General features: G+C 54.9%; 2 protein-coding genes across 8 annotated transcripts; both read left to right on the top strand.

Annotated features, from left to right (window-relative positions):
• Positions 1-31,526: 31,526 nt before the first annotated feature.
• On the top strand, positions 31,527-95,790 carry SFSWAP (splicing factor SWAP). 7 transcript variants are annotated; one of them, XM_075996412.1, is made up of 19 exons: positions 31,527-31,889; positions 34,502-34,671; positions 35,257-35,388; positions 40,928-41,013; positions 47,819-48,044; positions 48,932-49,044; positions 49,981-50,116; positions 66,691-66,928; positions 67,918-68,049; positions 68,602-68,695; positions 69,417-69,582; positions 75,648-75,878; positions 76,987-77,177; positions 82,959-83,224; positions 87,990-88,145; positions 89,420-89,548; positions 94,224-94,412; positions 94,980-95,052; positions 95,480-95,790. In XM_075996412.1, exons 1-19 carry the CDS (start codon positions 31,672-31,674, stop codon positions 95,543-95,545), a joined length of 3,012 nt encoding a protein of 1,003 aa, XP_075852527.1. In that variant the 5' UTR covers positions 31,527-31,671; the 3' UTR covers positions 95,546-95,790. The 7 variants fall into 7 exon arrangements, with proteins under 7 accessions (XP_075852527.1, XP_012635195.1, XP_012635194.1 ...); XM_012779741.3 differs by having other exon boundaries at positions 66,688-66,928; positions 94,239-94,412; XM_012779740.3 differs by having other exon boundaries at positions 66,688-66,928.
• A 15,195-nt stretch (positions 95,791-110,985) lies between these two features.
• MMP17 (matrix metallopeptidase 17) lies at positions 110,986-133,695 on the top strand. The gene is made up of 10 exons (XM_075996411.1): positions 110,986-111,149; positions 119,508-119,640; positions 119,867-119,993; positions 121,699-121,982; positions 122,246-122,422; positions 123,355-123,454; positions 125,572-125,654; positions 125,751-125,903; positions 131,592-131,849; positions 132,471-133,695. The coding sequence occupies exons 1-10, from the start codon at positions 110,997-110,999 to the stop codon at positions 132,806-132,808; spliced, it is 1,806 nt and encodes a 601-aa protein (XP_075852526.1). The 5' UTR covers positions 110,986-110,996; the 3' UTR covers positions 132,809-133,695.
• Positions 133,696-140,249: the final 6,554 nt, after the last annotated feature.

Raw genomic sequence — 140,249 nt, 5'->3', positions numbered from 1 at the left:
GGAGTGGACTGCACCCTCTTTAGCAGAAAGAACAAGGCTGGAGACATCACACTACCTGATTTCAGAATGTATTGCAAAGCTATAGTAACCAAAACAGCATGGTACAGACACACAGGCCAACGGAACAGAATAGGGAGCTCAGATATAAATCCACATGTTATAACCAACTCAACTCACAATGGGAAAAGAGCAGTCTCTTCAGTAAATGGTGCTTGGTAAACTGGATATCTGTCTGCAAAAGAATGGAACTAGACCCCTGTCTCACCATACGAAAAACTCAAGTCAGAATGAATTAAAGACTTGCATCTTAAGAATTGAAATAATGGGCTGGGTGCAGTGGCTCACGCCTGTAATCCTAGCACTCTGGGAGGCCAAGGCGGGCGGATTGCTCAAGGTCAGGAGTTCAAAACCAGCCTGAGCGAGACCCCGTCTCTACCATAAAAATAGAAAGAAATTAATTGGCCAACTAATATATATATATATATATAAATTAGCCGGGCATGGTGGCACATGCCTGTAGTCCCAGCTACTCGGGAGGCTGAGGCAGGAGGATCGCTTGAGCCCAGGAGTTTGAGGTTGCTGTGAGCTAGGCTGACGCCACGGCACTCACTCTAGCCTGGGCAACAAAGCGAGACTCTGTCTCAAAAAAAAAAAAAAAGAATTGAAATGATGAAACCACTAGAAGAAAACACTGGGGAAGCACTCCAGGACATGGGTCTGGGTGAAGATTTCTTATGTAAGACCCTAGAAGTACGGGCAACAAAAGCAAAAATAGACGTTTGGGATCACATCAGGCTAAAAAGCTTCTGCACAGCAAAGGGAACAACCAACAAAGTGAATATACAACCCACATAATCAGATAAAATATTTGCAAACGACCCATCTGACAAAGGATTAATAACCATAATATATAAGGAGCTCAAACAACTCAGTAACAAAAATAAATAAACAATCCAATTTTAAGACGGGCAGAGGATCTGAGCGGCCACTTCTCAAAAGATGTATAAACGACCAAAGGGATATGCAAAAATGCTCGACATCACTAATCATCAGAGAAATGCAAATCAAAACCACGGTGAGCTGTCTCACCCCAGGTAAAACGACTTACGTCAAACAGGCCATGACAGATGCTGGCGAGGATGTGGAGAACGGGGGACCCTGGGACACCACTGGCGGGAGTGTGAATTCCTACTGCCACTGTGGAGAACAATGATGGATGTTCCTCAACAAACTGAAAATAGGACTTCCGTACGATCCAGCGATTCCACTGCCGGGGATATGTCCAAAGGAAAGGAAATCAATGCGGCAGAGAGAGATCTGCGCGCCCATGTTCACTGCAGCGCTATTCACAGCAGCCATCAGCAAAGGAGCGGAAAAAGAAACGTGATGTGTATACACAACGGGATCATCAGCCTTAAAAAAAAGAATGAAATCCTGTCATTTGCAGCAGCAGTGGGTGGGGCTGGAGACCATCGCGTTAAGTGAAATACGCCCGGCACAGAAAGACAAGTACTGCGTGTTCTCATTCGTGTGTGGGAGCTGGAAGCAAGCGGGTCTCATGAAAACGGAGAGTCGACTGGTGCTTACCAGAGGTGGGGATGGGAGGGGAAAGGAGAGAGAAAGCAGGAAAGAAAAGAACATGAAGATGTTTATTACCACTGACCTGTACACTTAAAAATGGTAAAGATGATAGATTATAGATTTTTTACCTCAATGAAAATTAAGTAAGGAGCTCACCTGATTAGACCCAGGCCACCCCAGTGTAGCCTCTATTTTGATTAACTCAAAGTTAACTGATTATCGGCCTTAATTAAATCTGAAAAATCTCTGCTTCTATGCCAAAAAAGCCATAACCTAATAACAGGAGTGAAAATCTGTCCCACCGATGGTCCCCTCCCACACTCGGGGGTGGGGGGTGTCCCAGACACCAGGAGGCAGAGATCTGAGAGCCATCCTGGAATTCTTTCCAGCGTGGATTCCTTCCGCAGCTTTCCAGAGAAATCCTGGCATCTCGAGCTCATTAGGCGTCGGCCACTGCGGAGTCCAGCTGTCAGCCAGCCAAACAGGCACACAGTTGGAGCCCCTGGGGCTGCGGGAGAGACCCTGTGGTCCCCCTGGGCCCTCCAGCCCCGGGTCCTCGGCCCACACTCCGGTCAGCCTGGCGCTGCTGCGCCACCAGGCCCGTGACGCGGCCCAGGGCCTTCCCGCCAGGCCCCCTCGCCCAGAAACTGCCGGCTCTGCGGGGACCCCGCACAGCTCTTCGCGCAGCTTTTCAGAGGGAAAAGATTCCCGGCGATGTTCAGAGAAACCGGGCGGAGTTTAAGGATTCCCTTCACGCCACTAGAAATGACATTCTGTCTTGGCCCGGGGAAGGAAAATGAAACTTTAAACAGCTGCAGAGGTGGTGGCGCCGGGCGTCCAGCGATGGAGTCCCAGCTCTGCACGTGGGCCGCCCGGCCGACCGCAGAGAGAGCAACGGGCTCTGCCGGAGGGGCGGTCGGGCTCGGACACCGGCCGGGTTCTGACGGAGCCTGGAAGGAACCGGGGTCGCCTGTGTGAGCAGAATCCCGGGGAACTTTGCTCCCCGCGCTCGGGAGCTCCTCAGCACAAAGAACGGAAGAAACCTGGGAGGAGAAAGAAGCACCATCTTCAGAATTTTCTTTGATCCTTAAAAATTGTGTTTCATCCCAGGCCATCTAAGATAAAAGCAAGTGAGGGTTTTTCTCTGCGTATCAAAAAATCCAGAAGCCTCAGGAGAAAACATTGCTGTGGCTGAGTTTCTGACAGCTGCTGGGGTTGGGTGTGGGGGGCCCTCCCGTCACCCTAACCCTCGGGGAGGGTCCCGTCCTGGCTCCTAGGAGCCCACACTGTGCTCCATCTCCTCTTTCCTTCCCCGCCCTACTGTGTCCTTTGTGGAAGTGCGAAACCCCAGAAACAAGAAAGCAAATTGGCAGCACCACCACCAATACTATTTTAAAAAACGAACAAACGGCAACAACAAAAACCCTTTCTCAACCAGGCGAGGTGGCTCACGCCTGTCATCCCAGCACTCTGGGAGGCCGAGGTGGGCGGAGTGCTCAAGGTCGGGAGTTCAAAACCAGCCTGAGCAAGAGCGAGACCTCTGCCTCTACTAAAAGAATAGAAAGAAATTACTTGGACAGCTAAAAATATATTAGCCGGGCATGGTGGCGCATGCCTGTAGTCCCAGCTACTCAGGAGGCTGAGGCAGAAGAATCGCTTGAGCCCAGGAGTCTGAGGTTGCTGTGAGCTAGGCTGACACCACGGCACTCTAGCCTGGGCAACAGAGTAAGATTCTGTCTCAAAAACAAACAAACAAAAAAAAACAACTCTTCCTCCAAACAACTTCCCTTCGTCTGCTTCCCTGCAGGATTTAAAACAGTCACAAAATAACCACAGCCACACCAGCAGAACCATCATCATGTCCCAGGTTCTGTTCTGTCTCTGTCATTTCCCTGGAGCCCTCACATCTCTGGCATGTTTCAACCACTTCCTTACGGATTTTTCCACCCAGGTTTCAGTTCAGGCCAGAAGCATCTAAAACAGTTGTGGTAGGCATTTTCTTCTACAAGTGTTTTTGAAACTATCCTCACGTTCCTTTCCCCTGGGGGCCACGGGCTGGTTCCGCCGCGTAACTGGAAATCTCCGGGCCTGGGAAGAGAGCCGGTGGAGACCCTGACGCCGCGCAGCCCAGGAGGACTGCCGTGAGCCTGCGCTCCTGCCCTGTTCACAGATCCCCAGGCTCAGCAACTTCTGCAAACTGCCGTCGTCCCTTTGCGTCCTCCGGGGTTTGGTTCCAGGACTGGCCCCCTCCCCCCCACCTCGGATGCTCGAGTCCCTGATACAAAACGGCAGAGGATCTGTGCATGGCCTACCCACGTCCTGCTGCATGCTTTAGATCAGGGGTCCTCACACTACGGCCCACGGGCCACATGCCGCCCACCGGGTGTTTTTGCCACCGCTGCCTGTCCTGCTTAGCAGCCGACTCGTCCCTGGCCCACAGTGCGCTTGTGTGGAATGTGCGCCGCACTCTCCAACGGCCTCCAACGGTCTGAGGGATGGTGAACCAGCCCCGTTTAAAAAGTTTGAGGACCCTGCTTTAGATCATCTCCAGACCACCCAATGCAGCGTATGTGCTATGTAAATAGTTACTATGCTGCAGGCATTTATTTTTATCATTTTTATTGTCGTATTGTTGTTTTTCATTGTTTTGGGGTTTTTTCCAAATATTTTTGATCCTTCCTTGATGGAATCCGCAGATGGGGAACCGCGGCAGCAGAGGCCGCTCAGCAGACAGACGGACGGCGCCCAGCCACCATGTCCAGCTTGCCCACGACGCTCTGCTCCCTGTCAGCCCTGGCATCGGGTCTCAGTGGGACCACTGGGCACGTTCTGGGTGGGGCGTGAGCCGGGTCTCAGTGGGACCACTGGGCACGTTCTGGGTGGGGCGTGAGCCGGGTCTCAGTGGGACCACTGGGCACGTGCAGAGTGGGGCGTGAGCCGGGTCTCAGTGGGACCACTGGGCACGTGCAGAGTGGGGCGTGAGCTGGGTCTCGGTGGGACCACTGGGCACGTGCTGAGTGGGGCGTGAGCCGGGTCTCAGTGGGACCACTGGGCACGTGCAGAGTGGGGCGTGAGCCAGGTCTCGGTGGGACCACTGGGCACGTGCAGAGTGGGGCGTGAGCTGGGTCTCGGTGGGACCACTGGGCATGTGCAGAGTAGGGCGTGAGCTGGGTCTCGGTGGGACCATTGGGCACGTGCAGAGTGGGGCGTGAGCTGGGTCTCGGTGGGACCATTGGGCACGTGCAGAGTGGGGCGTGAGCTGGGTCTCGGTGGGACCACTGGGCACGTTCTGAGTGGGGCATGAGCTGGGTCTCGATGGGACCACTGGGCACGTGCAGAGTGGGGCGTGAGCCGGGTCTCGGTGGGACCACTGGGCATGTGCAGAGTGGGGCGTGAGCTGGGTCTCGGTGGGACCACTGGGCATGTTCTGAGTGGGGTGTGAGCCGGGTCTCAGTGGGACCACTGGGCACGTGCAGAGTGGGGCGTGAGCTGGGTCTCCGTGGGACCATTGGGCACGTTCTGAGTGGGGCGTGAGCTGGGTCTCGGTGGGACCACTGGGCACGTTCTGAGTGGGGTGTGAGCCGGGTCTCAGTGGGACCACTGGGCACGTGCAGAGTGGGGCGTGAGCTGGGTCTCGGTGGGACCATTGGGCACGTTCTGAGTGGGGTGTGAGCCGGGTCTCGGTGGGACCCCTGGGCACGTGCAGAGTGGGGCGTGAGCCGGGTCTCGGTGGGACCACTGGGCACGTTCTGTGTGGGGTGTGAGCCGGGTCTCGGTGGGACCACTGGGCACGTGCAGAGTGGGGCGTGAGCTGGGTCTCGGTGGGACCATTGGGCACGTTCTGAGTGGGGCGTGAGCCGGGTCTCAGTGGGTCCACTGGGCACGTTCTGAGTGGGGTGTGAGCCGGGTCTCGGTGGGACCACTGGGCACGTGCAGAGTGGGGCGTGAGCTGGGTCTCGGTGGGACCATTGGGCACGTTCTGAGTGGGGTGTGAGCCGGGTCTCGGTGGGACCACTGGGCACGTTCTGAGTGGGGTGTGAGCCGGGTCTTGGTGGGACCACTGGGCACGTGCAGAGTGGGGCGTGTGCCGGGTCTCGGTGGGACCACTGGGCACGTGCAGAGTGGGGTGTGAGCTGGGTCTCGGTGGGACCACTGGGCACGTGCAGAGTGGGGCGTGAGCTGGGTCTCGGTGGGACCACTGGGCACGTGCAAATTGGAGCGTGAGCCGGGTCTCAGTGGGACCACTGGGCACATGCAGAGTGGGGCGTGAGCCGGGTCTCGGTGGGACCACTGGGCACGTGCTGAGTGGGGCGTGAGCCGGGTCTCGGTGGGACCACTGGGCACGTGCAGAGTGGGGCGTGAGCCGGGTCTCGGTGGGACCACTGGGCACGTGCTGAGTGGGGCGTGAGCCGGGTCTCGGTGGGACCACTGGGCACGTGCAGAGTGGGGCGTGAGTCGGGTCTCGGTGGGACCACTGGGCACGTGCAGAGTGGGGCGTGAGCTGGGTCTCGGTGGGACCACTGGGCACGTGCAGAGTGGGGCGTGAGCCGGGTCTCGGTGGGACCACTGGGCACGTGCAGAGTGGGGCGTGAGTCGGGTCTCAGTGGGACCACTGGGCACATGCAGAGTGGGGCGTGAGCCGGGTCTCGGTGGGACCACTGGGCACGTGCAGAGTGGGGCGTGAGCCGGGTCTCGGTGGGACCACTGGGCACGTGCAGAGTGGGGCGTGAGTCGGGTCTCAGTGGGACCACTGGGCACGTGCAGAGTGGGGCGTGAGCTGGGTCTCGGTGGGACCACTGGGCACGTGCAGAGTGGGGCGTGAGCCGGGTCTCGGTGGGACCACTGGGCACGTGCAGAGTGGGGTGTGAGCCGGGCGCTCTGTGGGGTCCGGAGGGAAAGGAGACTGTTCGTGCCGCCCACTGATGGTCGCTCACGCACTGCCTGCACCTCCGCTGCTCCAAATTTCTGTTTCATCTTCTATTTTTAGGCGTGTCGTGAGTCAGTGGAAACAAGATTAGCGGTCCTCTGAGGTGCTCCTTCCAGTTCTGGGGATCCGCTGTGGTTATTTAATATTGAACAGGCTCGTGGGCAGAAGTGACGGGCGGGAGTGTTTGTGAGCTGCAGAGACACCGGCTGTGTGTGCGAGGTCACGGTTCACCCACCGCTGCATCTCGTCCCTCTGCACGGAGCGAGCGCCTGGCCGAGCCGGGTCGCCTGCTTCAAGGCATGTCCAGTGTGACAGTCGCCGAGCTCGTCTCACACTCAGGCTGGTTAGGTGCCGGCATCCGAGGCCACTCGGGCCTGGAGGCGGCCTTCGGGTGGCTGTCCGGACCCTGGCCGAGTGGCTTCCCCTCCACACAGCTTCTCGTCTTCCTCCCCCGCGCGGCTCTGCGCCATTTGCCCACCTGTGCTGGTGTGCGCAGGCGCCAGCCGTGGGGGGACGGAGCACTGTCACCACGGCGCTTTGTGACAGGTGCCACTCCGGGGAGGCCGGGGTGCTGGCTGTCATTCAAGCTTTCTTGGACTACCCTTTTTTTTTTTTTTTTTTTTTGGTTTTTCTTTTTTCATTTTTTTCAATTCAGGATATTACGGGGGTACAGACATTTTGGTGACAGGTAACGCGTTTGCCTCGCCCAAGACAAGGCTGCCAGCGTGTCCCTCCCCCACGCAGTGCACCCCGTTTCCGTTAGTTGTGGGTTTACCCCACGCCCACCCCCACCGGCACCCAGCGAGCACTACTACCGTGTGAACGCCTCAGCGCGGACCAGTTGGTACCAGTTTGATGGTCCTTGTGATGCCTCACTTGGAGGGACGGGCTCAGTCTGCATCCAGGGTAACACAAGGGGCGCCCGGTCGCCACTGTATCTGCAGGTGAGTAGGGCCCCGTGGTACACGTGCACCACGTTTTATTAATCCACTCCCGTGTGATGGGCGCTCCGGTTGTTTCCGCATCTTGCACTGCCCGGTTTTTATGAGTTCTCCCAACGTCAGTAGTTTCGTGGGGTTTCTGGCTGATGCTCGTTTGTTTTTCCACCTTTGGAGGAAAGCCACCGTGGGATACTTCATCTTGGCCTTTTCCTGTGCCTGGAAGGCCTGACGTCTTTGTTTGATTATGAAAATGGAGAACTTAGATCTTAGGAAGGCTCAGCAAAGATCATTAAAGTGGATGAATCAGGAAATTGAAGCCTCTCGATCAGCCGCGTTGCAATCTCAGCGCAAGTTTTCCTTACTTCATGTCTGAGATGGGTTAGTTCTAATCAAGAACGCCGTCGAGGCCCCAGGGTTTTGTTTCTCTCCAGCTGTCTGGGACACAGGGTCTGTCCCAGTGGCCGTGTCTGCGTTTCCGAGGGCGTCGTCCGGCCGGCGGATGGGGCGGAAACACCGCGTCAGAGGAGTTCGATTGTTTGCCAGTGTGGCCATTTTAAGAAATCCCGGGAAGAAGCAGTTCAAAATCTATTTATTATTGTTTAGAATTGAATCATTTATATTCAATATTTACTGCCTCTGTCTAATTTCTGCGTCGTTTCTATGGAAACACACATATTTACCGTGAAATGCAGCGCCGTGTGCGCCTGTGATTTATTTATTTTCTCAGCCCAGCTTTGGATGCCTGCCGCCTCCCGTTTCCAAGCCCTTCCGCGCCGCCGTTTGGTCTCTGGCGCGGAGCAGGTGTTGGCTGAGGCAGAAACATCACGGAGGCAAGTTCCTCCGTAAATAATGCAGATATTCTGCTTGGGGAGCGTCTGCAATTTAAAGTCTTTATCAGAACCGAGCAGGACGTCCCAGGCCGAGTCCCGCACGTGGTTTTTGCGTCTTTGCTGTGACCAGAAACGCACGGTTCAGTGACCGGCCTCCTGGGGGAGGTCAGGGCCCTCCTTGCTGCCATGCAGCCTGCAGAAAACGTCCCCTGCGCCAACGGCGAGATTGAGATCCCACGGTTTGTGATCAGAGACGCACTGGGAACATGGACACGACCAGCGTCCCTTCTGAGCAGGGTCAGTACATCCAGTGAATGCAGCTGAACCCTGATTTTGCGCGCCGTTGCCTCAAAGGCAGAAACTGGAGTCAGCACGGGGCAGCCTGCGCAGACCCCGCGGGAATCTGAGGACGGAGACAAGGGGTCCTGGGAGAAGGGCAGGCCTGAGCCCCCCGCCCCCGCTCAGGTCACCCGGGGGGGAGCACTGGAGACACCGGTGCCCTTGCTCCCGAGAGCCGGGGGGCCGCTGCTTTAGAGAGCGGGGCGTGTGCAGTGGGCAGGGACCTCAGCGCACAAAGTGAGGGGCTAGCGGGAGCTCACGACAACGACGTCTGCAGCCCAGACAGCTTCTGGGATGCGGGCGACGGTCTATGGTCGTCGCTCACTGAAGCCAGCCCCGGCTGTCGGGATGGGAGGGGTCTTCCCGCTCCGGAACCCCAGCGAGGCCGCATCTCGCACGCCGCAGGGGGTGTGCACAGAGCTCCCAGCCAGCTGCCCAGGCAGCGAGGCCCTCCAGACGCAGAGGAAAGCGTGCAGCATGGAAAGAGATGGAAAATAAACAAATGAGGGCAGAAACATGGTGTTTGTGGTGGGAGAAGAAAATCTCAAAAGCACAAATGCTGTTGTCCTGAGGCTGAGGAGGTTTAAGCAGAGAGTCCTGCCCGGCTCCTGGCGTCGCCCGTCCTGCCCGGCCTGGGCGGGGCCCCCTGTCCCCGTGCACCCCCTGCGCCCCGGGGACCCCCTTCCATGTTGGAATCACTGCGTCTGTCTCAGTGCATCCGGGCTGTTATCACACAACCATGCGCTCGGTGGCTTATAGACAACAGAAAGTTATTTCTTGAACCCAGGGGGGCTGGGAAGTCCTGGACCACGGCTCTGGCAAAGCTGGCTTCCGTTCCTGGTTCACAGACAGCACCTTCGCTCTGTCCTCACTCGGGGAAGGCATGACGGTGGTCCCTGGGGTCCCTCCTAAGGGCTCTAGTCCCAGCAATAAGGGCTTTTCCTGGTGACCCAAACACCTCCCAAAGGCCCCACCTCCAAATGCCATCACCTTGGGGGGCAGGAGTTCTGCCGGTGAGTTTTGTGGGGACTTGACCATTCAGACCACAGCAGCGTCCCAGACGGCAGCCGGGGCTGCGGAGTTTGGATGTGAAGGGACAACCTGCGCCCGGGCCCTCCACGCCTCGCAGCCACCCAGGCCCGAGGGAGGACGTCGCCCCCAGCCGGGCCGGGCTGACCTGGCTGGGCCTCCTGGGAGGAGCCGCCCCCTCGGTGCCAGGGCCCGTGCTGCTGTCCGGCCGAGGGCCGAGCGGCTGGCCACACTGGGCTCCACCAGCCTCACCCAGCGCGCTGCTCCGAGGGAGGCCTCGGCTTTCAGACCCAGCTGCTGTGGGGGGAGGGGGGAGACAGGCGTCCCCCGCCGCTCTCCCAGCGCAGCCTCCAGGCGCCCAGCCCAGCCTCACTCCGGCCCCTCAGCGTCTCCCTGCTGCCCATGAGCGATGAGCGAAGTCACGGATAAAAGTGCTTCCTTAACAGTTGTCCTCTTCCTGGTAGCGACTCTTTAGGTCCCCCTCCCTGAAAGCTCGAGATGAACGCGCACTGAGCGCGGCTCTCGCCAGCCTTGCGGGCGGAGCGGGTGCGGCCAGGGCCGTGCGTCTGCCGTGGGACGTGAGGCTCCAGGAGAGTCTCGCCTTGAATTCCTGCTTTGGGAAAGCGTGCTGTCCCCCGGAGTCCTCTCGTGCTGCGGGAACGCCCTGGGGTGTGTGTGCATGTGCAGGCGAGGTGGAGGCCTGTGTGTGCATGCGTGTGCGTGTGCAGGCGAGGTGGAGGCCTGTGTGTGCATGCGTGTGTGTGTGCAGACGAGGTGGAGGCCTGTGTGTGCATGTGTGTGCAGGAGAGGTGGAGGCCTGTGTGTGCATGCATGTGCGTGTGCAGGCGAGGTGGAGGCCTGTGTGTGCATGTGTGTGCGTGTGCAGGTGAGGTGGAGGCCTGTGTGTACATGTGTGTGCGTGTGCAGGAGAGGTGGAGGCCTGTGTGTGCATGCGTGTGCGTGTGCAGGCGAGGTGGAGGCCTGTGTGTTCGAGTGTGCAGATGTGTGTGCGAGTGTGTGCGTGTGCACGTGTGGGCAGGGTGGGCTTTGTGCCAGCTGGTCTCCCCAGAGCCCTGCTCCATCCCTGCCCTGCCTCACCTCTCGGGGACCTGGAAACCACACTTCCCAGGATCCTTTGCGGCCTGCCCAGGCCAGTGCGCCAGGGAGCTGGTCAGCCGGCGCAGGGGCGGGAAGAGGCAGGAGCCAGGCCCCTCCTTCCCTGCTGGAGCAGCCGCTCTGGGGGTACAGCGTCTCTGTGGCCCCCAGCCAGCCCTGGCCCCAGCCCGGGTCCCTCCAGCCCCCGCGGTCCCGCCCCTCCCACTGGTGCACCTGCTTCCTCTGGAAACCCCCCGACACGGGGCCTGGCTGGACTTTCTCCCTCGGCCCTGCTGTGTCACGGCAGGGCACAGTGACGAGGACAGTCGGTGGGCGGCAGGAGGACGCCCCGTCTCTGGCTGTGACCGGCGTCGTGGCAAACTCAGGGCCAGGGTGGTCCTGGGAATGGAGCCTCCGGGGCCGGTTTCCTGGGGGCCTGCAGCCCAGAAGACACCCTGACACCCCGAGGTGTCGGCCACGTGGAGGAGCAGTGGCCAAGGCAAGAGACCTTGGGGATGAGGAGGGTGAGCAGCCCCTGGGGCTGCGGGCCCCCTCCGTTCCCAGCCAGCACAATGTCCCGCGTCAGCCCCCACTTCCCCTGTGGGAGCCGCCCTGGCGCTCCTGCTCTCTGGATTCAGGTAGGGCTCACGCCTCCCCGTGCACCCCAAACCCAGGCCCCGGGGCACGTGTCCGGCTCTCTGGGCTGTCCTGGGGGCTTGGGGCCAGCAGTTACTTGATGCACATTCAGGCAGGTCCACGCGGGCTCTGCTCAGTGGTGCCTGTATCACACCCAGCACAGGCCCTTTGGGGAACACAGGCGTGTGGGGCATGCCCTGTGTTTGGTGAACACGAGTGTGGGGCATGCCCTGTGTTTGGTGAACACACGCGTGCGGGGCATGCCCTGTGTTTGGTGAACACACGCGTGTGGGGCATGCCCTGTGTTTGGTGAACACATGCGTGTGGGGCATGCCCAGGAGTGGAACAGCTGGGTTAGGGGAGCATGCCTTCAGCTCAGGCGACACTGCCAGACCATTTCCCCAGGGCCCTGCAGACCTGCCCTCCCTGTCAGCGTAAGGAAGTTCCAGGCTCTCCACACCCAAGGGTGCTGCCCTGCCTCAGGGGCTGAGAATCACCACTCTGTGCTGTACACAGGCACACACACACGTGTGCACACATACACACATTTCCTAAACTCACAGACATGGTGTGTGAGCTAGGGCTGTGCACACACATGCACACACATGATATGTGCCAGGGCTATGCACACACATGCATATACATGATATGTGCCAGGGCTATGCACACACATGCACACACATGATATGTGCCAGGGCTGTGTACACATGCATACACATGATATGTGCACACACATGATATGTGCCAGGGCTATGCACACACGTGATATGTGCCCAGGGCTGTGCACACACATGGACACACATGATATGTCCCCAGGGCTGTGCACACACATGCACACACATGATATGTGCCAGGGCTATGCACACACATGCATATACATGATATGTGCCAGGGCTGTGCACACACATGGACACACATGATATGTCCCCAGGGCTGTGCACACACATGCACACACATGATATGTGCCAGGGCTATGCACACACGTGATATGTGCCCAGGGCTGTGCACACACATGGACACACATGATATGTCCCCAGGGCTGTGCACACACATGCACACACATGATATGTGCCAGGGCTATGCACACACATGCATATACATGATATGTGCCAGGGCTATGCACACACATGCACACACATGATATGTGCCAGGGCTGTGTACACATGCATACACATGATATGTGCACACACATGATATGTGCCAGGGCTATGCACACATGTGATATGTGCCCAGGCCTGTGCACACACATGGACACACATGATATGTCCCCAGGGCTGTGCACACACATGCACACACATGATATGTGCCAGGGCTATGCACACACGTGATATGTGCCAGGGCTATGCACACACATGCACACACATGATATGTGCCAGGGCTATGCACACACGTGATATGTGCCAGGGCTATGCACACACATGCACACACATGATATGTGCCAGGGCTATGCACACACGTGATATGTGCCAGGGCTATGCACACACATGCACACACATGATATGTGCCAGGGCTATGCACACACGTGATATGTGCCAGGGCTATGCACACACATGATATGTGCCAGGGCTGTGTACACACATGCACACACATGATATGTGCCAGGGCTATGCACACACGTGATATGTGCCCAGGGCTGTGCACACACATGCACACACATGATATGTGCCAGGGCCGTGGACACAGCAGGCATCTCCACCTGCCAGGCAGCGGCCTCACTCTGGCCCCTGGCTCTCCTGCCCCAGCAGCTCCGGGCTCAGCCACGCCCTGGCCGGGCTCCCACAGGGCACTCGGGGACATTGTGTTCCAGAAGGGGAGGCTGCCGGTGGAGGGGCCGGTGGGCGGCTGGGGGACCCCGTGGCCTGGCGAGTCCCAGCCCTTCCTCCCCCACCGCTGCCTGCGCCCCACCCCCGCCCGAGGTGAAGGGCGCAGGGGTCAGTGGCCAGGAGGGGCTGCAGCTGGGCGCTGGGGAGGGAGGCAGAGATGAAAGGCCCTCAGAGAGCCACACAAGGCGGCCTTGTCTGGGGAGCCCCCCAGCTCGGGGTTTCCTCCCACGTGAGCAGGAAGGGGGCCAGGGCCGGGCGGCAGCCAGCACTGTGTGGCTGGGCCGGGTCACTGCGGGTCATTTCCAGCTCCCGCCTTGCCCGCACATGTGTGAAGCTGTTTGCAGCATGAGGCCTCCAGCCCCCTGCAGCTGTGAGCTCACCCAAGGCAAAGGTCACAGTTCTCAGGGTGGGAGGGCACAGAGGGCCCAGCTGTGAGGGGGACTCAGCAGGACCCAGAGGTTCCCCTGGGGGCAGAATGACTTTTCCCTACAACCTTCCATGGCTCCCCAGTGCTGTGCTGGACAATCCCTGGCCCTCCTTACCCGGGGCTCAACCCTGTCACAGCCACCCTCAGTCCTGCCCCTGCGACCTCCCTTTCCCTGCCCCCTCCCTCCCTGGGCTGCAGCCTCCCCTCCCCCCACCTCCTCCATCCTGGTGGAGACCAGTAGCTCCCAGGCCAGGCCAGGAGGGTCACCCGCTGCACCTCGCTGCCCAGAACAGAGCTCGGTGGCTTGCCCAGGAGTGGAGCTGGACAGGGGAGCAGGGAGAGAGGGACAGGGAGGGAGAGAAAGGGGGACAGGGAGGGAGAGAGAGGGACAGGGAGAGAGGGAGAGGGACAGGGAGGGAGGGAGAGAGGGACAGGGAGGGAGGGAGAGAGGGACAGGGAGGGAGAGAGAGGGACAGGGAGAGAGGGAGAGGGACAGGGAGGGAGGGAGAGAGGGACAGGGAGGGAGAGAGAGGGACAGGGAGAGAGGGAGAGGGACAGGGAGGGAGGGAGAGAGAGAGGGACAGGGAGGGAGAGAGAGGGACAGGGAGGGAGAGAGAGGGACAGGGAGGGAGGGAGAGAGGGACAGGGAGGGAGGGAGAGAGGGACAGGGAGGGAGGGTGAGGGGCAGGGAGGGAGGGAGAGAGGGACAGGGAGGGAGGGAGAGGGACAGGGAGGGAGGGAGAGGGACAGGGAGGGAGGGAGAGGGACAGGGAGGGAGGGAGAGGGACAGGGAGGGAGGGAGAGGGACAGGGAGGGAGGGAGAGGGACAGAGAGGCAGAGGGAGGGACAGGGAGGGAGGGAGAGAGGGACAGGGAGGGAGGGGGAGAGAGGGACAGAGAGGGAGGGTGAGGGGCAAGGAGGGAGGGAGAGGGACAGGGAGGCAGAGGGACAGGGAGGCAGAAGCAAAACGAGCCTCAGGACAGACCAAAGGCCCCAGAGGCAGGCCGGGGCCATGTCCACCGCACGGAAAGCTCCTCGTTAGTGGTGCAAACCCGGAAGTCGGGCTGAAGGGGATCAACAGCTCTGCGTGAGATGCACAGCTCCGCTCGTCCCCTCTGGTTCTGCACGTCACGCTCTGAGTCACTCTGATGGCTGACTGCCTCCCTCGGTGAGCAGAGGTGGTGTCCAGGCGGGAACGATGGTTCCGGTGTGACAAGGTAACAGTTAAACACAGTGGCATCTGATTAAACGAACACACCGGTTCATTCAACCCAGAAGGACACAGGTTCTGGAGCAGGAGGTGTAAATCTCACATCCTCCTCTGGGCTCCGCCAGGAGAAAGGTCATGGCAGAAACGGGCCAGAGACGGACACGGATTCTCCCTGCCCCCGCCGTACTCACCCAGCCACTCATTGCTGGCCTGTCGTCGTCCTCGGCGTCTGGCGAGGTCTCCAGGCACAGCCGGCGGGGGAGCTGGTGCTGCAGGTGGCAGGTGGATGGAGTGAGGGGCTCACGAGAGGGCCGTTAGCGAGCAGAGGGACAAGTGGGCGCATAGCAGGATGATGGGTTACAATGGGGGTGGCTGTTACGTGGATGAGTGGGTCACTGGAAGATAATGGGTATAATTGGTTAAGATGGGGATGGCTGGCTGCCATGGGGGATGGGTGCAAAAACGGATGGTGATGGGATGGGGGGATGGGTGGGTGGGTGAAAGGAAGAAGAGTGGAGGGAAGGCTGAGTATGTGTTCAGATGAATGGGTGAGACTGATGGACAGATGGACGGTGGGTGGATGGATTAGTGAGTAGGTGGGTGGGTGATGGCAGGAAGGATTGATGGGAGGGTGGTGATTGGACACATGAATGATGGGCAGACGGATGGATGACTGGATACATGGATGGATGGATCAATGGATGGCCAGACAGATGGTTGGATATTCAGTGAATGGTGGATGGGTAGGTCTATGGATGATGGATGGAAGAGTGGTCATGTTAAAGGAAGGACAGTGGAATGGATGGATGAATGGGCCCTCCACCCAACCACCCACTCACCCATCCATTCACCATCCATCTATCTATTCATCCATTCACCCACCCACTCACCTGTATACCCATCCACCTTTGCACACATCCATCCACCCATACATACATACATATATTCATCTGCTCACCTACTCACCCATCTACACATCCATCCATGCACCTACCTACTGATCCACCCATCCACACATCCATCCACACATCCACCCATCTATCCATCCACCCATCCACACATCCACCCATCTATCCATCCACCCATCTATCCATCCACCTATCTATCCATCCACCCATCTATCCATCCACCTATCTATCCATCCACCCATCTATCCATCCACCCATCTACCCATCCACCCATCTATCCATCCACCCATCCACACATCCACCCATCTATCCATCCACCCATCCACTCACCCATCCACACATCCACCCATCTATCCATCCACCCATCTATCCACCCACCCATCCACTCATCCAACCATCTATCCAGCCAGCCAGCCATTCAACTGTCCCTCCTTCTACTTACCCTATAAAGAAGAGACCAATCACCAAATGTCCAATAACCCCTCAAAGTGGCATTTGCTTCCCATGTTTTCAGTATTTGTTGAAATATGGGTCAAACTAGGAACTCAAAATTTCTGATTTTATGTCAGCTTCCAGCAAATCGATTGTGCAAGTCATTTCACATTTCTTCATCTTTAAAACCCTTTACTGCACAAATCCACGTCTAGTAACTTATCCTACAGGCAGACACCCAAATGTACTCAAAGAATTAATGCAAAAGATTGTTTGTACTTTGCTGGTTCCTTTTCAAAAGCGCGATTGCTGCTGAGGATGTGCGGCCACTGGAACGCTCACGCAGCGGGGCGTGCCCACTGTGGACACGGCTCAGCAGCTTCTTGCCCAGCCGCGCACACGGCTCTGCGGGACCCGGCAGCCCCACGCCCAGGCACGGCTCCAGTGGGGTGAAAACCCTTCACACAAAACACTGTGCGTAAACGTTCATGGCAGCTTCGTCTGTCATTGCAGACGCTGGAAACGATGCCAGCGTCCCTCAACCAGGGACGGGACGGCAAACCGCGGTGGCACGGCACTGCGCCGTCAGAGGAGCGGGCCGTGGGCGCACGCGGCGCGTGGGAGGAATCGCAGAGGAACCCCGCTAAGCTCGGGGAGCTCCGCGCTGCACCAGCCCGTTGTCCGCACATCCTCTGGAGCGGCAGAGAAGGCAGCAGCGGTTTCCAGGGGCAACGGCGCACACCCAACAGGTGCACACTGAGGCCCCTCCCACCCCGGTCCCGGCCGCCCTCCTCCCCACCCTGCTGCTCCTCCCTCACCCAGAGAACGTCCCCCCAGCCCCCACAGGCTCCGAGCCAGTGACTTCAATTGTCCCCACTTCCGAGATGTCAGTCTCCCCCACACGGCCAGTTAACCAGGAAACCCGGGGACACGCTCAGCGATCCTCTAAGTTGGACGCCACAAACCTGAACACAGAGGCCGTCGTGGGGCCAGGCGGGGTAGGTTGTGAGCACGCTCAGGACCCGGGGCCCGGGCCCCACTTGCTGCCCCCGTCCCGCTGAGTGTGTTGTGGGAGAGAGTGCTCTGCCCGGACCCTCCCCACAGGGACCCCGGCACTGTAACCCGGGCTGGGTGAAGCCACTGAGTGTGCGGAACCTGCCCTGCAGGGACAGAACTGGCCCCTGGGAGGGAGGGCGGGGAGCCCTGGTCCTCTCTGTCCCTGCAGCTCACAGCCCACGGCCGGCACTGGTGACACGGGATAAACCCCTACGGGGGCCGGGAGCCCACGGGCCCTGGTGAAGACCGAGGCCCTGCCCCGGCGGATTGGGCGGCAGGGTCTGAGCAGCAGGTGGGTGCCCCCGCAGGGCTGGAGCTGGGGGGACCCCGGGCTGCCGTGGGGGGAGCTGCCTGCAGGGCCTGGTGCGGCAGTGGCCGGGGGACACCCTGCAGGACGACCCAGAGGAGAGGTGACGGGTCCCCAGGACAGTGCAGGCACAAACCCCAGGAGTGCAGGGCAGGGGAGGCCGTCGCCACATGCGGCTGCAGGCAGGGCCTGGAGGACTCCCTGAGAGGCCGCGGGGAGCTCGGTGCGGGAAGCAGGGAGCTGCCCCATTCATGATGGCGTACCGCGTAGGCAAGGCGGGTTCTAGATGGAATCGTCTGCAGCCCCCGGCCCCGGGCGGTGCGGCTGGGGCGGCTCAGGGCCGGGCGGGAGCGGAGCCTCCCAGAGGAGCTTGGGGGGTCTGGGGCGGCCGCGGCTCCCCCAGCTTCAGGGGCCTCCAGGAAGGACACAAACACGGCTCTGAGCCTCGGGGTATCCGTCCTCAAAACGGATCAAGGAAAGGTCCAGATCCTTCTTTTCAGAAGGAATTTTTTGGGGGTAGAGGAAAGACTTGGAAAGACTTGGAGGCTTCGCCAAGCTGCGCCCTGAGCCAACCGCAAGACAAGGTCGCTGCCGTTGTAACTGGCACTGCGCTCAGATGCGTGTTTCATCGCGATGACTTGAATCTGGGGATGGAGACATCGGGTGACTCTGTGAGCCATCGATCCCACACAGACAGACCTCCCTGAGGGAGACGTCCCCACGCCCCGTGCCCACAGCAGGGAGGGCGGGAGGGCAGCCTTCCTTCCCCCCGCCCGCCCACCTCTGCGGTCTGTATTTCAGGGACTGCCGCCGCCCCGGGGCTGGCAGAGCCGCCTGAGCCTTCCTGGTGCCCAGCGGGGCCGCTGGCTCTGGGGGAGACAGGAGGCAGGGACGAGGACAGGCGGAGTCCGCGCCAGGAGCTCCCTGGCGGAGCCGCGCCCTCCGCCCACCCCAGGAGGACGTGTCTCTTCGGTTAGTCAAACCTCAGAGAGCCGGGGAATCGCCCGCCTGCTCCCCTCTGCTGCGCAGGACCCACGTCCGTCTCTGCAGTCGTCCTGCACATCCCGGCAGGTTGACAGCGACGGGGGATCTTCGGTGCTTTGTTTTGTGCAAACAAAAGAAGCGTGTGCTGTGCCTGGACCCAGCCTGGCGACTAATTAAGGAGACTGCAGCGGGATCGTCACAGAAATGTGAGCGCAGCACAGCGAGTGCGCGGGAACTCGGGGGGAAAGACGCGCAGCCCAGCCGTGCCGTGGACACGTGCGCAGGTGGTGAGGGCGCGGAGCGCAGGGCTGTTGTCACCGGGTCGAAGGGGGACTGAGGGACGCTGGTCTGGAGCACCTGGGAGGCCGGTTTTCGTTTGTTTCTTCAGGATCCTTCTCTGTGACTTGGGAGCCGAGGTTGTCTCCTCCTCCTCCTCTTCCTCCAAGGCAGCGTCTGACGGTGGTCAGAGCAGACGGGCCACGTGGAGCTCCAGCGTCCTGGGCGCTGTAGGGCGCGTCTGCCAGGCGGCCACCGGGGTGAGCGGATGGGGCCACGGAGAAACTCTGCCCAGGTGGGTGGACCCGTGACCTCAGCGGGGGACCAGGAGGAACGTCCCATGTCCTGGGACAGCAGGGGCTTCCCCAGGTGGGGGCCTCTCAGCCTCTCCCCCGGCACCTCCCTGCCTCCCCCCATCTCCCGCAGGTTCCTCCCGCCCCCTGCTGCCCCCTCTCCTGCCCCAGCTCCCGCTGACCCTTCCCCAGCAGCCCCAGCACTCAGCAGCCTGACCGCGGGGCACTGGCCCTGTCCAGGGTGCTGAAGCCCGCCACCCCTCCCCACCCCCCTCCTGGAGGGAACCGTGTCCCTTCCCTAGCAGGGACAGGTGTGGGATGCGGTGGCAGAACTGAGAGTCGCTTTGGCGTTTGCACCAGCCTTGAGTCCACCCAGGAGTGGCCCGGACACACCTGGTGCAGGAGGTCCTGCCGTGACTTGCTTCTCAGCTCACGCAGGGGAGTCTCGACTTTGTCCCGAGTGTGCTCAGGGGATCTGCAGAGCCCACCCAGGAGTCTGCAGGCTGCAGGGTTTGTGGCCATGGAAACAACGCTACTGTGGTCACCAATCCGCTCAGCACGTGGCTTCTCAAGGCGTCTCCGAGCATGGCACAGCGCTGGGCGTCTGGGGGCCTGAAGGGGGGTCGCGGTGTGGCCAGAGTGTCAGCGTCACCGTGCAGTCACTGCAGCCCTCGAGGAGAAAGAGCGAGTCAGTGTGCACAGAAGGACCCAGAGGATGAGCTGAAGCGTGTTAGCACCCTGCCGCCCCAGTGCCATCTCCTGCAGCAGCCAACGCCCGTGGATGGCAGGGAACCCCTCCCCAGCTGTGTCCCCCGTCTGAGCAGAGGCAGAGGCTGAGACGGGTCAGAGGAGACCTTCCCACTGGGCACGGTTTCCTACAATGACCACAAACTTGGTGGCTCTAGTCTAAGGTTCACTTTTGTCAAGAGCTTCCTGTGTTGGCCAGGTGCTATGGCTCACGCCTGTCATCCTAGCACTCTGGGAGGCCGAGGCAGGCAGATTGCTCGAGGTCAGGAGTTCAAAACCAGCCTGAGCAAGAGTGAGACCCCGTCTCTACTATAAATAGAAAGAAATTAATTGGCCAACTAACATATATATAGAAAAACTGAGATGGGCATGGTGGCGTGTGCCTGTAGTCCCAGCTACTCAGGAGGCTGAGGCAGAAGGATCGCTTGAGCCCAGGAGTCTGAGGTTGCTGTGAGCGAGGCTGACGCCACGGCACTCACTCTAGCCTGGGCAACAGAGTGAGACTCTGTCTAAAAAAAAAAAAAAGAACTCGTGTCCCTGGGGATCTCTCTTCTGTCGGTTTAGCCCAGTCACCGAGGATAAGAAGGCGAGGAAAAGGTCTCCTTCTTACAGCTCTGTGAAACTGGTTTTCTCACCTAAATCTCCTCTCTGCTCTCCCCAAACCGGGGAAGGTTTCTTGATTAAATGTAGTTCGGGTCAAGATCTCGGGAAAAGCGGAAACCCAGATGGAGAAAGAGTCCGAACAAAACAATCTTCCTAGGAGATCTGCTGTAAACCTCCCCCAGGAGCCGGGTCTCGGCTGGAGGGTTTGCAGCCGAGTCGTCCCTGCCCGGAGGTGGAGGGTCCGCCCTGCCGGGCCCTGGAAGCTCTTCCCAGGGTGACGCGGGGGAGGGGGCTCCCAGAATCCTCTGCGGGACCCACAGGGCACGTGGGCTCCTCCGAGGGGTGGTCCACAGACAGGGGGTCTCGGCCACACCCCACAGGTGAGCGGGGCAGGCGCCGGGCAGCCGACCGACCTGCTCAGGGCCTCGTGGCTGGTGGGAAGTGGAGCCAGTATCTGTCCTTCTGTCTGTCTGTCTGTCTGTTCACCACCTGTCTGTCCGTGTGTCTGTCTGTTCATCCACCTGTCTGTCCGTGTGTCTGTCTGTCCGTGTGTCTGTCTGTCTGTGTCTGTCTGTTCATCCACCTGTCTGTCCGTGTGTCTGTCTATCTGTCTGTTCATCCACCTGTCTGTCCATGTGTCTGTCTGTCTGTCTGTTCATCCACCTGTCTGTCCATGTGTCTGTCTGCCTGTTCATCCACCTGTCTGTGTGTCTGTCTGCCTGTTCATCCACCTGTCTGTCCGTGTGTCTGTCTGTCTGTCCGTGTGTCTGTCTGTGTGTCTGTCTGTTCATCCACCCGTCTGTCCATATGTCTGTCTGTATATGTGTCTGTCTGTCTGTCCATGTGTCTGTCTGTGTGTCTGTTCATCCACCTTCTGTCTGTGTGTCTGTCTCTCTATTCATCCACCTGTCTGTCTGTCCGTGAGTCTGTCCATGTGTCTATTCATCCTCCTGTCTGTCTGTCCGTGTGTCTGTCCGAGGCCCGCAGAGCCCTGTCCTCACTCCCAGGCTGCCTGTGCGGCAGCCACTCCCGTCGGAGCGCCTGCGTCCACTTGCGGAGCTGGAGGTCAGAGTGGCGCTGCCATCCGCCCTGTGAGTGAAGGTGAATGAAATCACAGGGACAGAGCAGGGGCCGCCAGGCTGCCTCCCGGAGACAGCGAAGCCACCTCTGGCCACGAGCGGCGCGGACACGCGGGCGCCTGGGTCAGCTCACGGACCTGCGGGCCCAGGTCCCTGTCCCGGCTGGGCCCCGCCCCTCTCTCTCCCGGGGTGCAGGGCTTGAGGAGGACTTGGGGGGCAGGAAGGGGCCGGGCAGGCAGGAAGCCAGAGCCACCCGGGGTCCCGGGGGACTTAGGGGCTCGTTACACAGGGGCCGAGTGACGTCGATGATGGAGAAGCTGGACCAGCTGCTGGGGCGTGTGAGAGCTCCAACGGCCGTCGCGACTTGCCTGAAACTGTTCCAAACTGTGAAGAGTTCCTTTTAAAACACAGAGCCTGCTGCCTGCGGGGGCTGCAGCGTGGAGGTGGAGCGTGGTAGCCCCAAACCTGCGTCCCCGGCAAGGCCGGGCGGGCGGAGCTGGGCGCCTTCCCGCCTGTGTGCGCCGCCCTCAGACCTTTCTCCTTTCTTGCTGTCGTGCCCCCGAATAAGACACACCCACGGTGTGAGAGTGTAAAATAGGGCCCAGTGGGGAGAAACAGGTTTCTTCCATGTTGCTTTGACCACAGAATCTCCCTCAGCCTCTCTCAACGCAGCCGCGGCCACTTTTAAGTCTTTCCAGAGATAATCTGCACATGAACAAGTACAACATGTGAAAACACACAAACATAGATGCACACATACATAAATACAAGCACACACGTGCGAAAACACGTACACATAAACACACACACAAACATGCGTGCACACACAAATACATGCATACAAGCACATAGACACCTACATGCATGGACATGTGCAAACATACACAAATACACACCTGCATACAAACATGCATGCACACAAATACACACATGCATACAAGCACACATACACAGATACACTCACACAAAAATGGTGGCGTGCTTGTATGCATTTTTCACACCGCACGTTTCTTCCAGCGTGGTACCTTTATGACTTCCCCGTTATTTTTAACGGCCTCAGAGCGAGCCGCCGTATGGATGCCCCATCGTTTGTTTAAGCGATTCCCCATCAGCAGGCATTTATCTTCGGCTTTCGTTACAAACGGCGCCGTAATGAATATCTCTGTTCAGACGTCCTTGCGCCCATTGCGGCGTCGTTTTTAATGCCGGCTGGGCCTGCGGTGAGCGTGGCGTGCAATGCTTCATGTCACGCATCCCCCGTTTTAAACATTTAGATTGTCTCCAGTGTTTTCCGGCACTATAAACTATGCCGGTGCGATATAAATCTTCGCGCACACCTCTGATTACTTTTCTAGGATGAGTAACGAGAAGGGAAGTGCCGGGGGGAGGTGCTTCAAGCCCATTTCACGAGGCTGGGTCTGGCTGCCCCGCACGGGAGTGCAGGTTGCACACTGCTCAGGGTGCCGGGAAGGGCAGGAGAGGGTCGAGGAGGAGTCACGGTTCACTCACAGGTGCCGGTGTCAGGCTGGGCAGTGCCTTTTTCCAGCTTGCACGCGGCTGTGACCAGGCATTGCAGCCCGGACCTCAGGTGCGTGAGAAACAGCGCTGCCTTCGTGTGGCCCACAGATTCGATCTCTGTCTGCACCCCTCCGCCCCGCCGCACACACGGACCCGCAGCTCCTTGGGGCACTGCACTTCCTGGAGCCACAGCGGAGCTCCGGCCTGCGTGAGGTGCAGGGAGCTGGGAAGGGGACGAGGAGGCCACCCCATCCTGGACGTCACCTGCCTGCGCAGGACAGGGAAGGGACGCCCACCGCCCATGGGGCCTCGCACCAGAGTCAGCTTGTACAGGCTCACGGAGCCACCCGTTAGATTCTCAGGAAATTCCTGAGTCGCTTGCTAAACACCACCGTTATTAAAATTACATCATATAAACTTACAATGAGGTAAATTGCATTAACGCAAGGGGAACAGTTACAAGTCGTCACGCCCCAGTTGTACTGGGTGCTGCAGGTGCCCACACTCCCTCCCGTCGAGTCCGTGTGGCTGCAGGACGGCACGGCGGCCCACGGAGGCCCTGCACGGCCCCACTGCCCAACCCACGCTCTGTGACATCAGGGTGCAGTTCAAAGTCAGCTGCCCATACAGACTACACACGGAAATTACACATAGAGACCGCACACGGAGACTGCACACGGAGGCTGCACATACAGACTGCAAACAGAGACTGCACATGGAGGCTGCACATACAGACTGCCCACGGAGACTACACACAGCGACCGCACACGGAGGATGCAACAGAGGCTACACATACAGACTGCAAACGGAGACTGCACATGGAGGCTGCACATACAGACTGCACACGAGGATGCACACGGAGACTGCAGGTGGAGGCTGCACACGGAGGCTGCAGGTGGAGGCTGCACACAGAGACTGCAGGTGGAGGATGCATACGGAGACTGCACATGGAGGCTGCACATACAGACTGCACACAAGGATGCACACAGAGACTGCAGGTGGAGGCTGCACACGGAGGCTGCAGGTGGAGGATGCACATGGAGGCTGCAGGTGGAGGCTGCACACGGAGGCTGCACACAGAGGCTGCAGGTGGAGACTGCACATGGAGGATGCACATGGAGACTGCAGGTGGAGGATTCACACGGAGATTGCAGGTGGAGGATGCACACAGAGATTGCACATGGAGGCTCGTCGGGGAAGAGCAGGACAGGCGCGCAGAGCAAGAGCAAGACGCGCCCGCCACGGACTACAAACAGGCCCCCCATGGGGACAAGGGGCCCTGCTTAGGTCTGGGGTCCGGTTTTACGCTGTCGGGGCTGGGCCCTCCTCGGGGTTCAGACGTCACCGTGGAACCACTTTCGTGGACAGTCGATGACACGGTAGAGCCGTCGGCCCCAGGTTGCTCCAGGTCCTTTTCCAGACCCCACTCTGCGCCGGGGCTGTCTGGGCTCGGGCGGGGGACTCCCTGCGTCCTGTGCAGGTGGGCAGGGTGGGTCCTCCCTCCCCAGGTGTGGCAGTAGCTGGGGGGGCACCGACACGGGCACCCCCCCGCCCCCGTCCCTCTTCCCCAGGTGTGGCCGTTGCCCGAGGCGGGGCGCCGGCTTTTGGCCCTGGGAGAGCCGAGGTCCCTCACTGCCTGCCTGACAGGTAAGGTTTCTAATGACAGCTACTGCTTCCCCTACAGATATGATAAGAGTCGCGTTTCTTATTTCTTCGTGTGTCAGTGTGAGTGGGTTTTGCTTTTCCCGGGCTCACTGCGCGCCGTTTCCCTCTCGCAGCTCCCGGCTCCTCTAGTCTTTGTGCCTGGGCGGTGCCGTCGGCAGTTTTTTTTGGTTTTTGGTTTTTTGCTTGTAGTTCAAGTAGATTTTCCGGTTGTGTTTTGGCTGCGTCGGTTGAAATTAAAGCCATTGAGATAGAAATAATTTGATAAAGCCTTTATTGAAAGCCAAATGGCTTTCAATGGACCTGGGAAATCACAGTGCAGAGGGGGAATGTTGGGGGGGGCTCCCACAGGTAAGGTTGGCAGGGGGGAGTGTGGCTCTGCGCGCACAGAGCGGTCCTTGGTCACTGGAGGACCAGGAGGTCACAGTCGTCGCATACAGCCCGCGGCATGCAGGCCTACGCATCCCACCTGCGCGGCCGGCAGTGAAAGTCCACAATTCTGCACCGGAGCAGGGTTCTTTCGCTGCCCGCAGGTTAGGCGTTGACGAGCAGGTCCACAGCTTGAGGAAGTCGCCCAAGTCTCTTTACTCAGGGACAGGGTGTCACCACCAATCTCGAATCCCGAGATCTTGCCCCGGGGTGGGGGTGGGGGTGGGGGTTTCTTTGGAAGCCATCTACTTTCAAAGTAAACTGTCAAATGTGACCTTCAGGTTATGGGGGGGCGGTTTGCATTCTGCACCCTAGCAGGACTTCTTTAAATTGGCCTTCGGTTACACAAGCGACACTTGAATACGCTTTCCTCATTTTTTTTTTTTTTTTGAGTCAGAGTCTCACTCTGTTGCCCGGGCTAGAGTGTCGTGACGTCAGCCTAGCTCACAGCAACCTACAATCCCTGGGCTCAAGCCATCCTCCTGCCTCAGCCTCCCGAGTAGCTGGGACTACCAGCATGCGCCACCATGCCCAGCTGATTTTTTCTATATATTTTTAGTGGTGCAGCTAATTTCCTTCTGTTTTTAGTAGAGACGGGGTCTCGCTCTTGCTCAGGCTGGTCTTAAACTCCTGAGCTCAAGCAATCCGCCCACCTGGGCCTCCCTGAGTGCTAGGATTACTGGCTTGAGCACCGTGCCCAGCCTATATGTTTATTTTTAAACATAATTTTTTCTCTAGTTTTTCTTTTTTGCTAAGAATAAATTAAGTAGGACTAATTTACTTATAAAATAAGTTTTAGTCTTACTATACTCGGCCCGACTATTTGTATAAAGTACAGCAAAAAAAAGTAATTGGCCACATAGGCTTTGTTAAAGTTGGCCTTGCTGGACTTTCTTATAGGAAATTTAAAAAATTTCTTAAAAGCCTCTAGGCTAGGAAGAGAAGCCAGAGATTCAGCCACAGACTCTGTCCATAATACCTGTATGAGTCCAGTGAACTTCAGTTTCCTGGGCCCGTCAGAAAGTGACATTTTTTACTTACCGTAAGGTCAGGAACCTTGTAAGGGACTAGTACCTGTCCAGTCTTCCTACGGGTTGACTCTACAAAGTCTATTCTAATTTCTCAAGGAAGTATGGACATATCTGAAAATATGTCATTCTAGCCAGAGCCTTGGTGATATAACCAGTGTCCCTAATTGTGCCTTGTTACAGAAGAGAATAGATGTCTAAGGGTCTAGTTTCATTTTTGTGCATATAGATATTCCTAGCACCATTTATTGAAGAGACTGTCCCCTCCCCACTGTTATTTGTGCCTTGTCAAAAATTAAGTTGGTTGTAAGTACATGTATTTATTTCCGGGTTCTCCATTTTGCCCCATTGATCTATGTGTCTGTTTTTATGCCAGTGTCATGCTGATTTTTGTTGTTGTTCTTTTGTTTTGGGTTGTGATTTGGACACAAGGTCTCACTCTGTTGCCCAGGCTGGAGTGCAGTGGCATGATCACAGCTCATTATAGCCTCCAACTCCTAAGCTCAAGAGATTTATATTTATATATACATATTTGTATATATATTATATATATTTTTTATATATATACTGGCTATATTATATGTGTATAATTTATATATATACATTTATTTTTTTTTTAGAGATGAGGTCTCATCTCTAAGCCCAAGCCATCTTTAAGCCTAGGCTGGTCTTAAACTCCTGGCCTCAAGCAATCCTCTTGCCTCAGCCTCTTAAAGTGCTGGGACTACAGGCATAAGCTGTAAAGTTTTCTGGCGGCGAAAGAAGCAGACAGAGAGAAAGAGTGGGGCCAAACAACGTGGCTTTATTGAGCGCTCCTGGGCGACGTTCATGGGTCCCAAGAGAGGGGGGCGGCTGGAGAAGTTGTATCCGTTTGGAGAGAGTGTGGGCCTTTATACTATTTGGGGCGGGCTAGGGACTTTTGGTGGGAAGAACTGGGGATTTTCCACTGTGACCTTCAACAGTTATTGAAAAATACGAGGGGCTGGCGGTATTTGCAGAATCCAGGAACGGAAAAGTTTCTTATCTGGGTGGACATCCAGGTGTTGTTGTTTTTAACGGGGCCTGGCAGTTGTCCTTGGTGGGTCTGGTCTCCTGAGCCTTTTCTTTTTGATCTAGGGAGGGGAGGCCCCCCCCCCACCAGCTTTACATGCGCCACCATGCCTGGCCTCATGCTGTTTTTGTTATTATAGCTTTGTAGTATATTTTGAAGTCCAGTAGTGTGATACCTTTGTTTCATTCTAACATTTCAGCCAAGTGCCAGGTCCAGTAACACAAACCTCGTAGTTTACAAAGAATATGCAGAATATCCAGGTGGCAAAAAGGCATTAAAGACTTCATTTGCCAGTTTCCAAATAGTTCCTTTTCCTTTTTCAGAGTAGGCTCCCTAAATTGCATTTCCAAAAGGTTGGCTGTTCTGCGAGGCAAGGTAGAAAATTTACATCTCAAAAGGCAGGGAGCTTAGAAGGCAGGCCTAAATATCATCCTTGGCAAAGAAAGGAAGGTGTATAAAGGCCCAGTTGAAACAAGACAGCAGGAAATGGACCTCACACAAAGGCAATGTAAATTCAGGCCACAAGCATCTCCTTTGTAGGAGTTTCTAGTGATTGTCCTTCCTCTGAGGTTCTGAGAGGTAGTCACCCTTACAAATACACATTTTCTTTACAAATGCAAATTTCTCTTACAAAAGGGTTTCAAAGTAAGTGGCTGAAAATTGTCCTTGTGCTAGAAAGGCACATTTTGGAGACTAATTCAGCTAGCTAGGTGGTTTACCAACCCAGCTTGTATTTTTTAACTAGGTTACTGAGTGCAAGGAAGCATTTTCTATGTCCGGACTCAGCATGGGTAGACCAGAATGCTTGGTAAGTGTCAACAGTATTCTTAATCTTGCCTTATGGTCAGAGACTGGTTCTTCTTTCCTCTGTTTACAGGATTGAGTGACAGGCCAGTTAGGGCTTTGTGACCTTCTTTTCCTGGAGAGCTTGTCTCAAGCAGCTTGCTAACCTGGCCGGTACCTACACCCTTCTTTCTTTCTTTGCAAATGATGGCATTTAGGCACGATGTCTAAACTCTGTGCCTTTGGATGTAAAGATTTGGTTTTATGGAGTTTCTTTCGGAAATATTTTGGGGATGGATTCTAACACATCTTGTGTTCCTTTCCCAACTTTGGTCCACCCCCGAAAGACTGGGTGGTTGGGTCTTTGGTATCTTTCTCAGGCACCTCCCATTTGGCTCCAGCCATCCAATTATGGGTTACCCAGCGCCCCATTATCATGGGAACAAACTGGTAAAGATCAAGAGTCCTGGATTGCATGGACAATGAGAATTTTTTTGTGACTTTGCAAATTTCTGGAGCAAATTTCTGCTCTGAACTCAAGATTCTGAATGAGGCATCAAGGTGGTTAAAGAAGAAGACCCAGTTGCCCAAGGGCCTAGATCTGGAGTTGGCAGAGGATGGAGAGAAAGAGAGAGAGGAAGGGGGCAGAGTTAAGTCAGTCAACCTACAATTTGTTCTCATTAATTAGCGGCTTAAGTTTTTCATTTGCCTTTTGTAAGGAGTCTTTTAGACAGGCAATCTTTTGTTCATGTAACCTTTTAGAAGCCTCTGCATGCCAGTCAAAACTACACCCCACTGTGAGGTGTTTGGGATCCCTTCTTTCCTAATGCGCCTTACGAGTGAGTACTTTTATCTAGGTTAAAATGTCCTCACTTTGACCATTGTAACTCCAAGTTACCTTTGGCAGGTTTACTGGTTTCTCTAGAAAAGCACAGATCCTGGGTCCCTAGTTCTTATACATGGAATCAGCTGGAGTTCCAGATGGAGGGCCAGACTCCCTGGATCCGGAAGAACTCATGATTCCCTGTCTTCCTGTCATCTCACCTACCAGAGGCCTCAGACTGGACCCAGTCCAGTTTCCACTGTGACTTCTGGACCCAGTTCAGACCAAAAATGCTCAAATAAACTTGGAGAACTCGACACATGCTGTGGAGCTTGTACCTAAGCAGGACCTACCAGTGGTGACCCTCCAAATGCACAGCAAGGGGCAGTGGGCACAAGGGGCTCGGTGAGGCAGACTCACCGTGCACTGGTTACCGACTTACTCCGAATCCGTGAGACAGAACACCCTCATAAGCAACAAGTGACATGCAGTGGACCTACGACTTACACACAGGTGGCCAGGGACAGTAGAAGTCCGGGGCTCACTGTAAGCCAATCCCCCAAGGCTCAGAAAGCTGCCCAGGGAAGATGGAGTCCTAACTGTGTGTCCCCCACTCATGCCAAAGATGAGAGACCCCAGAAGGCAGCCCACCCGGGTTATACATCTCAGGGTCACATGAATCACCAGGCTAACGCATTGAAAAACATCCTGTTTCTAGGGGAGAGCCGGAACATAGTCTGGGCTGTTTCGGCCGGTCCCTCCCTACCTCAGAATGCTGCACTACCAAGATATTCTACAGTTACTCTTGAGAATCACAAGTGAGAAGTGGGGAGAACTGGGTCAGTCCAAGGCCACCCAGAAAGCTGTCCTGCACAGCAGGGGCACCTGTACCTACCTGTTTACCTGTTGCTCCAGGGTCATCACTGGGGGGACAGGGGGAGGTTTCCTCCAGGTCCCATTCCTGAGACCAGAACTAAAAGAAAAACCTTAGACAAAAATAAATTCAACAGTTTATTTGAGCAAAACAGCAATTCATGAATCAGGCAGCACTCAGAACTGGAAGGGGTTCAGAGAGCTCTACTCTGCAACATGAGCAGCGAGCTTTCATACCGAACACAGGAGCAAAGCAGAGAAATCTCTTGATTAGCTGCAGCTAGGTGTTTGCCTTATTTGAGTAGGATCCAGTGGAAAGGCCCCGTTAGACGTTAGCTGGTGGTTTCTGATTGGTTAAGCTAAGTTTCATGTCACTTTTTAAATTAAGTGTTGGCTTGCTTGCCTAGGAGCTGTAGTTACAGACACAACCTGAGGCTAATGGCCTTCTTATTTAACACCCTGCTACCTGAACCCAAGGGAAAGCCTGAAGGGAGCCCAACACCCCAGGAGACCAGCACACACCTGGGGGCAACCGATGTGGGATCCATCACATAACCATGACACTGAACATCCTCTTCAGCATCAGCAGGGAAGGCAGAGGCAGACAGGAAGATGCCGGCGTGGCCATGCCCAGCTGCCCTGCAGGTATTAATCAGCCTGTGCCCCTGCCATATGCTGGGTGTTCTTTCAGGCACTGAGGATGCTCAGGGGAACAGAGCAAAGCCCCCAGCTCTCCTAAAGGTAATTCCAGGGGGACACTGAACATCTGACATAAGGGCAAAGTGGTGGTGAATGCTACAAGACAAACCGGCAGGGCCAGGGGACCGACAAGTGAGGGGAGACTCCAGACAACGCGGACAGACAAGGGACGAATGAGAAAGGGATGGCCCAGTCAACCTGGGCGGGGGAGGCTGCCTAGTGAGGACAGGCTGCGACCCAGTCAGGGGAAACCTGAATGAAGCCCATTTGGTGGGAACCAGCTTGCTGCTTAATTTTCAAAAACCGGTTAACACTCATAAGCTTTATCTCATTTCAACACTGCTGGTAAAATGACATCATTATTTTACAGAGAAGGGATCTGGCGCCCAGAAAAGAGAACGTCTGCCCGGCGTAAAGTTTCCCAGTGATGGGCACAGATTTGGGGGAGCCAGTCCCCAAGGCTGAACGTTGGCGCTCCAGCCCCTCCGACCTGAAAGGCTAAGCCGGAAGGACCCCCAAGACCCCAGTGGAACCAGATGGGCAAACCGCGGCCCGGAGGAAGCGCACTGGGCGCCACCACGCCGCACCCGGGCGACCCGCCTCCGAGCCTGGGGCCTCCCTGCACCACCCGACCGCCTCCCCCGGCGGGGCTCCCCGGGCTCTAAGATCCCCCGAGCCCCCGACAGCCGCCCGGGGAACCTTCCGCGGTGGGCGGGCCCAGGGTCGCGTCCCCGGTGCGACCGAGAAGCAAGCGGCGGGAGGAAAGGACAGCACTGCTCCGGGCAGAGCACGACCGGCGCGGTCCGGCCACTGCAACGCGGCGCCCCCGGCGGCCCGCAACCGCGGGGACGAGCCCGGCCTCCTCCCTTCGTCTCCGTCACCTCCCGAACGGCCGCGGCGAGGCCGGCGCCGCGCGATCCCACGCCGCGCTTTCGTCACGTTCTTGATGGCCGCCCCGGAAAATAAAAGTTAAAAAATGCGCTCTCCCCTTCACTAAGCAGCGCCGACCGTGGAGACGCGTCTGGGTGCGAGAACTAAAGTCAGCATATTTTCCAGAGGCTCAAACGGCTCCGAGCTGTGGTGAATCTGCCGGCGCCGGCGCCGGAAGTGCGAGCCCTCCTGCCGGAAGTTGCGCTTCCTCCATTTTGTGGCCCGCTATGGCGGCGGTATTGAGGTTGGGGCCGGGAAGCGACGCCTTTGACTGAGGGGGTAGGCCAGGCGGAGGCATCGGGGACGTCGCGCGGCGCAGAAGAGGACCGGCCTGGACACCGGGGACGCTGTCATGTACGGCGCGGGCGGAGGCCGCGCCAAACCCGAGAGGAAAAGCGGCGCGAAGGAGGAGGCCGCGCCCGGCGGCGCCGGCGGTGGGGGGAGCCGAGTGGAGCTGTTGGTTTTCGGCTATGCCTGCAAACTGTTCCGGGACGACGAGCGGGCCCTGGCCCAGGAACAGGGACAGCACCTCATCCCCTGGATGGGGGACCACAAGATCCTCATCGACAGGTCGGTTCCTCCCCCCACCCGTCGATCCTCCCCTTCCCTCACCCGCTCGATTTCGTCTGATGTTGACTTGATGGCCAGGACTTAAAAAGGGTTTTCTGGAGCCAGCGGGGATCTGGGGGACACCCCCTGCCCGGTCCCCACCTCCTCCTGGTGTTCTCGGGGTTGGGGGACGGTGAAACCTGTCCTAAGGCACTGGCTGGAATTGTGTGCCGCGTCTGTCGCCGGAGGGATCGTCTCTGCTCCCGCAGCCCCCCTCGACCCCTCGCCCCTGTCGCCGGGCTGCAGTTGGCGATTCCGCGCGGTGGAAGCTGCCGGTGCCTGGGGCCTCTCCTGACCGGCGCCTCGGGCCTGCCGCCCGGCGCCGCCGTGGGGTCGTGCACTCCCACTGCCCCGTGTGCTGGGAGGGCAGCCCGGGAAGCGCGCTTTTATTCTTCCGAAACGCCGCACACTGAGGCCGTGGGTAGAAGCCTCTTTTGGACCCTGTGAGTTAGCCTGAACCGTTTATGCCCCAGCGCCCTCAGTGGAGCGCCTGTACTTGTCCGGTGACATTTGACTTCCCCCAGCGCCCCTCTCCCGGGTGATAATCCGACGAGTTTGACAGATTGAGGTAGTGGGTTAAGTTGCCCATCAGTTGGGGGTCAGTGGTCAGGTGACTTCGTGCAGGCCCTGGCCCTGCTCTTAGAGGTAGTGTTCTTAGGGCCGGTTTCACTGTCTCTTAAAACTGCAGGGTGGAGCTGGAACGCAGATGTGTTGTTTCTTTTCAAATCACACCTGCTTTAGGTGATCACCCTGGAAGATGTTTAGCGACTACGGGCAGAGGGCCTGGGATGAGGGATTTCTAAAGGTGTTTGATTTGAAAAGGATGACATTACATGATGTAGGTTGTTTGCTCCTCCCCCCTCCCATATTTTCATTCCCCCTTTCCTTCCCCTCCTACCTGCATTTTGGGAGTGGGGGTGGGTTTTTTAGTTTTGAGTTTTGCCAGTTTGGCAACACTACTTCTGGGGCCCGGACTGAAAAGCTAACCATGACCAACCATTAAACTGTGGAATAGTCTCTCCAAGTGAATGAAGCCCATCGACTGAGAGACCATTAAAACTGGATTCTGCAAAGCCCTGGAAAGTGACTGTAGGGCTGACCTCTGAGCTGGCCAGAATGGACACATTATGACCAAATAGGCCTTTTTCCTTCCCTGACGTTTCCGTTTGGAATTAGATCTAGAAAACAAGGAGTCTGCAGGGAGGGTTGTCAGGTCAGATCAGGTCTGGATCTGATGGCTCCATGCTTTGCTCAAACATACTGTGACTTTAAACTGTGGTTTATACCGAATGTCACCTGAGTTATCAGGCTTGCCTTTCCAAAGTGTTACTTGTGATATTTATTATTAAAGTTTGGTAAGCAATGAAGTCTGAGCTCTTTATGCAGCTTTCCATATCATTCTGTACATGATTTGAGTTAGGTCTTCCAAAACTGGTGGGGAGCAAACACTACACATGTACATGTGTAATATTTTAAAATAGTCTACATTTGTAAGTTAAGGAGGTTTACATCGAAGTAAAATTAATTTTGAAATTCCATAAAATGCAATAACTTGGCTACTCTGGAATGTTTGGCCTTTTCCTTGTAAATTTGTTTTTTTTTTTAACATTGACATTTTTGGTCCCCATTGCAAAACTCAGCATTAGATAATTAGGCAGACTTTTGTTTGTCTCTCTATATTTGTTTTTGAAACCCTAAATCTGAGTGTTTTAAGTAAAATTCACTAACTCACTCATTATCCGACAGTTACACGTTCACAGCATCTTCATTGAATCTTTTATGTCAAAAGTGTAGCAGAAAGTGCTCACATTCTCAATTTGGCTAAAGTACCTATTGGTCCATGTAAGAGAAACAAGGATGTATCTTCATGTATGTTACTTCCTGGAGGTGTAAAGTTCAGAAGGAAATATCGATACTGCATCTTCTAATAGTTTTGCTCTGTTTCCAGTGAACCTCCTTAAACTGCATGTATATGTCACTGTTCCTATGTATGTGTGTCTCTCTATCACATAACCCAGCACTTATTTCCTCAGCCAAGTGGCTAGGGGGCGAGCCTAGCCAAGATTTTACCTCCCATGGACGCAAGTTTCTTTGGTGAAGATCTCTCCTGAGAGTTCGGGACTAGCAGAAAGAAGCGAGGAAATTTCGACCGTTTGGTTCTTACGGATAGGTATTTATGTATTCGGTTTGTGTGAATGTAAGCTATGATATTTGACTTCTCAGAAAAAAAATTTTTTTTTTTTTTTTGCAAGTGGCACTGAGTGGTTGACCAAACCATAATGGTAAGAACTGCCAGTGAAATGGATAACATTTATGCTAATAAAGGATTGTTTGCCTTTAACTATAAGTTTTATCATACTGTAGAAAGGCACTTTGACTTTGTTAAGATAATTTGAGTTTAAAAGTAGGTGAGATATGACTAGCAAAATTAAATATAAGTTTTTATGTTTGTTTTAATATTTTTATTTCTTTATTTTAATTGGTAAGTATATATATATATACATATATGATATCACACACACGCCAATCTAGACATTAATTTCTTTTTATTGACCAGCGTGTTCACATTACAGATATGATGGACGTGGTCACCTGCATGACCTTTCTGAGTATGATGCTGAGTATTCCACGTGGAACCGAGACTATCAGCTGTCTGAAGAGGAGGCACGAATAGATGCCCTGTGTGATGAAGAGAGGTATTTAGCCTTGCATACGGACTTGCTTGAGGAGGAGGCAAGGCAAGGTACTGCTCAAGAAAAACTTACTTAAGCAACAAACTTTTTAAAAAATTTTAAGTATTAAAAATTTACTCCCATTCATTTTTTTATACTCACTCTTTCTGATATTATCTTGACAGTACCCAGTGGATTGGAAAAACAGGAGTCTTTGCGTTCTGAGAGGACCTCAGGATAGTTTATATATAGAGCCACAAAGAATTTTCCCAGCTTTTGAGGGCAGACTGGGATTTGAAAAAAACAAAAACCAAACTCTTTAACTGTTCTTCTTTAACAGTATCGTATAAATTAAAATTGATGTTCTTGTCTTTGCCATAACAATCTTTAATACAGTTCTTAATCCCAGAATTTTCTTAGCAGGAAGAAATATTCCACAAAAGATGTGTATTCAGCTGTCTGTGGGTAAACATGTACTGGCAAAAGTACATATTGATAGATATAAAAGCGTTAACTTTTGAAAACATTTTTTACCTCAAAAGGAGGTTGTAAAACATATGTTGTATGCTTTACTGATAGCTACAACTTTAGAAATATATAAAGTTTTTCTCAGTAAGTTTCCATTTTTGTTAATAAAATTCTCATTTTTATTCAAGAGGAAGAATACAAGCGGTTGAGTGAAGCCCTGGCAGAGGATGGGAGCTACAATGCCGTGGGGTTCACTTACGGTAGTGACTATTACGACCCGTCAGAGCCAACGGAGGAGGAGGAGCCTTCCAAACAGCGCGGTGAGAGGGGAGAGCGGCCTGGGGTGGCACTGAGGGCCCCGTGCTGCAGGGAGCGTGGTCAAGTCTTCAGGACGCATTCTTGGGCACTAACTATAACACCACTGTGACATGTATCAAAAAGTCAGTGATATTCCTTCTTTTGGGAAAAAACAAAGCTAAACACTAGGAAATGAGTTGTTAGTGGAGGTGGAAAGTGAGTTCAGACTCTCATTATCTACATTGGATCAAATTTCCTTTTCACGTATTTCTCTCTGATTCGATTAATAGAAAATTACTCATTCTAGATTCTTTGTTTCTAGATTAATAACACAAATAACACTGAAAGAATGAGCATTAACTAGGATAAGTTAATGTCACCTCCTCTCATACTGACCTGCTTCCGCATGTCCCCTACACAACTGAGAGAATGACACACACCAGTGGAAGGACACCTGTGGAGTCAGTTATTGCTAAGCAGAAGACAACACAGGGCTTCCTGGTAGTCTTAGTAGATACCCTTAGACCCAGGGTATCTATGTTTATAATATTTTAAATTAAAGATTTTAAATGTATGCCTTTCTGGCTTAAATCTGGAAACTTTGAATATAAAGCATAGTGCTGCTTAAAAATGTGAACTAATGAAGTATAGGAAAAAATACTGTTAGTCACGTCGGCAAGCCCTGAGTACCAGCATCACAGCTCTGAATTACGCCCAGTCGTTAATTATCAGTAACGATGAGGTGAACCTGGAACACTAAAGATGGATAACTTATGTTCAGGATAGTCTGTTTAAAGAGAAGTAGAATTTTTTTTTCTTTTTTTGGAGACAAGAGTCTCACTCTGTTGCCCCCCAGCTAGAGTGCCATGGCGTCTTCGCAGCTCACCGGAACCTCGAGCTCCTGGGCTAAAGTGATCCTCCTGCTTCAGCCTCCGAGTAGCTGGCCTGGCTATTTTTAGTAGAAACTGGGGTCTTGCTCAGGCTGGTCTTGAACTCAGATTATCTCACGTCAGCCTCCTAGAGTGCTGGGATTACAGGTGTGAGCCATTGCACCCAGCCAAAAAGGAAAACTTTAATTTTAGAAACCTGTTCAAATATTTAGAATGATAAAGTGAAATTACATCCTGTGGAGATTTAATTTAGAGCTAACTTAATCTGTTATTTAGGACTTAATTTCTCCGTAAGTAACAAATCTTTTAACAAGTATGAGGTAATTACAGCAGTTTAATAGTAAAACAGAATGATGTCTGCCCTTCCACTCCGGAACTATACTAGGGTTCTCCCCTTCCCTGGTCACTGAGGACTGTGATCCTGGGTGAACAGCAGGATTTAGGGACAAATACATACAAATGGCTTTTCCTTTCCTTTCTTTCTTTCTTTTTTTTTTTTTTTTAAGAGACAAGGTCTTGCTTTGTCACCCAGACCAGACTGCAATGGCCCAATCATAGCTTACTATAACTTCAAAACTCCTGGGCTCAAATGCTCCTGCCTTGGCATCCCAAAGTGCTAGGATTACCAGCGTAAGCCACTGTGCTTGGCCAGACTTCCCTTTTTGACCTTTCTTTAGTCCTGTCATTATTTTGTGGGCACAGAATTACTGTTGCACAGCTCTATTTGATGAGCTTTTAAAGAGACATTCAGGCGGGGCGTGGCGGCTCACGCCTGTAATCCCAGCACTTTGGAAGGCCGAGGCAGGAGGATCACTCAAGGTCAGGAGTTCAAAACCAGCCTGAGCAAGAGCAAGACGCCATCTCTACTAAAAATTGAAAGAAATTAATTGGCCAACTAAAAATATACAGAAAATATTAATCGGGCATGGTGGCGTATGCCTGTAGTCCTAGCTACTCGGGAGGCTGAGGGAGGAGGATGGCTTGAGCCCAGGAGTCTGAGGTTGCTGTGAGCTAGGCTGATGCCACGGCACTCTAGCCTGGGCAACAGAGTGAGACAGAGACAAAATAAATAAAAATAAAGAGACATTCAAGTGTAATTTTAACTGTTGAGTTAAAGGCTAAGTAAGGTATTTAACATTGTTTGCTTTGACTTTTGAACCTAACTGTCCTTCTGAGTTAAGATAGAAATGTTCATGTAGGCCTACGTAGTAAACACCCATTCATTTATCCAGAATAAGTTATCCCTTTGGGGGTTCCAAATAGTTCAGATTTTGTTGTCTCATCTCTGAACCACATACATCATTTCGGCTTTAAATTTGTGATCTTTTTTATCAGAAGTAAGGGATACATATTGTCACCATTTCACAAAGGAAGAGTTGAAATACAGTCAGCTCTTCGTACCATGGGCACCACATCTGTGTATTCAACCACAGATCTAAAATATTTGAAAGAAAATAACAATGCAACAGTAAAAGATACTGTGAATTTTTTAAAATTCAATATCACAATTATATGCATATACATTGTATTAAATATTATGAGTAATCTAAAGCTGATTTAAAATATACAGAAAATAAAATAAAATAATAAAATAAATAAAATGAAATAGAAATAAAATAAAATATACAGGAAGATGTGTTTAGGTTAAATGACTAGAGCATCCCAGGATTTTGGTATCTGCAAGGGTCCTGGAACCAGCCCCCTTAGGATATGGAAGGATGACTATATGTAAAGTCTGCATGTCTTTTTCAAGATCATAGCAAGAAATCTTTAGAAAAATTCATTATTAATTTCCCTAACATGCTAGGTTAGGGATCAGCAAGCCATGACCACAGGCCTGATGGACAGTTTTTATAAATAAAGCTTTATTGGAACACAGCCATGCTCCTTTGTTTTACACGTCATCTGTTGCAGCTTGTGCACTTCAACAGCAGAGTTGAGATGAGACAGAGTATGGCCCACAGAGCTGAAAGTACTTAGTATCTGGCATTTTATGGAAACAGTTTGTCAGCCTCTGTTCTAGATAGTAGACCATTGTTTCAGCAATATTATTGGGCTAAATGCTATTAACTTTTTTATAATTATTGAGTTTTTAGGGCTTCAGCATGACTTAGTTTATCTTCTAAGTGTTAGTATGCTTTCTCTTTGACATACAGTTCTCTTTATTATTTTACGTTGCTTTTTCTTTCTATAATCATGTTTTCAGAACTTTGCCTTATATGCTGATTAATTTTTTTAATGGAAATTGGGCCCATGTGAGACTTGGGACTTGACATTTTATGTTTAACTTGCATCATTACTATAAATAAAACACCACACATACACAGTTTAAGAGAGTTCAGTTTGGTGCCCAGCACAAACAACAGCCAGATTGAGTGTCACATTCCTTTTTTGGAGACAGGGTCTTGCTTTGTTGTCTGGGCACGAGGGCCAGCGTCGCTGTGTTGTGCTCACAGCCCACTGCAGCCTTGTGCTCCTGGGCCCAGATGGTCCTCCTGCCTCAGCCTCCCTGGGATTACAGGCGTGAGCCACCACACCTGGCCTAGTGTCACATTCTTTTCAAATAAAAACAAAATCAGTGTTTTTGCACAAGCCATCAACATATCTAAATACTAGTTGATTTCCAGAATTTCTATATTCTGGCATTTTTTAGTATTTTAAAGCCTGAGATATTAGCCAAAAGTGTTTTGGTGGTGCCTCAACTCTGGGACCCCACTGCCTCTCCTCTCTTCTTTTTGCATCCTGCTGTTTTCAGCCTAGCCTCTATCTGGATTTTTGTAATTTTTTATCGTCACTATATATCCTTTTTTTTTTTTTTTTTTTTTTTTTTTTGAGACAGAGTCTCACTTTGTTGTCCAGGCTAGAGTGAGTGCCGTGGCGTCAGCCTAGCTCACAGCAACCTCAAACTCCTGGGCTCAAGCGATCCTCCTGCCTCAGCCTCCCGAGTAGCTGGGACTACAGGCATGCACCACCTTGCCCGGCTAATTTTTTATATATATATATCAGTTGGCCAATTAATTTCTTTCTATTTATAGTAGAGACGGGGTCTCGCTCTTGCTCAGGCTGGTATTGAACTCCTGACCTTGAGCAATCCGCCCGCCTCGGCCTCCCAAGAGCTAGGATTACAGGCGTGAGCCACAGCGCCCGGCCTATATATCCATTTTTTAAACAAGAAAAGGTTGTTATTTGAATGTATTTAAATATGAGTTTGTATTGCAGTGGTTGGTTTTTATTTTGTGCTGCTAAAGCCATCTTCCTGTAAATAAAGGGCACGTATGGACAAACAGATCTCTTTAACCTGCGTGTGCCAAACGGTGCTCTCAGTTAGGAGCAACTCCACATTACGGAAAGGCTATTTGAATAGACAAAGTTTTTGACCACTTTTTTCATTTTAAGAAAATATAGTAAAAGTTGTATTTTTAAACACACACACCCTCACCTCATTCTCAAAGAGATTTTGAGATAGCCAAGTTGTTACTTGGCACTTTGCCAGTAGAAATCTCTGCCGACCAGTGCTTCTGGTATCTCCTGATTCCACTGTGCCATTTGGTTACTGGAGCTGAACGGCAGGGTTGCTAATTACAGGGAGTTTTTGGGCAGGAGTAATTCTCTGCTCTCCCACTCACTTCGGGTTCTTAGGAGGGAACAGGGATCAGAAACAGGTGAGACCACGTTAAATACTCTAACTTAATAGGAATTTATAATCAGCTTGTATCTCATCAGACTAGAACACCCGGGTTTTTATGTACAATGAAACCTGCTTAAAATTCCCCCTTGGTTTCACAGAATTAGGTTTAATAGGAGGTCTTTGTGAGCTGTTGATCTCTTCAAGAGGCTTCACTATATATAATCGAAACATTTATTTTGATGAAGATTTAATGTTTGTCTCTCTGATGTCATCTTTTTTGAAATAAAAACCTAAGTAGGTTTTGCAGTCTCCAAAAATGTTAGCTTTAAAGTTTTCTACTATATTTTTGTACATTTCACGAAATCTTTTTTTTTTTTTTCGATTAAACAAACTTTTATTAGTAAGTAGGCACAAATCACGAAATCTTTTTAAATGGGTAATCATTTGTGTTATTGAGATGTATTTAGGGACCTTAGAATTCAGATAGTAATAACGTGTAGTACCTTGTCTAGCACATAACAGGCAGATTATTTGTTAAGTGAACTGTTAATGAATAAATGGAAATGGAAAAATATGTCTGATTGGAATCTATTATCTAGTAATTGATCACCTTGTGTTATGTTAACCAAACACAGATCGAAATTCCAGTATTCTAGGGATGCGAGACTCACGTACGTGGAATGCCAACTTTTCTGGTCCGGCTGGTTCTGAGCCAACCAAATAAGCTGGATTTGAGCCTATTCAGATTTGGTCGTCCGTGGGGGCCTAGTACTGACCCCCATGGGTGCCGCAGGACAGCTGTACAGTCTGACCCTACAAACACACTCCTCCTGCGCACCACCCACCTGTGTGGAATCTCACGCAGCCAGTTTCCTTGCATGTGGTGGATTGGAAGAGAAAACTGAAAATTGTTTCTAGAAGTAATGACAGAAAGATAAAGACCCAGGGGACGCCGGTCACTGCCATCCCCCCATTGCTACCTGCGGCTGTACTGCCTTCTTTCCTGGTCATGGTTCTGAAGTTTTTTATTTTCTTTTTATACAGAAAAAAATGAGGCTGAAAATTTAGAGGAAAATGAAGAACCCTTCATTGCCCCTTTAGGACTGAATGTCCCGTCTGACGTGGAGCTGGTATGTGTTCTGTTCACAAGCACTGGTCCTTGTCACTGTCTTCATTTCTAAGTACTGCTTGCGTGAGAGCACCAGTAATGGTAACCACAGCTACTTTTTAGGCACACAGTCTTTGAAATAATCTGTGAGTTAATGGAGAAAAAGATCACACACACTCGTTTTCCTCTAAAAGGGAAGGGAAGAATCATAGCAAAAGAACTAGCCCGAGCAGCAGGGACCTGAGTTGAACCTGTGTCGGAGATCGTGTGGGTGTGTTCCCAGATGTCACCAGTGTGGAGAACTGAGAACTGGCGGCCAGTGGGCTGCTAACCACACCCAGGCGTAGAAACGGTCTCGTGCACAGCAACACTGCTCTCAGTGAAGTGGCTTTGCTCTGGCTTTTGTAAGTGTGGTGTTTGTGGGCGCTTCACCTTACCTCTTGCCTCACGTGTGCTGGGCCGTTTTCCGTGTCATGCTTCAGTCCCTGTGACACCGTCGGGCTGCCCTTTCGCTGGTGGGGACCACCCAGCTCGAACTCCTCTTCACCCGGGCGCTTTGCCACTGTCTGTTCCGCATTGATCTCACCTGCTGTTTCAGTGACATCGTGTTAAATTAAGGTTCGGTTATAACAGGTGTTAAAGCCAAAACCGAGATTTTTCTTTCTTTTCTGAAGGTTCATTGGGGGATTTGTACATTCTAGTCACTATGCCACGCTGCTTTCTGTGTATTACCTCATTTAATGCCAACAACCCCGAGAGTGACTACTGCTCCTGTCCCCTCATGCAGATAGCAAAACCGAGTCTTAGGAGAGTCAAGAGTTTGGCAAATACGTGGCTGGGCGCGGTGGCTCACGCCTGTAATCCTAGCACTCTGGGAGGCCAAGGCGGGCAGATTGCTCAAGGTCAGGAGTTCGAAACCAGCCTGAGCAAGAGCAAGACCGTGTCTGTACTAAAAATAGAAAGAAATTAATTGGCCAACTAAAAATATATAGAAAAATTAGCTGGGCATGGTGGTACATGCCTGTAGTCCCAGCTACTTGGGAGGCTGAGGCAGGAGGATTGCTTGAGCCCAAGAGTTTGAGGTTTCTGTGAGCTAGGCTGATGCCATGGCACTCTAGCCCAGGTAACAGAGTGAGACTCTGTCTCAAAAAAAAAAAAAAAAAAAAAAGACTGGCTAATATATGGCACTCAGGAACGCAAACCCATGGTCTTAATATTATGCCATCTTGGATCACCATGTTTTATGGGATTTTTGTGTGTTTATTAGGGATGTTTAAAATATTTTTGTGGCTGGTCATGGTAGCTCCTGCCTATTATCCCAGGACTTTGGGAGGCTGAGGTGGGAGGACCCTTGAGGCCAGGATGTCAAGACCAGCTTGGGTAACATAGTGAGACCCTGTCTCCACAGAAATAAGAAAAATTATCCGGGCATTGTGGCACGTGCCTGTGGTCCCAGCCACTTGGGAGGCTGAGGTGAGAGGATTGTTTGAGCCCAGCAGTTTTAGGCTGCAGTGAGTTATGATCACACCTCTGTACTCCAGCCTGGGCAACAGAGTGAGATATATATGTATATGTTTTCTATATATATATAAGATATATATATATTTTGAGATATAAAAATACGTATTTTTTGCACTTACTTGGGAAGGATTCTCAAATACTCACATGCAGCAGAAAGTGTTTTCTGTGATGACATTTTCCTAACTGGGTTGCAGATGCCATAGGTGCCGGTGTTCTAGATTCCCATTTGTGTCCTGAGTTGGACATGCAGAGGGTGCGGAGAAGACGCCTGCGGGGTGTCTCTATTTCTCTTCTCTGTCACTTGCTGCCGCCCTAATTTAATGCAGCCCGAATTCGATGGTTCCTGCCTGTCCCTCTTTTCTTACTTTTCATTGTGTGAGGAAAGGACATGTCAAAATAGCCCTTTTGATTCCTGCCTCCCCCCATCCTTCCCTATTCATTTACATTCCTCTCCCTCCCTCCTTTTTTCTTACAAATATGGGTTTTAAGAGAAAAACCCTTTTGGATTTTGTCTAGTGTAATTACTACTTACGTTTGTGCCTCGATTTCCAGTATGGGCCAGTTTCACTGTGGTTAAAGCTAAACAGTACTACCTGATGATTTCATATCCTAAGGCTTATGTTATTTTTCTGTATACCGAGATGTATTGTGTTCCTACTTATTCTGAAATACAGTGTTTATTCTGCATAAGAGATCCATTGAAATTAAGCCTTAAAAATCACAGTTGCGCCACAACCTATATACAATGCTAAAAACTTTTATTTAGGCTGAGTGAGGTGGCTCACACCTGTAATCCTAGCACTCTGGGAGGCCGAGATGGTAGATCGCTCAAGGTTAGGAGTTCAAAACCAGCCTGAGCAAGAGACCCTGTCTCTACTAAAAATAGAAAGAAATTAGTCCCAGCTACTAGAGGGGCTGAGGCAGAAGGATTGCTTGAGCCCAGGAGTTTGAGGTTACTGTGAGCTAGGCTGACGCCACAGCACTCTAGCCCGGGCAACAAAGTGAGACTCTGTCTCCAAAAAAAAAACAAAAACAAAACTTTTATTTAAGCTTGACTGTGGAATTTTATTTGGTTTTGGTATGAAAGATTTTTAGAGTTTTTATTCAAATATAAATATAGAAATACAATAGGATTTTGTTGCCTTGTTTAATTGCTATTAAAATACTTAATGGCTGTGTGTTCTCAGCCAAGCTGTTTAATGATCTGCCAGAATCAAACGTGCTTGCCACTCACTGGAGAGCGAAGTGAGCCCTAGTGTGTAATTACTGGCTGTCTTATTGTGAAAGAGTTTCTTCTAGTGTTGTTTTGAAAGAGTCTCTCCACTCTCTGAGTTGTTTGACTGTGGAAACTGCTTGAGTCTCTGGTCTGCGTCTTTCATTCCTCCATGACAGTGTTGGTACTTCCTTCTGCGTGATTGTTGTGCTTGTTTGGGTAGTAATTTGTTGCATCATTTGTACACTGTTATGTCCCTGCTAGTGGAGAGAATGTGGAAGATAGAAGTGTTGGCATTAGAAGTTCCGTTTTGGTGGCTAGACATCAGAATTGCCGAGCTGTGATTAAAGGGACTGCTGCTCCTAGTGGGCAGGGTTGGTGGCTTGACTCTGAGCAGGGGTGGTTGGAGCAATCGGTAAAGACGGCCAATACTGGGGGGGGGGATCTTGGTTTTTAAACCAAATGTTGGATTAGAACCTAATGATCACGGGATCCTTGAGGTTTGGGGTGAAGGGTAAGCGGCAGTTAGGTTACGTACCCCGAGGCCTGTTCTCGCCTCCTGCTCAGGACACCGGGTGCTGCCCCGCATTTGGCTGAGCCTCTCTACTCGAGCCCTCTGTGTGCTTTTGCCGCGTCTCCAGCTCAAACCCCCGAGGTGACCTTGCAGCTTGTTGCTAGCTTTTTATACCGACTCCGCGTGGGACGTCAGGGACCTATTTTTCTCTTCCGTGGGAAGTGAGGACCTATTTTTTCCCCACGTATGTAGCCCAGCATCATTTGTTCCAACACAGTGTATTCAGTCATCTGTCCCTTTCCTGGGGTCCAGAATGCCTGTCTTCGTCCTGTCCTGGGGCCCCCACATGCCGAGCCTGTCCCCAGTTGTGTCGTATTGTGTTGGGGTCCGGGGAGGCCAGGTCTCCGTCCTGCCCGTCCTCTTACCCACCTGGCTCCTCAGTGTGCAGAGACGCTGCAGGTGGCGCAAACGCAGTCTGCGCTCAGGATAATGAGTGTGAAAATAAGTCTTGTGGACCAGTCTTGTGGGCCTGCCACTGTGTGCTTCACTCAGTTCCTTGCGGCAAGAGCCCCCCGACAGCTGTGGGCAGGCGGCAGGAAGCACTGCCACTCGGCAGACCTGTCAGAGCGTGTCTCTGGGAAGTGTACGCATTTGAACGAGTTTTTGTGGGCAGAGGGAAAGGGGGAGGGTTGATAATTAATTGCAGTATGTGCAGTGTTTTAGTCTGTGAGGTGTGAATGGCAACATACAGGGAGCGTTTATTGAGCACATACTGTGTGCCACGCACTGGGCAGGGGATTCTTACCCTTCTCACTCAGTGCTCAAAATAACTCAGTGAAGTAGAAACAGTTGTTATCCACTTTCCAGATGAGAAACGTTGAGGTTTTGAGAGTTTAAGAGTAGCTGCCCCAAGTCAGATGTGTGACGGTCAGGCCTAGGGTCCAGCCAAGGGGCTGACCTAGAGCTCTGCACTGCGGCGTTAAGCACTGGTGACGGCTGCACGGAGTAGAGCGTCACCGTAAGTCAGGTGCTGTGTTGCCACGGGGTGGGGGAGAAAAGAGAAACTCGATTCACCCCTGCCTGCGTCCCTGTGGATTTGCTTTTCTTCCGGGTTTAGAAGGGTGCTGTGTATCCGATGAACTTTAACCCTTGTGCCTCTGTGTGTCTTGCAGATAATTGTCTCCAGGTCTGTGATTCTGTGACTCCCTCCACACAGAATTAGGAATGTTTATGGAGTCATGTATGTCACTCGCAGCCTTTATGGCGTCAGGGTTTTGAAGTTTATTTTGGAAGACCTTTTTCCACCCTTGAGAGTTTGAAAATATTTTTCTGTTTTTCCTGCCAGTATTTCTATAGTTTTATTTTTACATTTGCACTGCAACTCAAACTGATATTTATTTGGGGAGGTGGGCGAAGCAGGTGTTTAATCTTTTTCTCCCTTGATCTTAGAGGGGAGGGCTGGCCTGGCCCACCCGTTCCCGGGGTTCCACACTGCTCCCCATCTCCATCCCATGCCACCCCTCCATCCCCTGCTGATCTGAGCACAGGAGTTTTCCAAAGCTCATGGGAAGCCTTACGTTGGTGTGAGCTTTCTGACCTGCAGATAGCATTTTCCCATTTTCCAGTGCCTGCTGTGGAGTTCGAAGCCATGTTAATGGAATTTTTAAGGAAAGGGGAGGTGTTTGGCCCCCTTCTTGGGCTTTGTGGGCTTTCTTAGATGAGGGATTCCTCATTGGTTCTAAATTAGAAAAACATTTTTCTTTTTATTTGCTAATCTTTGTAACATATGCATATTTATAAGTTGACTCTTAAATAGAAAGGATTTTCCTAAAATCTGCACAATAGAGACAACAAAGGATGGCTTTTTCCAAACCAGATTTTTTTTTATCTTATATGCACTTACTGTGGTGGCCAATCTTGAAATATGTTCATAAGATGCTTTGTTTTTGTGTGATCATTGCTGCTTTGTAAAATTGCCCTCACGTCGCTTTTTAACCACTACTTTTAAGAAATTTTAGACCAACAGTTCAGTTTGGTCAGTAGAGAGCCTGTGCTGGGGAAGGATCATTATTCTGAAGTGATCATTAATCATTGATGTGTTTATGGAACGTACTGTTTTAAAAATGAATCTTCCTTTTTACCCAAAGCCAATGAAAATCTGCATCATGATCCATACTTCAATACACAGTGGGCCTTTAACATGGAATCTAATTTATTTGGGGATCAGTAAATAACTTTCATTATAGACATTTATCCTTTTTAAGTGTGAAGGACATTATTAGTTCAGAAATTAAATTTGAGAATTAAGCCATTTATATTTTATGAAGGATAAAGCCCTGGAATTACAACAGGCATCTTGAATTCTTAACTGCCCATTTTTAATGAGAATAATTTCCAGTCTTATTTGCATGTGATTTCCTAGCGTTAATCTCTTTGTTGATATTAAAGGTATTTTAGCTTCCAGCTTGGGGGCAGGGAGCACTGAGCACGTGGTGGACATAACTCCTTAGCAGCAGTGCAGGGAAGCGGCAGGGGTTTGATGCTACAGGTGAACTTCCTGGAGCATCCTACCCTGCTCTGGCCAGACCACACCTAGACTGTCTTCAGTTAGGGACACTCCTTCAGTGGGAACGACAGTGAGCTGGAACCACCAGCTGCATCGCATCTTACGAGGGAATGGGGCGGAGAAGAGGGTAAGGGGAGAGCTTGGTGCAGGAGGAGAGACTTGGCATGAGCGCTCGGCTTTCTTGGGATGTTCCAAAGGGCTGTGTTTGAAGAGGGAGCCTCCAAGCTATAAGAACTGGCCCTATATAAAGCTCTTTGGGAGCCATGGAAGGGGTGCTCCTCCCCTCCCTAGAAAAACACCTGTGGATGTGATGTTTGCGTGCAACTTCCGGGGCTTTCCACCCCCCTCACAGAACCCGGGTTAAGGACCACTGTCTTATAGAAAGATACCGACTTGGTGTGAATAAAGGTGGTTTCCCCTGGTTTTGTACAGAGGAGGGATGGCCTCAGGTCCCCCACACACACACATAGAATCCTGGCGAGATTCCAAGATAGACCAGGCTGTGCCCAAGTCTGAACACGCTGGCCTCTTCCAGCTGAACTGTCTCTCATCTCTTTTTTTTTTTTTTTTTTTTTTTTTGAGGCATGAGTCTCACTCTGTTACCCAGGCTAGAGTGCCGTGGCATCAGCCTAGCTCACAGCAACCTCAAACCTGGGCTCAAGTGATCCTCCTGCCTCAGCCTCCAGAGTAGCTGGGACTACAGGCACGCGCCACCATGGCCGGCTAATTTTGCATATATATATATATATATATTTTTTTTTTTTTAAGTTGGCCAATTAATTTCTTCCTATTTTTAGTAGAGACGGGGTCTCGCTCTTGCTCAGGCTGGTTTCGAACTCCTGACCTTGAGTGATCTGCCCGCCTTGGCCTCCCAGAGTGCTAGGATTACAGGCGTGAGTCGTATCTCTTAAAATTGACAGTAAAACCAGGGTCATTTCTACGTTTTAATTAAATCGTGCGGCCAGTGGAAAAGAGGTCAGCTCATTGACATGAACGTGTGTGTCTTCTCACAGCCACCAACAGCCAAAATGCATGCCATCATCGAGCGCACAGCCAACTTCGTGTGCAAGCAAGGGGCCCAGTTTGAGATCATGCTGAAGGCCAAGCAGGCCCGGAACTCCCAGTTCGACTTCCTGCGCTTCGACCACTACCTCAACCCCTACTACAAGTTCATCCAGAAAGCCATGAAGGAGGGGCGGTACACAGCACTGGCGGAAAACAAAAGTGAAGAGAAGAAAAGTACGCGGGGTGGGGGGCAGGCAAGGGGTAGTTCTGGGAAAACATTCGTGTTCTTAAAGGTCAAGACTTAAGACTTCTGGACGGCTTCTGAGTCCTGCCACTAAGGCATGAAAATTAACCCTACTGGTGTGCCCACATTAAATTCTTTGTTAATATTTTATAGATAGGTGAAATGTAATTAAATATTGATGCTATCTGAACATAATCAATCTAGGTTAGACATTTTTTCTTTCATTGTGCCTGCTTAACATTTCATAGAAAAACAGTGAGTTTCATACTTTGTTGGATTATTCTCAGTATACAGTTACCACAGTGTTTAGGGCTATAAGGTTAAATGTCCACAAAAAAGAGTTTTATTTGGGTCAGGTCATCATCTTTTTTTTGTAAGGTCTCCGTTTAGAATTCTTACTACAAAGGCCAGATGTCTCTATGTTGAAGAAAGATAATATTTTGACGAGTCTTTTTATATGAAAGTCTTGCATTGAATTTTGTTGTCTTTAGCTGAAATATGATGTTTCGAGTCAGTTGTGTAAACCTGATTACGGATCTCTTCTCCTAGTTTGTTGTAGTTTTTATTTTTTTATTTCTGTTACTGTTGTTTTCTCATAAATCAGTAAGATTTTTACCCTTTTCTTTTTAATGAAGACAAAAGAGCGTGCAGAACGCCAGGCTGGTTAGCGCTTGGGGGGAAGGGGTGTCTCCTGCCGCCCTGCTTCTCTGCATAGCTCAGGTGCTCGGGGAGCCAACATCCCGGGGGTCTTTGGACAGGGACCAAGAAATGACTGTGCAGAGCTCTGCCTTGGTCTGCTTCTGAGTTTTTGCACAATTTATTTGTACTTTTTTTTCTCTCCGTACACTAAAAGCTCGACCTGTGATTGTGATTTCAGAGCCGGGAGTCAGCTCTGACAATGAGGATGATGACGACGAGGAAGATGGGAATTACCTGCACCCGTCTCTCTTCGCCTCCCAGAAGTGCAACCGCCTCGAGGAGCTGATGAAGGTCTCTATCTCCTTACCCAGCTATGTTTCTCATGTCATGACACCACTCCTGCTAAGTTAATTTTGGGAAGTAGGAAGCCTGTCATTTCTTGGCTGTTAGAGCTGTATCTTATTTTTTCATCCTTGAGGTGCATGGTGTGTTTTTGTTTTTAGCTTGCTGGCAGAGGATTTGCTGTATGTCTTACTTATCTACCTTATAAACTTCCCAAACAGATTATTTTCACTTTATTATTTCACCTTCTGGGATATTTAGAATAAGTAGAGAGTTGATTAAGACTTAAAAATTGTGTTTTCGTGTAGATTTCATTATAGGATTTGATTTTATAAAGTGTGCTGCTTGAAGCTCTCTGTTACCTCCATAGATAGGTTTAAGTAAATGTTTTTCTTTCTGATGTTCCCCTCATCCTTATAGAGCAGCCACTCAGCCTTACCTGTGGTTAGCTCACACCCCTCACCTGCCATCTGTGCCAGGAGCTGGAGCCCTTGAGACCTAAGCATATGGTCTGCAGTGGCCAATGCCATGTGGCTGGTCCCTTAGGGAATGATTCTTGAGTAATTGGACTATTGCAGCTGTGGGTGATTAGAAATCAGAAATTCCTGTGAGGAAGGGCAGAGTTTTGAGTTTTGCCTGAGTTGGGACAATCATGCTTGCATCAGCCATCTAGGCATGAGGGCCTTCCTTCCTCGTGTGGTGTAGGTTACAGAGGGCGAAGCCCGGCGTTTACTCAGCTCCTCTGGGACTTACCACCGGTTGGAGCACCTGGCCCCGGTTAGTCATGACCTCCGCACGCATGTGTGTGTGGACATGCCCATGCGTGTTGGTTTGTCTAAGGCATATGCACTCTTCTGAAGTCGAGTTGAGCCGTTTCACAGCAGAAGAGTTCTGTGTGGTTCCCAGTACAGAACGTGCTAAGGCCATGTGTCTTCTTGTCTCCAGCCCTTGAAGGTGGTGGACCCAGATCACCCGCTAGCAGCACTGGTCCGTAAAGCACAGGCTGACAGTTCTGCCCCTGCGCCCCCCACGGCAGATGGCGCCCCCGCGCAGCCCTCCCAGGTGGAGTACACGACAGACTGTGAGTACTCGCTGTGCGTCCCGCCCCGTACTTGGCTGCTGTGGCAGAGCCAGCCGCGGAGCCCTGACCACCAGGGCTTCTTTCCTGCTGCTGGAGCAAGTGTGGAGGGTACGGTTCAGACCCCCTGTGTGGCCACAAGGGAGGTGCCATTAGGTCATCCTTTTGCCTGACCCAGTGTGGACAAGAGGGTTTTCTGTCTCCAGCATCAACCCTGCATTCCAGAAGGGAAGGAGAGGAAGGGCCAAGGCAGAAAGCAGGTGCGGGCCGGCTCTCCCCTTCCTTAAAGATCTTCCCAGCAGCTGTACCCAGGAGCCATACCGGTGGCTTCCCTTCATGCCATTGGCTAGCAAGAGGTCACGTGGTCATCCCCCCCTGCAGCGGAGGCTGGGAGACGGGCCTTCAGTTAGACATATTGACACCCTGAACAAATCAAAATTCTGTTCAGAAGAAAGGGGGAGAGGGTGCTGGGGAGACGCTTGGTGCTGTCTGTGGCACAGTTTAGTGGTGGTGTGAGGTGGTGCTGCACCAGCACGACGTGCCGCACTGGGTAGACAGCGTGCACAGAGCTCTGCTCAGAAGAACAGGGAGGATGGGTGCTGGGGAGACGCTTGGTGCTGTCTGTAGCACAGTTTGGAGGTGGTGTGTGGTGGTGCTGCACCAGCACGACGTGCCGCACTGGGTAGACAGCGTGCACAGAGCTCTGCTCAGAAGAACGGGGAGGATGGGTGCTGGGGAGACGCTTGGTGCTGTCTGTAGCACAGTTTAGTGGTGGTGTGTGGTGGTGCTGCACCAGCACGGACGTGCTACAGTGGGTAGACAGCGTGCACAGAGCTCTGCTTAGAAGAACGGGGAGGATGGGTGCTGGGGAGATGCTTGGTGCTGTCTGTGGCACAGTTTGGAGGTGGTGTGTGGTGGTGCTGCACCAGCACGGACGTGCTGCAGTGGGTAGACAGCGTGCACAGAGCTCTGCTCAGAAGAACGGGGAGGATGGGTGCTGGGGAGACGCTTGGTGCTGTCTGTGGCACAGTTTGGAGGTGGTGTGTGGTGGTGCTGCACCAGCACGGACGTGCTGCAGTGGTAGACAGCGTGCACAGAGCTCTGCTCAGAAGAACGGGGAGGATGGGTGCTGGGGAGACGCATAGTCTTGTCTGCCACGGTTGCTTTCTTTAAAGAGATGTGCAGCAAAGGGCAGCATATGGTACGCACCAAAGAATCACATTTCTTTTTCTTGCTGATTGCTATTCTTTTATCTTTTTAATTACGTAAAGATTATTAATTGAGGGTAAATCTTGAAGTTCTGTTCAAGAGATCATGTGCAAGTGTTTGGCCTTGGCCTCAGTATCAGATCTTTTTAAATTATATTCAGAGGTTAACTGTTGAATGAGGTAAGAACCGCTAGCAGAGCCTTCGTCTGTCCTGCTCTCCCCGTGTGGGTCTGTGTCACGGGTCCCTCCGTGAAGCCTGTCTGCTTCAGGTCAGCCTGCTGTGAGCGGCCCTCCACGTGGGACGAGCTTTGTCAGACTGGTGGCCGTGTCCTTTCCCACTTCCTTGTCAGTGCTGGCACACACTGAACGTTTTTAGCCTGCTGTGAGCGGCCCTCCACGTGGGACGAGCTTTTGTGAGACTGGTGGCCGTGTCCTTTCCCACTTCCTTGTCAGTGCTGGCACACACTGAACGTTTTTAGACTTTGGAAATAAGAACTTAGGTGAACTTTCAGCACATGTCCCTGAAAAACCTCTTCAAGTTAAGAACTCAGATAATTTCTTTAAATGACTAAATCAAGTCAAATTCCGTCCTTGGAGTATCCGACCCAGGGGTGGGTCGTGTGTTGGTGCGAGGGCGGAGCGTGCTGGGGGTCGGGTTCCGCTGTCAGCGCGCAGTGTGGGTGGCCCGCAGCAGCCGCCCTTGAGTTCTGCCCGTGGCTCCTCACGCTGGGACGTCTGGGTGGACAGACGCCTCTAAATCCTGAGCCCCAACAGAGTGGGGCACCCGCAGAGTGCCTGGCGGCGTGGGGAGCGGAGACCGTGCCCAGCCAGCCTGGTGCTGTGCGCTTAGGGGACGTTTTCTCCGCGTCTGTGCTTCCCTTTCTCAAGGCTGCTTTTGGGTTTGCTTGAGTCAGACGCAGTGTCCAGGCATGTCCACTGGGTCACCGAAGCCAGTCCACTCTGCTGCAAAGGAAAGGGACAGAGAGTCGGGGTGGGGCTGGGCAGCGCATTCTGCTTACTGGAAGCACGGTTACACAGAGGTCAGTCGTGGGGCCCTGTGTGGACCACCCTGCGGGCCACGTGGGACTGGGGAGCAGGCCGACCTCGGCCTCTCAGTGACACGACACCCCAGTCTGGTGGGGGCCGTGCTCTGAACGGAATCGTGCAGCGGTGGCGCCGTGGGGCAGACCGTAGAGGGCTCTCGAGCCACAGCATCCTCTGCTTCTGTGAGAACCCCACAAAAGCCTGCTCTGTTCAGACCCCCACCCCCAACAGGAAGTGCTCCGGCAGGGGGCCCATGAGTCACCACCTCCTGCCCTTAGTACAGTATGTGGCTATTCCGAGATCCATCTTCTCCCTCTTTACTCGCTAAGAGTGACAGGCACGCGTGGAACAAGGCGTTTGGGAATCTGGAGTTGTGGTGAGAGTGAGTGTATCCGAGGTTAAGGTGTGCAGGTTGTAGACACATCCCTGCACTGACCCCGAGGTCAGAGCCGTCAGTGTGACCTATGCTTGGGCTCACATAGTCTGTGTCCCTTTATGGGGTGAGTGGCTTGGCACGGCAGCACTGGTGTCCTGCAGCACCTTGGCCCCACGGATGTGGCTACTGCAGAGGGGATGCAGCCTCAGCCCTGCAGCCCCGCTTCCCCATCCCCCTGCAGACACCTCCGGGGCCGCCTGACTCACCCTTGCCTGGGTCCGACCGGCTCTCGCTGTCACGTGGAATGTATCGTCCTGCCTGTCTCGTGACTCTGTGAGCCATTGAAATTCCACAGGCAGAAGTCCCCGGTGACCTCGTCTTTGCCTCTGTGGCTTTGCAGTGAAGCAGCGAGGAACCAGGGGTCCTGTTTGGGGGGTTGTAGCCACTGGCAGGTGGAGACCGCAGTGGCAGCAGCCGTTTCTCCACCGAGGTTGGTCATGATTTAGAAACTACCTGTAATCCACAGATGACCATTATGTAGTTATTGGTTTGTGATCAGTCACTGATAAAGGCATTTATTTACAAATGCAGTTCAATTAAAGAAAAAACTGCTAATGGTTTTTGGTTTTAGTTCCCTTGTGCTAGGGTTCAAGATAATAATTTCAGTTGATCTGTATAGTACTAGTTAGGTTATAAAAGTATTAACGCAATAGGATGCCAACCGTGTTTAAAGTAATAGATAAACTAGGCCGGGCACGGTAGCTCACATCTGTAATCCTAGCACTCTGGGAGGCTGAGGCACGTGGATTGCTCAAGGTCAGGAGTTAGAAACCAGCCTGAGCAAGAACGAGACCCCATCTCTACTAAAATAGAAAGAAATTAATTGGCCGACTAAAAATATATAGAAAAAATAAGCCAGGCATGGTGGTGCGTGCCTGTAGTCCCAGCTACTCGGGAGGCTGAGGCAGAAGGATTGCTTGGGCCCAGGAGTCTGAGGTTGCTGTGAGCTAGGCTGACACCACAGCACTCACTCTAGCCTGGGCAACAGAGTGAGACTCTGTCTCAAAAAAAATAAAAAATAAACTAGAGAGAACTGTGTAAAGAATGATTAGGCTCAGGGTTGCCTCTGAAAAAGAGCACTGTGGTTGATTTTTTTCTCTGTATACTTTATTTTCCACACTTGTGTGAGCGTGCCTTGCCATTGTGCTTAAGCAACAAAGTAAAGCAGTTCTAGAATAATGCTCACTTTTGAAACGCTGGTGATGAGGACACCAGCAGCCTGTGACTTGCTCTCAGTTTGTGTCAAGCCCTCATCCCTGTAAAGTCGCACTGAGGTCCTCTCCTGCCATCACCAGGCGTTGCTGAGCTGTGTGAGGAAGAGATCAGGCTGTGCCTGTCGTCTTTGTGAACAAAGCGTTTCATATGCTATGGTGGACTGTTGTGAAACTGCTGCCTCAGTCGATGCAAACAAAGGTCTTGAGAAGTCCTTTTCATCTGGGGCACCCCTCACCCCAGCAGGAAAGCTGGAGCAGAAGCGGATCTTTGGTTCTGCTGCCCATAGACAGCTCTCAGCGTGCCCTGCCGTCCCCTGACCCGCGTGTCCGCAGACGGCCCTCAGCACACCCTGCTGTCCCCTGACCCGCATGTCCGCAGACGGCCCTCAGCACACCCTGCCGTCCCCTGACCCGCGTGTCTGCAGCAGTGTTGTTCCTGTGAAATCTCACACAAAACCCCCGTCCTCACGTCTCATGTATGTTGTCCATGCTGCAGGCGTATGTGGCCTTCCTGTTTCTTAAACAACTGGCTTTATACAGAGAAGGAATAACATTCCCAGGCATTTAAGTAATTTTCAGAAGAGGGTTTAAATTGCGGACCTTGCACTTGGGAAAATGCTCTAGTAGGTAATAAGAGACTGCCTTGAAATTACTAGAATCACTGATGACTTTTTGAAAGACCTTCAGCTGGGACCAACCTGCAGCCACGTGAGTCCAGAGAGGGCATGGCTGGGCCCCGGCTGGCTGAGCAGGGCCGGTGTGCAGTGAGCAGCATGGCTACAGGCCCCATCACCTGTGGTAAGGACAGAAGTCACACACGGGGGAGGGAGCGTGACTTAAAGCAGGAAGGAGCTCGTACCCTAGGATGAAAGTGGAGGTCTGTGACCTGCATCACACAGCACTGCCAGCTTGGATGCCGCCGACCAGAGAGAGGCTGTGGGTGGAAAGCGTCAGCTGTGTGGGAGCGGGCGGGGGGTGCCGGTCTCCAGGACTGGCGAGGTGGTGCTGCGCAGGCGCTCCTCCCGTAGGGCTGTCCTGTGTGCAGCGCCCTCCCCGGCTCTCCTTGGGCCTGCGCTCCTCTCCCTTGGACCCGGGGGCAGGCCGGCAGGTCTGAAGGCTCCCTAAAGCCGTTGCCAGTCTTAGCATTTTATTCCAGCTTTCGGGGGAGTGATAGTTTTCGTCATTTATAGCAGGGAAATTTCATGATTCTAGAGTACAGCACATGTCATGAGAGCTAGGCAGTGACTCCTCTCTGAGCATTTGAGCGTTGACGCGGGCAGTGCCTCCTCCCTGTCGCTGGGGAAGCCCTGGCCTGGCAGAGGCTGGAAGCAGGAACAGCACCCCAGGACTCTGCCCTGGGGCACCATTCCCCCCGCCCCCACAGCTTCACGCCCTACAGCGTAGTCTCCGGGTGACGGGAGGTCTGACCCCCCGGATACATGAGGTGTGATCCCCACCCTGGCGCGGCAGCTGAGGGGCTCGGTGAGAGTTGGGAGCTGCTCGGTGTGTGCGACGTGTGACTTGCCGCCATCACTCAGCAGCTTTGCTCCTGTTGCAGGCGAGTGTCCACGTGGCACAGCCCACGGAAGCCCAGCAGCCTGGGCGGCAGTGATGCCAGCAGAGGCTGGGGAGACATCCAGGGCTCTGACGTCTGGGGCAGCAGGTGCCAGAGTGAGTTCACAGGTTTCTGCCGCTCTCAAGGGCTTGAGAGCTGGGCCGGGGCCGGGTGTGCCTGTGTGTGCGACGGCACTGCACACTGGGTTCGTGTTCTTGCTCCACACCTAGGATAGCAAAATTAGACTTCTGCTTCTCGTGAAGAGAATGATTTTGTCTGTCCTGGCTAACGAAGACCTAGCCCAAGAGGACTTTAAAATGAGCATGAAGGGGAATGAGAAGAATCCTGTATGAATGAGAGAGCGACTGAGCCAGGCACGGTGGCTCACACCTGATATCCCAGCACTTTGGGAGGCTGAGGTGGGAGTATTGCTTGAGGCCACAAGTTCAGGACCAGCCTGGGCAACATAGCAAGACCCTGTTTCTTAAAAAAAGTACCACAACACTACACATACGTGGTGGCACCTGTAGTCCCAGCTACTCAGGACCTGAGGCAGGAGGATGGCTTGAGCCCAGGAGTTGCAGGCTACAGTGAGCTGTGATGATGTCACTGCCCTCCAGTCTGGGCAACAGAGTGAGACCCTGTCTCAACATAAACAAAGGGGAAAATGGAGACTGTAAGAGGTCAGAGGGCACAGAAACCCATGCCCACACTCCCCTCCTTACCAAGCGCAGTCCCCTCCCCCCATCATCTGTTCTGCTGCGCTCTCAGAGCCGTTACGGTTGTAAGTCAGACAGTTGTGTGTGTGTTTGCGGGCATGAGCCCCCTGCACCGGATGCTTCATAAGGACGAAGACCTTGACCGCCTGCTGGCCAGCGTACCCTCTTCTGCTGCTTCCAAGGGCTGCCGGGAGTCCTGGGAATGTTTATTGAGTGACTAACTTTTTTTTTTTTTTTTTTTTTTTTTTTTTTGAGACAGAGTCTCACTTGTTGCCCAGGCTAGAGTGAGTGCCGTGCAGCCTAGCTCACAGCAACCTCAAACTCCTGGGCTCAAGCGATCCTCCTGCCTCAGCCTCCCGAGTAGCTGGGACTACAGGCATGCGCCACCATGCCCGCCTAATTTTTTCTATATATATTAGTTGGCCAATTAATTTCTTTCTATTTATAGTAGAGATGAGGTCTTGCTCTTGCTCAGGCTGGTTTCGAACTCCTGACCTTGAGCAATCCGCCCATCTCGGCCTCCCAGAGAGCTAGGATTACAGGCGTGAGCCACCGCGCCCGGCCGAGTGACTAACTTTTAAAAAATGAAGAATAAACGTTCCAGAAGCACCTGGTGTTTCATAGGAAGAAACAGCTGCATAGGTGCCTAAGATTGAGTTGACGTATGTAAATAAACATCTCACGCGTGTGTCCCCAGGGAGGGTGTGTGGACACGGGGACGGAGCTGCTGCTATGGCTTTCGGGCGCAGGCTGGGACTGGGCCAGGCAGTGAGGGCAGGGGCGCAGCTCGCAGAGGCGGGCGCGCCAGGCAGGGAGTGCGCAGTCCGGCTGTGAAGGTCATGCTGGTGCCACAGACAGAACACGGCCCCAGGCATGGAGGCAGCACGAGGCCATGTGGCCGCAGGGACCTGGACTACAGAGAGCTGGCAGGAGGCTTCTCGGGCTGAGAGCAGGGGCAGGTTAAGCGTTTGGGTTTGGGGCACAAGAGAAACTTGGGAACCATGGAAAAGCCCAAAGGTGTCCTCATACCTCACCATGCAAAGGCAACCGTTGTAACCACGGGATATGTATCTTCCCAGGCCTGGGTGTGAATGGGAAGGTTTATAATAACGTGTGCTTTCCGAAAAAACAGTCTTCACGGCTCTGTTCTGGCTGATGGCTTTGGGCAGGTCGCTTTGCTTCTATAGGCCTCGGTTTCCCCATTTGCACGGCTTCCATGTTAGTTAAAGCAGCACTTTATTGTATTTTGATGGAAACACTGAGGGTGTATTTTGAAGATTCCACGTCGGTGAGATGCAGTGAAACCAAAGAAGGGTTTGTGGGGGTGGTTCGTTTTTATCTCAACGCAGTGATTCTGTGGTTATCTAAAAAAATACCGAGCCGGAATGTGAAAAGTTTGAGAACGAGGAAGAGCAAAGGGCGTGGCGCCCATCTGTGTAGAGTGCCACGGGCAGATGTCCTCTCTGGGCAGTCGGTGGCCGTTCAAAGGAAGAAAGGTCTGCAGGTGCTACGTGTGACCCGAAACAGCTCCTGTCTGAGATGTCCCTGTGCTTTCAGCCCACTTCTGCCGTGGGCCCTTGGCCGCGGCTGGCCGTGGTCGTGAGTGGGGTGCCTGCAGGGCGCTGCCCTCCTGCTGGGTTTCTGCAGTGCCAGGAGCCTGAGCACCGAGGCGTGGAGTGCGGGCTCCTCGTGTTGCAAGGGCTTCACAGCCATTCCTCCCTTCTCCCGTTACACTGCAGCTTTTAAAGCAATGGGTCTTTCATCCGATCTCTCAGAAGCATTTACCTTCATTTTTGCAGGAACATTCATTCTCTTTTCTCACTCAGATTTCATCTGTTTGCATAAATTTTAATTAAATACATAATCACTGTAAGTTTAACTGGAAGACGTAGTTCAGGAGAGAAGCTCTACTGCTAAGAGCAGAAGGGAGCCTGCCCTCCCCGTGTCTGCCGTGGCCCCGGTTCTCCGGCGCAGTGGGCCCCCGGCCCAGCCAGGGCTTCCGCAGCGTGTTTGAGATAAGGCAGTGCAGCGCAGGGCCCGCGAGCCCCAGAGACAGTCAGATAAAAATGAGGACGGGAAGCAGCAAAGTCACTAAGAAGGGATGTCTAGCGGCAAGAGCTGTTTGGGAAACAGACCACATCGGAGCCTCACTTCTGTCCAGCAGCAAAGTCACTTCCCGACGTAAATGCCAGGTGTGGAAATTCTTAGGGAAGTGAAGACACTTCCGCAGGATGAAGAATCATCTATTTTCAGCCAACAGACATTACATTATATTCAACTAATGAAAAAAAAAATCATTAGGAAAGCAAGAAGAAAATCTTTAATGTACAAGCAGCTCTTATAATCGAATGGGGAAGAAAACGTAATAATAGTCACTTAAAACTAGTAGAAAAATCAGCTGCCGTATAAAAAATAATCCACAGAGGCAAAATGGCCAGAGCTCTTTAAGGTCTATCCTGCTGTCCACTCACAGGCATCGCCTGTGCTGCCTGGAGAACCTCGCCCTGTAGAAAGGCGGTCCCGGGCCTCATGTCCACCCGCTTCGGCAGATCACCGGGGTCTGAGGTCCGTGTTACCGGAGGAAGGGCCGAGCTCACTGCACACACGGATTTGCAGCCAGAAGCTCAGAGCAAACGGAGGTTTTTAGGCTGTTGCAGTGTTATTTCATGGATATAAGTTTGGGTATCTTAATAATGGAGCTTAGTGCCTACTTCAGCAGCACATACATAAATAATAGAAATTAAATAAAAGAACTGCAGATGAGACCCACGGCAGCGTGCCGTGTTCAGCTGTCATTTAAGCAGAGAAGGAAAGGCTGACAGGACTTATATATTATCGTTGGGAGTGCAGATTTGTTCCACACACATGGAGGGCCAGCCGGCAATACGCAGGTCAGAGTTTAAATGCATTTGGCTTTGCCCAGAATGTCTGCTTTAGTCCACAATTATGCGTGTGAAGACACAGCTACAGGAGTGTTCATTGCAGGTAAGATTTTCAGTAGTAGCCAGAGACAGGGTCTCCAGACTGTGTGTCATCGGCGGGGGACTGGTGAACTGTGCTGGTGCCCTGTCCCCTGGGCTGCTGGGACCCTGCCACAGGAGGAGGGTCGGCGCGTGGTGTTCAGTGCAGGGAAGCGTCTCTGTGTGCTTCTGTGTCGGTGTCCGAAAGGACAGGTCAGACTCTGGTACCGGGGTCAGCTCTGGAGCGGGGACCTCACCTGCCATTTGTGCTGCTTGGATTCCTGCAGTGTGACCACCCACCTTCTCAGAAAACTGCAGACTTGTGTGATGCTTGTTTTGAGACCGAACTAGCATCCTGTATCAATTCCATGCAGTACCAAGAATGTTTCATCAGCTCCGTGTGTGCTGTCAAGGCACAGCCGCCCCGTGACATCTCTCTCCCCGCGAAGACTCGCCTGCCTCGCACTGCCGAGACTCACTGCAGGCAGTCGAGCCGCTGAGCTCCTCCGTCCTCTCTGGTGTTACTTGGTATTTAATAATCACCTGAGGATATACTCAGTCGTTCCTTGTTATTTACTTTCTACCGATAGAGATTTTCCTAGATTTTGGCAGCCAGGGAAGAAAAGCATCTATTTTTATTTTAAACGAATTTTTTTCTTCAAGTCCAACAGAGCTTAAAGAAATACACACACACACACAAATTTTTTCTAGAAGCTCTATAAATATAGGTATATAAAACTAATAATTTCTTTATTAATTAGCCTGACAGTGTTGTCATGCTTTTTATTTTTTATTATTACATAGTTTGTAAATAGGTAAAATTAATTATGCAAGAGGCAATACTGTGGAAATACTGTTATGTCCTATGATTCTTTTTTAAATAAAATGCCAACTCAATTTCTTTCATGTTTATTCTATAAATAGCTTAAGTGAAATTAAACCACTTATGCAGCTAAGCTAGAGCTTTTCTTCTATACCAATTTTTAAAATGTGCCTTTGCTGTTTGTAGCATATTTTTTCCTACAAATCATGACCTTGAAGTGCTTTACTTACTTTCCAAGCCCTTTTGTAAAAATGGTTTTATTGTAAGTCAAGAGAAGTAGGAGGAAAAAATACTTCCATCCAGAAATAGCCGTTATTAACAGTCATGGACGTCATCAACACAGGAAAAGACTGAGGTCATCATGGTGAATGAAAAGGAAAAGAAAGACCCTCGTGTTTGTGGAAGACAAAGAGCATCTTTATGTAAAGATATTGAGAAAGATAAAGCCTAAAAAGTAGCGTATTTCTAATATTAAGAATTCTGGACCATCAACGAATGTTTAAAATTTAATCTCTATTTCCCTTACTCCTTCTAGAGAAATCATAGCATAAAGTTTTCTCCTTAAATAATTTTCAGAGGGTCAAATTTTCTTTAAGTTCTTCCTGAAGTATTCTGACTTAAGAAAATTCATTTGATTAATGACAATTTGGGGGAAGGCCTACCATAAAATAATACAGGTATTTAAAGTTTTTTTAAAGAAACAGATTAAAACATTGAATATGTCAACAGAAATGCTTATGTTAAACTAGAGGAAATTAGTCCTTATAAAACACGTTCCCTTAACTCCTGATTTTTTGTTAGAAATAATATTTTTCGGCCAGGCACGGTGGCTCACGCCTGTAATCCTAGCACTCTGGGAGGCCAAGGCGGGTGGATTGCTCGAGCTCAGGAGTTTGAAACCAGCCTGAGCAAGAGCGAGACCCCGTCTCTACTATAAATAGAAAGAAATTAATTGGCCAACTAATATACATAGAAAAAATCAGCCGGGCAAGGTGGCGCATGCCTGTGGTCCCAGCTACTTGGGAGGCTGAGGCAGCAGGATTGCTTGAGCCCAGGAGTTTGAGGTTGCTGTGAGCTAGCCTGATGCCATGGCACTCACTCTAGCCTGGGCAACAAAGCCAGACTCTGTCTCAAAAAAAAAAGAAAAAGAAAAAGATAATATTTTTCCATTGTGAGAATTTATAAACAGTACTTAAGTTCTGCTCTGTAAGTATAATTTCCTATCTGCTCAGTCTTAGTTATGTGGTTGACCAGATTAGTTTTTTCATCACAGCTTCTCCATTTGCATCTTTATTCAAGTAATCTTCTCTTGGTCGTTTGAATTTCAGAAACAAGTTTTTACAGGGACTAGCTCGTGAATTCTTGCATACTTGAAAAGTGCCTGCCTCACCCCTCGTGTGGAAAGGACAGCTTGTCTGAGTATAAAAGCCTTGAGTGGCAACACCATCCACCTCTCTGTCTCCCTCGGTCTTTGTGAGCTCTGGTAGGATCTGGCACTGTGCCTTCCACCTTGGAGACGTGGGTCTGCTGGTGTTTGCCTTTGGCTGGTTGTTCGGGTTTGTTCATCGGTTGGTTTTCGTCGGTCGCTCCTGGTGCAGTTCTCATCGTTCCCTTGTGTTTGGGGACGTTGGCCTGCTGCCTTCTGACCTGCACAGCGGCTTGGCAGGGGTGACACCGAGTCACACGTGCCTGGGGCTGAGGAGTGTCAGTCCTGTGTGGCCCGGACCCACTGCTGCTGTGAGGAGGGGCGAGGCCTCCCCTCTGCGCCCCGCCCTGCTAGGTGGGGGCCCTTTCTCACCAGACACCCAGGAAGTCGCGCCTTGCCCTTAAACTTTATGAACTTAATCATGCGTTCCCGTTTTTCCTGGAGTCTGTTGTACACCTTTCAGTCAGAGATTCACTTCTCACTTCAGGGAAGTTCTTTTCCGTTGTACCTCCGAATACCTTTTCTGTCCCATTTCTTAGGCTCTTCACTTAAAAGACACCAAGTTCTTTATTTTGGTGGGCTTTTTTCTTATCTAATCCTGTCATGCCTAGAATTTCTTTACTTTGGATCCTCTTTTCCTTCCACGTCCATCCTTCTCTGATTGCTGTTTTCTTCTCTGTTTGGCTGGCGTTGAGCATGATCGTGTCCACCTTCTGTGTGGGCGCCTCGGGTTTTTCTTCCAGCCGCGTCCGTTTTACTCCCGGCGGTGAGAGTGTTGCTGGTTGTGTGACCGTGTTGTTCGTGCCTCTGTTGCGTTCTCAGCCCTTCAGCGGGGTCAGCAGACTTCCGCCAAGGCATAATTTTTACATCATGAATTATTACTTTGGTTTTTTTCCCAGCTGTTTAATAACGTAAAAGCCTTTCTGCTCTGGGCTGTGTGACAACTGGGCTGTGCCGCTTTGCTGACCCTGGCTTGGCAGTCTCCCTTCTGATCACATCTGGCGATTTTTCCTCCTCTTTGTGCCTTACTGAATTCCTGTCTTCCCAGATTCCTCTCAGAGGTGCCTCGGGGCACATTTCCTTCCAGCTGAGCTCTTGCTGGCAGTGGTGTGGGCGGTTCTTGACACGGGCTCACCTCCTCTGGCCCCTTTGTCTTCCCTCCTGGGAGAGCGGCCTTCCCTGGAAGACCCGTCCTCTGCTCTCCTGTGCAACCCTAAAAGCATCCCAGAGTGGATTTCCTCCCCGTCAGGAGCCCGCCGGGAGATGTTCTTAGCTAGCACCCCGCTCCCGCCGGGCGGGGCCCCACAGCACCAGCACCCCTCCCCGCCACTGCCAGGATCCACTGCAGGGTGGGGGCCTTGTCCCCCGTCTCTCCACGGCAGGAGATGGAAGGCTGCCTTGCTGCTGCTTCTCAGATGTGCTCGTGTGACACAAGCGCTAACACACAGTGCCGTCTTTTTAACATTCTTTTATTAATAAAATAGGTGTGCCTTGTAAGAATTTACATATTTTATGTACTGGGAGCTGTGCAGGCTGCCAAGGTGTTACTGTCACTGTTTGTAGGATGTGGAGCCCTTGTGGCCGTCGCTGCACCCTCAGTCCTGGTGTCGCAGGAAACGGGGGACTGCGCAGGGTCCCACGGGAGGCCAGAGCAAGGGCCTCCCGAGCCTGCCTGGGGCCGGAGCCTCCCTAAAGAAGTGGCCCTAGACACCCCTGGGCGTGAGCTGAAGAGGGGCTTCCCATAGGCAGGGGCAGAGGGCGGGCTGAGCAGGGGCAGAGACCTCCCGAGAGGCCGGCCTCAGACTAGGGGGCCTTGTCCTGGCACACCTGCTACCTGGGGATCAGTGTGTGGGATCAGTGTCGACGGGGAAGGACTGACCCCACTTCCTCCCTGAACCTTCGTGTTGCTGACAGCCTACAAAATGAGAATCCTAGAGAGCTGGCCCTGGAGCCACATAGTAAAATTCATGAGCCACTGCTGCCACGGGGGCTCTTGGGCCGCTCGCTGGCAGCACGGTGGTGCCCAGAGCGCCCGCCGGCAGTAAGCATTTCCCCGCACCAAGACAGACGGCTCCTCTCCCAGAGTCGTTTTGAAATGCAGGGAGATTTTCAGACTTAATTCAGTCTCACTGGTAAGAATCAGAAAGTGCGCACAGAGAAGCCCTAGCACACTGCGCCACGGGAGCCGCACACCGTCCTCCCCGTTTGCCTCAAGCCCTGCCGTCCCGCGGGAACCCGGGCTGGGCGGAGGGCGCGCGGGGCGTCAGCCGGCCGGCTCTCAGTGTGGACAGCGCCGCAGCTGGCTTTGGGCCCAGGCCTGGGTTTGTGCCAGGAGGCGTTTTCAGGTTTGGGGGTTAGTTTTATTTTCACACCTGGAGATAGCCTGTTTTTCTTTCTGCAAGCTCAGCTGTGCATTTTAAATGTTTTGTCATATTTTAGCCAGCATTTTTAGATATTTGTAGTAGGTGAATTTCTGAGTCAGTCTGCCATCTTGCCAGCAGTGCTGTTTTTTTTTGTTTGTTTGTTTGTTTGGGTTTTTTTGAGACAGAGTCTCGCTTTGTTGCCCAGGCTAGAGTGAGTGCCGTGGCGTCAGCCTAGCTCACAGCAACCTCAAACTCCTGGGCTCAAGCAATCCTGCTGCCTCAGCCTCCCAAGTAGCTGGGACTACAGGCATGCGCCACCATGCCCGGCTAATTTTTTCTATATATATTAGTTGGCCAATTAATTTATTTCTATTTATAGTAGAGACGGGGTCTCGCTCTTGCTCAGGTTGGTTTCGAACTCCTGACCTTGAGCAATCCGCCCGCCTCGGCCTCCCAGAGTGCTAGGATTACAGGCGTGAGACACCACGCCCGGCCCAGTGCTGTTTTTTTAACACTTTGTTTTAATCATGTTTAACATGATGGAAGGTTCAGGAAGGTCATGTAGACTAACAGTCTGCATATTAGTACTTTCTTTTTTTCTTTTCTTTTCTTTTTTTTTTTTTTTGAGACAAGGTCTTACTCTGTTGCCCAGGCTGGAGTGCAATGGTGTCATCACAGCTCACTGTAGCCTCCAACTCCCGGGCTCAAAAGATCCTCCCGCCTTGGCCTCCGAAGTAGATGGGACTACAGGTGTGAGCCACCATGCCGGCCTGCATATTAGTACTTTCAAAGGAATGATACTCAGTTTTGAAAGCAGTAACGGTTTATTCACTTCTATCTAACTGTGATTATCCTTCTCTACACATTTACATAAATAATGTATCGAGTCAGAGCTCTGTGATACATCTAGTTGAAACAGTTACAAACTTTTTTGTTTGTTTTTATGAATTCAGATATCTTCCTTATGGCTTCAGTTTAAAATCTACTTGGGTTTCTCTTTAGGCAAGAGACTGACAGTCCAGGACAGGACATGGGGTTTCTGTCCTTCCTGCTGAGATGCGAGGCTCGGGCCGGCAACAGCCGGTCTGCACTGTCGGGGCGGTCTGGCTGGCTGCCCTCCCAGGGACACAGGGCGCCTTGTTGGGCGCCCCTGCGGGAGGCCAGGCCGCCACCACCTCTGCTGTGCTGGCCGTGCCCAGGGCTGGGAAGCAGGACCCACAGTAGCTTGATTGTTCCAAGGGGGATGGGCAGCAGTAGTAATCCCACTCTTTAAAGGATGATGTTGTGTCTTACGTAAGCGCCTGCTTATGTTTGAACGCCCGATCTTGACAGGAAGTCTGTCTTTGAACCACCATATCGGTTTGTCCACCCCACAAATACTGAGTGCTCAGCGCTGGGGTTGCAGAGAGAATGCAGGCAAGACCCGGCCCCCGGGAGCCCACAGAGCCCTGTCCTGCTGCCGGTCCCTCCCTAGCCCCAGTTGCGTCAGACGGGCTCGCCGTGGCCCGGGTCTTTCTCCAGAGACGACGTTTGCGTGTTTCTGTGTGAGGACAGTGCAGTGCGCACAGCGCGTTGAGGCACCTGTCTTTGAAAGTAGTGTTGCCGTTCCTGTGTGACAGTGGCTGGTGTGTGACACTGAGCAGCGCGTTGAGGCACCTGTCTTTGAAAGTAGTGTTGCCGTTCCTGTGTGACAGTGGCTGGTGTGTGACACTGAGCCGGAGAGTGACAGTTGGGAGTCCATACGTGTGTAATTAATAAGCGGGAAGTCGTTAAGGGGTGAGTGTCCTGTGGCCCATAGGAATCGTGCACCTTTCTGGCCTCCGGTGGAGAGGCCACGATCTAGCTGTCCCTGAGAAATTTGGAGTTGTGTGTCTCCGTGGTCCTCTCCCCGCATCACATACGTTGCTGGAAACTGTCAGTGTGAAGCTTTGTTTAATGTTACTATTTTCAAATGAATTAATTGAAAATGAAAATAAAATTTCTTAGTTAGAAGAATCTTTTTGCCATCCCTAATGGAGAAGATGTTAGGTCTCTGCAGTCGGAACCGCTGCCCATCTACAGCAGGGTTAGCAATAAAAACGTGTAGCCGTATCCTTGAATCTTATGTCACTTGTGCTGGTTTTGAACATTTTCCCCAAAAAAGATGGATAAATGTACGGGATGTCTAACTGTTAAAACAGTGTGCTGTTATCCTGTAGATATTTGTGTACGTGTTCAAAGTGTGCGGGAAGCCGCTGTGTGTCCTTGTTTGTGCTGCCAAAGCCCCGAAACCCCGAGTGTCCCTCAGAGCGCCTTCAATGCTGCGGCACCCCGTGAGGCAGGGCAGGCGTTGGGCAGTGTTGGCGCGAGCCGCACAGCTTCACACCCGGGACGGTTTCCGAGAGGAACGTGTAAATGAGAAAAGTGAGGTGCAGAGAACGCAGAGCTGCCGTCAGACTGGGGGAGCCGAGGGCGTCCGTGTGCGTGTGTGCTTTCTCGTGAGCACAGATCAGCTCGGCAGGCTGACCAGTTGCTTCTAGAGGGGGGACTTTTTCCCATTCTGCACATTCTGAAGTTAGGGAGAGCAGTAATTTGTCTAGAGAACATTCACGTCTGGTTGCTCGGAATGTCCTCACGCCACTCGCTCTCCGTTTGTCCCTGGTGTGTGTTCTAGCTTCACCTAGTTCTAAGTTGCGTATGGTGTGGGCAGCAGGACAGGGAACGGCCCGGTTGGAAACAGGTAGGCGCTACACTGCGTCTGGGGAAGCACCCCGTTCTACTGCAGTGTAGACTCACAGCCTCGCCTGGCATTGGCCACACTCACGTCCCAAAACCGTGTCTCTGCAGCAGCGGTGGCAGCCATGTATTACAGCTACTACATGCTGCCGGACGGCACCTACTGCCTGGCGCCTCCCCCTCCGGGGATCGACGTGGCCACTTACTACAGCACCCTTCCTGCTGGCGTGACCGTGTCCAGCTCCCCCGGGGTGACGACCACTGCCCCTCCGCCTCCCGGGACCACGCCACCACCACCACCAACCACAGCCAAAACGAGCAGCGGGGCCACCTCCACGACCACCACCACAAGGTAAGCGTGCTCGGCCCAGTGCTGCCTGCCGGAGCCACTCAACACAGCAGTGACCAGGGCCTTCTCTATCGCACTTGGGGGTGGTGATCTGGCTCGCTCCATCATCTGAGTCATCATCATCCAAACCCCCAAGTTACAAAGTTGACAGGGAAACAGCAATCGTCATAACATGCAAATTCTTGTGCAAGGAAGTCCAACCACTTAGAAACTCTCACTCTGGTCTCGCATCCGTACCTGCCCCGCACCCCCAGTGTCTGTTCTCGAGAGTTCTGCTGATGGACGGTGCGAAATTCACCGTGAGGTGGAGCTGCACGCAGTTGTTTGCCAGACACGCAGGGTGCCAGAGAGTTGCCGATGGTGGCATTGGGATGCTTCTTGAGTCTCGCACGAGCCGTAGGCAGGTGGGGACCTGGCAGTTAGACCAGGCACCCCACGCAGACAGCAACAGGGCGCCCGGCCCTCCAGCAGAAAGGGCTCCTCGGTGCTGTGGGTGGGCGAGTACAGAGCAGGTGCCTCATCAGAGGGACTAGAGTGTCCCATGTTTACAAGAGGCTCTTGGGAAACTTAACGAAACACTTGACTGTTTCTGCGAAGGTGACCCTCTTTCGGATCACGCTGAGAAAGTCAAACATGAAATGAAGGATTTTGAGTCATGCTAGCCAGCTTTTTCAGTATAACAAAAAGCCAACCCTTGACTTATTCTTAGTTGTTTCTAAGAATTAGCTTGGGATTGGAGGGAAATGTTAACTAGGAGGGGAAGAAAATGAACCTGTTCTTATCATTTTACGCCTCATTTTTCAATAAAATCCCCGTTTTCACTGTTAACGACGACGGCCTCTGTCTGACTGACTCTACTTAGCTTCACCTTCCGTAAGCGCCTTCCTCGTGCGTGTGTGACCCGCGCACCTGTGAGCGTCTGAGCCGGGAGAGGCCCCGCCAGCAGCTCACGGGGCGCCGGGGCCACGCAGCTGACGGGGTCTCCTCCGCAGTGCACTTGCTCCCGCGGCCGCCATCATCCCCCCGCCCCCCGACATCCAGCCCGTGATCGACAAGCTGGCGGAATACGTCGCCAGGAATGGCCTGAAATTTGAGACCAGCGTTCGTGCCAAGAATGATCAAAGGTCAGATGAAAATGTTATATATTTGGAATATGGTATTTGGGGTTTTAGTTTAGCTTTTGTTAAATCTAGATGCATAATTCCTTTTTTATGTTTTTAATCCTTTTTCTCCACTCAAATGTTTTTAGATTTATACTCGTATTGTTTAGAGTTGGATTGGTGTTTCTTATTGCGTTACCTGGTTTCGTTTCAGTTTGCTTTGTTTTGTTATTTAAGTAGAAATGTGGAAGCTACCTAAAATAAAAGGCTGGAATTCATGCTTTTCAAGAATCTGCCTTCAAAATGTAGACGCAAACGTTTCTTTTTTCAAATCATATAACGTTCCATGCCTCAGGTAGTAAAACGGAAAGCACGAGTTTGCATTTCCGGTGTGACCTGAGGAGATGATCCAGCCTCCCTCTGCCTCAGCGCCCGTGTCTGAACGGGCAGCTGTAAAAGCAGCAACTTCATAGACTTGTTAGGAAAATTAAAGAGTCGTCGTGGAGTGTTTGGGACAGCGCCAGTGTCACTGCAGTACGCCTGTCTTATTAAGCGACTTGCTTCCTTGCTCTGCAGGTTTGAGTTCCTGCAGCCGTGGCACCAGTACAACGCCTACTACGAGTTCAAGAAGCAGTTCTTCCTCCAGAAGGAGGGAGGCGACAGCACACAGGTACGTACCTGAAGGTAGGGACACAGATACAGAAATAGCTTCCTGTTTATTCTCAGTATGTGTAAAAGGGCTTGTTGATTCTAGATTTCTTTTTAATGTGTGTATACTGTCTTTAGCTTTCACTGCCTCAGAGTTAAAACTTGTTTTAGATCTGTTGAGAATGTTCACTCCCACTCACAGGGTGTTGATGATCATTTGTCCTGCACGTTCTAAACAAAAAAAGTCCCGTTTCTGCACACATTCGGTGTTCTGGCTGTCTGCCGTTTCTGACTGCTCTTGTGTTGTATTAACACTCATTTGAATGTGTGCGCGTGCTCACTGCTGGCCTGTGTGTCCTGACCAGGGTGGAGGCCTGTGGCCTGCGCCCTGCCCTCACGCCCTCCCTCCTCGCCAGGGCCCCGTTGGGAGCATCTGAAGGTCATCAGTGTCCAGAGAAAAGATAATGAAAATTGATTGGTTCACAAGGCAGTCTCAGAGCTGCAAGGAGTATAGTGTTTCCAGAGGAGGGAAGATCTCCTTTCACCTCTCTTTTCTTTCAGTCGTAGCAGGAAATAGCAGATCTGAAGTTGGAAGCGTATCCCTTAGTGCTTCTTGGCCAATAACATACAAATGCTGTTATCCCATGAAATATATATACCGTATCTTTCTCTCTCTCTCTCTCTCTCAACAAATTCTTCATAGTTTCTGATGTAGCAGTTTACAGCCATGTTTGATCTCTCAGGCTGCGTCAGCGCCAGAGGAGGCTCAGGCAGACGCCGCTCCCGAGAAGCCTGATGACGCCGGGGAGGGTGGCGTTCCGGAAGACGCGGCTGAGGCGGGAGGACGCGCGGGCGGGAAGAAGGAGGTGGCGTCCAGCAAGACCGCCCCGGACGGGAAGCTGGTGAAAGGTACGCCGCTGCCGAGCTGTGTCACGGTCCCACAGGCTCAGCAAGAGGGAATGTCGGTTCTGACGGCCAGGAGCCGTTGGCAGAGGCACAGCCAGGGTGGGGCTGGCGGCGCCTCTCCACTTGCCTCAGGCGACCTTCCTGGCGTGGCGCGTGGAGTCCCGTGAGTGTAAGCGAGTCTCGGGCAGGTGTCTAATGGCCTGTGCTGCGCAGGTTAACAGACCTGTTGAGGAAATTTCAAACCGTGTTTTCACCCCATCTGACTTCCGAAACGTTGTTTGTGTGCAAACTCTTGTACCCACGAAATTTATTTTCTTTATTTGCCAAAGCAGATTCCTTGAGAATCTCTACCACTCAGTTTATTCACCTTGTGTTCTTAGAAGGAGATTCCCATCCCGCAGGACAGGCGTGGGTGTGAATAGCCGATATAATAAAAAGCCAAAGGAAAAGGCTGGAGCGGGCGTGCTGGCAAAGGTCCGTGTGGCTGCGCCCGAGAGCAGTTGGTTCCCCTGGGTGGGGTGGGAGGGCTTTGTGCAGAGGAGGTGCTCGCCTGGTGTGGAGGGGAGACCGGAGGCCCAGGGAGGCGGCCCTGGGCCCAGGCCTTGTGGCGTGAAGCGGGGGAAGCCTGGAGAAGTGGGCGTGGCCAGCTCGTGGGGGTTCCCTGGGAGGTGCGTCCTGCACACCTTACAGGTTTATGGTTGGAGGAATGACTTTGCCCAGTCTGGTGACTCTGAACAGATTGGGGCAGGGCGCCGTCTCGGGTTTTTGGTGGGTTGGCGGGCTGGAGCGGAAGGTGGCGTGGGGCCGGGCTGCGTGCGAGCGCGCCTTGCCTGGGTTCGCCTTGTCTGGGAAGAGCGGGATCTCAGGTAACCGGACGACAGGGTGAATGGCTAACCGGGAAAATGCAGGTTAGAGAGTAAATGCATTTTCAAATTAATGATGGGAATGTGGCCTCGCCATGAGTCAGAGCCATCTGTGTCCTGAAGGCTGGAGCAGAAAGACGGGCAGGCGCGTCAGCACTGAAACCATGGGTCAGCGAAAGTAAGGGCCATGAGAATATTCCTTATAAAAAATCCATCAAATGCAGTGAAACTTTATGCAGAGGAAAATGTATGTATAGCCTTGTATGTTTAGGTTGGTAAACAAAAAATAAAACAAGCTTTGAACGAAGACCTAGGAAGAAACTAAAATGCATCTAAGGAAGGCAGGAAAAGGAAAATCGGTAAAAAGGCAGAAGTTCATGAGAAAATAATAAGGAAAGACCAATAAAATACATAGTCATTGTGCATGTTTAATATAGAGAAAAACAAATGCAAATTTGCAGCATGAACATTCACAAGAATAACATATAGATTTCTTTAGGTTTGAATGAATTTGAAAAATGTTATTTTCTAAGAAGATATAAATTGGTGAAATTGTTTCCAGAAGAGATGGGAAACTGACATAGATCTGTGAAAGAATTTTAAAATGTTGGTCAGTGAAATGCCTCTAAAACCAGGCAGTCGGCCAAGACCAAGGCCAGGTTAATTTACCCTCAAGAAATAGAACGCCTGTGTCATTAAACCTACTCCAGAGCATGAAGAAAGATGGAAATTATGAAGCTCTCAAAGCTCAGTAATCCGTAGACCACCGTCACTTTCAAGTATAGATGTTAAAATATTAAACTGAATCCAGTTGTATGTTAGAATGGTAACAGATCTTCCATTGCAATTTGTCGTATTAACAGATGGAAGATTTTTCATACTTTTATCTCAGTAGATGCTGAGAAATTTTGATGATAAAACTTATTTAATAATAACTGATGTTGGAAAAACAGGCTTTTCATTTTGGGAAAAAAATAAGACACATCACATCTAACAACAGTAATTCCAGATAAATTCAGTATTTAAATGTAAAAAAGACCATAAAGGTAGAAGAAAACAAAGGTAAATTTTTTTATAATCTTGAAGTTGGAAAGGACTGTCTAAGAATTGAAGCCATAGTGAATAGGCCTGCTAGGGGCAGGGCCTGAATAAAGCTAAAAGACAAATGTGGAAATGGTGGTAATTGCTAACATAATAGAAGATGAAGGGTTAATATCCTTAACATAGAAAATACAATCACTGCAGTAGAAGACTGGACAAAGAACATGAAAAGATAGTCCAAAAAGAAGAAAATCAGATGGCCAGTAAATAAATTTTTTCAATATATTCTTAATAACAAGTTTTTGGTTTTTGCATTTTAAATTGATAGTTTAAAAAATAATACTCGCCAGGCGCAGTGGCTCACGCCTGTAATCCTAGCTCTCTGGGAGGCCGAGGCGGGCGGATTGCTCAAGGTCAGGAGTTCAAAACCAGCCTGAGCAAGAGCGAGACCCCGTCTCTACTATAAATAGAAAGAAATTAATTGGCCAACTGATATGTATATAAAAAATTAGCCGGGCATGGTGGCGCATGCCTGTAGTCCCAGCTACTCGGGAGGCTGAGGCAGAAGGATCGCTCGAGCCCAGGAGTGTGAGGTTGCTGTGAGCTAGGCTGACGCCACGGCACTCACTCTAGCCTGGACAACAACAAAGCGAGACTCTGTCTCGAAAATAAATAAATAAATAAATAATACTCAATGGTGGAGAGGCTGTGGGCAGTGGGCGCATTGTTTTTGGAAGTGTGAGTTGATAGATCCCAGCAATGTGGACCAAATTTTAAATGTGATACCTTTCCAAAACCCCCAAAAACATACCCTCACCAGGATGCTTGTACAGGGATATGCACCATAGGGCCTGTTAGTTTTTACAAACAGAAGAATTGGAGGCTGGGCGCGGTGGCTCACGCCTGTAATCCTAGCACTCTGGGAGGCCAAGGCAGGAGGATCACTTGAGCTCAGGAGTTTGAGACCAGCCTGAGCAAGAGGGAGACGCTGTCTCTACTAAAAATAGAAAAAGTTAGCCGGGCATGGTGGCGCATGCCTGTAGTCCCAGCTACTTGGGAGACTAACACAGGAGGATCTCTTGAGCCCAGGAGTTGGAGGTTGCTGTGAGCTAGGCTAATGCCACGGCACTCTACCTGGGGTGACAGAGCAAGACTCTGTCTAAAAAAGAAAGAAAGAAAAAAAAAAAAAGAATTGGAAACAGTTGTGGGAGATGTAAAATAAATTGGCATGACAATACTAAGAAATCGTATTGCTGCTTTTTAAAAAAATGGTCTATATTGACATGGAAGCGTGTCTGCACTGTTTATCCAGGAAGGTGTTGCTGCTTAAGTGAAAACAGCAGTTATGCAGCTGTCAGGTATGGTCCCGGTTTTCTTTTGTGTGTGTTTTCCGTATCTGAATTGCAGTCGATCTTTCATTGTGCTCATTTATGTTCTCAAAATCTCCCATAGAGGGTGTTTATTACTTTTGAAGTTAGAAGTTAGCAATAGAAGTTACTGCCTTAAAAATGGAAGCCTACTGGATGTAACAGATGGAGCGTTTGCTCCCGGGCGCTCGCTGCTCTGTGCTGGGCGCCAGGCTGCATCAGTGTGTGCGGGAGACAGGTCGGGCACCTGTGTGAGGAGGTGCCCTGGGCCAGCCCTTCAGGGACAAGAAAGCACCAGGTGGGAGAGCAGGTGCTCAGCTAGGGCCGCAGTGGTGAGGTGGAAGGCAGGGGCAACCCAGGTCACACAGGTTTTTTAGGGGGTTTTACTCTTGATTCGATGGGAAGCCATGCGTTCATAGGACATGCTTTCCATATGTTGTGATGTGCTTTGGAAGGAGGGTGCTAGGCAGAAGCAGTAGTTCCATGATTAAATAATTCTACAGAAAGAACTGATTCCTCATCCCCTGTGCTGAGCTGAGTTGCCTTGAGAAAGTCACTTAGCCTTTTTTGGGCTCAGTGTCCACATCTGCACGGTGGGGAGCCTGTCTTCCGCCTGGTGGAGCTGAAAGGTAAACCGAGGAAGCCTGCAGACTGCATGTTAGTTCTTTAAATCCCTTTTATTTTTCAAGAGACAAAGTCTTGCTCTTTTGCCCAGGCTGGAGTGCAGTGGTGCGATCATACCTCACTGTGACCTTGAACTGCTGAGCTCATGCGATCCTCCCGCCTCAGCCTCCAGGGTAGCTGGGACTACAGACATGTGCCACCACGCCTGGCTGATCTTTAAACTTTTTTGTTGAAATGGGATCCTACTGTGTTTCCCCGGCTGTCCTCAAGCAGGCACCCCACCTCAGCCTCCCGAAGCGCTGGGATTACAGGCGTGAGAGCGTACGCCTGGCAATAGATACTAGCTTTAAAATATCTGCTTTATGTTACACGTTGGCAGGAAGTGCTCCAAAAACTTTCATCTTAATACATTCTTTGTTGAATGCTAATTTTTCAAATTTGAAGAAGAGATGGTTGTAAAGAATTATTTCGAAATCATTTGGAGACACATTTTAGTCTATCCCCTTGAGTGATTTTGATTAACATTTTATGTGAAGGCTTCTCTCCTAGAAGTTTCCTTGACCTTATGTTTATTAAAGGGATCATATTACCATAGGCAGTAAAGGGTTTATTTTGTTAAATTTTTTTTCTTATGAAAAATTTCAAACGTACAAAAACAGAAGGTGGTCTGCTGACCCCCGCTTGGCCCCCTGCACAGGTGTTCAGCAGGTTGCCCTGGGCCGGCCTTGCTTTGAATATACCGGCCACTTTATTGACTTCCACCCCAGAATGTTCTCAAGCGAATCTCCATCATCATAGCATTTTCCCACAAATATTTTAGTATGTATCTCTAACAGATAAGGACTTTTTAAATATGTAACCACAGTAAGATGGTTACTATAGACTCTCCTTACAGAATGTATTTTTAATCCCTTGTGTTATACCCTTGTTCTGGGGGCGGTTATGAATGTAAACGTAGACTGTCCCAGTATGGGATACAGTTGCATAACATTGTCAGTAGGAGACTGATTTTGCTACTTTTTATTTTTAACTTACAAAATACTGCTCTCCCATTTAGTATCTTGGTGTGTACAGTGTAGCTTGAGATCATTGATGAAAGCTTGCTCTGTTTCGAAAGACCTGGGGTGGGACACTGCCTGCTTAGTGTCTACTTCACGTCACACGCGGGTTTATAATCATACAGTGCTAAACGTGAGAGAGCGCCTCAGAGGCCGGCAAGTAACCCCACGCTGTCCTGCTCAGGGAGTCCAGGTGCCACCACTGAGATGGGCCACACCCCTTCTAGGGCCTTCCTTGTTTACCCATAATCCTCCTCCTTCTCAAAGTCAGCGGGTTTGCAGTGCACTTAAAATTCCACTTCATTGTGGTTTGCTTGAATTTCCTTCATAAATATTTACTCACAGTTTTTAAAAATAAAGTATCGTATTGCATCCAATTAGCTCTCATTGAGGGCTATTTATAGAATGAGAAAGGGAGTCCATGTTTGTTGAGTGGGTTGGGATGGAGAAGGTGTTCTCCTCTTGGGCCTTCATGTTTCTGTTAAATTAAGTTTTCCAAATATTCTAGGGGAAAAAGATTGCACCACCTGTTATGCCGTGTTTAACGTTTTTTTGTAGGTGTAGAGAATGACTTAACATGACACCTACCACAAAATAGGCAAAAATGTTTGCTGAATAAAGGAACGAATTCCAGAATTTTGCTTTATAAGAAAAGGTTATTTTATGTAATGGAGTTTTCTTTAAAGATACCTTTTTTATAGTGGAGTCACATCATATGCCTACTTAAGCAAATTCAGCTGTATATTGAGCCATGAAAAAAATTTTATAAAAGAAAAATGATAAGAATTGACCACTGAAAATTGCAGGTATGGATGCCAAGCTCTGGCGTCAGCCCTTGCGTCCCTGCGGGCAAGGCGGCCGCCCGTGCAGCCCCCGCCAGTGCGGGTCTCGGTGTGAGCCGCCCGTGCTGGGTCCAGGGACGTGGGCCTCGCCGTGTGCGGTAGGCATTTGACCAGGACCTCAGTCCCGCGGCAGACCCTGCATAAGATGTGGCTCCACCCTGGTCGTCCCCTTCCCCCCAGCTGACGCTCAGGCGGGTGGCAGGGCCTGTGACGATTCTGCTCTGTGCTTCCAGTTGCCTAAATTGTGTCATGATTCTCACCTTTCCTCACTAGCTTCATTTGCTCCAATAAGCTTTGCAATCAAGGCCAAAGAAAATGATCTACTTCCCCTGGAAAAAAATCGTGTTAAGCTAGATGATGACAGTGATGATGATGAAGAAAGCAAAGAAGGCCAAGAAAGTTCTAGTAGTGCTGCACACACTAACCCGGCAGTTGCCCCACCCTGTGTAGTTGTTGAGGAGAAGAAGCCTCAACTTACCCAGGAGGAGCTAGAAGCAAAGCAAGGTTTGTCGATAGCTTTTGAACTTCTTGAAAGAAAGAAAATACATAAATATAAGATTTTTCTGCTAAGCCAAAAGCACTGAGACCGCCAAGTGGAATCTCAGGCCTTAGCAGATCAGAGCCGTTTGTGAGTTGCGTGCTGTGTCTGAGGTCCCGAAGTTCTCTGTCAGATGATGAGCTCTGCTCCTCGCTGAGCACCAGAGCGGTGCCTCTGGCGAGTCCTTTCAGAGGAACCTCGGTGGCCAGCTGAAACCTAATGGGCCGGGGCGGAGTGCTTTAATGGAGGCTCTCTTTGTGCTCGGCGGGCAGCCCCAGGGTGAGACGCAGCCTGCACTCCCCGCTCGGGCTGGCATGCCAGCGCAGGAGGTGCCCTTTTGTGCGGCTGTCTCCCCGCGGGACCCCCCCCCCCCCCCCCGCCCTTCCAGGCCCGGCTCATCTTCACGGGTCACAGCCCGCGGCCCGCAGTGCTGGGGCGTCTTTCCGTCCTCCTGCCCTGCTCCAAAATAAATTATAGCCTGCGTTAAAGAGTTAATTGACGATGGCTTTTGTGGTTTTTACCCATTCTAACTGGTTTTCCCAAATTGCTTCTTCTGTATGTACACAAACAGACCAAGCAGCATTTATAAGAGGTAATTTTTTAGCCACAATATGCCTCACGGTCAAGAACTCACCTTGTGCTGCAGTGCTCTCCCTGAGCAGACTTGTGTTCCTGCTTGTACTTGTGTGCAGACCAGGCCGCTGCCGAATGTCTGGAATAGAGCACTCTCGTAGAGCACCGCTGCCTGGCGTGAATACTCCGGACACGTGTGTGTGAGAGCCATTCTGAGGGTCCCGTTATTTCGGCTTTCACTAGTGTGGAATCCATCGGCCTTCTGACTTCACGGTTAAAATGTTAAAAAGGCATTATAAACTAATTCAAAATTTGATTTGTCCAGTGTGCGTGCCTGTTCTGAAATTTGTATCATACTCATTTTTTTAAATGACTGCATTCATTATATGACCCTTATGCTGCTTGAAAATTAAAATAGCAAGATGCAACACTGCGTGCTCTAAACGTCTCTCTCTCTCGTCTGTTTTGTTTTGTTTTGTTTTGTTTTGTTTATTCTTTAAGCGAAGCAAAAGCTGGAGGACCGCCTTGCCGCTGCCGCCCGTGAAAAGCTGGCCCAGGCGTCTAAGGAGTCAAAGGAGAAGCAGCTTCAAGCGGAACGTAAAAGGAAAGCGGCGTTATTTTTACAGACCTTAAAAAACCCTCTGTCAGAAGCAGAAGTTGGGAAAGTCGAGGAGAGCCCTTTCAGTGTAGAGGTACGTCACACAGACTCCCGGCCGCAGGCCCGGCCGTGACCCCTCCAGCTGCTCACGTCTCTGGCCTGCGGGAGGGACGTCAACCTACGGGCTCCTTCTTCTGTGCGTCCGTCAGGCTCCGGTGCTGGTCCTCCTGTGGGGGCACATGTGCGCGTCCGCACAGAGGCTGGCTGTCACCGCAGGGCATCCTCGGACCTCTGGGCCCGGGCCAGCACCTGTGCTTCAGAGCTGCCCTCCCGGGGCTGGCGGGAGGGCCTCGTGCGGGGCCTGCCAGGGAAGTGTGGGGAACGGACCGTGCGTGGCAGAAATCCTTACACCAGGGTCTATAGCTGCATCAATTTTAATTAATTAAAAGGAAAAGTAAGATGTGGCCACCGTTGTCTTTCTAAAGGGGGAGTTGAGGGCACAGACTCCAGGGGCAGGTGGCCCCTTCCTCGGTGGTGTGACCAGGGGTGTGGCCTCCAACAGGATCGTCAGGTGCCTGCCGTACAGGCTCTGTGTAGCGGGCTGCCCGGCGCAGGTCCTGGGACCCGCCTGCTCCCGCAGCTGGGACAGCGCCGGCAGTCGAGCCCCTTCCATGAAGCTCTGCTCTTTTCTCGTCACGTCGATTTAGAGTCTCTTAAGTTTTTTTTTAGAATCTTTATAGCATTTCACTTCTGAATTTTAGTTTATATTTAAACTATGCTTCCAAGATATCTAGAGATTCTTTTGGGAGTCCTGGAACATTTTGGAGATGAAACTTCTGTAAAGCAGGAAGAGCCATAGAGCACGAACACGCACTGAGGCTTAGCAGAGGACGGTCTCTGTGTCAGTACACCCACGACACCGAGATCCTCGTAGCTGGTCCCACAGTTTCAGATAAATTAAAAGCCTGCCTTACATTTGAACTATGATAATAGGATGAGTTGTAGATCCACAATTAAACAGTAGCTAAAAAGTTCAGGCTTTGTGTTTTTTTAAGAGCGGTTCAAAACAGTCATTTTAAAAGAATCTATCTCAACCTAGTCTCTCGTTTAAAAAAAAAAAAGGAAAGGTACTAATGCCAGGAATTTTACGTTTTGAAAAGTTTTGAACCTTCAGAAAAATTGAAAGAACGGTAGAAAACCCCAGCGCACCCTTGCCAGCCGCCCGCAGTGTCCGCCTGTGCGTGCTCGCTCGAGTGCTCCCAGACCAGGGAAGCGCCCCAGAACGCGCCCGCGTGTTTCTCTCGGAGGACCGCGGTTGCTGTCCTTTCTGTGAGTGTCCACAGATGTCTTTGTGTTTTTTTTTTTTTTGAGATAGAGTCTCGCTTTGTTGCCTAAGCTAGAGTGAGTGCCGTGGCGTCAGCCTAACTCACAGCAACCTCAACCTCTTGGGCTCAAGCAATCCTCCTGCCTCAGCCTCCCGAGTAGCTGGGACTATAGGCATGTGCCACCATGCCCGGCTAATTTTATATATATATTAGTTGGCCAATTAATTTCTTTCTATTTATAGTAGAGACAGGGTCTCGCTCTTGCTCAGACTGGTTTCGAACTCCTGACCTTGAGCGATCCGCCCGCCTCAGCCTCCCAGAGTGCTGGGATGACAGGCGTGAGCCACCGCGCCCGGCCCACAAATGTCTTTTGTAGCCAGCTTTCCCCTGGGCGTAGCACAGGCACTTCACTTTTTGTACTTTAATTATATTGACATTTCTAAGAGTCTAGACCATTATTCAGAACTAATCCTCTGCATGTAGTCACTTGGTTTATTTGTTTTTCTGTGGAAAGCATCATTGAGTTCAGCTTTTTACCATTCTGCTGAAGGCTGAATCGGCTTTCTTTTTTGAGACTGGGTCTTGCACTGTCTCCCAGGCTGGAGTGCAGTGGCGTCATCACAGCTCACTGCAGCCTCAGACTGCTGGGCTCAAGCGATCCTCCTGCCTCCGCCCTCTGAGTAGAGGGGACTGCAGGCGTGTGCCACCAGGCCCAGCTGATTTTTCTCTTTTTTATAGAAACACGATCTTGCTATGCTTCTCAGGCTGGTCTTGAACTCTTGGGCTGAAGCAATCTTTTCTCCTTCCCGCCAGAGTGCTAGGATTGTAGGCGCGAGCCACTGCACCCAGCCTTGAATCAGCTTTCTTATGTTAGGAGTCAGGCTGAAATCCTCTCAAATCTGGCAGGAGGCCTCAAAAACAATAGCTGAATTGGACTGGGAAGAATAGTGAATGTGAGTTTGTGGGAGACCTTGTCGAGTTACGGAATGCCGTGGAATGTTCCTGCTCGCTGAGTCCTGGGTGTTCAGACCACCTGCTCTGAAACCACCTCTGCTTGCTGTCAGTGGTCGTGACGCCAGCTCCCCAGCCCCTCTCCACACGTCTTCAGAGACAGCCCCGCTCCAGCCACTTAGGCAGAAGCACAGAGGGCCCGTGTCGCTCCTTACCTTTGAAAAGATTTCTGCAGCAGTAAGGAATGAAACACACACCAACTAAAAGTCATGGAGACTGCTGCAGCCATATAGAAAAATGCTTTTGGTATGATGAAGGGGACAAGGAGAATGTAAAATATCTTCACTTTCATGGTTGCAGCTATAAAAATTGTGCATATAGCAAGGAAGGAGAGAAAACTTAAGAAAGTAAAGGAACTGTTAGAGTGGTATGTGGGTTCTTTTAACCACTTCGGTACCACGCTCACCAGCCACGAAACTTTGCCCACAGCCGGCACTCACAGTCCGCACAATAGTCTGTGCTGTGCATTGACGACGCATCTGTTTTGCTGTCGTGTGATGAGGAAAGCTTTAAAGCCCTGAAAGCTTGTTTTACTTTACAGACAGCTTTAGGATAATAACTATGATAACTCCTACTGAGGACTTGTTAAAAGGTCACAGATTCGTAGTAACTTATTAGCTGTATGTACACACTGCAACTGCAGAGATAAAAGTAAAAGCTTTTGGCTGTCAACTAAAGTTGACTCTTGGCTGTGCGCCTTCATGTCATGGCTGTCAGCTGAAGCCGACGCTAGTGTTCATCTGTGGCCATCCGCTGTAGTTGACGCTGAGCCGTGCACATCCATCTGTGGCTGACAGCTATAGTTGACACTGGTACTGAAGTGGTTAATTTCCTTTATTGTTTTGATATCATTTGTACAGTGAATAAAGGGGTTAATTAAAAGACATCTGCAAGCCGGGTGCAGCAGCTCACACCTGTGATCCTAGCACCCTGGGAGGCCAAGGTGGGAGGATTGCTTGAGCTCAGGAGTTCAAGACCAGCCTGAGCAAGAGTAAGACCCCATCTCTACTAAAAATAGAAAAATCAGCCGGGCGTTGTGGTGCGAGCCTGTAGCCCCAGCTACTCAGGAGGCGGAGGCAGGAGGGTCTCTTGAGCCCAGGAGTTTGAGGCTGCAGTTCTGACTTCCCTGTGGCTAGTGGGGGCTCTGGGTGCTAATGCTGCCTTCTGAGACTTCACGAGGGCCAGCACTGAAATCCCAGTAGCGTCTTGCATCCTTGAGTTCCATCTCAGTTTTCATACACGTGTACTCCTGAGAGTCTGTAGTTACTGGGGGTTTTTAATGGGTAAAGCTGGGTCTCCTGATGGTCCAGTGGCGGAGCTCTCCGTCAGCCAGCGCGGCCAAGCTGCACCCAGCAGTGCGAGCTCAGACCGGGGCCCGCCTGGGGCGCCTCTGAGCCCGGAGAGCCGAGAGGAGCTCGCAGCCTCCCCGCATGGTGCTTCGCTCTCTGTGGACGGAAAGCTTCCCGCTCGTGTGCACGTGGGAGAGGCAGCAGCGAGGATGCGGAACCTCTGACGTGATAAAGCTTGCTGCATCTCTAGTTTAAAGCATCACTTAATGTCTGCTATGGGCAAATCTTGATTAGTGGCAGAGTGGAAATAGGGGTTCTCAGATGTAGAGGTTGGTTTCTTATGGAGTGCTTACATGCTAGAATTGTTTTAACAATAAAGTCACTTAAAATTTAATCTGAAAAATATTGTTACACTGGAAGAATCTGAAGTGAGAAGGACCTTTTTGATAAGAGCTGTCCTACAGTGGGGCAGGTTTCCTTGAGAGAATGTGGGCAGAGATCATTTAGGCAGAGCCTTAGGAAAGAACTTGGCAAGGCCGAGTGCAGTGGCTGTCGCTGGTGGCTTTGGGCAGCTCCCGGGGTCAAGGTCAGAGTGTCGTTTGGGGCCAGGAGTTCGAGACCATCGTGGGCAACATAGCGAGACCCCATCTCAGAAAAAAAGAACCTGCAGAGTCACGTAGGAGAGGACAGTCAGGCCCCAGGTGAGGAAGGCAAGAGCGTCCACCGTGCTGCCGGGGGTCCCGAGACGTGTGAGCTGGGAGCTCACGCTGGGAGGGAGGCGCGGCTGCAGGAGACTCTCCCGTCACCTGGCTGCGCCGCCTTGGAGGGTCTGTCCGCTCACCGTGAGTGGACGGCGTTGGAGACGGCGTGCTGGAGTGTGGGCAGCAGGGGCCGAGAGACCACAGAGCAGCGACCTGGAGTGGTGACCTGCTCTCAGGGTGGGCCTGCCGCCCCTCCCACCGCCAGCGTCGGAGCGTGACTGCTCAGACTCTGTCGCTCTCCCCCATTCAGTTGGCCTGGCAGGCAGACCCCAGGAGAGGAAGTCAGAAGGAGGACCGGACCCCAAGCAGGTGCAGACTTAGCATCACCGTCCTTGTTCCCACCGGCTCCAGGCAGGGAGCAGGGCCTGCGGGAGCCCCTCTCCAGCGTCGGGCCAAACTCCAGCGGCTTTCCAAAGCCTTACAGCCCGGTGCTCGAGGCACAGAATGATGAATTGCAGGTTTCTCACTGTGTCTCAAGGTGTGCGTTTAATGACTGCGGTTAAAATTGACTTCAAGAGAATTGAGGAAGAATCTTGCTGGGGAGGAGGGGAGGGCCGAAGGCAGCTGGCCGGGGCCTGAACACGACACGGCTCTTCGCAGGGAAGAGGAGGCTGCTTCTCGGCCCGGGTGCCGGTGCTCCTGGTGCGGAAGTTCCTCCCGATGCGTTTGGGATTTGTACGCTCTTCTGTGCACCTGTGAAAAAATCAAAGAGGGCCGGGCGTGGTGGCTCATGCCTGTAATCCTAGCACTCTGGGAGGCCGAGGCAGGAGGATTGCTCGAGGTCAGGAGTTCGAAACCACCCTGAGCAAGACCTTGTCTCTACTAAAAATAGAAAGAAATTAATTGACCAACTAAAAAATATATATATACAAAAAATTAGCCGGGCATGGTGGCACATGCCTGTAGTCCCAGCTACTTGGGATGCTGAGGCAGGAGGATCACTTGAGCCCAGGAGATTGAGGTTGCTGTGAGCTAGGCTGACGCCATGGCACTCACTCTAGCCTGGGCAACAAAGTGAGACTCTGTCTCAAAAAAAAAAAATCAAAGAGGAACCCATTTAGTTTGGACCTTCTGTAAAAAGTGTTTTCAGAGTAGTACTGAGGTTCATAAAAAACTTCATGGAGGTTCAGGAAATCTCCTCTTTCAATGGAAAGTTAAAATTATTGAAGAACAAACAGATTTTTTTTCAAGCACAGTATCGTTGTTACTGTGTTCCTTTCGTTGCTTCGAGCTGCCGACAGCCTGCCGACAGCCTGATGCAGGAGCCACCGCAGACGGGAGGCGTCGCCCAGTCTCCAGGGCGTGAGGAGTCACTTCCCTGAGCTGCCGGGGAGATCTTTGTGAATAGCCGTGGGAAGGACACGGGCCTTGCTGTGAGATGGTTGCTGTGTTATCGGTGTGAGGGACCCAAAGTTGAAATCGTATAAATACATATTTTTAAATGTCGTATTTCCCCTGCTAATACCCAGACATTTACTTTTGTTTCCAGGAGACCAGTGCTGTGCCCTGTCCTCTACTCACTGGGGGCAGACCTCTGCCTACTTTAGAAGTTAAACCACCCGAAAGGCCTTCAAGCAAAAGCAAAGACCCACCGAGAGAAGAAGAGAGAGAAAAGAAAAAGAAAAAGCACAAAAAGAGATCTCGAACAAGATCACGGTCTCCCAAGTACCACTCGTCATCCAAGTCCAGGTCTAGATCACACTCAAAAGCAAAGCATTCTCTTCCCAGTGCCTACCGCACGGTGCGGCGGTCTAGGTGGGTGTGCAGGGCGGCGCCCGCCGCTGCGTGCTGTGTCTGGTGTGCGTGCGTTATGTCCTGCGCCCAGTGCCCGGGAGAGCCGGGCAGGAAGCTTGACGGCAGTGCAGCTTTCATTAAGCAGGCGTGTGCACGTGCGTGTGTGTGTGTGTGTGTGTGTGTCCTGCAGGCCCAAGTAAGATCTTTTGAAACTACTGTTTTGTCTTATATTTAACTTTTCAAAGCTCATCCACCGCTGCCAGGTTTAAAAAATAGATTGATTTAAATTTTAACAGGTCCTGGAAGCAAGTCTAGCACATCTGCTGAACATGTGAAAAATTCGCAGGGTGGTGTGCTGGGGTCCTCGTGTTCTTTGCGTGAGCGGGCTTTCCCACGCTGATTTCTATCGGTTATGTCAGTTTCGAGGCAGGAGGAGTCTTTGCGGCGTGCTGCGTGTTGGGTCCCCTGCGCAGCACCTGCCGGCACACGCGGCGTGGGCGGGGCACAGACCCGTCTCGTGCGGTCCGTAGGCCTCTCCACGCCCCTGCTAAGAGCCCCTGCTCTGCCCAGAGCCTTCTTCACCAGCAGCCAATTTTTGAAAAAGCGGAAACAGACAATAATAGAAACATTGAAGGGTCATGGAATTTACTGCTTAGTAAAACCGTTTTTAAAAACAACCGAATGTCTCACAGGAGGTTCAGAAAGGCACGTCATGTTTTTGAGACTCGTCGCCCCGTGATGTGCTGCGTTGCCTGGGCCCTTGTGAGTCTCCCTCCAACACAGCACTCGCACTGTTGCGGTCCAGTGTTTCTTATCTAACTGACGTCAGCTCTTGCCTTTCCGTAGGAAAAATGCAGATGCCCGTATGCCTTATGTTTAAAAAAAAAGAAATACAGGCTGGGCACAGTTTCTCATGTCTGTGAGAGCTAATCCTAGCTCTTTGGGAGGCCAAGGCAGGAGGATTGTTTGAGGTCAGGAGTTCAAGACCAGCCTGAGCAACATAGCAAGACCCCATAGCTACGATAAATAGAAAAATTAGTCCCAACTACTGGGAGGCTAAGGCAGGAGGATCACTTGAGCCCAGGAGTTGGAGGTTGCAGTCAGCTATGACCATGCCACTGCCCTTATGCCTGGCCAACAAAGTGAGACCCTGTCTCTTTTTTTTTTTAAAAAAAAAAAAAGTATAATTTAAAAGTATAATTTTACATATTTGCCTCTATGAGTAGATCCTAAAAACAATATGCTTTCCTTTATTAGGCAGGCCAACCCCTAAAGGTTTGATAAGTATTTACACCAACTTCCCTGCAGTGAAATTGGATTAACTGCATTTTTGCTAGTTCTTTAGAATTTTCATCACTTCCTACCCTTACACAAGAATAAAAACTTGCTGTTTTTTAATTAAATGAACAGCTTTGCTGATATATCCCAAGAATTATATATCAAAAATTTTTTTAAATTGCTTATTTAAAAAAGTTTCCAGCCAGGCGCGGTGGCTCACGCCTGTCATTCTAGCACTCTGGGAGGCCAAGGCGGGTGGATCGCTCAAGGTCAGGAGTTAGAAACCAGACTGAGCAAGAGCGAGACCCCGTCTCTACTAAAAATAGAAACAAATTAATTGGCCAGCTAAAAATAAATAGAAAAAATTAGCCGGGCATGGTGGTGCATGCTTGTAGTCCCAGCTACTTGGGAGGTTAAGGCAGGAGGATTGCTTGAGCCCAGGTATTTGAGGTTGCTATGAGCTAGGCTGACACCACGGCACTCTAGCCCAGGCTACAGAGTGAGACTGTCTCAAAAAGAAAAAAAAAAGTTTCTTATGACATTATATAGCTGAAGATAGTAACATAGGCCCAAATAAGTCCCCTAATCAGCCTTGTTCAGTAAAATTCTTCCTAATCATTCTTTTCTGCAGGGCTCAAACAAAAGAAGGTATAATTCCTTCATAAATCTCCGGTCTTGGGACTGGTAACCGTGAGGAGATTCGCTCAGGTTTAATGTCGAGTGTTTAGCAAACACAGTAGGTTCTGATGCCTGGTGTTTAAACGTATCCCATCTCTTTAGTTTTAAGGAAAGGTGATGCAATGTCCATAAACTTTCCCCAGGTTATTATATTCAGAACTGGAAGTATTTATTTAACATTTGGAATTTTAAGTTTTGTGTTCTTTTTGTTGACTAATCTGTAATAGACTGAGTCCTTCTATGTATTATGTTATCTTTTTAAATTTTTTTTAGTTTAGGATAGATTTAGATTTACACATTTTATATGTAAATCTATAATATTTTTATATTATTTTTATGTATTCAGTATGGACAAGTCTAAGAAGCAAAATCCTGCTCTTTTTTAAGTTAACAATAAATCAGATCTTTGGTGTTTGATTTTGCAGTTCAGATAAAATATGAATTCAGAGCCCAACTGTATTTTAAAATAGGAGTGGTAACAGGAAACAAAACCTCCCATGTGTTGATTATTTCACACGTTTGCCCAGAGGCTGGCACCTGCTTCCGCCTGTGGCTTCGCTAAGGGCCGAGGATGGAGCCTGAGCTGTGGTCTCTGGAGCCTGAGGACACCGTTAAATGAGCCGGTGTCCTCTGTCACCTTTGCTTACAGAATTCTGCCCGGATCCTCTGAGGCTGTGCAGCCCGCGCTCTTCTGCACTGGGGGCAGACCCCCTCAGCCCCGGCTCCACAGCACTGCTCGGCTCCGGGGATCCAGGTGGATTTAAAACACAACAGTTATAAACAGGAGGGGGTGGTATTCTCCTCAGCAATATGAATTCTTGGAGTATAAAAAACAATTTAATTTTAAGCAAAATATTGAAAGCACTAATGATATTGTCATCGTCTTTTGTTTAACTATCTGTCTTTCCAGATAGAGTAGCCCAGTGCAGACATAGTGTCTACACAGGACGCATCAGACTTGCTTCTTGGGCCTGACATGACCAATTGATTATTTTCAATGACTGCTGCCAGCCCAGAGCAGAGCACCGCAGTTGTAGCCATTTCCTATGGTGGTAGGATGGTACATGGAATGTATTTTATTTCCTTTTATATATTAAGTTATTACCGTCTTATGTAAAATGTAGAGAGTTAAGAGTAGAAAGCCCTTTTATATCTTAATGAATTTTTATTTAGTGTCTATACTGTCCACGTTTGAAGCCCCATTTATTCCATATGTTTTAAATTATAGGCTACTCTGGATCTCCAAAGGTGAATTAGTCATAGAAAAAGCCTTTAGCTTTGGAAAACTAGTGTATGTTGCTTCTCAAAACCATACTGACTGTGACAAGGTAGTATGTAGTACCTTGAGTTAACATTGATTAAAGTGTAAGACTTTTTTTCTATCATGGTGTTTTCTATTTTCATTTCCATTTTTCTGTATCTTAACGGAATGAACAAGTACTCGTGCAGCTTATTTACTGCCTAAAATTAAAATTTAATTGTAATGGTTTAAGTATTTTAGACTAAACTTAAAACTAAGTTTGTTTTTTAAACTTGGTAAGGTTTCCTCTAGTGTTCATTTCAGAGCTAGTCCAGCCTTTGGGGGTATTCTAGATAGATCTAGAAATCTTTAAATGTCATCATTTTAAAACATCTTCCAGTACAGAGGATCTGTATGATAACGATGTATTTCTTTGTATGAATTAGCTCCCCGAGTACTTTGGGTGGTGGACACGGGCAGATTAACAGGACTTTTTTTTTAAAAAGAGAGTTTTATTTTAGCATTCAAAAAGAACACAAGCAAGCAAAATTGGGGTTATACTTTAAAGCTTGTGATCCTCCCTCACAGTCCTTTTCCCCCGTGATAAAACTGCATAGCAAACCAGTAAAAGGAATTGATTTCATCTGCGAATCCCCTCCCCTAAAGGAGGAAGTGCTCATCACGCCAACGTGGATCAGAACCGACCCAGATAGAACCACAGGGCGCCACCGTGTAGGAAACAGAAGCTGCAGCAGGCGGTTTGCCAGGCTTAGGGAACGATGAAGGTTTATTTGTAGGCGAAATTTGATCCACAGTTTTAACTTGAGAAGAGTGAGGAGCCTCCTGGTTGTCCCAGCTGGGTGGGATCCAGCCAGACCGTGCCGTGCAGGCGTCTGTTCAGTGACGCAGGACCGCGTGGTCAGGCAGAGGGAGGGTGAGGATTAGGCAGAGCCGTTGATACCGGTGCAGAGAAGCTCTTGTAGTTATAAACATAATCATTGTCATTCCGATAAAATGTCTGAATTTTATCGTTGAGAAAGTCTCATGCCTTTATTTGAAAGCAAATAGTAATGATTATTCTGGGAGAACTGACTTATGCGTAAAGTTTCATCTTTAAGAAGGGGTCTGGCCACATTATAACAGATGATTTACTTATAAAATGGAATTCTTGTTTCTTGTCCTCTGTACGTCAATATGAAAAGCCTAATTAACGGAATAAAAGGCATTAAAGCTTCTTCAGTTAAAATAAAACTTAAAGAATTATGTAATGGTATTTACTGCCCCCAATTCTGAGGTGGGGTTTTTTTCCCAGAGAGCTTAAAATCTGCTGGTAACAGCCACTTCAATTAAAAAAAAAAAAAAACCTAATACTAACAGCCACTACAAGATGGTATTATATTCTAAGTTATGAGTTTGCAGGCACTAAAAACTAATTTATTTCTCCTGATTATCGAGTCTATTGTAGAGCTCTACGTCTGAGCAGCCGTAGGCGCCATAGCCTTGATTAAGCAGAGCTTTTTTCAGGGATCTGGTAGCGCCCAGCCCAGCACCTTTTGCTCTGAGTGTGAAGTGTGTGCCTCCGTGTCACAGAGCCACGGCCTCCCCAGGGACACTGAGCACGGAGCCTTGTCAGAGCAGCTCGGCAGTGACAGCAGGAGCAGAGCAAGGAGCTTATCAGGCAGCCTCGGCCACCAACAGATTTGACTCCCGGAGCTCTTTTGAGGGAAAACCTGGTAAAATGTCAAGGTGTCTAACTGACCTCACCTTTGTGATCTGTTTATATAAATCTTAGGAAAGGTCTGGGGAAAAATCAAAAACACTTATAAATTCAAAGGCAGGTGGGGCCAGAGACGCCCCTGGAGCTGCCCACGGCCGGCTGTGGGGGCTCGGGGGGCTCAGGCCTCCCCCAGGGCGCCAGAGGGTGGAGCGTGGTCCCACACGCATCCGTGGAGTGACAGCCCGCGTTGGTTTGGGGTTCTATTGTAATTAAAATGATGCGATGATGCAACGTAGAACTTTTTTAAATGGCAAGATCAAACCACTCTTCTTTATATTGTTTTTGAGTGGGTTGTCATGGAAACAGAACGGAAAGAAATGGTGGGGTTTTTTTTTCCAGATTTCAGCTCATTGCAGGTCTTCCCAAAATAGTAACTTTACCAGATGAACAAAGAGCTAAAGTGTCCTAAACCCATCGCTGAGGGGCCCACATTAAGGACCTTGGCCCGCATGGGTGGGGGCGTGTGTGGAGGGCCTCCGCAGCCCGTGCGGATCATGTCCCTGCACGCCTGGCGCAAGCCCTTTCAGGCACATGAGATGGAAGAATAAATATTAATGGATGTATTTGCATCCACGAAATCTCATAAACTGGAATCAGTTAGCCCAACCCGTCATGAGAATGGCGCATTCAGAGCTGCGCTGAAGGCTGAGGCTTCGTGCCATCGCACACAGCCTGCTCTCATCTCAGTCAGTCAGGGAGAGGCCAGAGATTAGTGTGGGCAGGAGAAGTTCCCAGGTAATCCTCTAACTTCGTTACCTTTCAGTTTCTTATTGGCAGTATTCAAACCGGTAGAACTGCTCTCTGGGATTTCATCGCCTCTCCTCCTTACCTAGTGCTGTTTGTAAAAGTGTCAGTGGGCCGGAAGGTGCAGGGCGATGAACAGGCAGAGGCAGGAGGAAGGGAGAGGGCAGCGGCCTGAGCAGGCCCCAGACTGCGCAGTCAGACCTTGACTCGTGGAGCCTTGGCGGCCACTGGCCATTGGACGCAGCAGCACGTGCTCCCGCCTCCGAGTAGATTTTGTGCGTGGGGTGGCAGTGTGGCCTTGGTGTGCCAAGTGTGTGCAGTGGGGGAGACCTCGCTGCCTGGGTGAGGCTGGGCGGGGCCTCGCGAGCCCCGGGTCTGCGCAGCGCCCCGGCGGAGGGAGCGGCCTGCGCGGGCGGGTGTGGCTCAGCCCCCGCGGCAGGGGAGGGACGCGCCCGCCGGGCGGACCTCGGAGCTGACACGCGGCGTCTCTTCCGTCCAGGTCCCGCTCCCGGTCCCCTCGGAGGAGAGCCCACTCCCCCGAAAGACGGAGGGAAGAAAGAAGCGTGCCCACGGCCTACCGCGTGAGCAGCAGCAGCCCCGGGGCCAGCCGGAAACGGACCCGCTCCAGGTAGGCCGAGGGGGTGCTCCCGGGCGCCGTGGCGGAAAGGGGGGCCTGAGGCATTGGCGCCCACATCTGTGAGGCGGAGCCGTAGGGATCGGGGAGGTGCCGGGGCAGCCACAGAGAGGACCCCTCTCCAGCACGGCCGGTGGGAGTGGCTCTCTGGACATCTCTAGTGGGACGTGTTGCCACCTCCCGCCCAGTCCCGTGACAGTCCCATGGACTGATCAGACGTGATCGTTTTCTTAAAGCAGAAAAGTCAGCAAAGGAGCCGTGCAGCTGGTGGCTGAGAGCAAACTTCCCGTACAGACTCACTCTGCACCTTAGTAACCTCACACCAAGCGTTCACAACGATTCCAGTACAGTAGAGAAATTTAGTCCATGTTGGAATTTATGCCTTAAGCAAGTAGCTTAACATCTAGAATTCATCACCACCTTTGGTATATGTAAAGGGCACGGTCTAAAATTAATTCCTTATAGCAAAGATCTCTCTCCACAGAAGAGTTCTTGCTTTGCCCTCAAATTAACCTTTGCATTAAGAGGGAGATCGCGGGGGACGACATTGGTCACGGTAGGAGTGAGCGTGCCCCGCGGCCAACCGCCAGGCTCAGTCTGACATTCTCACCGGAGCTGGGATGAGTCGCACAGAGTTAAGAGGAGTTTCTGCAGTGCGCGGCTGCCCCGGCCAAGTATGGAGTTAAACCTGCAGAGCTGCGAGCGGTGGCTATTCGGGGTCCCTCGGTAGAGGAGAATCCAGGTGTGCAGTCACCGGGCGATTCTGTGGTCTTAGCCATAAACCGAGGTGGTCTGTAAATCCAGGGTGTGTCTCATCAGCCGCCAAATTGTATCACTACGTAGCCAGTCAGACGCACCCTCCCCCTCCCGTCTCTGCGTGCGAGTGAGACTCAGTGCAGTGGCACGTGAAGGTGTTGTCACTTAATCCCGTGACATCCCCCAGACCAGGGGCAAAGTGCCCACTACCCAGATTCAAAGGGTTATTTCTGCACACTGATCACTGACTGCTTCTTTCACTGACTTCTTAATTTTGAAAAGTTTTTTAATTTACAGGAAAGTTTTTAAAACAGGCACAAGTAGTGTGTTCCTTTAGTCCCAGCTGCTCAGGAGGCTGAGGCGGAAGGATCGATTCAGCCCGGGAGTCCAAGGATGCAGTGAGCTGTGATGGTGTCTGTGAACAGCCACTGCTCTCCAGCCTGGGCAACATAGCAAGACCCCGTCTCTATAAACGCTTTCTTTTTAAATTGGCCAGGTGTGCTGGTGCACACACCTGTAGTCCCAGCTACTCAGGGGCTGAGGCAGAGGATCCCTTGCGCCCAGGCATTCAGGGCTGCGGTGACCTGTGACTGCACCACTGCCCTCCAGCCTGGGCACATGGCGGGGCCTGTCTCCAAGAGGAATGAGCAGGCCAGCCTCAGATTTGCAGTATGTCAGTCTGACAAAAGCCGCTGTGGGCACCAAAAAGACAAATGACACAATTAAAAAGAGGACAGAGGACTCAAAGAGACTTCAGAGAAGCATATATCTAAATAGCCGGTAAGCACACGGAAGATATTTGACGTCATGAGTCATCAATCAGGGACGTGTAGATTAAAACCACAGGGAGATACCAGACACTGACCAGACGCCGGAAACAAAGACGGCACGGCACGGCAGGGACCCGGGCATCAGCCCCGCACCGCGCCGGGAGGCAGCACTAGGGGCCTCTGGGGACCTCGTGAGCTCCCCACAGGGGCGGGGTCTATGTCTCACCAGAGCAACCTTTGCCAAATTCAGCGAGGGACAGAGGCGTGCCGGAGTTAAACAGACACCTACCCAGGCCCCGGCTGCCCTAGCCCTGGCATTTACTCTTACAAAGTAAACACTTAGCCACAAAAACAACTTGGAAACATCCCAATGCTTTTTTTTTCTTGAGACAGAGTCTCACTTTGTTGCCCAGGCTAGAGTGAGTGCCGTGGCGTCAGCCTGGCTCACAGCAACCTCCAACTCCTGAGCTCAAGTGATCCTCCTATCTCAGCCTCCCAAGTAGGTGGGACTACAGGCATGCGCCACCATGCCCGGCTAATTTTTTCTGTATATTTTTAGTTGGCCAATTAATTTCTTTCTATTTATAGTAGAGATGGGGTCTCACTCTTGCTTGGGCTGGTTTCGAACTCCTGACCTTGAGCAATCCTCCCGCCTCGGCCTCCCAGAGTGCTAGGATTACAGGCGTGAGCCACCGCGCCCGGCCTTTTTTTTTTTTTTTTTTTTTTTTTTAAGATATGGGCTCTGTGTTGCCCGGCTGGGGTGCAGCGGTGCCATCACTGTAGGTCACAGCTCGCTGCAGCCTCGCCCTCCGGGGCTCAGGGGATCCTCCTGCTTCAGCATGCCCAGTAGCTGGGCCTGCAGGCGCCACCACCAGGCCCGGCCCCAAGGGTCAGTTATCAGGAGAGAGAGTAGACACGGCGGGAGGTGTGCTGTGTGGCGCTGCCCGTCCCCACAGAGAGGCAGGCAGCGCACCGGCCTCGCCGCGTGGGCCCGCACGCTTGCGGGGCTTTGAGTCCTCGCTGGAAACCAGAGCGGGGCTTGCGCTGGCGGTGGGGGGCGAGGGGGATACAGACGCGCCCTGGCAGCACTAGGGGCCTCTGGGGACCTCGTGTGCTCCCCACAGGGCGGGATCTGTGTCTCACCAGGGCAGCCTTTGCCAAATTCAGCCAACCACCTGAAGACTGAATTACTTAATTCCTCGAGCAAATGCCTGGCAAGTTTTGCCAGTTGTTTTGGACACATGTCACATGCTACTAAATACCTCACTTAGACGCAGCTTCCTTTGCTGTCCTAGCATGTGCTTATCGACACACGCGTTGCACACAGCCTCTGCAGCCTAGAAAAGCGCCCTCTCGTATGCGGTCTCTGCGTGTGTATCTGACACTAAGAGCAGCGTCCGTTCGTAACCACAGCTCCTCCTCGCTGGGCACGTGGGAGGCTTCCGGAAGGTGCCAGGTCGCCTGCCTGCAGCCCCAGCCCACGAGGGACCCCACCTCTGGCAGCTGGGCCTAAGTCGCTAAACCGTCACCCCCTCTGGCAAGCCGCTGCTCGTTTTTTAGCAAAGCAGAGCCGGGGTGCCCCAGGCCACAGCGCTGGGTATCAGATTGCTTTACGGGTGCCAACAGCACAGTCTGCCTCAACCCAGAGCAGCGCCGGAGCCCAGACAGACGTGCTGAGCTCCCCCAGCCTCACAGCTGTCCTCACCAGAGTGTGCCGGGGCCCCTTTGGTGACGGGCGCAGAAGCCAGGGAGGCAGTCGGGGGACACCCCTTGGTGACAGGCAGTCGGGGGGGACACCCCTTGGTGACAGGGGCGCAGAAGCCAGGGAGGCAGTCGGGGGGACACCCCTTGGTGACAGGCAGTCGGGGGGGATACCCCTTGGTGACAGGGGCGCAGAAGCCAGGGAGGCAGTCGGGGGGGACACCCCTTGGTGACAGGCAGTCGGGGGGACACCCCTTGGTGACAGGGGTGCAGAAGCCAGGGAGGCAGTTGGGGGGACACCCCTTGGTGACAGGCAGTCGGGGGGGATACCCCTTGGTGACAGGGGCGCAGAAGCCAGGGAGGCAGTCGGGGGGACACCCCTGGTGACAGGTAGTCGGGGGGACACCCCTTGGTGACAGGGGTGCAGAATCCAGGGAGGCAGTTGGGGGGACACCCCTTGGTGACAGGCAGTCGGGGGGACACCCCTTGGTGACAGGGATGCAGAAGCCAGGGAGGCCGTCGGGCAGCGCCAGCCATGCTGCGGCCCACACCCATGACCGCTGTGCCCGCTGTGCCACTGCGGCTCCCCTCGCAGGGACGGCCCTGGGGATGGGCCGGCAGGCAGCACTGGGGGTGGGGCCTGTCTGCAGGGCCAGGCTCTGACCCAGCGCTCCTTTCTTACCGCCTTCGTGGGGGTGCCGGCCCCGGTGTGGAAATGGAGCCAGCCTTGCGAAGCCGGGGAGTGGCCCTCTCCTGGCAGGAGGCAGGTGGGGCTGAGGCAGGTGCAGGAGGCGGCCTGGCCCGCGGGGTGGAGCTGGCAGCTGCTGTGTTCGGCCACCACGCGGTGCCCTGAGCCCACGGAGCTCGGCTGCCTGGAGGGCCTTTGCCGTCCCGCAGGCCTGCCCGGCCACACCAGCCAGCCCGGGGCCAGGAGGGACACGGGAACCCCCACGAGGCAAGCCACTCGGGAGGATGCTGGAGCCCAGGAGTCGGGGCTGTGAGACCAGCCTCTAGAAATGACAGGAAGGCAGAACTCTGGTGTGTGACACTTGAGTAGTTTCCGTGTCCTTTCAGAAGTTCTCACTGAGTCAGCATAAATGGAAAAGCAATGTAAACCGCTCAAGGTTGCTTATCTTAGGTATTTTAAATGCAAATAAAATGCTGATTATATTTTAAATGCCGCGGGCATCTTACCTAAGGCCCAGAAACGGGGACAGAGGTCCTCCTACGGAGACCACGCCTGTCTTCGTTTTACTTCAGGCGGCTTTTGTTAAACCCAGGGATTGTTCCGCTAAATCCATCAGTTGTGAGTTCCGTAAAGCATGTGCAGCTTTGAAAGGAATTAACGAGCGCAGAAGGGAAAGGCTCAGCCTAGTTCAGACCCCGGCTCCTCTGCTGCGTTCTGTGCCTTTAACCAAGCGCCGTCTCTCTCTCTCACAAAGACGCTTGCCTTTCAGAAGTCCCCACGAGAAGAAGAAGAAGCGGCGGTCCCGGTCCCGGACCAAGTCCAAGGCCAGGTCTCCGTCGCTGTCCCCGAGCAAGCAGGCAGCACCCCGGCCTGCGGCCCCCGCGGCCCACTCGGCCAGCGTCTCTCCTGTGGAGAGCCGGGGCTCCAGCCAGGAGCGCTCCAGGTGAGTCCCGCCGTCCCGCGGGAAGTGGGGGCCTCCCTCTCCCTGCACCTGGGCCCTCCCTCTCCCTGCACCTGGGCCCTCCCTCTCCCTGCACCTGGGCCCTCCCTCTCCCTGCACCTGGGCCCTCCCTCTCCCTGCACCTGGGCCACAGCTGGCAGCTCCCCGCTGGCAGAGGAGGTCCCCGCATGGCCTGAGCTCGGTGTCCCCACCAGGATGGGAGCTGGCCTGGGGTGGGGACTCCTCGGACTCAGGGCGAGAGTCGCAGGTGTGTCCAGACTCGGGAGTGAAGGGGACTGTCCCACCTGCGGGCACAGACCGCGCGTGGGGGATGGATGGGGACGGCTCCACCTTCCCGAGCCGACTTTCCTTCCTCCCGTCTCTTGTTTTCCCTTGTTTCATGCTACGTTTACATGAAAGCACATTAGAACTAGGCTGCATTTTATAGACTATCTCAAATGTGTGTTTACAGTGTTTATTTTAAAGATACTGGAAAGAGATATGATTGGTCTTTGTAGGCTCTGGGCGTGGGGCTCGCGGCTCAGCCTCTCGCTCTGCTCTTTGCCCTAGGGGGGTTTCTCAGGAAAAAGACGCTCAGATCTCCTCAGCAATCGTTTCTTCCGTGCAGAGCAAAATAACTCAGGTAACGTGGGAGTCTGTCCCGTCTTGCTGTGGAGGGGGTTGTTGTCCCCCGGCTGCCGTGGTCCCGTCCCTCCTGTCACTGATGCCGACGCAGGACAGGGGCCATCGCCCCGACCAGGGTCCACACCGGGGCTGGGGCTGAGTCTGCACCACCGGCCTAGAGACTGGGCCGGCGCCCGGCAATAGGCGCCAGGCCCTGGGAGCCGCCGCGGTGGCCCGTGTGCGGCAGGCAGGGGAGCCTGGGACGAGCTTGCGAGGCGCCACCTCCGTGAGACCTGCCCTTGGCGTGTCCGCGGAGGCCGCCTCGGGTGGTGCGGGAAATCCCGTCTCGCCCGCGCCGCTGGCGTGGCCATGGTGTCCGCCGCTCGGGTCGTGTGGGTCCCGAGTCTTAGCAGGGAGCTCACGTTCTCCCGTGTCTGCCCGCACAGGATCTCATGGCCAAAGTACGGGCGATGCTCGCAGCCTCCAAAAACCTGCAAACCAGTGCCTCCTGAGACGCAGCGGGGCCGGAGATCCACAGAGCTGAGCGCTCCACCCTGTGCGGCCGACGCCGGACAGATCTTCCAGCCTGGGGCTCCCGTGGACAGTGGGTGGCTTTTGTAAATTAATTTTTGATGACATTTTCAGTTCAAGATTTTTGACCAGCAGTCTCTTACCTGTATATTTGTAAATAATATCATGTTTCTGTGAAAATGTATTATCAAATAAAATGGGAGGAAAACGCCTTTTCTAGCTAGAACTTTGGGGCAGCTGCTTCTTTCCTTCTGTGGCCGGTGGGTTCGCCCGGCCACGCGTCGTCCTGCAGCCGTGGGGGGCCGTGCGGGGGCAGGCGGGCAGCCCATCCGGTCCCCTGCCGACTGCAGCCCCTGCACACGCCCTGGGCACAGGGCCTCCCCGCCGCCATCAGCCACGAGGGCGCCTGCCCCTCCCCTGCCTGGCACCAGCTGGCGTCCTCAGACCCCGGCCCGGTCCGGAGTGCCCGGGCGCTGGAGCCTGTGCAGCTCCCTCCCGGTCACTTCCTGACGTTAGTGCGCTCCCGACCCCCACGGCTGCCGCGCAGAGGCGGATTTCGTGTCCCCAGGACCGGCCCAAGGCCTTTCCCGCCGCCGTCCACTGCAGTCCCTTCTGTGCCGGTCACCAGATTCCTCCGTCGGTTCTGCCGAGTTACCAGAGCCCAGGGGTGGAGTTTGCGGTTCCCCCTTGCGGCGTGGACTCCTTCCCGGAGCCCCACCCGGGCCGTGGCACCTGGGCCGCAGAACCCCACGCCCTGCAAGGCCGGCAGGAGGCCAGGCCGGCGCCCTGCGGTGTGGCGGCCAGAGAGCGCCCAACACGCTGCGGGCCTCGAGGAGCGCCACAGGCCTGCAGGGGCGTCTGCAATGGCCTGCCTAGGGTGCTCGGGGGCATCTTGCAGATAACTTCTGCATGTTTGGAGCTGAGAGCGCCAGGACGCTGTTGCCGGCTTTGCGGTGCGCCCGGGGCCTCCCATGGCGCTGCCGGAGGACCCTGGAGACACCCGAGGACACGCAGCCCCGAGACCGTCCCAGGCCTCCCTGCACGCAGCTGGCTCCCCCTGCCCAGAAAGCACGTCCGGGTTCTGTGTTTGGGGCCCACGAGACCGCTGTGACCAGCACCACAGTGCAAATGCAAAGCGGAGGAGACCCCCAACCTCACCCCCAGTCAGCGGCCTGTCCTGTCCCGGCCTGGAATCCTGCAGGGGGCGTTGGCCCGGCGCCCAGGCCTGCCCCACCCCCTCACGGCACAGACCTGCCTGGCGGGCGGGGAGGGGGGGACAGGGCGGACGTCCCTGCCTCGAGAGGGAGGGCAGCCCACCTGGCTCTCAACATTGCCATGTGTGACGGCCACAGGGTCCCAAGGGGATGGACGTGGTGGTGCCGTGCACACAGCACACGCGTGCCTTCCGTGATTGGGAACACTGGACTGTTAGGCCGCACCGCGTGTGTGCCATGTGCACTGCAAGTGTGTGATACGTCAATAATCCCTTCTTACCGTGGAGGACCGTGTGCATCAAACCTGGAATGTCACAGTTTAAGAGCAAGTGACGAGGCCGGGCGCGGTGGCTCACGCCTGTCAATCCCAGCACTCTGGGAGGCTGAGGCGGGCGGATTGCTCAAGGTCAGGAGTTTGAAACCAGCCCAAGCAAGAGTGAGACCCCGCCTCTACTATCAATAGAAAGAAATTAATTGGCCAACTATATATACAGAAAAAATTAGCCGGGCATGGTGGCCTGTAGTCCCAGCTACTTGGGAGGTTGAGGCAGGAGGATTGCTTGAGCCCAGGAGTCTGAGGTTGCTGTGAGCTAGGCTGACGCCACGGCACTCACTCTAGCCTGGGCAACAAAGTGAGACTCTGTCTCAAAAAAAATAAAAAAGCAATTGACGAGATTTTCAGGGGTGCCCCCTCGCCCGGGTGGGGTGCCGCCACCCTCCCAGGGCCTGACTGTCCCGTGTGAGACGTGGGCACAGCTGTCCCTGCTCACGTTGCAGAGGCCGCTGCCGGGACACCAGAGTCCTTCCCCTTTGAAAGGATCCCGTAGATTTGCACTCGTGTTACTGGCTCTTACAATGTGGTAATAAAACTGTCCTCTAAAAATATTTCCACCTGCTTCTTGTAGAACTAGCGGTTTTGTCAGCAGTCATTAGCTCTGATGTCTCTCCGGTGCCCGGGGTGGCGCGTGGCTGCCCTCAGCCGCCCTGCTTGCTCTCGACGTGACCCGTCTCTGGCTCGTTAGACTCTCCTCGCCCGATGCCAGCCGAGAGGGCTCAGCTGCTCCACCGGTTCCCGGAACGAGGCGGGGTCACGGGCTGCAGACAAGGGGGGGGCAGAGGGAAAGAAAAATGATCGGAAACGGAGCAGCGGTAGGAGCCCAGGGACAGCCGGGCAGAAGACCGCAGTGTCGCTAAGAAAACTGGAAGCTTCAACCTCGGGGCTAACAGCACCAGCTTCACCGAGATTCGGGGTTTTATTTGCTTTGAATAAGTGGTTCATTCACACGGCTAAATATTAGTTTCTTGTGAATCCTTCCAAGTTCCTTTTTATAATATAAGCAGATATGAAAATAAATTCTCCTTTTTCTGCCCCCCCCATGCAGATCTTTACACAGAGCAAACGGTGTGCCGTGTGCCTGCTTCGCCTGCTTCGCCTGCTTTTGTAGTTACTGTACATCTTGGAGTTATTTCCTTATCTGTACGTAAAGAGCTTCCCTGTTGTTTTAATAATGAACTGTTTTTTTTTTTTTTTTTTTTGAGACAGAGTCTCACTTTTTGCCCAGGCTAGAGTGCTGTGGCGTCAGCCTAGCTCACAGCAACCTCCAACTCCTGGGCTCAAGCGATCCTCCTGCCTCAGCCTCCCGAGTAGCTGGGACTACAGGCATGCACCACCAAGCCCGGCTAATTTTTTCTATATATTTTTAGTTGGCCAATTAATTTCTTTCTATTTTTAGTAGAGACAGGGTCTCGCTCTTGCTCAGGCTGGTTTCGAACTCCTGACCTTGAGCGATCCGCCCGCCTCAGCCTCCCAGAGTGCAGAGATTACAGACATGAACCACCTCGCCTGGCCTAATAATGAACTTTTTATTTTTTTATTTTTCACCATGATAACAGGCAGGATGAAATAATGAACTTCTTTTTTTTTTTTTTTTTTTTTGAGACAGAGTCTCGCTTTGTTGCCCAGGCTAGAGTGAGTGCCGTGGCGTCAGCCTAGCTCACAGCAACCTCAAACTCCTGGGCTCGAGTGATCCTTCTGCCTCAGCCTCCCGGGTAGCTGGGACTACAGGCATGCGCCACCATGCCCGGCTAATTTTTTATATATATATCAGTTGGCCAATTAATTTTTTTCTATTTATACTAGAGACGGGGTCTCGCTCTTGCTCAGGCTGGTTTTGAACTCCTGACCTTGAGCAATCCGCCTGCCTCGGCCTCCCAAGAGCTAGGATTACAGGCGTGAGCCACAGCGCCCGGCCAAATAATGAACTTCTTAAAGAACAGTTTTAGGTTTATAGAAAAATTACAAAGATAGTACAAAAAGTTCTCATATACTGGCACCCAGTTCCCCCTATATTAGCATCTTACATTAGGATAGTACATTTATTACAATTAATGAACCAGTATTGATTCATTACTATTTTTTTTTAGATGGGGTCTCACTGCATTCCCCAGGCTACAGTGAAGTGGTGCTATCATAGCTCACTGCAGCCTCAGACTCCAAGGGATCCTCCTGCCTCAGCCTCCCAAGTACTTGGGACTACAGGTGTGCACCACCACACCTGGCTAATTTTTTTTTTCTAGCGACAGGGTCTTGCTGTTGCCCAGGCCTGTCTCAAACTCCTGCTCTCAAGAGATCCTCCTGCCTCAACCTCCCAAAGTGCTAGGATTACAGGTGTGAGCCACCGCACCCAACCTGACTATTATTAACTAAAGTTCACACTGTCTTCAAATGTCTTTGTTTTCCTAATGCCCTTTCTCTGTCCCAGGACCCCGTTCAGGGTCCCACATTGCATTTAGTCATCTCCTCTCCTTAGGCTCCTCTGGGATCGAGAAGTGCTTCACTCTTTTCGTAGCTGTCTAATATTCCATTTTATAAATGAACTATTGCTGATGAACCAGTCCTCTTCTGGGAGACGTTTGGGGTGTCTGATCTTGCTGCTACAATATTTGCTGTAAAAACCTTGTCCATAAGTTATTTCCCGTATCTGCATAAACATCTTTTTTGTAAAACAGGGCTTAGCAAGCTCTTAGCAAAGGCCTTGCAGTAAATACTCTAGGGTTTGCAGACTGCTTGGTTTCTATGGCAATTACCCAACTCTGCCGTTGGGGCATAAAAGCAGCCAGAGACGGATGTAATTGAATGGACATGGCTGTGGGCCAATAAAGCTTTATGGACACTGAAATTTGAATTTCATAGAATTTTTACATAACACAAAATATGCTCTCTTTTTATTAGCAAAATGTATTTTATAATTTAAAATGTGAAAACTAGAAGCAATTCCCAGTGTTTCTGGGCTGTGGTCCTTCACCTACGCCCCAATTTTTTTTTTTTTTTTGAGACAGAGTCTCACTCTGTTGCCCAGGTTAGAGTGCCGTGGCGTCAGCCTAGCTCACAGCAACCTCAAACTCCTGGGCTCAAGCGATCCTCCTGCCTCAGCCTCCCGAGTAGCTGGGACCACAGGCATGCGCCACCATGCCCGGCTAATTTGTTCTATATAATTAGTTGGCCAATTAATTTCTTTCTATTTATAGTAGAGACGGGGGTCTTGCTCTTGCTCAGGCTGGTTTTTTTTTTTTTTTTTTTTGAGACAGAGTCTCACTTTGTTGTCCAGGCTAGAGTGAGTGCCGTGGCGTCAGCCTAGCTCACAGCAACCTCAGACTCCTGGGCTTGAGTGATCCTTCTGCCTCAGCCTCCCGAGTAGCTGGGACTACAGTCATGCGCCACCATGCCCGGCTAATTTTTTATATATATATCAGTTGGCCAATTAATTTATTTCTATTTATAGTAGAGACGGGGTCTCGCTCTTGCTCAGGCTGGTTTTGAACTCCTGACCTTGAGCAATCCGCCCGCCTCGGTCTCCCAGAGTGCTGGGATGACAGGCGTGAGCCACCGCGCCCGGCTGAATATCACTTTCTTTCAGAGGCCCTCTCTATGTGTTTATATTAGGTTGACACAAACAGTGTCAGAAATGAGATCTGAACCGAGGTCGCTGTCAGGAGGGCTCAGTGATCCCGGACCCTGTGGTCTGCAGGGCTCCTGGAGCCCCGTGGGCTCCTCCCTGCCACGGCCACATTTCTGCCCCGTGAGGCCCTCCCAGGCCAAGCCTCCCTCTTTCTGGTAGAAGCTCTGGACTTCATTTGGGATCTTGTCAGGTTAGGAGAGCACCTTAATAAAGATCCCTCCTGGCATGAGAGAAGATTTTGTGTCTTTTCTGGTAAGTCCTTTCCGGTATAAAGACAAGTGTTGGCCGGGCACGGTGGCTAACACCTGTCATCCCAGCACTCTGGGAGGCCGAGGTGGGAGGATTGCTCAAGGTCAGGAGTTTGAAACCAGCCTGAGCAAGAGTGAGACCCCGTCTCTACTATAAACAGAAAGAAATCAATTGGCCAACTAAAAATATATAGAAAAAATTAGCCGGGCATGGTGGCACATGCCTGTAGTCCCAGCTACTGGGGAGGCTGAGGCAGGAGGATTGCTTAAGCCCAGGAGTTGGAGGTTGCTGTGAGCTAGGCTGACGCCACGGCACTCTAGCCCAGGCGACAGAGTTAGACTCTGTCTCAAATAAATACATACATAAAGTGTCTTCCTGGTTTGAGGACTCTGGTTCCTACAGATTCATGTCCTGTCGGGGACACCTGCCTTCTCCGGCAAATCCACTTTTGATCTGTGCACCTAGTTTAATATTTTGTTTGATCTACGTGCCCGGGCTACAATTCTTTGTGAGCACTCTGATCATGGTTTGCTTATGGGAGCGATCTGGCTCTTTCTCCTTGCTTGTTTCTGAAAATCTTTCACGAACAAAAATAAACATTGTAAATGGCGGACACTGCCGGATGGCTAATTAAAATCCGCTGGGGCAGTCGCCACTGTTTAGAACGCCAGTCCCAGCTCCCAACGCTCTCTGACGGGATTATAGAACCTTCTTTACTCTCAGGAGATTAACAAGAAACAGAATGGGGTTTTTAAATATTAAGCCATGCCAAGTTTTCCGGGGCTCCAGCTGGCCTCATATCACAGCCTGTTCTCGTGCACATTTTTAAACTGATGGACAAATCACACCCAGGAAAAGTCAGAGCTCCAGTGATCCTTATTCAAAGTCTCTTTTAAAAGACGCTGCAACTATAGAACGAACATGTAGACCCTTCTAAGTTCTCTCTCTCCTTTCTTCTGCCTACTTCTCTACTGGTGTCGAGATAAAATCGGCTGCTTATGGCCCCAGCCAAGATTTTAAAAATTATGAGACATAAAAATGTGTCATTTATGAAAAAAAGTGTTTTGTCTAATCTGGAGTTTATTTAAAGGTTATTTCAAAGTATAGATTTGGAAAGAGGCTGGGCGCAGTGGCTGGCACCTATAACCCCAACACTCCGGGAGGCCGAAGCAGGAGGATTGCTTGAGGCCAGGAGTTCAAGACCAGCCTGAGCAAGAGTGAGACCTTGTCTCTACTAAAAATAGAAAGAAGTTAATTGGCCAACTAAAAATATGGAAACAATTAGGTGGGCATGGTGGTGCATGCCTGTAGTCCCAGCTACTCGGGAGGCTGAGGCAGGAGGATCGCTCAAGCCCAAGAGTCTGAGGTTGCTGTGAGCTAGGCTGACACCATAGCACTCTAGCCCGGGCTACTGAGTGAGACTCTGTCTCAAAAAGAAAACAAAAAAATCTGTTATCAGTCATCATTTTAGTTGTTATGTTAAATCTACTTTAAAGTTATATTTATACAAATATATTATTAATAATTCTAAAGATTATGTAACATTTATAATGGTCTTAGGGGTCCTAATGTGACACTTTTGTGATTCTGGTTATTGCATTAAAGTGCTGTATGTAATAAAAATAATAATTTCCTTGACAATTGTGAATTTTCATCAGATTTGTTGTTGTTGTTTTCCTTTTAGCCCTAAACCCTACGATGATCATCAGATTTTTAACCATGACTATTCTAAGTTTTTGTCATCTAGCTGTTTTTATTTTTCTCCAAAAACATTAGCAATTTGCTGTAGCCCAAATTGCTTTTTTTTTTTTTTTTTTTTTTTTGGAGACAGAGTCTCACTCTGGTGCCCAGGCTAGAGTGAGTGCCGTGGCGTCAGCCTCGCTCACAGCAACCTCAATGTCCTGGGCTCAAGCGATCCTCCTGCCTGGGCCTCGGAAGGACGGCAGCCTGCAGCCCCGACGCGGCCGGAGGCTGGAGCTTGTCTCTGCGGCTGGAGCCCGTGAGTGTGCAGGAGCCGCTCATCCCCAGGGCAGGGCGGTTAAGGTCTTTCCTCCAGGACTTTGCTGGTTAAACGGAGCCTGCAGGGCTGGCTCCCTCAGGGTGGCGGGAACAGGCATCTGTGGTGTCATTTCGCAGAGCAGCTCCTCGGCAGAGGCAGACCGAGAGGCAGCATCTGCAGCGCTGTTTGTTTTCTCCCCGGTGACGTCTTTGCAGGGAAGCGTCCGTGGCCCTCGCTGAAGACGGCCAGAGATCTTTAAAGAGGCCCGTCCCCCGCAGTCCTCAGAGGGGACTCCGGCCGTCCCCCGCAGTCCTCAGAGGGGACTCCGGCCGTCCCCCGCAGTCCTCAGAGGGGACTCCGGCCGTCCCCCGCAGTCCTCAGAGGGGACTCCGCCCGTCCCCCGCAGTCCTCAGAGGGGACTCCGCCCGTCCCCCGCAGTCCTCAGAGGGGACTCCGCCCGTCCCCCCGCAGTCCTCAGAGGGGACTCCGCCCGTCCCCCCGCAGTCCTCAGAGGGGACTCCGGCCGTCCCCCCGCAGTCCTCAGAGGGGACTCCGGCCGTCCCCCGCAGTCCTCAGAGGGGACTCCGCCCGTCCCCCGCAGTCCTCAGAGGGGACTCCGCCCGTCCCCCGCAGTCCTCAGAGGGGACTCCGCCCGTCCCCCGCAGTCCTCAGAGGGGACTCCGCTGTCCCCGGGCACCACAGCTGGCGTCTATTTCACTCCTGCTGGATTCCAAAGGGTATATCTCCAACTCACAAAAAGATGATGATGGCTAACGTTTTCTGCAAGGAGGGAAACCAGGGAAACCTATTCCATTCAGTGCAGGCTTGGGCTCAACATGATTGCAGATCTATACTGCGCATAAACAACACCAGGCCCCCAACACACACACCCTAATGGCATATAAAAGCCGATTTTAAAGAGCAGAGAGACATTAGCAGGAGCTTTTTTAAAAATTTAGTATGTCGGCCGGGCGCGGTGGCTCACGCCTGTAATCCTAGCACTCTGGGAGGCCGAAGCAAGTGGATCGTTTGAGCTCAGGAGTTTGAGACCAGCCTGAGCAAGAGTGAGACCTCTGTCTCTACTAAAAATAGAAAGAAATTAATTGCCCAACTAAAAATATATAGAAAAATTAGCCGGGCATGGTGGCGCATGCCTGTAGTCCCAGCTACTCGGGAGGCTGAGGCAGGAGGATTGCTTGAGCCCAGGAGTTTGAGGCTGCTGTGAGCTAGGCTGACGCCACGGCACTCCAGCTGGGGCAACAGAGTGAGACTTTGTCTCAAAAAAAAAAAAAATTCTAAAATGTAATATGTCGAGTCTCCCAGACCAGAAGTCCTCCCTTCTCCAGGTTTTCCTAAATCATCCAGCACTTCTTCTGGTTGTGGATTGAACTATTTTTCATCCTGTTTCTGTTTCTGGGGTGACGGTTGCCGTCCTGGCAGCTGCCCAGACGGGCTCACGGCTCCTCCCCCCACTGCACCCCGGGCCCGGCCCCTTCCTCTCCCACACCATCCGCAGTCTGCACCGATTTGGGGAAGGGTGCTCTTGTAAACAAAGTGAAAGCATTTGATTTTTCTTCCTACTTGAGTCTTGCAAAATTCTGAGACTGTGCATGAGTGTTCTTGTGATGATACAGCTGTCTGCATAAGTCCAATTAAAATCTACTCTCTCTTCATGACAAGATACGACGGGAAACATGGGTTATCTTGGCAAGGCTTTGCCTAGAACGTCATATGTGAAACTGTGCACGGAATGTCTGGCTTCAAGGGTTCTGGCCTTGCAGTGAGCAATAAAACTACCAGTTCCTGGCAGGCCCGAGGCCTCAAGACTGTAAGTAAAAATCTAAAATATGCCCTGGGTTAGCTTCCTACCTCAAGAGGTTTTTTAAGCTGAGATTTCTATGTGGTCAAGGTAGAGAGAAATTTATGCTTCTAAAGAAAAGTACAGGCCGGACGCAGTGGCTCACGCCTGTCATCCTAGCTCTCTGGGAGGCCGAGGTGGGAGGATTGCTCGAGGTCAGGAGTTCGAAACCAGCCTGAGCAAGAGCGAGACCCTGTCTCTACTATAAATAGAAAGAAATTAATTGGCCAACTAATATATATAGAACAAATTAGCCGGGCATGGTGGCGCATGCCTGTAGTCCCAGCTACTCGGGAGGCTGAGGCAGGAGAATTGCTTGATCCCAGGAGTTTGAGGTTGCTGTGAGCTAGGCTGACGCCACGGCACTCAAGCTAGCCTGGGCAACAAAGCGAGACTCTGTCTCAAAAAAAAAAAGAAAAAGAAAAAGAAAGAAAAGTACAGGAGACCTTTTCTTAGACTGTAGACCACACGTTGTTTTCAAGTTCTTGTTATCCACTTGCAGACTGGACTTAATCCTAGATTCTTCTTGTTTCCTCCAACCTGACTTCCTTCCAGAAGCTCTATAAGCTGGAACTAGATGAATTTTTAAAAACAAATCTCCTGTGCAATGTGTGGGACACACAGAAGTTCACTGCCCAGTGCCATAGGAACGGTTTGAACCAAAAAATTACGATTCTGTTGTATCGGGTTCATGCAAAGTATAAAACAGATATCCCAGCTGGGCATGGGGACTCACACGTGTATTCCCAGCACTCTGAGAGGCTGAGGTCCAGAATCAAGACCAGCCTGAGTAAGAGCAAGATGACATCTCTACTAAAAATAGGAAAAATTGGCTGGGTGTGGTGGTGGCACCTGTAACCCCAGCCCTCGGGAGGCTGAGGCGGGAGGGTCACTTGATCCCAGGAGTTGGAGGCTGCAGTGAGCTAGGATGAGGCCACGGCACTCCAGCCTGGGTGACAGAGCGAGAGTCTGTCTCATAAAAAAGCCCACAATGTCCCATAACAATAGCAGACGTTGGTAACAGAGGGAAGTGGGTATAAGATATGTGGGAACTTGCAGCCGTCATGGAAACAGAATGGAAGTTCCTAAATAATTGAAGAATGGAACCGGCGTGTACGACCCAGAAACCCTCTTCCGGGCACACACGCCCAGAGGGAATGAAATCGCCACCTGGTGCAGTTGTGCCCATCGAGGGACATAGGGGCAGAGAACCCGGGGTGCACACGCGAGGGAACGTTACTCAGCCGCACTCGGGGTGGGGGAGGCCCTGGCGCTCGGCCCGTGCCAGAGCAGCTCACGCTAAGTGAAGTAAGCCCGCCCGGCGCAGGAAGGGAAACATTGCGCGATCTCACGTACAGGTGGAATCTTTATTTTTTTTTTTTTTTTTTTTTTTTTTTTTTTTTTTTATAAAGCTAGTCAAGCGTGGTTGTGGGGGGAGACAAGGTGGAATCTTTAAAACGAAAAAGTTAAATATGTGGAGATAGAGAGTAAAGCAGCGGTTACCAGGGTTGCGGTAGAAGGAGGCATGCCGATGTAGGTCAGAGGACACAAAGTAGCAAACACTGATACAAGGTAGCAAGCACACAGAGATAAAGTAGCGAGCACACGGATACAAAGCAGCAAACACACTGATACAAAGCAGCAAACACACTGATACAAAGCAGCAAACACACTGATACAAAGCAGCAAACACACCGATACAAAGCAGCAAACACACTGATACAAAGTAGCAAACACACTGATACAAAGCAGCAAACACACCGATACAAAGCAGCAAACACACCGATACAAAGCAGCAAACACACAGATACAAAGTAACAAACACTCGATCAAGCCGTTAAAAGGTCCGAAGCACCCAGGACTGCAGTCGGTGACAGGCACAGTCTGCGGGACGTCCCTCCAGCAGGCAGACCACAGCTGCCCCTGCCACGTGGCGTGTTGATCCGCTCCACTGCGATGACCAGTCCACTCTGTCTGCATCTTGTAGCGCCACGTGATACAGCTGAAATGTACACACCAATGTTTATTTTTTTAAAAAAGACACGTGCGAACTTTCTATACTACCTTCACAATTTTTCTGTAAATTCAACAGTTCTAAAAGTAGAAGTTTATGTTTGAAAACAACAAAGAAACACACACACACACACAAACTGTGCCTTCTAACGCTGTCATCTAGGAATATCTGAGGGGCGTGACTTAGGGGCGTTTGGCGCGGCCCGCCAGGCGCAGGGTGAGCTGCCCCGGCCAGGACAGCCCCGGGAGCTCGCAGGTGAGATAACGGTTTTCGAGGCATCAACTGCACAGCGGCTGGTGGGCGCCGGCCCCCGCCCTCACTCTGCCGCTGGGTTTCCCACCATTGGGCTTCAGAGCTAATTTTCCAAAATGTCACAGGAATCGATACTAGATGATTTCCTCTGCAAAAAAAAAAAAAATAAAAAAAATAACTGAAACTCGGGAATTGAACATTTACAAAGGCAGTACTTGTTGACTTTTAATAAAGTCAAGATGTGGAGATATATTTCCTTTTCTCATTATTGTTCGGAACGAGCACTTCTGGGATAAAGACACATTGGGCTGTCCTTTAAAAAAAAAAAAAAGGAAGAAAAGAAATAACTAACAACTGACGCCCAGGTTTCTGACTCAGGCTCCTGGGCTGGGAGCAAAATGGGCCACTGACCCGGTTCCCTGCAATGTCCTGCCCGTGGGCGAGTGCTTGCTCGTGGCAGGGAGGAGCTGGTGAGCGCAGAGACGGGCTGAGGGACGCGGGCACAGAACCGCCGAGTGTGTGCTGCCAAAGGGACCCCATTTAAGGAGTAGGAGCTGGCCGGGTGCGGTGACTGACGCTTGTGATCCCAGCACTCTGGGAGGCCAAGGCGGGAGGATCAATTGAGCTCAGGAGTTCGAGACCAGCCTGAGCAAGAGCGAGACCCCCTCTCTACTATAAATAGGAAGAAATTAGCTGCACAACCAAAAATAGAAAAAAATTAGCCAGGCATGGTGGCGCACACCTGTAGTCCCAGCTTTTCGGGAGGCTGAGGCAGGAGGATCGCTTGAGCCCAGGAGTTGGAGGTTGCTGTGAGCTAGGCTGATGCCACGGCACTCTAACCTGGGTGACAGAGTGAGACTCTGCCTAAAAATAATATAAAGGAGGAGGTGCACGCGGCCAGCACTGCTCATACTAACCAGGGTGGACCCGACCCCAGCGCCCACCGAGGGGCAGGGGTGAGAAAATGCGCAGGAAGGAAGGAAGTCCGGACACGGGCTGCGGCGACACGGGCCTCCCAGACGCCCTGCTGAGAGAGGTCGCCGGTCACGAAAGGACAAATCCTGGGGTCCTGCTCATGAGCCGTCACACTCTGGGACAGGAAGGAGAACGGGAGGGGCGGGGAGGGGCGGGAGCCAGTGTTTCCTGGGGACAGAGCTGCAGCGTGGGAAGAGGACAGTGTCCCGTGTACAGGGACAGTGGTGACGGCTGCAGGACAACTCGTATGTGCTTAATGACACTGAATGGACACGTACGACTGCTTAGGAGTGATTTTTTTTTTTTTTTTTTTTTTGAGACAGAGTCTCACTTTGTTGCCCGGGCTAGAGAGCGGTGGCGTCAGCCTCGCTCACAGCAACCTCCAACTCCTGGGCTCAAGCGATCCTCCTGCCTCAGCCTCCCGAACAGCTGGGACTACAGGCATGTGCCACCATGCCCGGCTCATTTTTTCTATATATTTTTAGTTGGCCAATTAATTTCTTTTCTGTTTTTAGTAGAGACGGGGTCCTCGCTCTTGCTCAGGCTGGTCTCGAACTCCTGACCTTGAGCGATCCTCCCGCCTCGGCCTCCCAGAGTGCTGGGATGACAGGCGTGAGCCACCACGCCCTGACAAAATCACGCTGCACACATGCTTGCATTAGCCTTGTGCGAAGACGGAAGTGTCATCCTGGGGCAGACACCAAGAACGCTGGGCCACAGAAAGTGAACCTCTGGGACCGTAATCCCTGCTGCCCGGTGGCCTTGCCGGGCTGGGGGCACGGGGGGGGGTGGGGGCGCTGCACCAGCAGCACCGAGGTGCCGGTCCCCACATCCTGCTCCGTGTGTGGACAGCGTAGGCGTTTTCAACGTTGCTAATTTGGCAGGTGGAAGGCGGCACGTTGGTCTTGGGTTCCGGCCACCTTCCCATGCCCAAGCCTGGTGGCCGTTTGAGGGGGACACAGCAGCGAGGTGCCACGTGGCCCCCACCATGAAGGACGTGTCCCGCCGCCTCAGCAAGCATCCTTGGCTGACCGGCCACCCCTTAGGCCTATCTCGGGAGGACGGCAGCGAGTCTGCAAGGCCCTTCCCACGTGTGTCCACCCGGGCCACCGTCTTTGCTGCCCACAACGGCCCTTCCTGAATGAAGCCTCTCGCTGGCTCCAAGCTATCCGCCAAGCCAAGGGCCTTCCACGGCCCCTCAGCCAGCGTTCCCGCCCCAGGTCTCACATGCAGCAGTAAGGGTTTTGTTACACAGCAGGGTCCACTGCTACATCACATCTTCTGAGCCCCTTGATCCAGCCTCACCTGGCATCCACTCTCCTTTGCTCTGACTTTAGCACTTCCGATTTCCTTTAGAAAATCCCTGTCAACCCAGGCAGTTCGGCTCATTTCCACCCCCCACGCCCACCCCACTCCCACATCATGATCCGTTTGGGGATGGACAGGTGACCCACAGCCCTGGGACTTGGCCTAAGAAAGCGTCTGTCTCTGGCTGGGCTTACAGAGCTGGAAGGACGTCCCCCGCCCCAGGGCCATCTTTGCCCGGTACAGAGATGGAGCTGGAGAGACCATGCTCGGACCTTGTTGCTGTGCGACTTGATCCAGCCCTGCCAGATGTGAGCTCGCTCTGGGACATCCCAGTTTAACCAGCCCTCAAGTTTCCCTTCCTCGACTAAGGCCAGTTGGGTTGGGTCTCTGCTCTGCTGCTGCTACACTTGATCCCAATTCCGGAGGCGCCCGTGGAAGATGCCCACGCGCGGGGCTGCTCCGCCCACCCACGTGATCTCCACCAGCCAGTGCCAGGTCGTCTGGGGCAGGTGCAGAATCTCCCAGCTACAGAAGGAGCCACAGCTGCGCTTAGAGCAGCAGGGATGGGGGGGGCAGAGCCACGGGGAGGGGGTTTGCCTGAACCCAGCCCCCACCAGGGCAGGGGCCACCACTGCCTTCGGTGGATCCGGCAGAGGTGCCTGAGCCTCAGTTTCCCTGTCCATAGAATGGGCCCTGGGTCCTGACCACCAGCTGTGACTTGGCGACGTGCCGGGAGAGCGCAGCCCGCAAGGTGGGAAGCGGGGGTGGGGGTGTCTGGCGGGGCGCGTCCCGCCACTGTGTCCCCCGCTGGGTTCCGACCCGGCTCTGCCCGGGCTGCGCGCCCACCAGCCTCGCGGTCCCGGTCCCCGTCCCTGGGCTCAGGGGCTCTGTCCGCAAACGGGAACCCCAGTTCCCCCGCGCAGAGGGTGCGAGGGCTGAAAAGCACGCGTGACCCCGAGCACCCGGGCACACGCTGCACCCCCGCCAGACGCGGGCTCCTCCCACCCGGTGACCCGCGGCCCTCGCGACCCCCAGTGGCTTCGAGCCCCGCTGAGACTGGGCTCCCGACGGACCCGGACCCGCCTTGGGACCCCCAATCCCCGGCCTCCCAACAGCCCCCGCTCGCCCCCTCCCCCTTCTCTGCGGCTCACGGGCTCCCCCAAGCGCCCGCGGTGTGCTGTGCTGCGGCCGCCCGGGACCCCACGTGACGGCGAACCACGGGCCCCGAGTGACCGCGAACCCCGGCCGGGCGGCGAAGTGGGCGCCGGGGGGCGGGGGGGCGGTCGGGGTCCGCTCACCGCGGGGCAGCCCGGACTCCCGGATCCCGCGCCCTGTCGCGCGCCCCGCCGCCCCAGGTTGATCTAGGGTCACTCGGGAAGCGCCTTCGTCCGGACGCGGGGCCCGGGCCCCAGGACTCTGCAGGGCCGGCGGGGCCCCAGCACCGCAGCGGGGGCGCGGGCCGGCGGGCGCGGGCCCTTTAAGGCGGCGGAGGGACGCGCGCCTCGTTAGCATCTCATTAGCATGGCCCCGCCCCGCCCGGAGGCGGGCGCGGGGCTCGGTCGGGCCGCTGCGCGGGGCTGCGCGGGGAGCTGCTCGGCCGCGCCATGGGGCTCCGCGCCGCCCGGGGCCCCGGCCCCCCCAACCCGCGCCCCGGGCCCGGGCTGCTCCTGCTCCCGCTGCTGCTGCTGCTGCTGCTGGCGGCGCGCGGGGTCTGCGCCGCGCCCGCGCCCCGCGCCGAGGACCTCAGCCTGGGGGTGGTGAGTGCGCGGCTGGCCGGGGGCGCGGGGCGCGGGCGGGGGCCCGGCGGTGCGTGGCGGCGGCGTGGGGGCCGGCGCGCCCTGCGCCCATTGCCGAGGCGGGAGCGCTGAGGCCGGCGCGGCGGGGCGGACGCGGGCGCGGGTCCCCTCCCCGCGCCGTGCGCTCGGGGCGCCGCAGCGCAGGAGCCCGTGGGGCCGCCGGGTCCCGGCGCGGAGCGACTGGTGGAAGAGGACGGCCGCCCCGCCGCGCGGTCCGGGGGCGGCGGCGCCGTGGGAAGGGGCGTGCGCCCCGCGCGAGGAGGGGCGGGGGCTGCGGAGCGTGGGCGCCCGGACGGCCCGCGTCCCTGAGTTTGCTCCGCTGCGGGTGTCGCGGCCGAGCAGCCGGCCCCAGCTCGCGCCGGGCTTGGACCTCGGCCCTGCGCGCCCCCCGCCCGGGCCAGCCTGCCCTGCCTCCCGGCCGGCGCCTTCCTCCCGGTCCAGGCCCACGCGCCGCCGCGCCGGCCGCCCCTTACCCCGCGCCGGCCATCCCTCTTCCAACACCCGCTGCCCTGCTCGGCGGCCGGGGCGGAGCCTCCCGTGGACCCGGAAGATCTGAGCTCAGACTCAGGGGTCCCACCACCCCAGGCTGGGGTCCTGGGGGCGCTCGCAGGCCGGAGGATGGAGCGATTCTTTACGAGGCTTCCGCCCCGGCAGCTGCGCTCGCTCTGCCCGGGTGCGGGACTCCTGGCTCGGCCCCCCATCCCCCCACCCCCTGCACACGAGTCCTGAGACAGCCTCCCAGAGGGTCCCGGCAGGGCCCCTCTCCCAGAGCCCCTCCCAATTGGGGGCTCCAAGACCCTCCGGCCCAAGCAAGTTGCCGTAGGTGGACTTCAGGCAGGCGCAGCATTCTGGCAGTGGGCACTGGGGTGGCGTGCGCAGCCCCCGGGGGTGGCAGGACTTGGACACGGGTCCGGATGGGAAGCAGACGTGGCCACCCCACCCCGGCTGCGGCAGACCTCTCTGCCATCCTGGGGGCGTTGGCCACCGTCCCCACTGTCCCCATCCAGATGCCTGCGGGTCCCCAGAGCGAGATTCCTCCCTGCCAACAGCCTCTGAAGTCAGGGTACCCCCTCCAGTCCCATGTGCGGCTTGGGGGTTGTTTCCCCGGGGCCCCACCGAGGAGCAGGCTCCATCTAGGGGCGTCCTGGCTCCAGCTCTGCCAGGATGGGAGAGCCCAGGCCCCCCACCTTCCAGCCCCGAGGGTGCCACAGAAGGGCCCTGGCGGGGAGGGGGTCCACACACTTAGGGACACAGCCCCCGGCCCAGCCGAGCTGGCCCATCAGCCCAGTGCAGTTTGGGGGTGTCCCGCTCCTGCCTGGCCTGACGGCATGGGGCAGGCACACTCCTCCCTGCGCTACCTGTGGCCTCTCCCCGCTACCTCTCCCGGCTCCCCAGGGCTTCTGCGTCCTCGGCACCGCCAGGGTCACCTGCCCCACGGCCCACCGCACTGAGCAGGGGACAGGGCTCCCCAGCCTGGCCCGAAGCGGTGGGGCCCTGGCACCCGGCCGGTGGGCCAAGACAGAGGAGGCCGCCGGCAGCCCCCTGCCCTGCCCGGCGAGGCCTCCCACCCAGGCGAGGCGGACCCGCCGGTGCGGGAGCCACCGTCCTGCCACCTGCTCCCGACTGGCGGTGCAGGGCGGCCTCTGGTGGCCCTCGGGGGAACCGCACGTCGGAGCTGGGCCGGCGGGGAAGAGGCTGTGTCCGGCGGGGTTGGTGGGGTGAGGGATCTCCTTGCCGCTGACCCCCAGACCGCCCTGGGGGGGCCGCTGACCCTGTGCACGTCCGGGTGCCAGGGAGGAGAGGAGCCCCTTTGTGTGTGTGACCGGCTTCTGCCAGCAGACCTGTGGCCCGCGGTCTGCAGCCTGGCGGGAGGGGAGGGCCAGCCTGCCCCACCAGCCCGCCCCGCCAGCCCACCCGGCGGGTCAGCAGTGGACAAAGCCCGGGATTGAGCCGCGGGACCGGCTTTCGGGCTGTGTTGGGGACAGAAGCGCATGCTGTGCCCTCCTGGGCTCGTCCTTGAGCGCCTGGGCTGTCAGTCACTCTGGTGTTGAGTGACACCCACAGCAAAGTGGCAGAGCTGGAGGAGGGGGCTCCAGGGGGACGTGTGCCCCCCCCCGTTTCCCGGGGGCCTTTGCAGCCTGGGCCTGGAGGACGTGGCCGTGTCCCTCTGCTGTTCGTGCATGGATGGTGCCGAGCCGCCACTTCCTCCTCGGTCTGTGTCGGAGAGCCCGCCGTGTGGCCCAGGCTCTTGTGCAGTGAACGGGCTGCTTCCGGGACGTGGCTGCCACCAGCAGCACCGCAAGAGCCCCTGGCACCGCGGCTCGGGCGTGAGGGGCCCGGTGCCACGCGGGCGTGCCGGTCCCCTGGTGGCAGGTTTTGCAAAGCGTCCTGTGAAGTCCCTGCCGGTTTCCGCTCTCAGCAGCAAGGCCTGAGTCTCGGCCCCGAGCCACACTGCGCCGTGACGGCTCTGTTGACCCTCAGCACCCACCTGGGTGGAGGGTCACCGCTGAGGTTGTGAGCGGGGTCCCCGTGGCCCAGGAGGCCCCGAGGGGCCGGGCGGGGCGGGGCCGGGGAGTGGTGGGTGGGAGCCAGGCCCCCGGGAGCTGCCCCCCTCGTCCAGGCCTCAGCCCGAGGCCCCTGGGTCCCTCAGCCGCAGCACCCAGTGTGCCCTCGGTACCTGTGTGGTCGCCCTGGCCTGGGGCCAGGGGTGTCCCCTTGCACCCTGCAGCCGCACTCTGAGAACGCCGGCCATGGACCCTCGGCCAAAGCCAAGAGAGCCTCGGGTGGTCAAGGGGGCCCGTGGCTTCGCCCTGAGCTGGGCGGCCGGAGAGACGGGTGTCTGGGTGAGCCTTGCTCCGTGGTCCCCTGCCGACAGCCATCTGCCTGGCCCAGCAAATGTGGTTTCCCTCCGACGTGGCCCCTGGACACATCGGGAGCTCTGGTCCCGGGCAGCCACTCACCAGCTCCATGATCCTAAGCGCCGTGCCTCAGTCTTCCCACCTGTAGAATGGGGACCCTGAGAACGGGCTGTCGTGGGAGCGTCGGGCGGAACTTCCGACAGTTCTGGGCCGGGGCGGGAAGGGGCCGAAGCTTAGGGTTTGGGGTTAGTAGGGTGTTTCCAAGGGCACTTTGAGCCTGTGATTTGAGCCCGTTGGTTGAGGGTGGATCTGAGCTTCCGGGAAGCACAAGCCCAGGCTCCCGGTGTGGGTGCGGCGCCCGGCGTGTGACAGGTGGCGTCCTTCTCACGGCAGCCGTGAGCCTGCCGGACGCTGAGCTCCGGGATTCGGGCTCCCCCGGGCTCGGTCCGGCCCACGGCGTGCTGGGACGGGAGGGCTGCGCAGGGCGCAGAGCCTGGCTTCTCCTGCACTCAGCATCAAGTCCTGCTTTCCACCTGCCCGAGACCCCGCCCGCCCTGGGCCTCCTACTCCTCCCCTCCCGCCCTCCTGTGTTCTGCCTTTCTCTCCCCCAGCTTCCCGGCTGGGCCCTGCCCCAGGGCCTTTGCACTTGCCCCCCCCCCCCGCCATGTTCACTCACACTCACACACCCAGACACCCGCTTCTCCTCTGGCAGCTCACAGCCCGAAGGTCACCCCCAGGACGTCTTCCCTGAGCACCCCTCTTTAAGCAGCCCCTCCATCCCAGCCCTCACCGCCCCGCATAGCTCAGCGGCTGCCGGCGTAGGCCCTGTGGCCAGGCAGCCTGGGTCCCAGCCCCAGCTCGCTGCTCACTGGCTGTGTGACCCTGGGTAAGCGTCCTAACCTCTCTGTGCCTCCGCTGTCTCATCTGTCAGCTGAGGACAGCAACAGCACCCACTTCTTAAGGTCGACGGAGCAGGTGCTTTCCGGGCGCCTGCTGCATGTGCAGTGCAGTTTCGGAATCAGGCTGGGGTGCTGTGGGCTCAGGCAGAGCGCGGGTGGGAGGTGCTCGGTCACGGACAGGGGTTCCCGTCCGGGATGCAGCGGCCGCTGAGGTTCGTTTCCTTGTGTCCCCGTTTGCCGTTGGGCTCCAGGGGGACGGCGGGTGGGCCTGGCCTCCTGCCCCCCCCCGCACCTACACGGGTCCACATGTGTTCCCGACAGACACGCAGGCTGCCACAGGGCTCCCAGGAGGTCCCCTGGGGAAGGGGGTGTGGCAGCGGAAGGGACGGGTTGGTCAGCCAGACCGTGAGCTGTGTGATGTCAGCAGGTGACCCAACCTCTCTGAGCCTCAGTTTCCCCATCTGCAAAATGGGGCTAACGGCCCCTGCTCTCCGCCCACCCCTGTGTGGCAGTCAAGTCCGCTGTGGGTGAGGGCAGGTCAGCTGCAAGGCCCCAGTGAGGGTGGGGCCCAGTTGCCGGGAGGCCCCCAAGGCACAGTCACAGTGCAGGGGCAGGGCGGGGGTAGGGGCGGCGCACCCAGGCTATTGCAAGAGTCAGCATCAGCCAGCAGATATGCGGGGGTGGTAGCTGCGTTCCTAGGTTTGCTAAAATCATCAGAGGAGGCCAGGCGCGGTGGCTCATGCCTGCAATCCTAACCCTCTGGGAGGCCGAGGTGGGAGGATCGCTCAAGGTCAGGAGTTCGAGAGCAGCCTGAGCAAGAGGGAGACCCCGTCTATACTATAAATAGAAAAATTTGGGGGCATGGTGGTGCGTGCCTGTAGTCCCAGCTACTCGGGAGGCTGAGGCAGGAGGATCGCTTGAGCCCAGGAATTGGAGGTTGCTGTGAGCTAGGCTGACGCTACGGCACTCTAGTCCGGGCGACAGAGCGAACTGTCTCAAAATAACAAACAAAAACACATCGAAGGGAATTTTATGCTGTGCGTGTTACGCCTCCTTAAGGCTGTAAAAGATACAGCAAGTGTCAAACGGTGATCCGAGCCGCAGTGACAAGTGAAGTGGCCGCTGGGTGGCCAGGGGGGCCGTGGGGGAGGCCCCAGCCTCCGGGCTCAGAGTCCCATCCTCCTTCGCAGCAATGGCCCCGCCCCTGGCGGGAGTGGAGCAGTTACCACCAGAGGGGCCCAGTGGCCTTCAGGAAGGTTCACCCTCCTCCTGCCCCCTCCCCAGTGGCCTTCTGGAAGGTTCACCCACCGCTGCTGCCGCAGCGCCCGCCGCAGCCTCGGTTGCCCTGGAGACAGCGGTCTCCGTGGCGACAGCGGAGGGAGGACCAGGCGGTGGGCGTGGGGGCGGGAATCTGCTCAGACCGATGCCCCCGGCCAGCCGGCGCCTGAGCCCAGCTCTGTAGGTATGGGGGTGGCCGGCAGGGGACACGCGATGGGGGTGTCTGTGTCCCCTCCCCAGGGCTATCCCGCCCCGGGCGCCTCTGTGGCCGGGGAGGGCGGGAGGGAGCCCATGAGTGCCGGCCCCGGGCCTGGGCCTCTCTCCCGGGGAGCAGAGCTGCCCGGGCGGCTGCTGCTTCCGCAGGGTCGAGCTGGGCAGGGCATCTGCCCTGCGTCCGCCACGGCCTCCTCCCTTCCTCCGTAGCGCGTCCCCTGGCCAGGTGGGGAGCTATCCCCACCCTCGCACTCTGCCCACCTCCCCGAGCTGACCCAGAGCGGCCATGGGTAGACCGAGGCACAGCTCCCCCCGGGCTTTGGGATGGGAGGGGGCCATGGGCACCCACCAGCCCCGGGCTTGGGTCCCTTCTGCGCTCTGTGCCCGGTAGGCATGGCTGTTGGTGGGGACTTGCCTGTCCCCAGACCTGCGGCTAAAGCCACCTGCTCTCTTTTTTTCTTTTCTTTTTTCTTTTTTTGGAGACAGAGTCTCGCTTTGTTGCCCAGGCTAGAGTGAGTGCCGTGGCGTCAGCCTAGCTCACAGCAACCTCAGACTCCTGGGCTCAAGCGATCCTCCTGCCTCAGCCTCCCGAGGAGCTGGGACTACAGGCATGCGCCACCATGCCCGGCTAATTTTTTTTTCTATATATATTTTTAGTTGGCCAATTAATTTCTTTCTATTTTTAGTAGAGACGGGGTCTCGCTCTTGCTCAGGCTGGTTTTGAACTCCCGACCTTGAGCAATCCCCCGACTCGGCTTCCCAGAGTGCTGGGATGACAGGCGTGAGCCACCGCGCCCGGCCCAGAATCAAAACTTTAAAATGTCTGTAAAACTTCTCCAGAACACTGTGTGCAGCTGAAAATGCTCCTATTGGGTGCAGAACGCGCTCTTGGGTGTCTCCGGCAGCTACTGTGTTTCCCCAAAAATAAGACAGGGTCTTATATTTATTTTTTCTGAAGAAGACATTCTAGGGCTTATTTTCAGGGGATGTGTTATTTTTTTTTTAAGTACAGTACAACAGTCTACATTGATTCAAATATAGTGAAATCATCTTCTCCTGGAACATCATCACAACTCTCCAAACCAGGAATTCCATCCTGAATCTCTTGTGACTCTGTTTCCTTTAGAACCATCGGCCCCGATCTCTCATGTCGAGCACTAGAGCTCTCGTGGGGCAGATGAGAAGGGCTGCTCGTCTTCTTTCCCGCCCCGCGACGACACGCAAGGGTTGTGCAGATGCGCTGCGCAGCCACACCCGTCACTAGGGCTGATTTTCGGGGTGGGGCTTCTGTTGCGCAAATGCTTAGAAATCCTGCCAGGGCGTGTTTTGTGGGTAGGGCTTATTTTCCGGGAAACACGGTAGCACAGCGAGTGGCCGTGGGACACACCAGCAAGTCCTGGTGACGATCGCTGTGGGGGCGTGTCCGTGCGGGGCGGGGGTGCCCTCCCAGAGGAAGAACTCGCAGGCCCAGCCATGACCCTGGCACCCCAGGGGCAGAGCCGGAGTGGGAGGTGGGCCCGCCTGGGCCCCACCTTGGGGAGCATAGGTTGGCCCTTGGGGGAAGCTGCCCCTCCACTCACAAGTGCCCCCTTGGAGGGCCCCGGTCCTGCAGCCTGAGAGCCAGACTGGGGGGATCCCCGGCACCCAGTTCCTCACGCACTCTTGGAGGCTTCCTGGCAGGGCTGCGTGGGCAGGGCTGGGGTCAGTGGGGTTTGGGGAGGACCCAGCGTGGGTTCTGTTGGGGGGGGAAGCAGGGGGGGCTGGACGGGGTCTAGGTGGGTGGCAATTGTGTGTTCGGGGTCAGTGCCGTTGTCCTGACAATTCCCTGGGGGGGTCGGGAGGTAGAGCGTCAATCCCTCCTGTGGGCCCATCACCCACTCCCAGAGAGCTCGGGTGGGGGCATAGACCACAACTTTGGGGAATCATGCCTGCAGGTGGCATGAGTCAAGAGAATTTTTTTTTTTTTTGAGACAGAGTCTCACTCTGTTGCCCGGGCTAGAGTGAGAGCCGTGGCGTCAGCCTAGCTCACAGCAACCTCAAACTCCTGGGCTCAAGCGATCCTCCTGTCTCGGCCTTCTGAGTAGCTGGGACTACAGGCATGCGCCACCATGGCCGGCTCATTTTTTCTATATATTTTTAGTTGGCCAATTCATTTCTTTCTATTTATAGTAGAGACAGGGTCTCACTCTTGCTCAGGCTAGTTTCGAACTCCTGACCTTGAGCAATCCGCCTACCTCCGCCTCCCAGAGTGCTGGGATGACAGGCGTGAGCCACCACGCCTGGACAAGAGAATTTTTAATGCCCACCAAAGAAAGACAACAAGCCTACACGCAGGGCCAGCACGTCACCCAGGTTTGTACCCTTCTTGGAGCCAGGCTGGGGTTGGGGTGCAGCTCTGAGGAGCCGGGCGACCCGGCCCTGCACCCCATGTGCGGTCCTGGGCAGTGTGCACACTCGGCGGGGTGAGGCCCCATGACAGCCTGCGGGTGGCGCCAGCGCCGCCTGGCGGTTAAGAAACTGCTGGCCCGGCTCTGTGTCTCGCGCCTGTCATCCCAGCACTATGGGAGGCCGAGGCGGGCAGATTGCTCCAGGTCAGGAGTTTGAAACCAGACTGAGCAAGAGCGAGACCCTGTCTCTAGTATAACTACAAAGAAATTAATTGGCCAACTAAAAATATATAGAAAAAAATTAGCCGGGCATGGTGGCGCATGCCTGTAGTCCCAGCTACTGGAGAGGCTGAGGCAGGAGGATTGCTTGAGCCCAGGAAATTGAGGTTGCTGTGAGTGAGGCTGATGCCAAGGCACTCACTCTAGCCTGGGCAACAAAGCGAGACTCTGTCTCAAAAAAAAAAAAAAAAAAAGAAGAAGAAGAAGACAATTTTCCAGCTGCTGCCCGTAAAGTGACTTAAGGGTGGTGCAAGAGGTGGCTTGGGGGCTGATGAGGGGCTGGCTGGCATTGACAAGTCTGGGAGAGGCTGCCCCCCACCTGCCTCCAGTGGGGTCTGGGGCAGGCTCCTCTCAGGGTGTGGGACTGGGCTCCCATTGCACCCTCACTCTGCTCTCTGCCCCCAGGAGTGGCTGAGCAGGTTTGGCTACCTGCCCCCGGCAGACCCGGCTGCAGGGCGGCTGCAGACCCCAGAGGAGCTGTCCAGGGCCATCGCGGCCATGCAGCAGTTCGGCGGCCTGGAGGCCACCGGTGTCCTCGGTCAGTTCCTGGGGTGTGGGGGGCACCGCCGTCCCCAGCGGGCTGCTTGGTCAGGGCCACCCCCCAAGTTTGAAGACTGCGGTGGTCCTGCCTGCGGGGGCAGCGGCCCAGGGCCACATGTGAGGGAGGGGATGGTACCCCAGCACGGAGCCCTGGGGAGACATGGGGAACCCCAAGTCGGGGCGCTGGCCTGGCTCTGACACCCTCCCCCCACCCTGCCCTGCAGATGAGGCCACCCTGGCGCTGATGAAGACCCCGCGCTGCTCCCTCCCGGACCTCCCCCCAGCGCAGGCGCGGAGGCGGCGCCAGGCTCCCGCCCCCACCAAGTGGAACAAGAGGAACCTGTCGTGGAGGTGGGCGGGCAGCCGCCCTGCCAAATACCCACACGCCAGGGCCTGGGGCAGCAGGAAGTTACTCCCCCCTGCTGTCTGTCCACCCTCTGCCCCCCTAGCTAGGGCCTGCCCCCAGTCGGGCCACCCCAATCGGGGACGTCCTCATCTCAGGCCTCACTGACGTCCACAAAGACCCTGTTTCCCAGTCGGGCCACATTCGGGGGTTCCGGATGGACATGGGTTTGGGGAGCACCGTTTGACCCACTGCCCCAGGCTGTCCCCCTCTGTTGTCCCTCGGGTCTGAAATGGCTCCGAGGGGCCTTCCCTGGGTTGGAGCGGGTGGACAGGGGTCAGGCTGTGCCCGCCTGGGGCTGGGGCTGCACTCAGGGGTGGGCCCTGCTGCTGTGTCGGCGTCTCGGCCCACGCGACCGTCCCTGCTTCCACCTGCGGTCTGGTCCGCGCTGTGTGAGCCCTGGGGTCTCCCAGGGCAGCAGACACGCGGGGGGGGGGGGCAGGTCACGGGTGCACCTCACGGCACAGGCAGCCCGGGCTGGGGCAGTGCTTAGCCCCCCCAGGAGCGTCCTGGGAGAGGGGCATCCCAGGGGAGGGGCGTCCGGGGGAGGGGGCGTCCCGGGGGAGGGGCATCCCAGGGAGGGGCGTCCCAGAGAGGGGCGTCCCAGGGGAGGGGCGTCCCAGGGAGGGGCGTCCCGGGGGAGGGGCATCCCGGGGGAGGGGCATCCCGGGGGAGGGGCATCCCGGGGGAGGGGCGTCCCAGGGAGGGGTGTCCCAGAGAGGGGCGTCCCAGGGGAGGGGCGTCCCAGGGGAGGGGCGTCCCAGGGAGGGGTGTCCCAGAGAGGGGCGTCCCAGGGAGGGGTGTCCCAGAGAGGGGCGTCCCAGGGAGGGGTGTCCCAGAGAGGGGCGTCCCAGGGGAGGGGTGTCCCAGGGGAGGGGCGTCCCAGAGAGGGGCGTCCCAGGGGAGGGGTGTCCCAGAGAGGGGCGTCCCAGGGAGGGGTGTCCCAGAGAGGGGCGTCCCAGGGAGGGGTGTCCCAGAGAGGGGCGTCCCAGGGAGGGGTGTCCCAGAGAGGGGCGTCCCAGGGAGGGGTGTCCCAGAGAGGGGCGTCCCAGGGGAGGGGCGTCCCAGGGAGGGGTGTCCCAGAGAGGGGCGTCCCAGGGGAGGGGTGTCCCAGGGGAGGGGCGTCCCAGAGAGGGGCGTCCCAGGGGAGGGGTGTCCCAGGGGAGGGGTGTCCCAGAGAGGGGCGTCCCAGGGAGGGGTGTCCCAGAGAGGGGCGTCCCAGGGGAGGGGTGTCCCAGGGGAGGGGTGTCCCAGGGGAGGGGCGTCCCAGGGGAGGGGTGTCCCAGGGGAGGGGCGTCCCAGAGAGGGGCGTCCCGGGGAGGGGGCGTCCCAGGGGAATGGCGTCCCAGGGGAGGGGCGTCCCAGGGGAGGGGCGTCCCAGGGGAGGGGGCGTCCCAGGGGAGGGGCGTCCCAGGGGAGGGGCGTCCCAGGGAGGGGCGTCCCAGGGGAGGGGCGTCCCAGAGAGGGGCGTCCCAGGGGAGGGGCGTCCCAGGGGAGGGGCGTCCCAGGGGAATGGCGTCCCAGGGGAGGCGCGTCCCAGGGGAAGGGGCGTCCCAGAGGAGGGGCGTCCCAGGGAGGGGGCCTCCCAGGGAGGGGCGTCCCAGGGCCCTGGGCCTTTTCTCCGGGACTGGACTCAGGGCTGTGACCCCGCAGGGTCCGGACGTTCCCGCGGGACTCGGCCCTGGGCCGCGACACGGTGCGTGCGCTCATGTACTACGCGCTCAAGGTCTGGAGCGACATCACGCCGATCAACTTCCACGAGGTGGCCGGCAGCGCGGCCGACATCCAGATCGACTTCTCCCGGGCCGACCACAACGACGGCTACCCCTTCGACGGCCCGGGCGGCGCCGTGGCCCACGCCTTCCTCCCCGGCGACCACCACACCGCAGGGGACACGCACTTTGACGATGACGAGGCCTGGACCTTCCGCTCCTCGGGTACGCCGGGCGGCGCGAAGCCCGCGGGGACCCCGGTGGCCCTGCAGACCCCGCAGAGCCTCAGTGGGGGTGGCGCGAGGCCCGGGCGACTCTCGGGAGCCGCGGCCAGGACCAGAGCTGCGGGCACCCGCACGGCAGCCCCGCTGAGCCCCCCAGGCAGCCTGGGCCACCCCGCCCCCCAACTCGGCGGGTGGCTGCCAGACCCCCCCAACTCGGGGACAGGGCCCCTCCCTCCCCGGCTCACGCGGTCCCCGTGTCCCCAGATGCCCACGGGATGGACCTGTTTGCCGTGGCAGTCCACGAGTTCGGCCACGCCCTGGGGCTGAGCCACGCGGCCGCGGCGCAGTCCATCATGCGACCGTACTACCAGGGCCCGGTGGGCGACCCGCTGCGCTACGGGCTGCCCTACCAGGACAGGGTGCGCATCTGGCAGCTGTACGGTGAGTGGGCCCCAACGACGGTGCGCGCTCGGCACAGCCCGCGGCCCCACGCGTGGGGGGTGGACGGGCGCGGCGGGGGGCGGCGTGGGGGGGGCGCGGCTGGGCCCCTCTGGCCTCTCCCAGCACCGCCCCGACACCCTCGGCACGGCGGGGCAGCATTCCACGTCTGTCCCCCAAATTCGAGGGGTGGGGCAGGCACCCCCAATGCACTTTCCATCACTACGGATTGGCCAATTCTGGGCTTTTTTTTTGTTGTTGTTTTTTTTTTTTTTGAGACAGAGTCTCACTCACTCTTGTTGGAGTGCCGTGGCGTCAGCCTCACTCACAGCAACCTCAGACTCCTGGGCTCAAGCGATCCCCCTGCCTCAGCCTCCCAAGTAGCTGGGACTACAGGCATGCGCCACCACACCCGCCTATTTTTTTCTATATATTTTTAGCTGTCCAAGTACTTTCTTTCTATTTTTAGTAGAGATGGGGTCTCGCTCTTGCTCAGCCTGGCCTCCAACTCCTGAGCTCAAGTGATCCTCCCACCTGGGCCTCCCAGAGTGCTGGGGTGACAGGTATGAGCCACCACAGCCGGCCGTCCTGCGGCTTTTGTCTCTGGCCCTCGCTCTGCCCCTGACGTTTTCACGGCTCGACACACAATAGCTGGAGCAGAAAGTCCTTCTCTTCCCGGCTGCCGGGTTTTCCTTTTCTGTCGGTTCTGTGCCGTGTGGGGCGGGGCTGTGAACACGGGCATGAGAGTTTTTGCAGAGACACCGTGCGCCTGCCCAGGAGCAAGATTCCCAGGCGGTGCTCACGTGCCACCCTGCGGTCTGGCCCCACGGTGCCCGCGGCTGTGCCCTCCTGACCCAGCCCCGGAGGGGGGTTGGGGGACGGTGGGGCGGTGGGGGTGTCCCGGTGCTGGACGCGGTTCTCCTTGTGCCCCCCAGGCGTGCGTGAGTCCGTGTCCCCCACGGTGCAGCCCCACACCCCGGAGCCCCAGGAGCCGCCCCTGCTGCCGGAGCCCCCTGACAACCGGTCCAGCACCCCGTAAGCCACCGCCCCAATGCCACCTCCCGCCGGGGCCTGCCTGTCCCCGTCACAGCCAGAGTGACACTCCCCTTTTCCGCAGACTCCCTCAGGCGGGGGGTGGGGGAGACACAGGGCGAGCCCACCTGGGAGCCAAGACTTCAAACGTGCTTTCCTCTCACCCATGTCCCTGTCACCTGCTGCGTGACAAGCAGCCCAGCCTCGTGCCACCAGAGCCACCACCGCTTCTGCGCGTGGCTTCTGTGGGTCCGGACGCCAGACGGGGCGAGGGGTGGCCGGCCGCAGCTCCACGCCGCAGGGACATTGCCCAGGGCGACGGGGGAGACCAGGGGCGCGGGGACCCTGCCCGGTGCCTGGCAGGGCTGCCTCGAAGGCTGGGCTCTGCGGGGACAGTGGGCGGGGCCGCGCCGTCATGGGCGCTGGCAGGAGCACGCTGTAGTGGCCTCACCTCCCTCTGCCCAGCCCCACGCGGTATCAGCAGTTTTGGTTTCCAGCATATGATGGTTTTACGCTTTTGTTTTGTTTTGTTTTGTTTTGTTTTGTTTTGTTTTGTTTTGTGAGACAGAGTCTCACTTTTCTGTTGCTTGGGCTAGAGTGCCGTGGCGTCAGCCTAGCTCACAGCAACCTCAAACTCCTGGGCTCAAGCGATCCTCCTGTCTCAGCCTCCCGAGTAGCTGGGACTACAGGGATTCACCACCATGCCCGGCTAATTTCATATGTGTGTGTGTGTGTGTGTGTGTATTTAGTTGGCCAATTAATTTCTTTGTATTTATAGTAGAGACGGGGTCTCACTCTTGCTCAGGCTGGTTTCTAACTCCTGACCTCGAGCGATCCTCCCACCTCGGCCTCCCAGGATTACAGGCGTGAGCCGCCACACCCGGCCTGTTTTATGCTTTTCTCACTCGGCTGCACACCCTGAATGTCCACTCCGGCCAAACGATGCTGCCCCAACTCAGCTTTTTTTTTCTGAAAGTAACTTGTTTTTGGAGTAAGTGACACAAGCCAATGGAACAAAATTCAGAAGGCACAGAAAGCGCCCCGCTTGAAAAGGTCATTTTTCTCCCCCCGGACCCCAGCACCCCCCCCTCCCTGGGAGCAAAGGTCCCTTCCAGAAGGACCCGACACTTCTGTGCGGACGCAGAGCTGGGTGCAGCCACGGCGCCGCTCTCGCCTCGAGTGGCTTCTCTGAGAGGCCGGCGTCTGTCTGAGACGACCACCCGTCCCTCGGAGAGCCGGTGCCGTGCCGGGTCCATGGGCCACTCTGTGTTTTGGGGTTTTTTTTGAGACAGAGTCTCGCTGTGTTGCCCGGGCTAGAGGGCTAGAGTGAGTGCTGTGGTGTCAGCCTCGCTCACAGCAACCTCAGACTCCTGGGCTCAAGCAATCCTCCTGCCTCAGCCTCCCGAGTAGCTGGGACTACAGGCATGCGCCACCATGCCCGGCTGATTTGTTCTATACATTTTTAGTTGGTCTATTAATTTCTTTCTATTTTTAGTAGAGACGGGGTCTGGCTCTTGCTCATGCTGGTCTTGAATTCCTGACCTCGAGCGATCCTCCCGCCTCAGCTTCCCAGAGTGCTCTGTTTACAGGTGTGAGCCACCACACCCGGCCCCTCCCTGTGTTTTTAAAGTCCTCTCTTGGTGGACTGGGTCCTTCCCCATCGCAAACAATGATGCAGGTTGGGTGTCGTGACTCACACCTGTAATCCCAGCACTTTGGGTGGCTAAGGCAGGAGGATCGCTTGAGGCCAGGAGTTCCAGACCAGCCTGGGACAACATAGCAAGACCCCATTTCTGTAGGAAATGATGATGATGATGGTATGAATTCTCTGTCTAGGACAGAGCCGTAGCACAGGACCCGGGTCCCAGGTGCACTTAGCTCTCAGGTAGACGGTGCCCTGCTGGCCCCTCCTGCCCACCTGTGCTAAGCACCTTGATGCAGGCTCTCAGGGCAGGTCCCTGCCGGGGCCTCGCGCTAACTCGCCTTCCTCCTCTGGTGCAGCCACCGCGCCTCGCAGCGCCCCCAGCCGGCCGCCCGCTCCCCTGGCTTGGCGGGGCCGGCCCCGCGGGTGCCGGGGTGGGGGTGCCGCCTCCCGGCCCAGCCGCTCTCTCTGCCCACAGGCCCAGGAGGGACGTGCCGCACAGGTGCACCACGCACTTCGACGCGGTGGCCCAGATCCGCGGGGAGGCTTTCTTCTTCAAAGGTAACCCCCGCGGGTCCCCCGCCGGAGGGTGGGAGGGTGTGGCCCACCGGGGCCCCGCCCCGCCACCTGCAGCCCCACCCCCGCTGTGTCCCCCAGGCAAGTACTTCTGGCGGCTGAACCGGGACCGGCACCTGGTGTCCCTGCAGCCGGCGCAGGTGCACCGCTTCTGGCGGGGCCTGCCGCTGCACCTGGACGGCGTGGACGCCGTGTACGAGCGCACCAGCGACCACAAGATCGTCTTCTTCAAAGGTGTGTGGTCCCCACGGCGCACGGGGGCTCCCCGCAGTCTCAGGACCTCGGCGCCCGGCCTCCGTCTGCCCGGAGGCACCGAGCACGGGGCGGGGCTTCCCCTGCACACCGCCCGCGGGGCGGGGCTTCCCGTGCGCACTGCCCACGGGGCGGGGCTTCCCCTGCGCACTGCCCACTGCCCCTCCCCGGCGGGTCCCGCGCTGGCACCACGCCACGAGGAGGTGCGTCTTGGGTCGGGCCGCGCAGTGAGAAAGGCGGGGGACTGGAGACGGCTCCGAGCAGAGGCCGAGGGAGCAGCGTTCTGCGCCGGGAGCTGCCGGTGCAAAGGGCCTAGGGCAGGGACAGTCCTGCCAAGTGCCGGGGACGTCAAAGGGGGTGACTTCTGGGGCCAGGAGGAGGCGGAGAACTTACTGCAGGGTCGAGGGACGTGGTGGTGGGGGGTGGCAGGCAGCTGCCTCTCCCCGGGCCGCCCCACCCCACACCCCAATTCCAAGGAGAGCTCTGTCGTCCTGTTTGCACGCGGTGTGAGCGTCTCTCTCATGCCCACGACTCTGTCCACGCGCCGGGGGCCGCAAGCGGCAGGCGTCTGTCCTCTCTGCACGCCCCACGTCCAGGCTGGGCGGGCGGGCTCTGTGGGCGCCTCTGGTTCGGCCCCCCGGGGCTCAGCCTGCGTCTGCGTGCGGCGTTTCCCGCGAGGACGCCGGCCGTGGGTCCAGGTTCACCCTGGCGCGGCGCGACCTCCCCTCGCCCGCTCACACCCGCGAAGACCCGTCTGCAAGAGAGGTGCGCTCGGAGGCTCCGGGCGGATGTGAGTTTGGGGGCGCTGCTCAAGCCAGGGCAGCGGCTACGCCCCCCCACACACACACACACGGGAGAGACCCGGTTTCTCTGAGGAGGCGAAGAACGTTCTGCGTGTCTAGGGCGCAAACCGCGTCCTGGCTCCTCCCGCCACCTGCCCGGCCCCTGCTGGCGCAGACCCGGGACCTGGCACTGCGGGCTCAGGCCCGATTCCTCCCTCAGGCGCAGCAGGGCGTGGGGGCGAGTGGGGGCCCGGGAGGGAGGCCGCCCTGTGAGAGACGGGGACCCGGCACATGCTCCAGCACATACACTTTTGATGTTACTGTGTTTCCCCGAAAATAAGAGAGGGTCTTATATTTATCTTTCCTCAAGAAGACACCCTAGGGCTTATTTTGAGGGGATGTGTTATATTTTTTAAGTACGGTACAACAGTCTACGTTTATTCAGATATAGTGAAGGCGTCATCTTCTGGAGCATCATCCTCACTCTCCAAACCCCGAATTCCATCCTGAATGTCTTGCGACTCTGTTTCCTTTAGAACCATCGGCCCCGATCTCTCCTGTGGAGCCACAGAGCTCTCACGGGGCGGATGAGAAGGGCTGCTCCTCTTCTTTCCCGCTCCGGGACGACACGCATGGGTTGTGCAGACGCGCTGCGCAGCCACACCCGTCACTGGGGCTCATTTTCGGGGTGAGGCTTCTATTGCGCATGTGCTTAGAAATCCTACTAGGGCTTATGTTATGGCTTATTTATTTTTGCCTCTGAAGATCTAGTATACCATTTTTAAGGGTAGGGCTTATTTTTGGGGAAACACGGTATTTATGTTTTGTGTTCACCTCTCAGAAACATCAGCTTTCGAGGAGACGTGTGCACAAAGAAGCAAATGTGCTGAGTTTTCCGGATGTTTTCATTCCCTTTGCACAGACCCACCGCTCCGCTCTCCACTTGCTATGACGGGAGAATTGTTTCCTATCACTGTGTAAAGAGCCTCCTCGTTTCTTAAACCTTTATTTTGAAAACCAAATTTTAACTTCCAGAAAAATTGCAAATTCTCAGCCTCTAGGTCACCATGCTCACTCTTTGTTGCCCAGGCTAGAGTGAGTGCCGTGGCGTCAGCCTGGCTCACAGCAGCCTCAATCTCCTGGGCTCAAGCGATCCTCCTGCCTCAGCCTCCCAAGTAGCTGGGACTACAGGCATGCACCACCATGCCCGGCTAATTTTTTTTATATATTGGTCAGTTAATTTCTTTCTATTTTTAGTAGAGACAGGGTCTCGCTCAGGCTGGTTTCGAACTCCCGACCTCGAGCAATCCGCCCGCCTCGGACCCCCAGAGTGCTAGGATTACAGGCGTGAGCCACCGCGCCCGGCCTCTTTCTTTCTTTTCTTTCTCTTCCAAGACAGGGTCTCGCTCTGTCACCCAGAATGGAGGGCATTGGCGCAACCACAGCTCACTGCAGCCTCCAACTCCTGGGCTCAAGCGATCCTCCCGCCTCAGCCTCCCGAGTAGCTGGGCCCACAGGTGCACCACCATGCCCGGCCTTCTCTGCTTTCTTTTCCCGAACCAGTTAATCGTGAGTTGCAAAAGCCGGGCACGGTGGTGCACACCTGTATCCCAGGTACTCGGAGGCTGAAGCAGGAGGATCACTCAGGAGTTCAAGACCAGCCTGGGCAACATATAGAGACCCTGTCTCAAAAAAACAACAAAAAATTTTTTTAATTATTTTACGAAAAGAGTGAGTCGCAGACCTCATGACCCTCGGAGCAAGGCCATCGTCCCTGCACAATGACGAGACCTGGGCGGTTGAGTGTTGATGGCCCCGTCCCCGGCCAGGACCTCCTGGGCCACGTTCTCCTCGTGCCCCGGACGCCCTCGGACCCTGCACGTCACCTGAGTCCCCCGTGGCTCTGTGTCTCTGCAGACCTGACTCTGGTTTGCAGGTTCGGCGGGAATGTCACCCCGGTGGTGAGTTCTGAGCCATCCACCTGGTGACATCCGCTGTGGCCTCCTGGACAAGGCGCGTCTGCAGGTGTCTCCAGTCCAAATCCCCACGCCCCCCGAGGAGTGCAAGGGTGACCTGCGAGGGGACACGTGAGACCGTGGGGGCCTCAGCCCGCCCCTCCCCATGTCCCCCGCAGCCCTGGCTGGCTCCCGCTGGGCTGCAAGCGCAGTCGGTTTTCGGGTGTGCTGTCACCTGACACCTCCCTACTCACAGGCGTCTCAGCTCCGTCCAGTGTCCAGCAAAGGGTTTTTTTGTCTTTTTTTTTTTTTTTTTTTGAGACAGAGTCTCACTCTGTTGCTCAGGCTAGAGTGCTGTGGTGTCAGCCTAGCTCACAGCAACCTCAAACCTGGGCTCAAGCGATCCTCCTGAGTAGCTGGGACTACAGGCCTGCGACACCGTGCCTGGCTAATTTTTTCTATATATGTATTAGTTGGCCAATTAATGTCTTTCTGTTTTTTAGTACAGACAGGGGGGGGTCTCACTCTTTCTCAGGGTGGTCTTGAACTCCTGACCTTGAGTGATCCTCCCGCCTCGGCCTCCCAGAGTGCTGGGATTACAGGCGTGAGCCACCGCGCCCGGCCTCTGGTGTCCTTTTTAATTGTGGTGGAAAACGTGTAACAAAACGTGCCTTTTAGCCGTTTTTAAGTGTGCGGTTCGGTGGCAGTGAGCTCGGTCAGGTTGGTCTACAGCCGCCACCGCCGTCCGCCCCCGGAACACGTTTACCTTCCCAGCGTGAGTCTCTGTCCCCGTCAAACACTACCCCGCGCCCCGCCCCAGCCCGCGCCACCACCCCCACCCCACCACCACCACCACCCCACTACCACCCCACCACCACCACCCCACCCCACCACCACCCCACCACCCCCACCACCCCCACCCCACCACCACCCCACCACCACCACCCCACCACCACCCCACCACCCCCACCACCACCACCCCACCACCCCACCACCACCCCACCCCACCACCACCCCACCACCCCAGCACCACCACCCCCACCACCACCCCAGCCCACCACCACCCCACCACCCCAGCACCACCACCCCCACCACCACCCCAGCCCACCACCACCCCCACCACCCCACCCCACCCCTACCCCACCACCACCACCACCCCAACACCACCACCCCCACCCCAACACCACCACCCCACCACCACCACCACCCCACCACCAGCACCACCACCACCACCACCCCACCACCACCACCACCACCCCAACACCACCACCCCCACCCCAACACCACCACCCCACCACCACCACCACCCCACCACCAGCACCACCCCACCACCACCCCAACACCACCACCCCCACCCCAACACCACCACCCCACCACCACCACCACCCCACCACCAGCACCAGCACCACCACCACCCCACCACCACCACCACCCCACCACCACCCCACCACCCCACCACCACCCCACCACCCCACCACCACCCCACCACCACCACCACCACCCCACTACCTCCACCCCCCCACCCCCCCACCCCACTACCTCCACCCCACCCCACCACCACCCCCCACCCTACTATCCCCACCCCACCCCACCACCATCACCCCCACCCTGCTTTCTGCCTCCGAATCTGGAGCTCTGGGGACCTCAGACCAGGGGTCCTGCCGTTTGTCCCTCCGTGGGTGGCGATGTCCCTCTGCACGGGGTCCTGGGGAGCGTCCACGTGGCAGCGTGAGCCAGCAGTTCCCTCCTCTCCGAGGCCGCGTGGGCAGACCACGCCCGCTCGTCCACGGTCCACCGGAGGACACGCCGCCTGGCGGCCTGGAGAAGAGCCGCTGTGCGCAGGGGCGCGCTAATGGGCGCGCAAACGCGTCCTCCAGACCCTGCCCTCGATCCTTCTGGATAAACACCCAGCGGTGGGATTGCCAGGCACGTGGTGGCCTTGGCTTTGGACTGTTGGGGGCGCTCCGAGCTGCTCTCCACGACCCCACCAGCGGTGCCCCCGGGTTCCAGCCGCTCCACCCCGTGGCAGCGCTTGTTTTCTGGTTTTGACAGTGACCGCCCTGCCCGGTGCGGCGGCGCCCCCTTGAGTCCCGAGTTGCGCCTCTGCGGTGACGTGGGCGTCTGTCCACGTGCCCGCAGGCCACGTGCCCCTCTCCCCTGTGTCCAGCAAAGGAAACGTCTCGTCTCTGTGTCAACTCTTATTATTATTTATTTTTGAGAGTCTCACTCTGTTGCCCAGGCTAGAGTGAGTGCTGTGGAGTCAGCCTAGCTCACAGCAACCTCAGACTCCTGGGCTCAAGTGATCCTCCTGCCTCAGCCTCCCGAGTAGCTGGGACTACAGGCACGAACCACCATGCCCGGCTGATTTTTATTTTTGTATATATATTAGTTGGCAAATTAATTTCTTTCTATTTATAGTAGAGACGGGGTTTCGCTCTTGCTCAGGCTGGTCTCGAACTCCTGACCTCGAGTGATCCTCCCGCCTCGGCCTCCCAGAGTGCTGGGATGACAGGCGTGAGCCACCGCGCCTGGCCTCTGCGTCAACTCTTTCTAAAGTGTGAAAGTCACACCAGTGCCCCTCCTGTGGGTGCCCACGAAGATGTCCCTGGCCCTGTCCCCCAGAAGGGGGTAAAGAGTGGTGCCTGGGGCTCAGCCTGAGTGGCCGGGTCCCCGTCCACGAAGTGGCCGCCGCACGGAACCCGGGTCCACAGCTGCCGAGGGCAGGGGACGTCCGTGCCAGGCGGGAGCAGCTGCTCTCCGAGTACTCCTGAGCAGGCGGCACCCTGACTCGGGGCACCCGGTGACAGCCGCTGCCGTGTCCGGCCCTCCTGGGCGAGGCGCGGCAGGCGCGGGGGTGGGGAGGGAGGGCTGGAGCCCCCTGCCCCTCGGGGTGGGGCTGAGCCCCGGCCCATGGCTCTTTCTCTCGCCCCCAGGAGACAGATACTGGGTGTTTAAGGACAATAACGTAGAGGAAGGATACCCGCGGCCCGTCTCGGACTTCAGCCTCCCGCCCGGCGGCGTGGACGCCGCCTTCTCCTGGGCCCACAATGACAGGACTTATTTCTTTAAGGACCAGCTGTACTGGCGCTACGATGACCACTCGCGGCGCATGGACCCCGGCTACCCCGCCCAGAGCCCCCTGTGGAGGGGCGTCCCCAGCACGCTGGACGACGCCATGCGCTGGTCCGATGGTGAGCGCCGGCCGGGTGGAGGCTGGGCAGCCTCAGTGTCCCCACCTGTGGACAGGGGTAGCAACAGGTTGTTGGGAGGGTTCCCTGAGCCGAGGGGAGCCCTGCACCTGTCGGGGAGAGAGCCCCAGGGGTCTGCCCCACCCCCGCCGCAGACCCTCCAAGGTCCCCCACTCCTGAGGGCCGCGCCCCTCCCCTTGGGGCTGGTGTGCCCCCAGCCCACCTGCCGCTGCCTCCAGCCTCTCACCGCAAACACGCGCCCGCCCACCGCAGGGCCTTTGCACCTCCCCGAGACACCCTCGCAGCCCCTGCCCCCCGCTCCTGCGCACAGCCCTGGCCTCCCCGCACCCGCCGGGCCCCAGGACAGGAGTGTCCTACTGGGCTTGTGTTCAGTGCTCCCTCCAGACACCTGGAGCTGCCAGGCACAGAGCGGGCTCTCTGCGTACCCCGGTCAGGGAAGGAGGCTCTGGGAGGCCCTCCCACCCATCGCCAGCTGCCCGGGCCTTGGTGGGTCCGCTGTGGCCGCGCAGACTCTGACCCGTCTCGGAGACCCCCTGCGTCCCCGGACCGAGTCCCCGTGGGGGGCGGGGCCTGCGGAGCTCAGCGCTGCCCCCTCCCCCCCAGGTGCCTCCTACTTCTTCCGCGGCCAGGAGTACTGGAAGGTGGTGGACGGCGAGCTGGAGGCGGCGCCCGGCTACCCGCAGTCCACGGCCCGGGACTGGCTGGTCTGCGGAGACCCGCGGGCCCAGGACGGCTCCGAGGCGGCGGGTGTGGACGGGGCCCGCGCCGCGCCGGCACAGCACGACCGGAGCCGCTCGGCGGACGGCTACGAGGTCTGCTCCTGCAGCTCCCTGGCCTCCGCTCCGCCGGGCACCCCGGGACCGCTGCTGGCCGCCACGCTGCTGCTGCCGCCGCTGCTGCTGCGCGCCCGGTGGACGGCGGCGCAGGCCCTGGCGCTATGACCCGGGCGCTGGCCTGGGCGACGGCGGATGGATCAGGACCGCAGGGCAAGGACCGGTGCCCCGAGCGAACGCGCGGACTTGGGAGCCGGCCCCGCCGCCAGGACAGGCCGGGCGGCCGCCGCGCACAGGGGCGGGGCCGGGAAGACCGTCCGGCGGGCAGGGACGGAGCCGCCTTGCCCCAGCCGGGCCGGCCGCCCGGACCTCACTGCGGAGCCGAGGACTTCACTGCACCGCCCGCCGGCTGCGTCCCTCCGCCCCCGCCAGCTGTGAAGCAGCAGCCTGGTGGTGGGGGGCGGCCGCCAGCCCCGTGCGAGTCACTGCCGCCCTGTGCGCCCACCCGCCCGCGGGGCCTCCAGTCGGCCCCTTCCCCGGCGCGCCAAGCCCCACACCGGCGAGCCCCAGCCGCCCACGGCAGCACGCCTCCCCTTGTGACGCGTCCCGGACAAACACGACCCTCCCGCTTTGTAACCGCCTGGCTCCTCGCGCTTGGGGGGCACCAGGGTGGGCGCCCCAGGGGCCTGGGGCGCTTCCAGGAGGGACTGCGGGTTCGTCAGTCAGCACCTACCCGCGCAGCGTCTGTTTTTATCTTTCGTGTTCCCAAGGGGTCCCCGTGCCCATTTCGCAGCGGGGAGGGTCGAGGCCCAGCGCGGGGAAATGAGCCTCTTGCCGTGGGTGGGCTGGGTCCGGTCAGGACGGTGTTCGCTCACCCAGCAGCCCTCGGTCAGGCACCTGCCCGCATGGGGCGGACACGCATGTCCCTTCCCAGGCCATGGCTGGAGACGCTGTGTGCCCAGCAGTACGTGGCGCAGCCCGCGCGGCGGCGGTGTCAGCGTCCTCCTAACCCCAGGGCACGCGGGAGGCCGATTCCGGGGCGGCTCCTTCAGCGACCAGGCTCGAGCCCCGGCTGCCTGGTGCCCGGTGGCTGCAGGACAGCAACGCCCGGGCGGAGAGCGCTGGCCTAGGTCCCGGCTTCCCTCCCTGGGGCTGGGGGCCTCCCGTGCCTGGAGCAAGCGTGGTTCCCTTAGGGGGAAGAGGACGGGGTGGGGGGGCGAAGACAGGCCGTTGGGGGTCGGAGGCTACACAGGGCGCTGTCCGTCCTGCCCTGCCCAGGCGTCTCTGTGTGTGTAGAGCTCCGGGCTGGGGCGGCTGTTACCGTGACCGGGGTCCTAGGCCTCACGGGCTGCCGCAGCCTGGCGTCCCCAAGGGCAGCCCTGAGCGAGGAGGGAGGGGTGGGAGCCCACGGCAGGGTGGGCCAGGGTGGGGATGATCCCTGAGGCCCAGCGCGTGGCCAGGGCTGGGCTCACTCCAGGCACTCGGGAACCTCCTGGTCTCACCCCCGGCTCTCAGGAGGGGCTGACGTGCCCACTCCACGGGGAAGGAAACAGGCATCCATGACACGCGGCCTCCACCCTCCGCGTTTCTGGGCACCCAGCAGGCGGAGGTGGGTGGGGACCCCTCCCTGACCCCGTGGCCGGCCACTCCTGCGTCCATCTGCTCACCATCTGCTCCTGGAGCCAGGAAGAGCCCCGCCTGCCAGACCAGACGGGCGGGGTTGTGTGGGGAGACGTCCTCCCATCCCAGGTGGGGACCGCCCCTCCCGCTCACGGGACCCGGCTCTGCCCTGCCCCGAGTGCCTACCCTCCTTCCTTGCACTGTCCCACTTTGTGGCCCCCTGAGCGGCTGGGGATCCCCCCACTAGGGGCCCAAGGTGCCCCGGCCATGCCTGGGGGTGAAGCTAGCTGTGCACCAGGCGGGCAAGGCCAGGAGCTGCCTCCCTGCGGTTTTTTGGTTTTTGGTTTTTGTTTTTGTTTTTCTGAGACAGAGTCTCACTTTGTTGCCCAGGCTAGAGTGAGTGCTGTGGCGTTAGCCTAGCTCACAGCAACCTCAAACTCCTGGGCTCAATTGATTCTCCTGCCTCAGCCTCCCGAGTAGCTGGGACTACAGGCATGCGCCACCATGCCCGGCTCATTTTTTCTCTATATTTTTAGCTGTCCAAGTAATTTCTTTATATTTTTGGTAGAGATGGGGTCTCACTCTTGCTCAGACTGGTCTCCAACTCCTGACCTAGAGCAATCCTCCCGCCTCAGCCTCCCAGAGTACTAGGATGACAGGCATGAGCCACCGCTCCTGGGCCTCCCTGTGGTTTTAAAGCCCAAACACGCCCTTTTATAAAACTCCTCTGACCGTTCTGTCCCCGCGAAGAGGTAGACAGCAGGCGCAGAGTGGAGCTTCTCTGAGCCTCCCGTCCGGGGCAGAGGAGCCGGGAGAAGCAGCCCCGGGAACATTTCCTTCCCCTGACTCTCCGTGTTCAGGCAGGGGGTGGAGCACCCTTGCCCAGAAACCCGGGTCCTGATACCCCAAAACCTGAATCCCTGGAGCGCTGGCTCAGGAAATGCTGCTGGAGCACTTAGGATTCCAGAGGTGCGAGTTACAACGCCAGCCGGCAAGGGTGATGCAGACTCGGCATCCCGAAATCCAAAAAAACCCCGAATCCCACACACTCTGGTCGTGAGCGTTTTCAATAAGGGACACACGAACGCTGGTCCCTGCGTTTTCCTCTCTTGAACTGACTGTGTCACTATATCAGCCGGGCACAGCGGCTCACGCCTGTAATCCCAGCACTCTGGGAGGCCGAGGCGGGCGGATTGCTCAAGGTCAGGAGTTTGAGACCAGCCTGAGCAAGAGTGAGACCCTGTCTCTACTATAAATAGGAAGAAATTAATTGGCCAACTAATATATATAGAAAAAATCAGCCGGGCATGGTGGCGCATGCCTGTAGTCCCAGCTACTCGGGAGGCTGAGGCAGGAGGATCGCTTGAGCCCAGGAGTTTGAGGTTGCTGTGAGCTAGGCTGACGCCACGGCACTCACTCTAGCCTGGGCAACAGAGTGAGACTCTATCTGAAAAGAAAAGAAAAGAAAACACGTCTATACAGGTGACTGTAGGAGTAGAGCACTCCCCTTCCAGCTCCCGTTGTACAGGTGGGGAAACCGAGGCACGGTGTCCCGGCTCAAAGCCCCACGGACTGGCACCCTGGACAGCAGGCATCCGTGTCCTCTCAGTTCTGGGGGCCGCAAGTCTGACACGGGGTCTCGGGGTCTTAGGACACCGCTCCCTGGTCACAGGCGGCCGTGAGGGGGGCGCTGGTCCCTCCATCCCTGCTGGGCTCTGGCCTCACGACCTTGTCTGGCCTCGGCCCCTCCCAAAGGCTCCGCCTCCTCACACCCTCTCTGCTGTGATTTGGGGCACAGACCCCAGGCCTCCCTGCCCCTCTCCTGGGCCCCCTTGAGCAGCCCCATGGGGTGGCTATTGGAGCCTGGGGGACTCGGGTGACCCCAGGGAGTGAGTGTGGCGGCAGTGAGCAGCCGGGCGGCTCCACACCTACGATGCCACACGCAGCCCCCGAGGCAGGGCAGGGGCATGGCCACTTTCCAGCCCACGCCGCTGCACCCGGGCATACAGGGACCCCGGCGATCACGCTCGCTGCGAAGTCGGGTTGAAACAGCGCATCCTGGTGCCGTGGGCGGGGTCGGGGGGGGGGGGCTGCTCCCTCTGGGCCCCTGAAGGCCCTGCAGGCGGCCCGCCCTCCCGCGGCCCAGGAGGCTGCCAGGTCCCTGCTCTCTGGAGGGATGAGGGCCGGCCCAGGGCGACTCAGTGCCCGTGACCCGCCGGCTCCACCCCCCGGCTGCAGAACAAACCCCCAGAGCTGGGAGCTGGGAGCCACAGTCCTGCCTCTGGCTCTGCCTCTGCCTCTGCCTCTGGAGGTCGCCTGGGCGCGGCCGGTGGTCTCTCCTGGGGTCTCCCTGCAGGTGCAGTCGGAGGGTGGCCGGGCTCCTGCCACGCCCGTCTCATGTCTCTGACATCTCTCATGTGACTCACACCTCTCACGTCTTGCACATCTCTCATGTCTGTCACCTCTCTTTTTTTTTGAGACAGAGTCTCACTTGTTGCCCAGGCTAGAGTGAGTGCCGTGGCGTCAGCCTCGCTCACAGCAACCTCACACTCCTGGGCTCAAGCGATCCTCCTGCCTCGGCCTCCCGAGTAGCTGGGACTACAGGCATGCGCCAATTATCCCTGGCTAATTTTTTCTGTATGTACTAGTTGGCCAATTAATTTCTTTCTATTTATAGTAGAGACGGGTCTCGCTCTTGCTCAGGCTGGTTTTGAACTCCTGATGTTGAGCAATCCGCCCGCCTCTGCCTCCGAGAGTGCTAGGATTATAGGCGTGAGCCACCGCGCCCGGCCTGTCACCTCTCTTACATCTCTCATGTCTCACATCTCTCACGTCTCTCATGTCTCTCACGTCTCTCATGTCTCTTGTGTCTTTTACATCTCTCATGTCTCTCACATCTCTCACATCTCTACATCTCTCATGTCTCTTGTGTCTTTCACATCTCTCATGTCTCTGACATCTCTCAAATCTCTCATGTCTCTTGTGTCTTTTACATCTCTCATGTCTCTCACGTCTCTCACATCTCTCATGTCTCTTGTGTCTTTCACATCTCTCATGTCTCTGACATCTCTCACATCTCTTATGTCTCTCACATCTGTGACATCTCTCATGTCTCTCACATCTCTCGAGTCTCATGTCTGACATCTCTCAAGTCTCTTATGTCTCTCACATCTCTCGTGTCTCTGACACTCACGTCTCTGACATCTCTCACGTCTCTCATTCGTGGCCGTCGGTGCTGGCTCTGCGCTTCCTCCCAGCCTGTGGCCGGGTGCCACGGGTGGTGCCTGGGTGTGCCCACGGCACTGTTGTCATTCGCTTATTCACTCAACAAACACATGCTGAGCAGGGCCCGGCCGTCAGTCTTGTGAAACCGGCTGTCCAGTCTCCCGCGTCCCGGTGGGGAAGAGACAACCAGGAACCCCTAGCTGGGCCGTGGCAAGCGGCTAGTGCTGACACGTAGTTGGCCCCCAGTGAGCCCGTGGCCTTAAGGAAGCGGCGGGGCGGGGCGCAGAGGCCAGTGAGCGAGGCCGGGGAGGCTCCAGGGCCCGGGGTGAGCGCGGCACTCGCTGGGCCTGTCTGGAGCCAGAGCCCGCGGCAGTGCCGAGAGAGGACGGCGAGGTCTCCGCCCGGACGCTCGGCGGGCCGGGCTGCCACCCTGTGAGGGCTGGAGCGGTCTGGGGCGGTGGGGGCCACGCGGCAGGAGCCATGTAGCCCCGGTCTCTGCGTGGCAGCAAGACCTCCCCCACGGGCCGTCCCAGACCCGGCCGACCTCCGGCTGGGGTTGGTCCGCCAGGCGTGGGCAGCCCCAGACTCTGGCAGAAGCGATCCTACCGGACCTGCGGGTGGGAAGCCACAAATAGCTTCGCGGCGTCTCCCTGGGAAACCAGGGTGGGGTGACCGGCAGGAGCAGAACCGTCAGATGGGGCCGCGTGGGCCCCGGGGCCAGACTGGATCCCCAGCCGGTTCTGCAAACAAAACCCTCCTTGGAGCACAGCCGGGTGGCTTGGTTAGGGGACGGCGACACACAGGCCACGGGGCCGCTCGGCTGCTGTCCGGGGGGTGAGCCCGCGGCCACCGGATCTCGGCCGGGGAGAGATGACAAGGGCGTGCTTATGTGTCACAACACGTGTTTCGCAAGTGCAGACGGAAGCCAGAGGTAAACAGCAGGGGTGGTCTGAGGACGCGTGGGTGTGGGGGGAGGGAGGGGTGGCCGGCCCAGGTGAGCCAGCGCTCCTGGGGCTCAGCGTTGAGTCACCCAGGAAGGCTGTGCATGGCCCCTGATGCAATCCACTCTCCTCTTGCAGCGCGGCCTGGACTCTGCCCGTGGACGCCCGCCCGGGCCTCCCCCGCCGGCCTCCAGCTGCACCCGCCCAGGCCCTGAACGGCAGCCCTGTGCCTCCCTTGAGCTTGCTGTGTGGCACCCAGCGAGCCTCTTGCCCTCTCTGAGCCCTCCTTCCGATCTGATGTGCAGACCAGGCGGTGACCAGAGAAGAGCGAGGGTCCCCAGCCTCGTCGGCCTCCGACCCCTGCGGCCTCCTGAGCCTGGCGCTGTGCGCCTGCAAACGGGACAGGGCAGTGTCGGCAGTCACCTGGGTCCTGCGCCCGTGTGCCTGGCGCCCAGCCGGGACTCGTCCCTGTTGTGACTGCATTTCGCCGAGTCTGTGACGCATATTTTTTCCCACGAAATCAGGAGGTGTCTTAAAACTGGCAGGAGGGGCGCGGTGGCTCACACCTGTCATCCCAGGACTCTGGGAGGCCAAGGTGGGAGGATCGCCCAAGGTCAGGAGTTAGAGACCAGCCTGAGCAAGATCCAGACCCTGTCTCTACTAAAAATAGAAACAAGGCCGGTGCGGTTGTTCAAGCCTGTAATCCTAGCACTCTGGGAGGCCAAGGCGGGCGGATTGCTCGAGGTCAGGAGTTCGAAACCAGCCTGAGCAAGTGGGAGACCCCGTCTCTACTATAAATAGAAAGAAATTAATTGGCCAACTAATATATACACAAAAAATTAGCCAGGCATGGTGGCACATGCCTGTAGTCCCAGCTACTCGGGAGGCTGAGGCAGGAGGATGGCTTGAGCTCAGGAGTTGGAGGTTGCTGTGATCTAGGCTGACGCCACGACACTCACTCTAGCCTGGGCAACAAAGGGAGACTCTGTCAAAAAAAAAAAAAGAAAGAAACAAATTTGCTGGACAACTACAAATATATATACAAAAAATTAGCTGGGCATGGTGGCGCCTGCCTGTAGTCCCAGCTACTCAGGAGGCTGAGGCAGGAGGATGGCTTGAGCCCAGGAGTTTGAGGTTACTGTGAGCTGGGCTGACGCACAGCACTCACTCCAACCCACGCGACAAAGTGAGACTCTGTCTCAAAAAAAAAAAAAAAAAAAAAAAGTAAGTCGTGCACAGCCTTGTCGTCGCCGGTGTTACGGGGCACAGGGAGCGTTGGCAGGTGACTCCACTCTGCAGGCAGAGGCCCCGGGTGCGAGGGGGTCTCGGCGCGATGCAGCAGGGTGGCTCCTCCAGCCGCCGGTCCCCGCCTGACCCCTGGCAGAGGCGTCTGCTGCTCCAGCTCAGCGGGCTGGAACGCGCCACCTGGTCTCTGCTCCCTGGGGCTGCTGTGCCACGCGGGGAGGGCACGGCCCGGCTCTGCCCAGGGCCAGCGAGTCACCTCCTCCCTGCCTCCTTTCCCCCAGTGAAACAGGACGCCCCCCACACCCCCACCACCCAAGGAGCTGCCCCGGGCCCAGTCTCCTCGCCGTCCTTTCCCAGAAGGCTCGGGTGACGGGGGACCCTCCCAGGGCAGGTCCCCACTGCCTCTCCTCCAGATCTCTCCTTCTTTTCTGTTTTTTGGGGTTTTTTTTAGACAAGATTCATGTAACATAAAGTTACCCATTTCCTTTCTTAAAAATTGCTTTTTTTTTCTTTTCAGAGGCAGGGATTGGCCGGGCGCGGTGGCTCACGCCTGTAATCCAGCACTTTGGGAGGTGGAG

Source organism: Microcebus murinus, chromosome 22 (genome assembly GCF_040939455.1).
Source record: "Microcebus murinus isolate Inina chromosome 22, M.murinus_Inina_mat1.0, whole genome shotgun sequence".
NCBI classification, from domain to species: Eukaryota; Metazoa; Chordata; class Mammalia; order Primates; family Cheirogaleidae; genus Microcebus; species Microcebus murinus.
This window is presented reverse-complemented; position numbering and strand designations above follow the sequence as displayed.

Bases quoted from the DNA above. Each gene is read 5' to 3' on its own strand.
- SFSWAP (XM_012779740.3), top strand. From the start codon at position 31,672: ATGTACGGCGCGGGCGGAGGCCGCGCCAAACCCGAGAGGAAAAGCGGC. The intron at 88,146-89,419 runs GTGTCTAACTGA...TCTTCCGTCCAG, and splicing joins AAACCTGGTAAAATGTCAAG to GTCCCGCTCCCGGTCCCCTC. The intron at 95,053-95,479 runs GTAACGTGGGAG...CTGCCCGCACAG, and splicing joins TGCAGAGCAAAATAACTCAG to GATCTCATGGCCAAAGTACG.
- MMP17 (XM_075996411.1), top strand. From the start codon at position 110,997: ATGGGGCTCCGCGCCGCCCGGGGCCCCGGCCCCCCCAACCCGCGCCCC. The intron at 111,150-119,507 runs GTGAGTGCGCGG...CTCTGCCCCCAG, and splicing joins AGGACCTCAGCCTGGGGGTG to GAGTGGCTGAGCAGGTTTGG. The intron at 119,641-119,866 runs GTCAGTTCCTGG...CCTGCCCTGCAG, and splicing joins GGAGGCCACCGGTGTCCTCG to ATGAGGCCACCCTGGCGCTG.